Below are 144,179 nucleotides of genomic sequence, written 5' to 3'. Positions count from 1 at the left end.
TTTGCTTTGTTTTGCTTTTCAACCATTTTAACGTGTATGTAGTGGCATCTTATTGTGACTTTAATTTGTATTTTCCTAGTGGCCAGTAACATGGAGCATTTTTTCATATGCTCATTTATATCTCTATATGGTCTTTTGTGAAATGACTGCATATTTGATTACTTAAAAAACGAGTGTTTGGCATATTACTCTTCAGTTTTGAGTGATCTCTATATTTTCCAGACTTAAGTCTTTCATCGAATTTTTGATTTGCAAGTATATTCTCTCAGTTTGGAGCTTATCTTTCATTATGGCTTGAGTTTGAACAAGGATTTGAGTATCAGAATATGAATGCATTTGACCTGTCTTGCAAGATTCTCATTCTCTAAAATGATATAGGATTGTACACCTTCTCTGTAGTTCTACTGACAATATTTAATCCTGCAGTAGATTATATGTATATAATCATTAAATTATAGGAGCCCTTTATTCATTTGCCATTTTAAAAACCAATCCACAGAAAAAGCATTTTAAATTCATTTTAATTGAATTCTATTAATTACTTAATAGAACATAAATGTTTCAAACTGAGAAATATGTAAGAAAAGACATGGTACAGAAAACTGAAAATTGAGGGCTGTGAGGAGTGGGTGGACAGAGGTAAGGGAAACAATTTTATCATATTTCACACTGATGTATTTTGAAATAGTTCTAAAATTGATGAAAAAATATAGATTTAAGTATTTTAGTAAACAAAACAACTTAAAACAATAATATTGGTAGCAAAACTCAGGAGGTAATGAGAGATCAATGTTACTAGACATGAGTTAATTCTTCATCAAATGAAAATGCAAACAGAACGTGTAATCACAAGATAATAGTCTCAATTTTTAAAAATTAGGAGTTTCCGTTGTGGCTCAAAAGTAATGAACCTGACTGCTATCCATGAGGACACAGCTTTGATCTCTGGCCTCACTCAGTGGGTTAAGGATCCAGCATTGCCATAAGCTGCAGTGTAGGATGTAGGTGCAGCTCAGATCCCACGTTGCTGTGGCTGTGGTATAGGCCAGTAGCTGCAGCTCTGATTGGACCTCTAGCCTGGGAACTTCCATATGCCACGGGTGCAGTCCTAAAAAGACAAAAACTAAAATAAAATAAAAATTAGCAATAATTTTTTACTTGATATTTGGTGGTTTTTTGTTTTTTTTTTTGCTTTTTACGGCTGCAGCATATGGAAGTTCTTTCCCATGCTAGAGGTCCAATCAGAGATGTAGCTGCCAGCCTACACCACAGCCACAACAACACAGGATCTGAGCTGCATCTGCGACCTACATCACAGCTCCCGAATCCTTTACCCACTGAGAAAGACTAGGGATCCAACCGCATCCTCACGCATACTAGTCGGCTTTGTAACCCACTGAACCACAATGGGAACTCCTGGAGCTATTTTAAATTGTTTAAAATTCTATGTGCATGTATTAAATAAATATGTGTGCATAGTTCTATGTCATGGGCAGTTAATGGTTTGTGGGAAATTTAAAAATAAAAAATAAAAAATAAAGAAACAAGAGTTTTGTAGGGAGAAGCACAGAGAAAAAAAATTACAAAGAAAGAGAAGGAAAGATAGGCCCAGGCAGATAGAGGAAAAGAAGTAGAGAAAGTAATTTGAACTGACAGAAAAACAGTGAAAAAAAAGACATCATTGATGAAAACAGACCTCCAGGGAATAATACTGTCAACTTGTGGCCTTTTAAGACATTGCAACTAGAGAATTTTCCTAACATTTTAAAAAATTGCAAAAATCTCATAAAATGTTTTGTGTCTGAAGAAGAAAGGATCCAACTTTCTTGCAAAGTGAGATACCACTAATTGTGAGTAAATATTTTTAGGTAAACGAAACAAACAGGACTAAATCTAAAAATCCAACCTTAAGAATTAAGTACTGGCTAGTTTACTTATTCAACCAGAGCATTTAAGTTACTCCAAGGATAGCACAATTAAATATTAGAAAATTCCCCTGAATATTCAAGACATTTGAACAGACTTTTTCTGCATAATTGTTGAGATGGGAGCCTTTCTAAATATCTCCTTTGTATCTGCTAGCAATGAATTCCAAGGATACATCTCTAAGTTTATAAATATTTTCCAAATCTCTGACAAGCATCTGCCTCCCAAGGTTCAGTAGTCCTCATCAATGAGGTGTAGGGAAAAAGAGAGACAATGATAACTTAATTTTACCACTTGAGCTAAATACTTGAGCCTAGAGTTGGAAAGTGGCAGTTGTTGGGAGGAGTGGGGAAAGGGTAGGGGGTTGGTAGGGAAGGAAAGGAAAAGTACTATTCAAGAGCAAATGACACTAACTATAAATACTAACTAATCTGTGCCCCCAAAGAACTGCATCTTAGGACCACTGTGAAACTGCCACCATCTTTAGTAAAAAGATGCATCATCCTTAGTCATTGCATCATCTTTAGTAAAAACCTGGTATCAAATGAATAGTCTCACTAGAGAGCTCCTTTACTCATTTCTGTATCTAATACTGGAATTTCAGAAGTTGTAAAAGTGTAACTGGACAATCCTGGAAAGATCCAGAAGCTTCTTCGAAAGTCTACTAAGAGAGAAAGCTGCCTATTGGGGGTGTGAGAGGGGTGGCTTTTAACCCTATCACTTCTGATTATCTCATGACAAAACTGGACCACTGGCCTAAATATCAAGAGGTAAATTTCAAAAGATCTATGAAACAAAGAATAAATAAAATAACTAAATGCTGATAAGTAAACACCCCATATTTTTTGTTACTTTTTACTATCCTCGTGGAGGAAGTTAAGTTACTTATACTGGATCAATCTTTTTAATATCTAGCTATTTTCAAGCTTGCTTTCAATTGTTCATCAATGAGGAAATGTATTACACACATAATGTGGACACATAATTAAGTATTTCAAAAAAGTTTCAGAGTTCAAGGGTTATCTTTATATTTTTCCTAATATTATTTCAGCAGATCATTACTCCAAGCTTTGATCAACTATTTGTGATAATGAATTGCTGAAAATTCTGAAACTGGGAAACTTGTCATAGCACTTCAAAAATATAGATCATAGTAGATTTTCAGAATGTGTTTGTTTTTGTCCTTTAAAACTGCTCTGTGAATGATTAGGGTTACAGCCAATGCCTCCAGCTAGAGAAGAAGAGAGACCCATCTAAAGGAAAAGCTATATTATGGGCTAGAGATATGACTTAAATAATTTTAACTTGTTTAAATACATACAAATATATGACACTATGAATCTCTCATGTCTAATTCTCTCCCAACCATAAAACAAAACATTTAAATCAAATACTAAAAAAATTTAAGAAAGTAAAAATTCAGAGTGATAGCATTAATGTGATGAATGATCTGCTGAAACTAAGTTAAAATTCACAATTTAAACATGGTACTGGCTGTTGTAGTGTTAGGTGAGTTTCAGTAATCTAGTGGTAGTGAGATGGCACAATCTGCTGATCACTTTTGACTATTTAAACTGTCACACCACCTCTTTCCTTTGTATTTGCATTTTAAGTCAGCCTCTGTTTTCTACTCCCCAATCCACTACAAGTGGTACATTACCTCAGAGTTCATTCATGACATCAGATCCCAATCTTTTATGCAGCTTAGTAATTTAAAGTTTCAAAGTATGAGAATATTTTCAGCAGAAGTGCATAACTATAAATTTATCTGTAAATGTTAAAAAGTCAAACATGAAAATCGTGTCAGAAAACATACTTTTGACATAAGGATACAAAGGCAGATATATATCCTTATGGAAAAAATTTGAAGATGAATGTAGTAACAGACAGTAATCATTTTAACATTAAGAAATGCTAAGGTTATATAACTGCAGACACACTTAACACATTAAAAGCTAAATGCTATCAATTATGGTAACCACTCTGAATAGAATCACAAAAATAATATTAAATTTATAACAAAAATCATTTGGGAATACTCAGTTTTAGTTTGGTCACTGGGGTAATACAGAAAATTCTTAAACTGACAAACTCATACTGAAATAAAAAGACAAATTTTAATGTTTCCAATAGTTTAGAATACATGAATTATTTAACATTCCCTGGCAATGGATACATGGAATTTGATTTGAGAAACATCAGATTAAATAAAGAACATTTTTAGGAATCACCTAAAATGAGAAACAATCTTAAAATCTGAAGTCACTGTGTTACTTGAAAACACATGCCAACATTGAGGAAAATGACTCCATAGATCTCACTTTTTCTGACTTATTTTTTATCAGTTAATTTTTTTATTTCCAATTGTGCTGAAACAAAAAAAAATAGTATTTCATTGATATGTAAATTATGAAAAACTAATTAAAATCATGCTGCAATAGCAACTTTAAACATCCACATGGATATAATTCTTGGTATTTGTGACATCTTCTTTAGAAATAAGAAAAAGAGGAGTTCCCATTGTGGCGCAGTGGTTAACGAATCCGACTAGGAACCATTAGGTTGAGGGTTCAGTCCCTGGCCTTGCTCAGTGGGTTAAGGATCCGGTGTTGCCATGGTATAGGTTGTAGACACGGCTTGGATCCTGTGTAGATGTGGCTCTGGTGTAGGCCAGCGGCTACAGCTCTGATTACATCCCTAGCCTGAGAACCTCCATATGCTGCAGGAAGCGGCCCAAGAAAAGGCAAAAAGACAAAAAAAAAAAAAAAAAAAAAAAAAAAAAAAAAAGAAGAAAAAGACAAGAGTTTCTCTATTCATGATATAATCTCATGTAGTACAAAATGTAATTTTATTCTGTATTTAACACAGTATATATGCTCCAGTGGGGTTTTGAGTATAATTTAATACTCTAACTCTAGAACTCTATGCCTGAAAAGAACTTTCTCACAGATGCAGAGTGAGTGAGTGTGATGGAGTTTAGTACAGCTATATGTAAACACACTGGAAGTGGGCAGAACACTGCCTTTGACTTTCTATTAGGAGACAGTCTCGAGGAAATTTTAAGGCCAATAAAAGTATAATAAGGAATAAACGTGTTCACTGTGGATTTATACTATTTACATAATCCAGGAATCAGGCACCCTGACTTCAGTCATCAAAACAGTATGGTAGGGGCACAAAAACAGAAATATAAATCAATGGAACATGATAGAAAGCCCAGAAATAAAACCACATACCTATGGTCAATTTATCCATGACAAAAGAGGCAAGAATATACAGTGGAGAAAAGACAGCCTTTTCAATTAATGGTGCTGGGAAAACTGAACAGCTACATGTAAAAGAATGAAATTAGAATATTTTATCATACAACATACAAAAATGGATTTAAGACCTAAATGTAAGACAAAATACTATAAAATCTTTAGAGGAAAACATAGGAAGAACATTCTTTGACATAAACCCCACTATCTTTTTGAAATCACCTCCTAGAATAATGACAATAAAAACAAACATAAACAAGTAGGACCTAATCAAACTTAAAAGCTTTTACATAGTAATGGAAACTATAAACTAAACAGAAAGACAACACATAGAATGGGAAAAAAATTTCAAATGAAATGACCAATAAAGGATTAATCTCCAAAATATACAAATAACTCATGCAGCTTAATATCACAAACATACAAACAACCAAATTAAAAAATAGGTAGAAGATCTAAATAGACATTTCTCCAAAGAAGACATACAGATGGCCATAAGGCATGAAGAGAGGTTCATCTTTGATGAATATAGACACAAAAATCCTCAACAAAATTTTAGCCCACCGAATCCAACAACATATAAAAAATATCATACACCACGACCAAGTGGGATTCATCCAAGGTGCACAAGGATGATTCAACAGATGCAAATCAGTCAACATCATACACTACATTAACAAAAGTCAAAAACCACATGATCATCTCAATAGATGCAAAAAAAGCATTTGACAAAGTCCAACATCCACTCATGATAAAGACTCTTTCCAAAGTGGGTATACCTTAACATAATAAAAGCCATTTATGACTTTAGAATGCAAGACCTTCAAATACTTAATTTATCTAAAAAAGATAATAAAAATTATCATAAAATAATATTTAAAATGATAGAAATAAAAGATAGTTGAAAACATTAATTATAATAACATACTATAAAAAAGAACAGACATATCTAAAATAGGAACCAAAGAGTATTTCAGAAATGAAATATATTTTATTGCAATTAAAAACACAAAGTATAGGCTAAGGTGAAAACCAGAAAAAGGAAAAGAAACAATTAGTCAACCAAACAAAAGAATGATCTAATGTCATTTCTTAAAGTACAGTACAGAAAGACAAGGTTCTCAGACAGATTGAGGTCTCTGTGGCTTTGGTGACCCTGCTTAAGCATTCCCACCGTGTCCCAGCTCTGCTCTCAGCCTGCCTCCCGCTGCACCCCCTCACCTGACCTTAGGCCTAGGGAGGGGGGGCAGTGCCCCAAGGCCAGGGGCTTCTGCTCGGAGAGCTGTCAGGCTTCCTGAGGACATCAGGCTTTGAGGTCCAACCAACTTGGGGTCCAGCTGACCTGGGACCAGCAGTGTCAAAAGTGACCTGTGGCTCTGCCGTGGCTGTGAGATGAGTACATTCCAAAGGAGCAGCCACGGGAGGGGGTAGGCTCAGAGATGTGCCTCATCCTGTGCTTCAGGAAGGGCTAGGGAACAATTTTGTTATTGTATTAACTTTACTCAGTTAACTCACTTGAGAAATTAACCAATTTTTACTTTCTGTCTAGAATGATGTATGTGTAGGGAAGTAAGCCGTAATGCTCCCAAAGTGCCTTGTTTTCTCTGATATAAATATATTTATAAGGAAAAAAAAAAAAAAAGAAAGACAAGGTTATAGAAAATATTAAAGATAGTCTAAAAGCACTGAACAATCAAGTCTAAGAACACCAAATTACAGCACTAGAAGACATAGAAGAAGGAAGAGTACATTATGGAATAACAAGATTTAAAGCTAAGAGTTTTTCAGGATTAATTAGACACATAAGTAAAAGCCTAATTTATTCAAGCTGTGCTGAATGAAATCTGTTCACACCTCAGACGACCAAGTTGAAACTGCAGACTGTCAAGACTAAGAGATCTTAAAAGCATCTAAATACCAAAGGCAGAATTGTTCAAAAAACACCAATTAGTAAAACCACAAAATGTTCAATATCAATAATGGAAGGCAGAAGACAGTGGACTAGTATTTTAAAATATGGAGAAGTAACATATGAAAAAAGAAATCATTTTATTGTTATTTTTTGTATTCTTTACTATGTAAATATAATTAAGAAAAAGGGCAAAGTCAAGGCATCTCTAGACAAACAAGCTAGAATTTTTATCACCAACAAATAACATTAAGGAACTTTTTTTTTTTGTCTTTTTTTTTTCTTTAGGGCCACACTTTGGTCTATGGAGGTTCCCAGGCTAGGGGTCGAATTGGAGCTGTAGCTGCCCGTCACAGCCACAGCCACAGCAATGCAGGATCCGAGCCATGTTTGCAACCTATATTCCATAGCTCTCAGCAACACTGGATTCTTAACCCACTGAGCAAGGCCAGGGATCAAAGCTGCATCCTCATGGATGCTAGTCAGATTTATTTCCACTTAGCCATGATGAGATTCCTAAGGAACATTTTTAAATGTATCTTGTTAAAAGGAAAATAAAATCAGAGAGAAATAACAAAGATACAGCAGAAACATGAGTAAATATAAATATAAATTGACTAAAGAATACTAATTTAATTTTAGGATTAAAAAGATAAAAGAGAAATAAAATATTACTAAGTCAATTCATTACACACAGAGAAGCAGGATGTCTAAGATTAAAAGACATTAACTAATAAAATAAAAGATTAAAAAGGTATCAATAAATGCAGAAGATGACTGGTAAAAATCAGTCATCCATGATTAAAAATTCTAGAAAATCTATTTTTAAAATTGAATAAAATATTAATATCCTTACAGAGTAGAAAGCACCAGGCTCAGCATTCTACCAAACATTCAAGGAAATAAATACAATTCTCTACAATGTTTTTAAGAAACTGGAAGTAGAGAGAATATGTCCTAACTTATTTCCTGAGGCCAGCATTACCCAAATACCAAAGTCAAACAAAGACATTACAAGAAATCTACAAACCAATATCTTCCATGAATATAGATGTAAAAATCCCCAACAAAATATTAGCAAATCCAAAAAAATATAAAAAGAACTATGCACCACAACCTAGGGGGATTTATCTCAGATATGTAACCAGATATTCTGGTTCAACATAGAAAATCAATTAATGTAATCCATTCAGATAAACAGAAAAAGATATCACATGATCATATAAATAGATGCAGTTAAAGCATTTGACAAATTTCAATACCTGTTTATGACAAAAACTCTCAATAAACAAGGAATAGAGGAAAATTTTTTCAACGTGATAAAGAATATCTAACAAAAAAGCCTACTTTGTAAAGTTTAAAACATTTTTTAAGAGACACAAAGTGTCAAAAGAAATTCACAGAAAGAGTAGAAATATTTGTATAACATATGGCAAATTAAAAAACAAAGCCAAAACACAATACTACAGTGGTTGCATAAATACATTAGTCTTGTGCAACAAGATGTTTGAAGGCAAAAGGGTTTGCAATTGACTTAAAGATATCATCAGGGATCTGGGCACTTTCTACCTTTCTTCTCACTATAAATAGGCCATATACCTTCATGTTGTCATCTCATGGCTTCAAAACAGCTATAGTATCACAGGTCTCACATCCATTGGAAAGGAAAAGGCAAAAGGCAGAGTACATTGCTTTTAGTTTCAGAGGCTTTGCTTTTTTCTTCTGAACAGGATGCCCTTCTCTTGCATTTCCACTGATACCTCATTTATGAAAATTGCATCAAATGGCTACCTGTCACTGCAATGGTGATTGGGAAATGCAGTGTTTTCAGCTAGATTCATTGCTGCTACAGATAAAATCAGGATTTGTTAGTAGCAAAGAAGAGTGCATGGATATTGAATAAGCATGTAATAATACCTACCACTTTTATCTGCCAGAATATATGAAGGACTCATACAAATCAATAAAGAAAACAAGTATGAATCCAACGTAAAATGTCAAAAGATACAAACAGGCAGTTGACAGAAAAGAAAAATCAACTAGTAAATTTTAAATATGAATAAATGTTCAATCAAGGTAGGAAAGAAGAAAGGGAAAAGGAAACCAACTTAAGATACTACTTCACATCTCTAAAAGTACCATTATGGCAAGACTAATAAATGAGAATTTTTATATTCCACAAAGAAAGGCAACTACTTTTAGAACAGTAAGCAATATCAATTCCGAAGAGTTTATACCTACTAATTAGAAGGCCTACTTACAAATGAAATCAGTGAGATAAACATTAAAATTGGATTAATGGCTTCCTCTACCAGAAAGTAAAAGTGATTCAATTATTTTATTTCTTAAACAGATAAGAACACATAGTTTATAAAATTCTGCATGTCTGCAATACTTCATAAAAGCTTAAATAAATGATTACAAATTCTGCATAATTTTTACATGACATTTGGGGTAAAATGGAAAGTGAAAATGAAATCTGTGGAATTATGAAAAAAAGTAGATGACCTGGCCTCAAAACATTTCAATCTCACCTCTCCCTCTGCCTCTGAAATCCTGTTAACATTTTTACTACCTGCTTGTTCTGAAATCTTAGTAACATTTTTTCACCTTTTCAGGCCTGTTTAAGAAAACCTGTGAGGGAACAAGATCAAAGTATAGGCAAAAACTTTAACTTTTGATGTAAAAAGATATGCTTCTAAGAAAGATAAAAACCTGTTAGATACAAGTAGTTTTGAACTGCCCATTCTACTGTTTTAACTTTCTGACTAGAAAACAATGAGAAGATATCTTAAATGGCTTGCATTATTCACTTCAGTATTACTTTCATTTTGCTATGATGGACTTCATGTGTGAATATTATTTCTCACTCTCTAGGTCTGCAGTGGGTACTGCTAAGTCAATTTGTGGATTTAAGTAGCAGGTCAAATATATCAAATACTGCTGGGGCATTGACTAAATTAAGGAGAGGAAAATGTCCATTTGGTTTGGCAACACGAAAGCCACCTCTGACCTTAACAAAGCAGTTTTGATAGAGTGCTTGGGTGGGAAGCAAAACTGCAGGAGTGCTGAAAAGTAAAAACGAACTGAATGCAAGGAGAAATGTGGAATAAATTTATCTTAAAAAGCAGGAGAAAGTATGAGCTGGTAGCAAAAGGGCTATGAGGGATCCAGGGAGGATTTCTTGTATTTTTTTTTTTCTTTTTAGGGCCATGGCATATGGAAGTTCCCAGGCTAGGGGTCGAATTGGAGTTGCAGCTGCCAACCTATGACACAGCCATGGCAATGCTCGATCCTTAACCCACTGAGCAAGGCCAGGGATCAAACCCGCATCCTTCTGCATACCAGTCGGGTTCTTAACCCACTGAGCCACAATAGGAACTCCTCTTGTCTTATTTTTAGTGGAAGTATATTTTGTACTGATCTAGCAGAGAGAAAAAAGTTGATGATATAGATATTCCACAGCTATTTCAGATTCAACATTTCAAATACTGAATTCATCATCCCATCCTTCCTCATCCCTCCAGTCAGCCTGTACTGGTGTCATCCCTAATCACTTTAAGAGAAGCTCCACTTACTGTTGCCTAAACCAAAAGTCATCCTAGACTGCTTGGCCGCTGGTATTTTCCATATGCAAGCCATCACTATGTGCTACAAAAACTACCTCCTAAATTATAAAAATCTTTCTCTTCCCCATCCTACTACCAATGTCCTGATCAAGACAACCACTCCGTCTGGACAACAATCAGTTTCTAGTTGACCTCTCTCTCTGGCTTCAGTGTTGCACTGTAATATCATCTGTCTATATTGCTGCCAAGTCACCATCTAACACACACACCAATCACCTGCTCAAAATCCTATGATGGTTTCCCAACAACAAAACCTAATTCCTAAGCTTAGTTTCTTGGAACATCCAACCAGTGCTCTTATACAACAGTCCTACATTCCTACTTATATATTCTGGCACATGATATACTACTTCAAATCTTCAATTCCTGGTTAAAACTGTCCCAGTTGACCTTGCTGTTACTCTTCTTTAAAAATTCAGCTTACAAAAAAGAATGTATACATGTATGTGTAACTGAGTCACCATGCTGTACAGTAGAAAAAAAAATAATGTCTTGGGGAAATAAAAAAAACTAAAATTAAAAAAATCAAATAAATAAATAAAAATTCAGCTCAGCCATCATCTCGCCCTGGAAGTTTTTCCCTCCTTAACATCACCATCAAGAACCCTCCCCTGACTATTTAGAACCCTAAAATGGTCCTCCAAGATTTTCTGCCCTATTGCCAGGACTATGAATGTGATATGAATTCATTCAAGCTCTGACTATGTTAATTAATAAAAAGGATTTTACAGGTATAATTAAGGTTACTAATTTGTTGGCCATTAGTTAATCAATAGGGAGATTATCCAGCCCTTTAAAAGCAGAATATTCTCTGACTGGTAGCAGAAGAGGAAGTCAGAAAGATTCCAAGAAGAGAAGGATTGAACACATCATTGCTGACGTGAAAATGGAAGGGGCCACATGATGAGGAATGCAGGAAAGGCCCCTGCTTGGCAGTCAACAAAGAAACAGGAACTTCAGTACTACAACCATAAGGAAATAGATTCTGCCAGAAACTTGAATGAGCCTGAGAGTGGATTATTCCTTAGACCTTCCATGTGAGACCCAGACTGATTGATATCTTGATTTTTGGCCTTGTGAGACCCTAAGTAGAGAATCCAGTTGAGCCTGCCCAGACATCTAACTGGTAGAACTCTGAGGTAATAAATGGAGCTGTTTTAAGTTTGCTAAATTGGTGGAGATTTGTTACAAAGCAACTGAAAACTAACACAACTCTAGCTCCACAGTAATGGAGTCATGCTTGTGTGGTCTCCCTCGCATTTCTTATTTAGGGTGCTCTCTCCTCAGTTGTTTGTGAGCTGCTTAGCTGCTTACATTTAAATCATGTAAATGATGTTAGTATTCCCAGCATCTAGCATAGTACTTGACACATGGGATGAGGAAGTATTCAACAAGATTGTATTGACTGTCTTAGCAGGATAGCACTACATCAGTTGAGTCCTATGGAAAGCAAACACTGAGATGGAGGTAGGAGAAGGCAAGGAAGGATTCAGACCTGTGAAGATAAGACAGAAGCTGAATTGATCATGGAAAGATTTCAGACTTAAAGACATATCTGAAAAAGTCATGGCCATCCCAGTGTACTGAGTCTGGAACTCCAGATCAATAAGTACCCTTAGGAGGAGTCCCATCTTGGGCAGAAAAGATCAGGCCCAGTATGTCCAACATGCTCGGTCTTGGATAAGGGGCTACCTAAGAAAAGTATTACCTTGGCCTGAAAGCTGAGGTGGATCCTAAAGGTGACAAAACTAGAAGCTGTCAGTTAACTGTACCCCTTGCAGTTGGACAGTAAGTTCTTTCCAGAAGGAAGATCCAAACAACACACCTCCACACCTCCACCACACTGTATGAAAGATCATTCTCTCTTAAAAATAAGCTTTGTTTATCAAAGTGGAACTATAAGGTTTTCTTCCATAAATAATGCAATAAAGATTCAAAAAGGATAGTATCCCAAAATTTAGTTAAGAATCAATCCACTATTTTAAAACAAAAGTTGTAATGATTATACTTGATCCTAATACTGATTGTTGTGTTTTTCTCAAAGCAGAGAATTAGTAGTTAATTATAAGTTCCTCAAGGTTTTGGCAAAGAAAAATATTTTCACCTCAAGGGCACATCTTCAGTTGAAAGAAAATTTTGTTTTAATAAACACCAGTGATAACTTTTAAAGGAGTTTGATTTTCTTAGCATTACAATGAAATTTTAAAGAAAAAATGCTTTTTTTCCCTAGATTGTTCTGTCTGAATTCATATATCTTTCTTCTTGGGCTGTTTTTTATTTGCTTCAACAACTCTTATTTGGAATTGAATAGGTGTGAATTCTAAGAAAACCTATTCAAAGCTTCCATTATCGTATCACAAGTGTCAAAAAAAACTAGACATTGTTCTTTTTTTTTTTTTTAATTTAAAAGAGGACAATGTTTTAGAGGAGAGGAAGTCTGGCAATGTACTAAAGGAAGAAGCATCTTCAAAGGCGGCTGCCAAATCATATTCTTTGATGACTCTCAGGTTTGAGAGTATCGACAACACAACAGTGGAAATTAAGGTTACATTTTCATCCCAAATTTCTACATTCTTGTTTATACATATGAGTGTAAAAATTCCCAAGGCAAACTGTCCTCAGAAAAATAGTTTTAATTATATATACATATATACATCAATCAAACAGCACTTTCACAATCATAAGTGTGGACGAGACAATGTCTTCGGATATCCTTAGCAATATTGGTTTTCTCCTCACCCAGCTTCTGACTTGGAGACTGGAACATCCTAATTGCCATATTGAGGTTTAAGTGCATCATATTAGATTTAAATATATAAAGTTTTAGTGGCATCTTTTAAATTAACACAATTCTTAGAGTTATAGTAAGTCCAAAAAAAATCCACATTTAATCTCTTTTATCAGCATTCATTCTAATTCTGGCTTAAACTTGCTACTTTCTTACTAATGAGCAAAAAAGAACCCAAATAACAAACCCCAAAAATGTCAGTGTAAAGAAAAATCTAACTCTTTTCGACATTCATAATCAATGGAAAAGATGGAAGCCTATAGCTCTGTATATCCCTGGCAAGAACCCTCAACTTTCCTTCCATGTAGAACATTTTCTTAACCCTTTTCTTCTCCACTGCTGATGACCACATCAATCTTCTCAGCACTCAAATCTTAGCTTCTCCTGATGTGTGCTCATTCTCAGCCAATGGCCTTATTTCCTATTATTTAGAAGTGGTTTTTTTCACAAGCTGCCATTTCCACATCTATCAATATGCCTGCATTTGATCCCTGTACATACACTGTCTTCTCTCCCATTGCTGTAGATGAACGCCTTACTTAGCTCGTCTGTAAGGACAACCTCCATTGATGAACCAGCTCTTTTCCCCTCTCACTTTCTCAAGGACACAGCTCCACAACTATTTCCTTTTCCATGTCATCAATTTCTTCACTAAATCATTCACATGAGCCTAGAAGTTCAACATTTTATTTGCATATTTTAAGGCATCTTAACCTCACAATCCCTTCTGGAAAACTCTCTTTTTGATAGGAATACTACTAAAAGCATATAAGTATCTTCCCTGTTTACCTTCTCTCCAGTCAGATTTTTGTTTCCAAAGCAGTTCCTATGAAGGTTAGCATTGTTAAATCAAATAATCACTTTTCAGACTTTATTCTATGAACAGAATTTGTCAGGCTTGACACTTTCTCAGACATCTTCTTCACTTCTCCTATAAAGCACTCCTCTTTCTCGGTTTTCCTCCCATAACACTAGCTGCCTTGTCTCAGTCTCTTTGCCATTTCCTTTACATTACCCATAGTTCTAATGTTGGAACACCCAACACTCAAGGCTCTGAATATTACTCCTTTTCTATCTACACACATTTCTTAAAATATCTCATCTAGCCTTGAGGCTATACATTATACCTCCTGTCTGGATCTCTCTCACAAAACTCCAGGCTGTTGTGACCAACTGCTTAGCCCCCCAGCACCAATACTTGGATGTCTAATATGAATCTCAAATTTACCGTGTATAGACTAAATTCTTATCTTCATAAAAATTGATCCTCCATAAATCTTTCTCAGTTCAGTCCATGACAATCTCATTGCTTTACGTGTGGCTAAAAAACCTCAGAGCAATTTTGATTCTTCCTTCTTTCATATTCCCCATTAACCCATCAGCAAATCCTGTAGACTCTACCATCAAAATATATTCAGACTCTGCCTTTTTCTACCACTTCAATTACTACTCTCCTAGTGCACAGCTACCATCATCTCTTCCCTGAGTTGCTACAATAGATTTAACTAGATACTTTGCATCCACTCTTGAACCTCTGCAGTTTATTCTCAACTTAAGCAAGATCATATTTCTTCTCTGGTCAAAACCATAAAATAGCTTCCCATCTCACTTGTCTCAGTCAGAGTTCTCTAGAGAAACTGAACCAATAAAATAGAACCAACTATACAGAGAAATGGAACAAAATAAAGAGATTTCTCCTAAGGAATTGTCTCAGGGTGGGCTGGCAAGTCTGAAATCTAGAGGGCAGTCTAGCAGACTAGAAACTCAGGCAGAAATTGATGTTGAAGTCATGAGACTGAATTTCTTCTTCTCCAGGAAACCTTAAGTTTTGCTCTTACAACATTTCATTTGATTAGATGAAGTCTACCACACTACCAAGGGCAAAGTCGTTTAAAATCAATATTGTAGGTATTAATCACATCTACAAAATACTTCGACAACACAAAAATTAGTGTTTGATTAAATATCTGGGTACTATAGCCTAGTCAAGCTGACATATAAAAATGATAATGATAGCCCTCAAAGCCAAAAATTCTCCATTTGCCTCAAAAGCCCCATGTATTCTAGCCTGTGTTAGCTTTGACCTCATTTCTTTACACTCTGACTCTCTCTCTCTTATTCACTCTGCCCAGCCACTCTGGCCTCCTTGCAATTCTCAAATTCATCAAGGACATTCTTTCTTTAGAAACATTTGTTGTACCATCTGAAATGTTCTTCCCTGAAGGTTTAAATGGCGTCTCTTCACTTTGCTCAGATTTTGCTCAAATGTCACTTCCCTTCATCACTTTCCTGATTTATTATTCTCCACAGTACTCATCACAATCAATGAACTTCTGTGCTTATTTGTTCATCATCAATCTCTTCCCACTAGGATCTAAGCTCTTCCCACTAGGATCTAAGCTCCAAGAAGGCGGGGATCATAGTTATATTCACTGAGGACAGTGTCTTAAACACATTATTCAATAACCATCTTTTAAATTAATTTTTAAACATAATCATCGGGATTTCTACGATGATTACACTGAAATTTTCCCAATGAGTGCACTGAAAAACCACTGGATTAAGCCTGAGCTCTAATGTGGCTCTGCTACTCATCTTACTTCCTCTCTGATAAATCACTTCACTACTCCAGGACATAAGACTTCTCCAACTATAAAACATGGGTATTAATGAGGGTCCTTCCAATTGAGACAACTCACCATGTTTCTTTCCTCTGTATCTTATTTTATTTAAATAGGACCTCAAGAAATACTACAGGTCAACAAGTTGGAAAAGTATATATATTTCCTGTAACAAGGCATCAGGGATTTACCCCCTAATTGAAGAAGCATAGATTATACAAATTAAAAAACAAAAACAAAAAACATGGTTTTGGGACTTATGAATTCCAGCAAATTAAGAATACCTTCTAGATGTTAACCCACCCCCACTGCAATGTTATAAATAAGGTGTTTATATTTCCATTGTGTGCACACTTGCAGGAGCTACTTCATACTTCAGAAGCTGAAGACAGACACTGCAGGCTTTGGCAGGTCCATCTCTTCATAGACACCACCTGTTCTTCCTCCAGACTTGAGAACATTCTGCTCTCTTTGGCTTCTATGTAATCTGATTTCATATTTTATTTTCCCCTCCTCATGGTCCCTAAGCATTTACTGTCCTTCCAAATAAAGCAGCAGTTATATATAATAATCATTTTGTTTAGAGCTACCATAAAGCCCTGTGAATTCCATCATCAGGGCTCTGCAGGTCTTACCTACCTTTCTTTATAGGAAGTAACAACCAATGTCACTAACTGGCCGTTTCAGCAATCTTCAGTGACCCACTTTCAATTTCTCCCTCTCTCTCATTCACAGGGTTTTGGGTATTCACTGTCCATAAGATTTTAAATTGATATTGTCAATACTTTACAACTCTGAACAACAATCAATATGAGAGGCTTGTACCACCCTGCAGTGCATTTTTTCTTGCTCAGGAAAATTTCCTTTGTTAGGAGAGCGAAAGAAAATGAAGAATCTTATACAATCAATATCTCAGATGTTGAGTTTCTCTAATACTTCCAGTTCTAGAAAAGAAACTGTCAGTTATAATCATTGTGTGAATTTTTACGGTTTTACTTTCGCTATCTTAATAACAGATTAAAATTTTAAACTAGCCAGAAAAAGATTCATAGCTAAAATTCAAAAGTTCAGCTTAGTTCCAACTGCAGTCATAAGCATAAGTAAATTGGTGCTAATGCAAAAGAAATGCACAGAGAGCAATTAAAGGGGAAAAAAAAAATCTCAGAATGAACATAGCCACAAAAGGTTTTAATTGAAGTTAATCTCACACTAAAGAAAACCATTATGTGAACAAGGCAAATTGAGACAGTCATTAACAATGCAGGTGTGCTTGACAAGCCTGTCTTAGCCGTTCAGGCAATACAGACCAGTGCTACAAACTGTTGCCCCTCTCTAGCTCCATCAGACCAATAAAAAAAAAAAAAAAAAAAAAAGTAAAAGTTTATATTTTAAGATTGAAAGAATACATTGCTAACTCTAAGCTATTTTTCACTTTCACCCTTCAAACTTACATGGAATTAGTAAAATTGGGGCTCTAGAGAAATATTTATAAATGCTGAAAACTAATTCACCTGTCTCTAGTGCCTTAAATGCCCCCCAAGATTTCTGCAAATTATTGGTCATTTTTAGATGCCCACTAAAGTCAAGGCCCTGTCCTAGATCCAATATATACATTATCTCAATTCACTACTGTAGAGACACTGCAAGGTAGGCATTATTATTCACATGTTATGGATTAGATACTAAGGTTCAGACAGTTTACCCAAGGCTATACTGCTAATTAAGTTAGAAAGTTCAGATGCAAATGTTGGTCCAACAGACTCCACAGTTGATGTACTTTCTACTCCTCTGCATAAAAATGAGTTTCAGTTGAGATTCGGTGAGGATTAGCTTTTTATACCCACAGGGAATTGGGAATCCCATGGAAGGACTGAAACAGAAAAGAATTCAAAAATAGGCATCATATTTTCCACGCATGTGTGTTTCAACATCTTGCATCCTTATTGACGGTGTTAATCAAGAGACCAAGCCATGAAGAGCACATCAGAGTTCACATAGTGTTTAACATCAGTATTTGACATCAATGACTGCCTCCCCACATACTCACTACAGTCCTGGAGTCTAGGTGGAAACATGACATCTTTTCGGAATTACTATCAATTTTTGAAAGCCAACTATGTACCAACCACTGTCAATTGAAAAAGAAATGCACAACCCAAAATCTTCAATTAAGTTTTATTTGGGAAACTTACTGAGGACTATGGACAGGGAGACAGCCTCCTTGATAATTCTGAGGAACTACTCTGAAGAGGAAAGGGAGGAGCCAGGATATATACGGATTTTTTTTTTTTTTTTTGTCTTTTATCCTTTTAAGGGAACTTTTTTTTTTTAAACCAGAAAAAAAAAAATGTAGTCAAATGTCAAATAATTACTGCTCATCAAAAAGAACAGATATTTCAAATTAATGGTTTCAGCATTTATTTGTCTATGTGTGGAAAGATGCAAAAATTGAGAATCAATAAAGTTATTTATATCTAAATATACATCTAAACTATCAAGGGCCAGTATCTAAAGCACAGAATTCTTCCCATTTGTCTCCATCCAATTACTCTTAGTGTATAATGTTGGTAAACAATTTGCAATGACCAGGGGTTCGATCCTTGGAGAACTGGGATGGCAGGCAACATTCTTTTCTTTACACTGACAAACTGCATCTTCATAAGACCTTTTAGACAAGAGGAAACTCAAGTGTGATTTTACCTTTCTCCAAATCAGAAAGCTAGTAAAGTAAAATCAAAATAAATAAATGTATAAATAAATAAGAAAGAAGAAATAGTGGCTTTACTTTTTACAAAAGAAAAATGGTTTGCTATGTGAAGATAGTAATGATAAAAGTCTCCCAGCTTCCTGTTTCAGTCATATGGTTGGCCTTGAGCACCTTCTAGGTAGAATTTCTGGGCTCCCACTGAGGAGAAAATCTAGGTTTGACTTCACATCTAAAATTAAAGTGAAAGCAATAGCATCTGTGTTAGTTTCCTATGACTGCTATAACAAATTACTCAAAGCAACTAAAATTCGTTATCCTACAGTTCTGAAGGTCAGAAGTTCAAAATGGTCCTTACTGAGTTTAAAATCAAGGGGTCAGCAGGGGTGCATTTCTTTTCAAGGCTCTAAAGAAGAACCAATTCCCTTGCCTCTTCCAACTTCTAATGGCCACCTGCAGACCTTGACACAGGGCCCTTCTACCAACTTCAAAACCAATGGTAGAATATTATCATCCAATCTTTCTCTGACTCTGACCACCACTTCCACTTGCATTTTCTTCTTTTAAGGGTTTTTGTGGTTACATGGGGTCCACTCAGATAATCAATGAATAATCTCCCCATCTGAATGTCCTTAGTTTAATAACATCTACAAAGTCCCTTTTCCCATGTAACCTAACCTTCACAGGTACTTGGAATTAGCACATGGACATCTTGTAGGGTCATTATTATGTTTACCACAGCCTATTTGTCTGGCATTTATATTCACCGATCAGAAAACAAAGACTGAAGAGATTTTATATGAAAAGATGCAGCTGCCCCTTTTGCATGAAAGATGATGATGAAAGTACTTCCAAATATCAATTAAAGTTCTTAGTATGATTCTAAGGAGCAAACCTCAACTTGACATCTAAGAAATCGTTCTTATCGGTCTATATAATGCCATAAACCACATATATTTGATGGAAGGAGGAGAAATTCTACTATGGTAAAAATAAATATAAAATTTGAGGCCAAAAGATATGAGCAGTGCATTGAGGGGGCAGGATGTCTCTGTTACCACTGAATGACACACCAGCTTGAATTTAGACTCTTCTGCTTACTAGCTAGGTGACTATAGGTATATTCCTGAAGAAATCAATGCTTCAGATTCTCACATATAAAATGGAGATTGTCTTAATATTAAAGCTATGTTTTAAGGTGGTTGTGAGAATTAAAGACCATGCCCCTTAAGTACCTATCACATGGTTTAGAGTTGCTAAGTAAAAAGTAACTCCTCTGTCTCCATTTATTTGATCTCTGTTATTACACAAGAAACTCCCCATGCAAGGATGTTTTCTATTATTTGGTTAAATGTACAACACTTATATTTCTGAATGAATTCCAGGTTCAGGAAAGTTCCTGCAGAGCCATAACTCCTTTCATGGTAATACCTTATAAAACTGCCCAAGGAACTCCCCAATAACAAATTAAAGGAATGGTCAAGTTTTGACAATTAAATTACACAAAGCTCCAAGTGCCATACTCACAAACCTAAAAACAGACAATACTGGAATGTTAATTCAGCTAAAGGAAAACCAATAGGAAGACTTACTGTCTGAAGGCTATACAGAGTACTTAAATTTTTTCTGACTTGAGTTAGAGGTCAGTTTAATAAATAAAGAGTTATACAGATCTTACAATGGGAATATAATTGCTAACCTCTTTCTCTAGTTTCTTTAGGTTACTAAGTAGTTCCTGCCACCACCTCACCACGTCAGTTTGAAATAGAAAGGCTTCTGACCTAGCTGATGATGACAAGTTACTTCAAACCTCAATTAAGCTAGGATAAACAGAGCATATCTTTTTTAAAAATTCAAGGCTAAATACTGAGTAGATAATTACATTCCCTACACAAATCTAAATAAAAGCTAATTGCAAACAAATGTGGACTATTATTCCATAAATTAAAAGAAAAATATTTAAGGCTGTTTATTGGAAATGCTCTTATTTTTATTGTCAAAATGTCTAATGCTATACTTTTGGACTAACAATTCAACAAAACAAGCTTGTTTCTAGGAGGAAATCTATCAAACATCAAAGAAGGGGATGTCATCAATAAAACAAGAATATCTTCAAAATGTGCCCCAAAATCTATTAAAAATCCCACTTGTAAAGTTTGTGCTTTCATTAACCAGTTATGTAAACTGCAAACTCTATCTACAAGCTTTCACAATCATGAGCAAAACACAAGAATATCAAAGCAACAATAGCATGTCCTTTAATGATACTATTTCCTATTAGGTTATGGTTTTCTGTCCTATTCTTGTGAAATTTGAGTGAAAATCAAAAAACTTTTATTGCCTTTTAAATTTAAAATTACAGCTAGAGATTTGAGATACATATATACTGTTAGCTGAAGCAAAAGAATTTCACCTGTTTAAATACCAGAGGGTAATTATGTTGCCAAAGGCCTCCTCATCTCATCAGTTTGAATTCCTCAAAGTCTTGCAATGAAGAATCATAGAAAGTTTATATTCCTATGGCTGCTGAAACATTGGGGTTTTAACATCTTCATAGAACTGAATCTTCGAGGTATTTACAATGAGAGCCTTTAGCTATCTACAACTCTTAAGTTTTTGAAGTTAGGAAAACTATTAAAATAAGAAGAATGTAAAATGGCAAGTGCCTTGATGTGAGGCCTTTGCAGCAGGATATGGTGTTAAATGAAGCTAACCAATTTCCACTTTGTAGTTTTGATAGATGTCCAGAGGGCTTTTTGAAAGAAAAACAAAATGAAAGGAACAAAAGCTGAGTGATCATTTCATCAAGGGACACTTGGTTTATACTGCAGTTCAATTTAGGGAAGTCAATATCAGAAAACTCAAAAAATTCTAAAGAACTTCTCCTCCTCCTCCTCAAAACTCATTTCATCTCTCATCCAAAAGCACACTCTAATGTGCATTTCATCATTTTTCTGAAGTTGGACTTCTCTTGTTTTCCCATCCGAGGGAAAACATTACTGAGTTCAGTGGTCTATAGAAGCTTTAATACACTACTTTAATACAGACAAGTGTTTTGTATACACCAGATATACTTAAAAATGGAATTTATTAGTTTGTCAAAAAATATTTCTGGGTATCTGTAATGTATTATGACCTATGCTAAATTCAGAAAAATGAAAAAATGATCCAGATGGGTATAGTCCCAGTCCTCATGGAATTTACCTGTAGAAAAAAAATAAACAACTAATTATTCATTTCAGTGTGATAAGTGTTGTAAAGCAGAACAGGGTACTATGAGAACTTTTAATAGACTTGACTAAGTGAAGCCTCAGAGAATGACTCATTAGATATATAAGCTAATTTTGAAGGATGAAAAGATTTTATAGGGAAAGTCACTGGGAACTAGTTGGGGGACGAGGAAAACTATTGAGGCTAACAAGCCCCAGAATGAGTTGAAATGTTGAAAGTTTAAGAACTAAGAAAAAAACAGAATGGGGACAGCCAAGAGTGAGGAGGGAATAGCATGACATAAGGCAGAGGGAGAAGCAGGCAGAGGCTAGATCATGCCAGACTTGGAAATTATATCAAAGATTTTACTTTTCCCTAATAACAAGAAATCATTGAAAGGCACCGAACAAGATACCAACATTATCCAACTTATGTTTTAATAGGTCACTTTGGCTGCTATGTGGAGACTGGATTAATTACTATTAATGAAGCAGTTATTTATCAAAGATTCATGTATTCCCCACACTATATAGCAAGAGTGAATCAAAAGGGAAATGAGTCTCAGAAGATGATGAAAAACAAACATGCACCAATAAATGTGAATCCAGAAAATGTAGCTGCAATTTGCTAGAATATCACAAAAAGTGTCTGACTCGAATTACTTTCTCTGTCATTACCAATAGCGTACCAACTCTAAGACCACATTTAACACCTGCACCTTGCCCATTAACTTATTCTCAGCACCTAAAACTGTGGTTAGCAATGGCAGATCCTCAATAAATACCTACTAAATGCATGAAAAAACAAAGAAAAAAAGTGTCTCCAATCACTTTACACCAGTGGTAATCATATTTCCCATTATCCTGTTGATAATTTCCATAAATATCATAGATCTATAGATTCTTCCTTTTCTTCCACCATTCCTCCAAAATTAAGGCAAAAGAATGTAGTAGGGTTCGGTGACAAGATGAGCATAGTGCTAAACTGGTATCAAATAATAATGAAGTGGTTGTCCAAAGAAAAGACAAACTAGAAAATCATAAGATACAAAAAGAATGAGTTAGCTTAGGGCATTAAGTCATTCAGCAAAAGAGGTCCAAGACTCATTAAGGGCTGGTGAATTATAGCCACGGATGACACACTGCTGTGGTCTGGGTGTTTGCAATCCACCTCCCAAATTTGTACACTGAAATCCTAACCCCCAAGCTGATGGTATTAGGAGTTGGATATTTAGCGAGGTGATTAGGTCATGAAGGTGGAGCACTCATGAATGGAATTACTGCCTTTATAAAAGAGATCCCACAGAGATCACCTCTTAGGTATTGTGAGGTTAGAGTGAAAAGACAACTGTCTGGGAAGCAGATTCTCACCTGACACTGCCTCTGCCAGCACCATGATCTTACACATTCCAACTTCTCTAGAACTGTGAGAAAGAAGTGTTGTTTATAAGCCACACAGTATATGGCATTTTTGTTATAGAAGCCTGAAAGGGACTAAGATACATCCCTTTCTTAAAGAGATTTTTATTTTTTCCATCATATGTGGTTTACAGTGTCCTGTCAATATTCTACTGTATGGCAAGATGACCCAGTCTCACATACCTATATACATTCTTTTTCTTACATTATCTTCCATCATGCTCCATCATAAGTGACTAGATATAGTTCCCAGTGCTATACAACAGGACCTTTTTTTCAAGAGTTTGTATTGATCAAAAGAAAGAGGATGAATCAATTACATATCCACTATAGCAAAAGAACAAAGGCATCCATGGGTGGTGAGATAGCAATGTCATCCTCTAACAGAAACCATGTAGGGAAGTAAAGTGTGCAACAGCTTCAGGGTGATGCTTGAGCAACTCTGTGCCTTCCATTTTTCCCTGCAGCAACAATGAACACTTTGTGTTCAATGTTCAATCAGCCAGGAGAGATAGATCCTCAAGCATACACCATGCACACACCCTTACACACAGAAACAGGGAGAATGTCTGCCTTGGGTGGAAACAGTCTGCGTGAAAGCATATATTGAAGAGGTCTGGTGGTGCCCACAACAGCCAACTCATGTATGACAAAGGAGGCAAGAATATACAATGGAGAAAGGACAGCTTGTTCAATAAGTGGTGCTGGGAAAACTGGACAGCCACATGGAAAAGAATGAAATTACAACACTCCCTAACACCATACACAAAAATAAACTCCAAATGGATTCAAGACCTAGATATATAACCAGACACTATAAAACTGTTAGAGGAAAACGTAGGCCAAACACTCTCTGACATAAACGACATCAACATCTTCTCAGATCCACCTATCAGAGTATTGACAATAAAAAGAAAATAAACAAATGGGACCAATTCAAACTTAAAAGTTTCTGCACAGCAAAGGAAACCCTGAACAACACAAAAAGACAACCCACAGAATGGGAGAAAATCTTTGCAAGTGAATCGACTGACAAGGGATTCTTCTCCAAAATTTATAAATACCTTCTGCAGCTCAACACCAAAAACACAAACAAGGCTATCAAAAAATGGGCAGAAGATCTAAACAGACAGTTCTCCAAAGAAGACATACAGATGGCCAAGAAACACATGAAAAGATGTTCAACATCACTCATTATTAGAGAAATGCACATCAAAACTACTCTGAGGTACCACCTTACACCAGCCAGAATGGCCATCATCCAAAAGCCTACAAACAATAACTGCTGGAGAGGGTGTGGAGAAAAAAGGAACCCTAGTACACTGTTGGTGGGATTGTAAATTGGTGCAACTCCTGTGGAAAGCAGTATGGAGATGCCTCAGAAAACTAAAAATAGACCTCCCATTTGATCCAGCAATCCCACTCCTGGGCATCTATCCAGAGAAAACCACGACTCGCAAAGACGCATGTACTCTGATGTTCATTGCAGCACTCTTTGCAATAGCCAAGACATAGAAACAACCTAAATGTTCATCGGCAGAGGAGTGGATCAAGAAGAGGTGGTACATATACACAATGGAATATTACTCAGCCATTAAAAGGAACGAAATACCAGCATTTTTAGCAACGTGGATGGACCTAGAAACCATCATGCTAAGTGAAGCCAGTCAGACAATGAGGCACCAACATCCAGTGCTTTCATTGACATGTGGAATCTGAAGAAAGGACAGACTGAACTTCTTTGCAGAACAGATGCTGACTCACAGACATTGAAAAACTTTTGGTCTCGAGAGGAGACAGTTTGGGGGGTGAGGGGATGTGCTTGGGCTGTGGGATGGAAATCCTGTGAAATCAGATTGTTATGATCATTATGCAACTACAGATGTGATAAATTCATTTGAGTAATAAAAATAAATAAATAACCTATAAGGGAAAAGAATCTGAGAAAGAATGGATATATGTATGTGTATAATAGAATCACTTGGAATGGATAAGCAATGAGATCCTACTGTGTAGCACTGGGAACTAGGCTAGTCACTTATGATGGAGCATGATAATATGAGAAAAAAGAATGCATACATGTACGTGTAATTGGGTCACTATGCTGTACAGTAGAAAATTGACAAAACACTGTAAACCAGCTATAATGGAAAAAATAAAAATCATTATAAAAAAGTATAATTTCAAATATTTCTACTAAAGTAAAGGAAACATCAAAAGAATAGAAGTAGTATAATTTTCAAATTGGAAAACATGCAACAAAAGCAGAAAAAAAAAAAAAGATGCACCTAACAAAATACTGGAATGAAGACAAAAGAAACAAAAAGATACCACAGTGAACAGAAAACACAAAGCAAGATAGAAGGATTTCAGTGAGCACAGTAAATATAAATGTGTTTAAATTAGTTCATCTTTTGAAAGAAATTTTCAAATTTGTTAAAAGAAACCATATTCTATTTTAAAAAGATGTAAGTTTTATAAAAAAGAACACAAGAAAGTTGAAAATAAGGGTAAATGCTAATAAATCTGAATTGGCAATAGCACACAAAAGAGAATTCAAGGCATAAGCTTTAAAAGAGCTTTCAAGCAGCTGACATACTGATAAAACAACAATCCAATACAAAGATATATAAAAATCATAAATTTTAAACATCTAACAACATAAGTTCAAAACTTATAAAGGAAGAACTATTTCCAAGGAGAAATGGATAAATCCAGAGCTCACAGTAGGAGAATATAACACATATCAGAAATCAACAGATAAAACAGAAAACCTTATTAGTACGGAGGATTTTAATGCCACATTTTAAAAGTTTGATCTAACACAAACATACAAACACGCACACACACACACACACACACCATAAGAAGTTGCATGAAAGATAACACAGTCTTTTTAAAGCACATTTATACACACACACAAATTGATTTTATATCAGGCTATAAAGTATAAACAAGTTTCAAAAAATTGATATGTCTTACAAAGCTTATACACTGGCCACATTAGAAAAGTTTAGAAATCAACAACACAAAAAGAGCAAGAACATTCCAAACACTTTATTTTTGGCAGGTTATAATGCAATTCTTTTATTTTAACCTGAGCTATATGCTCAGAGATACAAATTTATTTTTTCATATATCTGAGGATAATGTGAGAAAGAGAATGTTTGTGTGTATATATGTATATATACATTATGTATAACTGGATCACTTTGCTGTACAGCAGAAACTGACAGAACAGTGTAAATCAACTATAATAAAAAAAATTTTTTCAATCCATGCACTTTATTTATTTATTTAGTCTTTTTAGGGTCACACCTGCAGCATACAGAGGTTCCCAAGCTAGGGGTCGAATCAGAGCTGTAGCTGCTGGCCTACACCACAGCCACAGCAACGTAGGATCCAAGCTGCATCTGTGACCTACAAAAAAGCTCATGGCAACACCAGATCATTAACCTACTGTGCAAGGCCAGGGATCAAACCTGCATCCTCATGGATGCTAGCTGGTCAGATTCATTTCTGCTGAGCCAAGAAGAGAACTCCAGAAAATCCATACACTTTAAAATTGAAATCCACATTACCAATCATTGTACGACACAGGAAATTAAATGCAAATCACAAACTAGTTATCACAAGTATGCCCAAGGAGACATGTACAAAGATGTTCAGTTAATCATTGTTTTAAAAAACTAATAAAATTTTAGGGAAAAGTCTGTATGATAGGATAGATAAAATTGCTAAATAAAACATGGAACACTTATACCAAGGAATACCAATTACATCTGTAGATACTTCTACAGATCCATTTCCAATGTGTCACTGAAAAAAAGCAGGTTGCAAAATAAGATGTAGTGTATATCAATAAAATACAGCATAAACTATATGAAGCTTGTGTGTGTGTTGTGTGTAAACACACATATATATGTTGGTCTATAGGAAAACATCTGACAATAAACACATCAAACAGAGTAGGGGAAAGACATGTATTTAGTTTCATGGTCAAAGAGGACCTCAGCATTTTCTACAATATTTTATTTCTATAAGCAAAACATATTCCTATAAATACTTGATTTGAAACAAAATATAAATTATTTTGTAACTTATTGAACTTTGAGCAAATTATAGACAGTACATAAAAAAAGAGAATGAGAGACAGAAAAAGAAAGAGACAGTGAGACAAAGACAGTGAGGATGGAGGGAAGCATTCTTCTTTAAATAAAGTGATAGATGAGGCATCTCTGTGGAACTGATATTTGGTCAGAGTTCTAAATTAAGTGAAGAATTTGGCTATTAGGAAAATAGGGAGAAATATGTGTTAGGCAGAAGGAACAACAAACACAATGACCCTGAGGACAGCTTAGTATGTGAGAGAAGGAGCAAGGAGAATGGAGAGGTAAGCAGGGAATATGTATTTGGGGACTTTGTAGCCATGGAGAGGTGTATAAAGTTTATTCTAAGAGCCACAGGAAACAACTGGAGGATGGACCTGAGCAAGGAAAGGACACCATTTCCACTCCGGCTTTCTTTAATTAAATAATTTTTAAAAATTGTGGAACTGCGAGCTGTTGTAGGAAATAATACAGAGAGATCCCATGTATCATTTATCTAAATTTACCTAGCAGTAACATCTTGCAAAACTACATTTTCAAGAAACCAGGATACAGACATTGATATAGTCAAGATATAAAACACTTCCATCACTACAAAGATCCCACAAAGATTGACTTTTTAGAGCCACATCTCCCCCCTCCCCTTTTAACCTGGCAACCATTAATCTGATCTCCATTTTAATAATTGTCATTTCAAGATGTTAAAGAAATGGAATCACACAGTATGTAAAATTTTCAGATCGCCTTTTTCACTCAGTATAATTCTCTGGAAATTCATACGGTTTGTTGAGTATATCAATAGTTTATTTCTTCTTATCGCTGAGTAATATTCTACAGTAGCAGAGTTTGTTTAACCATTTTCCCCTTAATGGATATTTAGGTTAGGCTATCAGGAATTAAATTCCTATATAATTCATGAACAGGTTTTTCTGTGAATAAAGTTTTCATTTCTAAGAGTACAACTGCTGGATTGTATGGTAATTGCATGTTTAGTTTTTTAAGAAATGCTGAACTGTTTTCTAGAATGGCTGTACAATTTTACATTCCCACAAGCAATGCATGAGTTACCTACTTCCTCCACATTCTTGTCAGTATCATGCAGTCACTGTTTATTTTAGCCATTTTTAGACATTCTGATAGCTGTGTAGTGATATCTCATGATGTTAATATCCATTTCCCTAAGAACTAATGATAATGAACATCTCAATGTGGTGATTTTCCATCTGTATATCCTCTTCAGAGAAATGTTTGCCTTTTGCCCATTATCTAATTAAGTGTTTTACTATTGAGTTTTGAGGGTGCTTTATATATTCTATATACTAATCCTATTTTGGATATATGGTTGGTAAACATTTAATCCTTGTCTATCATTCATCTTTTCAAACTATTAACAGGATTTTGTTGTTGTTGTTTTGGTTTTTTAGCAAAGGTTTTGATTTTGAAGAGGTATATGTTATCATTTTTTTCCTTTTATGGGTTGTGATTTTAATATCAATTTTGAGAACTCTTTTCCTAGCCCTAGAGCTCAGATTTTTCCTTCTATGTTTTTTCTAAGAGTGCTATAATTTTACATTTTCAGTTTAAGTCTGTGATCCATTTTGAGTTAATGTTTGTACATGAAGGTATGAGAAATAGATCAAAAGTTTGTTTGTGCTCTTGTGGTTTCAGAATGGATATATATAGTTGCATCACTTATTGAAAAGGCTCCCTTCCTCCACTGAATTTCTTATCCAAATTTGTCAAAAATTAGTGAGGTATATACATTTATGGGCATATTTCTGGGTTCTCTAATCTGCTCCATTGAGCTTTGTGTCTATATCTCCACCAATACCACACATAAGGACTCTTATAACCCAAATATTAGACTTCTGTTATAGTTCCTCAGGTCCCTAAGGCTCTGATAATTTTTTTTCAGTCATCTTTTTTCAGATTGGGCAGTTTCTATTGTTCTGTCTTCAAGTTCACTGATTCCTTTGTCTTTTCCCATTATTCTGCTGTTGAGTCAATTCACTAGTATTTTAAAAAATTGGTTACTGTATTTTTTAGTTCTAAAATTTCCACTTGATTCTTCTTTACATCTTCTATTTCTTTCTGAGGTTTTTTATTTCCTTACTGAGACTTTGAGTATATTAATGTTCATTGAAACATTTTCATGATGGTTGTTTAAAGTCTTTTAGATAATTACCATACTGCTTGGTGTTGGCATCTACTGATTATCTTCATTTCAGGTGGATATCTTCCTTGTTCTTCATACAAGGAGTCATTTTTTTTATTGAAACCTGGACATTGTGGCTATTATGTTATGACACACGTTATTTTATTTGTCTTCTGCTTTAGCTGGCTTTCTCTGAAATGACTCACCAGAGGAAGGAGAGGTGCTGACTTGCTATGGCCAGGTGGAGGCAGATGTCCAGGTTCCTCACTCAGCCTTCATATATGTCCAAGGTGGGGGTTACCTGGTACTATTGAACAGCGGTTGGAATTCTATTCCCCCAACAGAAACTCATGATAACTCTCTAGTTGAAGATACACTTTATTGTTACTGCTGCAACTCCCAACATGGCCTCTACTGACACTTGACACTAACTATCTTATTTTTCCTATTTCTCAGGGCATCCATGAGGGACATATTAGAAAATTCTGAGCCACCAGAAAGCCTCCAAAGTTCAAGGAAGAAACCTCTCCCTTCACCCATGGTCTTTGAACAGCTCCATACTTGACTCTGGCACAGCCCTAAAATTATCTGAAAACCAAACATTACAGTGCACTCAGCTCACTGTCAGGCAAGCACTTTCCTGAGACAGGTCTTAAAATATGCTAATAAGAATGTAAAAACACTAAATTTATTTTACATCCATAAGACTCATACTGGAATATTCATCTTCAGCTGTGGATTCCTATCTTAATGTTTAATTTAATGAAACCAGCGGCATCTGAATAAAAAGTTGCAAAATTTATAATAAACAACTGCTTGTCAAGACAATTTATTACTGGTACACTACATGCCTATGGATCTAATTTTATGCAGTTTAGATGCAAACATCTAGAAATATCTTTCATATCTGTATTATCTACTCTGTCTTTGCTCCTCTCCTGACATGATTTTCTAAGCCTTTTGTTCCCTGAGCAGCTATGAGAATTGGTGAGGAGCTGCTGCCCTCTTACTGCTAAGGCCTCAACCACAGATCTAACTTTCTGAGGATCCAGCAAGTCTGGTAGATAACTACTGAAGTCTCCACACCTCAAGAAGTCTCTGTACTTCTCCATGGGCATGGAGTCCTAGGAAAGGTAAGTGGACTATCAGGTTATCCTTAACTATCACTTACTCAGAAGTGATTGCTGGGAACATTTTCCCATCAACACTTCTTTCTCTGGTCACCCATTTGCCTCCCAGATTGATTTAAGGTGTTATTAGTTCAATGTTTCTCTTAGAAAAGCTCAGTCTCATCACCATCAGAATAGAACTCAGATGCGGCCTTTTAGGTATCGCCCTTATGGCAGGGAAGAGGACACTGCTCTTGCCCACCCCCACTCGCTCTTGATATAAAGGTGGGGAGTCTGTGGAGTTGTGGGAGTTGGCCCAATAAGACTCATGCCCCCATTTCTGGACTCCTCCCTTTGTACCGAGGACCCCACTATGTCCTCTCTTCTTGGCCCAATCTTCTTTCAAGGACGGCACAAGCACTTCCCAGGGTAACTACTTCTAGTCAGTCAAGGATGGCTTTCTGCAGAAGATGTGGATGGAAAGGTACAATAATTCAAATTTGAACTTAGCCTTCCAGATAATTATAAAAGTATAGTTGTCAAAGAAGGAAAGTAGAATATATTTTATTTTATTTAGCAGTCTATTGGTTTGATATATAACATCTAAATATTTAAATATATGGCAAACAGGCCTCCATCTGTAAATATCTTCCTGGGATCCTGTAACTATTAGAGTGAAACCCTAGGCTAAATCTGTGTGTAGTTAAGAGTAAATGTCTACAATTAATTGCTAATTATGAGTCAAAGGATCTGGTTCCAAAGAGAGTGCCAGGTTAAAAAAAAAAATTCAACTGGGTATTTTTAAGATCCTGGGAAACACAGGATAATTAAGAATGGAAGCAATGAAGGAATCTCTATAAAACCTAGGAATCTAAAAACACTTTAAGATTAGGGGAGTGACATCTTCTGGAGGATTCATTCACCCCTAAATGAACCAGATGCCAGCATCCATGAGATCACTGTATCCTGCCTACCATGGCACTATAATTCTTGCCTGCATCCCCCACTGTAATTCTTATCTAGAATAAAGAGACTATTTATCTGTTTTAACCACTTTATCCTGAGTAGTATAGCATAATGTACAATAGATGTTCAATTAACCTAATCTGAATGATCAGGTCGAAAAGTGAACAAATTGGTCTACCCTTGGATAAACAGAAAACAGAGAACTGACATTTCCAAATCTTCACATGCTGGGCAGTTTGAGGGAAAAAAAAAAAAAAACAGATAAATGTAGGTTCTGACTAGTAAGAAAATACAAATTTGATTGATCAAAGACATAAATTCTGGATCAAAAAATCACAGGATTCTGGTAACTAGAGAAAATTTTTCCAGTTGGATAAAGCTTTATGAGTTCCCTAAGGAGAAGAGTAGAGTCTAATTCATCTCTGTATCCCCAGAATTTAATGCAGTTTCTATAATATAGTAGGTGCTCAGAGTTTGGTGAATGACTAGATTAAGACAATTTCCACAAAAGATAGTTTATTGAACTCTTCTGACCATTGCTCAGAATACATGTTCTAATAATTATTGAAATTCAATTAAAAGATACAGATTGTGTAATTTTTATCTTTATTTATTTATTTGTGTCTTTTTTGCCTTTTCTAGGGCCGCTCCCATGGCATATGGAGGTTCCCAGGCTAGGGGTCTAATCGGAGCTATAGCTGCCAGCCTACACCAGAGCCACAGCAGCAGGATCCAAGTCACGTCTGCAACCTACACCACAGCTCACAGCAATGCCAGATCCTCAACCCACTGAGCAAAACAAGGGATCAAACCCATAACCTCATGGTTCCTAGTCGGATTCGTTAACCACTGAGCCACAATGGAAACTCCTAATTGTTATCTTTAAATGCATTGGATTGTAAATTCTGTGACCGTAGCTCATGTATGTAAAGGAGTATGAGTACAAAGATAGTATTTGTTTTCAATATTATTTATATAAATGATAGTGTTCCACTTACCTACAAATCCCCTAAAACTTTGTGGCTTAAAACCATAATAATCATTCAATTATAGCTTCTGGATTCTCTGGGTCATGTATTGACCAGGGCATGTGGCAATGACACATTGACAAGTGACAATGACTTGTGCCTTTTCTATGTTTGAGGTCTCAGCTGAGAAGACTTGAAACTGGAAGGAACCGGATAGCTGGAGGACAAAACCATCTAAAATCTCATTCATTCACATTTCTAAAAATTGTTGCTAACTACTGATTTGGACCTCAGCTGTTGGTTTATTAGGTTTATCTGCCAATACACTTAGCAGTAATTTCTCATGGATTCCCTGGGTTTTTTTTAAAGCATAATGAGAGGGTTCTAAGAATAAGTTTCCCAGAAAGATCAGGCAAAAGCTCTAGCACCATTCGCTATTTAGATTCAGCAGTCATAAAGCTTCACTTACATCTACCACAGTTAAAGGTCCACTCAGACTCTAAGAAAGGTAGTCAACATCACATTATAAGAAAAACCTAAAGGAGAAGTTCCCCAGTGGCCTAGCAGTTAAGGATCTGGCATTGTCACTGCTGTACCATGGGTTCAGTCCCTGGCCTAAGAATTTGTGTATGCTGTGGGAGATCGCAAATAAAAAGAGGAAAAACCTAAAAGATAGGTGATTTTATTTTTGCTGTCAACATGTGAAATACAGTCTGCTAAAGTCCGCCCTCTGGCCACTATAATTCACATCTCTTAAACATACAAACCACCTCCATCCCCACCATCAAGACTATCAAGTCTCACTCCATCATAGCAACAGCTCAAAGTCCATGGGAATCATCTAAATCAAGTGGATGGGGCTCCTTAACTGAGATGCTTCAACTAAAGTTCTTTAAGCACCCTTCCTTTCCAGCTGGAGACCTATGACATAAGAAGACATGTTCGGTATTAATAGATGACCAGAGCTGTGTCTTTTCTACAAATAACTCGAGCAGCAATAATGGAAACAGGCATGGGGCAAACACTTCTCTAGAAATTCCATTCAAAAAAAGGGAAAAACAGGAGGCACAAAGTAGTCACCAATTAAAAGCAATTCTAAAATCCACCCTGACATGTATTGCCAGTTGCTTAATTAAAATACAGTACAATTCCCTAGGAATAATTCTCCATGACTCTTGGTTCTCCCCTATGAATTGTTTTCCTTTTATGTGTAATTCAGCTGTTTGCAGCTGAATAGTTTTCTCAAGATGTGTCCTGTTGCAGAAATTGAGGGGAAAGGGACTGAAAGTCTCCTCTACTTGTACTCTCAGTCCCTTTCAGTCCAGGCTGATGATGCTTCCATGAAATTAAAATTTGTTGGGATTTTCTATGACACTTTTTGGTGTTCATTCACTTATTAGACATAAGTTATATCCACAAATACCTTCTAGAAAAGCTCCTCTATCTAGTATTCCTGAAACACTGTTGTAGTTCAACACATGTAAGAATCTTGAAGCCTTATTATCTCATATCTATCTATAAGGCACACCCATAAGGTCTTTAGAAGGGCTTTAGTTTGCCTAAAAGGGTCTGCCTATGAGGCACCACCTTTAGGTCTATCTAAGGTCTTTAAAAAAAAAGTTATACATCATATTCTCAGCTTTTTCTTTTTTCTTTTTTTCCTTTTTAGGGCTGCACCCACAGCATACGGAAGTGCCTAAGCTAGGGGTCAAATCAGAGCTACAGCAACAGGCCTACGCCACAGCCACAGCAATGCGGTATCCTAGTCGTGTCTGCAACCTATCACCACAGCTCACGGCAACGCTGGATCCTCAATCCACTGAGCAAGGCCAGGGATCAAACCCACAGACTCATGGATACTAGTCGGATTCATTTCCACTGCACCACAACAGGAACTCCTTGGCTTTTTCCTCAGACCATGTTTTCCTGACAAGGACATGATTTGACATGTATTAGGAAGCCTTTTCTTAATTTTAGAATCATGTTCCATTTGGAGAAGTAGGAATAAAGAAGTTTTGTTTTTACACATGATTCTTGACTCCTTTATTTTTAAGTTTCTTTTTTAGCTTATCTATCACGAGTGCCAAGAAGTTCAATGACACTTTCAGTATTACCCCTGGAAAAGTCTTTAAATAGATCAAGGAATTCATTAGATATATATACAATTTTCCATATACTCCCAAGTGACAGTATCACCAAACTTTTCACCACTATGTAACCATGATTCCTTTACCTCTAGTCTCCAAAAACATTTTTTTTTTTTTTAGTTTCCATATATAAGTGAAATCATGCAGGTTTTGTCTTTTGTCTTTTGACATAATTCACTTAACACAATATCCTCAAGGTCCATCTATGTTGTTGCAAATTGCAGGATTTCATTTTTTTTATTGCTGAGTCGTATTGTATTAGGTATGTATACCACATCTTTATCCATTCATCCATCAATAACTCTTCAATTGTTTTCTTATCTTGGCAATTTTAAGTAATGTTGTTGTAAATGTTGAGAGATATTTATCTTTTCAAATTTATTATCTTGATTATTTACATTTATTCAGATAAATACCCAGACATGGAATAGCTCCATGCTATTTCCATGTAAATGAAGCAATTTACATTTCTGCTAACAGTGTACAAGGGTTCCCTATTCTACACATCGTTGCCAGCAATGATTATTTCTTGTCTTTTTGACTATAGCCATTTGACAAGTGTGAGGTGATATCACATTGTGGTTTTGATTTGCATTTCATAAAAGTGATGTTGAACATCTTTTAGCGGCTGTTGGCCACATATACGTCTTCTTTGGAAAAGCGTCTATACAATTTCTCTGCTCATTTTTCTTTTGGCCACACCCACAGCATGTGGAAGTTCCCGGGGCCAGAGATTGAACCTGAGCCACAGCAGCAACCTGAGCTACTTCAGTGACAACTGCCAGATCCTTAACCCTCTGCACCACAAGAGAACTTCCCCTTTGCTCATTTTTTAATCAATTTTTTTTTTTAGTTTATGAGTTTTTTTATGAGTTCTTTATATATTTTGGATCTTAACCCTTTTTCAGATGTGTGATTTTCAAATATCTTCTCCCATTCAATAGGTTGCCCTTTCATTTTGATAATAGTTTATGCTTTGCTGTGGTTTTTAGTTCTATATAGTACCATTTGTTTATTTTTGCTCTTGTTTTCCTTATCTTTGAAGTCAGATTCACAAAAACATTGCTAAGACTGATGTCAGTGAGGTTACCTCCTATGTTTTCCTCTAGGAGTTTTATGGCTTCAGATCTTACATTCAGATCTTTAATCCATTTTGAGTTATTTTTGCTTATGGTGTCAGAGTGGTCTAATTTCACTCTTTTACATGTGGCTGTCTGGTTTTCCCAGCACCATTTATTTTCTTTTGAATTTTTATTTTTATTTTTTTTAGGGCCACAGGTGTAGCCTATGTAAGTTCCCAGGCTAGGAGTTGAACTGGAGCTATAGCTGCCAGCCCATGCCACAGCCACAGCAAGGCCTGATTCGAGCCGCATCTAGAATTGGATTAATCATTCTTGAAAATAATTTTAAAAAATGAAAACATTCATACTGTGGGGAAAAAAAGGAGAAATACAGTCTTCCTTCTTTTTTTTCTTTTTATGGCCTCACTTGCAGCACACGGAAGTTCCCGAGCCAGGGGTCAAATCGGAGCTGTAGGTAAGGCCTACACCAGAGCCACAGCAACACTGGATCTGAGCCACATCTGCAATCTATGCCACAACATGTGGTGATGCCGGATCCTTAACCCACTAAGCAAGGCCAGAGATCAAACCCGCATTCTCACAGAGACAATGCCTAGTCCTTAACCCAATGAGCCACAGCGGGAAGTCCAGGCGTCCTTATTTTTTAAAAGAAATTTCATGTAGCCCATGTGAAAGTTGAAGGAACCTTTATATATTACAATAAGCATTCAGCTCAAGCAAGACCCTCAGGTGTGTTAAGCTGACATCTCCACTTATAGTAACAGGGGCATGCAAGGCAAAAACATAATTACTCCAAATTTGTTTTAAGACATTTATTGACCTTAAGAGTTCAGAGTCTATCATGTTGCTCTCATCCAAAACTAATCACTGACACTTCATAAATTGAATGCTGACAAATTTCCACTTAGCTGCTGTCAAAGGTTGCATAATTATATTTAAAGCACTTTCTTCTGGAATGTTTCATATACTTTGGACAGCGGTATTGGAGTCTTAATTTTAAAGATGTTCATTTGTCAACAGAATATTTTTAAAATTCTAATTTCTGAAAATAGTGATATATTAATATCAAAAGCAGATAAAACCTATTAGCATGTAATACTACCTTAAGACTTTATAAAGCAATAAGCTACTTCTCACTCAGAAGAGTGCTTTTAACAGGCCTGAGGTCAGATTGTAAACTACCAAAAAAAAAAAAAAGCTTTCATTTAAAAATGGACAAAAAAAATAAAAATAAAATAGCTGACAGCAGTTATTGCATATGCATTGCTGCTTACCCATAAGCTTTGGACTACTAACCTATTTTTAGAAAACATTATCAAAAATGTTTTATTTATAATTTTAAATTTAAAAATAAAAGATTCCGGAGTTCCCGCCATGGCGCAGTGGTTAACGAATCCGACTAGGAACCATGAGGTTGCGGGTTCGGTCCCTGCCCTTGCTCAGTGGGTTAACGATCCGCGTTGCCGTGAGCTGTGGTGTAGGTTGCAGACGCGGCTCGGATCCCGCGTTGCTGTGACTCTGGCGTAGGCCGGTGGCTACAGCTCCGATTCAACCCCTAGCCTGGGAACCTCCATATGCCGCGGGAGCGGCCCAAGAAATAGCAACAACAACAAAAAGACAAAAGACAAAAAAAAAAAAAAAAAAGATTCCAAAAAATGCCAATCTATACCAGTACATAAAACAATTTTCAATGTAATTAAACATTAGTCATCCAATGTACTTAATAATCAGTACCCACATCAGACCATTTCTTGACCCTAAACTAAATTTTAAAAAATCATTTATTTACTTCATGAAAAAAAATCCATCTTGTTTTTAACCTATGAACTAGTCACAAAAATTGATATAAGCCATAAATAAAGGTTTAACATATTTAAAAATGAAGAAATTATATAGTGAGTTAATTACTCTGAAAAAAGTAAAGGTCAATTACAGAAATGTAAACAATACATATACAATAACATGGAGATTAAAATCAGAACATAAAATTTTATAATATGACAAATCATTATTATCTTTATATAAAGAACCAACACAAATTAATAAATAATAAAAATGAGGGAGTTCCTGTCATGCTCAGTGGTAACAAACCCAACTAGTATCCATGAGGACGTGGGTTTGATCCCTGACCTTGCTCAGTGGATTAAGGATCGGACGTTGCCGTGAGCTGTGGCATAGGTCACAGATACAGCTCAGATCTGGCTTTGCTGAGGCTGTGATATAGGCCAGCAGCCGTAGCTCCAATTCGACCAATCCCTGGCCTGGGAACTTCCACAAGACCAAGACGAAGACGAAGGCGACGACGACGACGACGACGACAACGAAGAAGAAAGAAGAGACCCTATCTGTTATAGAAAAATAACAGAGTTGAAGTAGTTGAAAAAATAGCAAAAAAATGTTTAATAAACTTATGAACAAATATTCAACATCACTCATAATCATTTACATGCAAACTAAATCAATTTTAATTCATTACAAAGCAATGATTAAAAAAATAAGACTATCCAGTTCTGGAAATGGTACATTAAAGGGAGGCACTCCAAACCATAAATGATAATAGTCTAAATCGATGCAATTTTTATGAAGAATAATCCAGTTATCAGTTGCTTGAAAAGAATCCAAAACCTATGATTCAGTAATCCTACTTTTGAAGGCCTTTTTTTTGTTTGTTTGTTTTTTCTAGGGCAGCTCCCACGGCATATGGAGGTTCCCAGGCTAGGGGTCCAATTGGAGCTGTGGCCGCCAGCCTACACCAGAGCCACAACAACGCAGGATCTGAGCCATGTCTGAAACCTACACCACAGCTCAGGCAACGCCAGATCCTCAACCCACTGAGCAAGGCCAGGGATAGAACCCGAAACCTCATGGTTCCTAGTCGGATTCGTTAACCACTAAGCCATGACAGGAACCCCTTGAAGGCCTTTTTAATGAAATGAAACTGAAAAGAAGATAAAATTTATGTCAACACCATTTATTACTGCATGTTAGTTCCCAATAAAGAAGTAGACACATAAATACTCAACTTTAGAAAATGATTAAATATAATGCTGATATAATTATATAAACAAAAAGATTTTACAAAGATTTTTAAATTTTATGAACTGTGTATGAAATTATATTAATGCAAAACAGTGCACAAACATTCATTATATCCCTAACTACATAAAATCTTCATCAAAGAAGCCTGAACACAATATTCCAAAAAGTTGAGAGTAACTCTGTTTATAGAAACACTAGGAGAGGTTTGATTTGTCTTTGCTTTTCATGTCTTCGAAACAAAATCTGTATCACTATTAGAAAAAAGAACCAAGAGAGAAAATGTTTAAAATATTTGAAGGGATAGAGTTCCCATCGTGGCACAATGGTTAACGAATCTGACTAGGAACCATGAGCTCGCAAGTTCGATCCCTGGCCTTGCTCAGTGGGTTATGGATCCGGCGTTGCCCTGAGCTGTGGTGTAGGTCACAGACCTGGCTCAGATCCTGCATTGCTGTGGCTGTGACCTAGGCCGTAGGCCGGCAGCTACAGCTCCAAATAGACCCCTAGCCTGGGAACCTCCATGTGCTGAGGGAGCGGCCCTAGAAAAGGCAAATAAAATAAAATATTTGAAGGGGAAATTTTTTTAAAAAAATTAGCCTCTGGCAAGCATTAGTATAACAGTAGTTAAAAATAATGCTTAAATCTTGGTTAAAAAATTCCATACATTTTCTTTCATGACCTTTACTTTTTTCAAAGTAATTAACTCACTATATAATTTCTTCATTTTTAAATATGTTAAGCCTTTCTTTATGGCTTATATCAATTTTTATGACTAGTTCATAGATACAGATAAGATAGTTTTTCTCCATGAAGTAAATGATTCTTCTCTAATGTAGGGTTCAGAAGTTATCTGATGTGGATACTATTAAGTACATTGCTGATATGAATAGATAATTCGGGACAAAAGTTTTCCAATTAATGAAAGTTTAAAAGTAAAACTACAAGTCTGTTCTCCAAGTCCATGATTTTCTTTTCTGTGGAAAGGTTCATTTGTGCCATATGTTAGTTTCCAGATATAAGTGATATCATATGGTTTTTGTCTTTCTCTTTCTGACTTACTTCACTTAGTATGAGAGTCTCTAGTTGAGCGGGATGGATTGGGAATTTGGGGTAAATAGATGCAGACCATTGTCTTTGGACTGGATAAGCAATAGATCCTACTGTGTAGCACTGGGAACTATACCTATTCACTTATGATGGAACATGATAATGTGAGAAAAAAAGAATCTATATATGTATGTGTAACTGGGTCACCATGCTGTACAGTAGAAAATTGACAGAACACTGTAAACCAGCTATAATGAAAGAAAATTAAAAACATTATATATATATAATAAAATAAATAAAAATAAAACCAGGAATTTCCATCATGGCTCAGTGGGGAAAGAAAAAAAAAAAAAGACAAAGAAAAAAATAAAAGTAAAATTGAATTTAAACACCTAAATTTTACCTTAAACTTTTGATTCTAGATAAATCCTGGGTTTTTAAGTATAAAAGTTATGAGGTTGACTAGAAAAGCAGGTCAGGAAAACCTTTTCTTTTCTTGGCAAGAAAATTTGAGCTAATTGCGTGTATGGAGGAGTGTCAATAGAATTAACAGTTGACAAAGTGCTTCTGATTATATTATTTGTCTATGCATACTACTACTCTGTGGCAGCTTTCTCTTATAAAAAATATTCTTCTACACTAATCCTTGAAAAAGTCTTCTCTCTCTAGTGTAAAAAGCTTTTTACCAAATAAATAAGTAAGCCACTGAAGTGTAGGACAAAGTGACTATACTTCATCATCTTTCTGTTTGTGCTGTGGGTCTGTTTTCTATATAAGGTGATGACAAGGATGTCAAGACTCCATCTCCATCAATTCTCTTTAAGAAACAAATCTTCAGGAAATCTTCAGACTGTGTTATCATCACTATTACCAAAACTTGGCCTTTTTCTAACATAATTTGATCATTTCTAAATAACAGCACATTTTGAATATTCTTGCATCTCTGTGCTACAAATATTCTATCATTCCCATGTCTTTTAGAGTAAGGCTATGAATTCAGTTTTCAAAAATGCTTTTAACAGTCTTTCCAAAGTAGAATTAAATATTTGTTTTTATTACTCTCAACAAATGATAATAATGTTTTAGGAAGTTATATCAACTTATTCCTATGAATATGCATACTTCGAAACACAAACTCTGGAAAATGTCACTGTGGCTTGGGAAGATTAGCATTAATTTACTAAAGAAATTCTGTAAGGGACAAAAAAAGGAGGGTTAGCTTGTGGATGAGACTTAGGTGTTATTGGACATTCACATAAAGCACAAGAACTTTGGTGCTTTACCAATGATAATTTAGTTAAATATTTTAATTGTTTTTTCCCAAACTGAACACTGGTTAGATTGCTTGGTTGTTATATGAACTGGCTTAGTTTCCTAGAGTGTGGGATTTAGTAAAAAATATTTATGTGAACTGTTCCTTTTACCTTTTTAATACCTTATATAAATTGATTAAAATAATTTCAAACACACGTAACACATATTCTTCCTGCTCAAAATTAAGAACATTGTGAGATTAAAGAAAATGTTGATGACCAACTTAAATTTCAGGTTCCTCCTCTGAGGTACCCAACATTATCAGGTGAGCCTGCATCTCTCCTTCTCCTTTTCATAGATTTATGTGTAAACATTACATATAATATATAATAGTATATGTGTTTATATAATACCATGTACTTTAATATGTAAAAATATATGGTATTTTACATATATTAAATATATATGTGTATATATATATATAAACACAAATCCATAGACACTCCAATAAGCAATGTATGAATATACTTACTACCACTGAGAATGGGATCTTTTTTCATCTTCCATGAATTACTTACACAAATGTTTCCCACATTTTTTTCCTGTAAGTTTATCTTCTCTTTATTAATTTATGAAGTTTTTTGGATATTACAAATATTAGTCTTTTCATATTCTCTACATTTCAAATATTCTTCATAGTGCAAAGTACCTCTTGCTATATTTAAATTTTAATTGTAATGTCAACATTTTCAATTTTTCCTTCATAAGTTTTGGCTACTTGACTTATTTTAGAAGGGTTTCTCCAGCTAAAAGATCAGATACATATTTTTCCATATGACCTAATGCTTTTATAGTTTACTTTCACATGAATGTATTTAATCTGTTCATTTATTTTGTGAGTTTGAATAAAACTTTTATAGAACACCCATGAACTTACTATTTTATTTACTGAATAACCCATTCCCCCTAGTGATTCTAAATGTCCCCTTTGTAATATGCTAAATTCAGAGAGAGCAAGAACACAGTTAACTTTCTTTACTCCATTTATCCATTTGCTCATATATTTTCAGTTAATAATTACTTAATTTCTATTTAATTACTATAGTTTTTTAATGCTTTTATACAGCAAGTGTCCACCATTGCTTTTCTCTCAATGTGGTCTTGGCTACTTTTTCTCATTTACTTTTACTTATAAAATTCCAAGTTAACTGGAACAAATCTATTGATTTTGAATGATTTGACTTTAAATTATAAACTATGATTTGCTTTATGAGAACTGAAATATTTAAAGTGACAAATTTCCTCACACATAAAATTTTCTCGTTCTACATGTGTGTAGTTTTTCTAATAACACTCCTTAAATAACATTTTAGATATTTTAAAATTTTAATCCTGAGTTCTTTGGACATATCTGTTGGCTTTTTTCTTAGGTGCTTTATGGTTTTGTTTTCTTATTGTGACTATTAGCTATTTTTATTTGGATAATTTATACTGTATCCCTTAGTTTGTAAGCTCATACTTAGGAAAGTAATTATTTTGTATGTTGATATTTTATCTAGCTACCTTGTCAAATAAGCTTGCCAGCTGATTCTCATGGATTGTCTATGTGACAATCATCTTCTACAGGTTATCCAGTTACATTTAATGGGGCCAACTGAGCTCTGTTAAATAGTTACATTAACAAGGGCCTTCTTTCTTGCCCCTCTTTTCAGCGGGATTCTGCTGGTATCATTTAATATATTTTTATAGATTTTTGTGAAAAAAAAAACCATCATCAAGATAATAACCTTTCTAGCCCTTGTTTGCTAAAAAATGCTTTTAAGTTTTATTTAAAAGGGTTTTTGCATCCTTTAATATGTCACTATTGTGTATTACATTAACAGGTTTTGTTGTTGAACCATTTGCTGTATTTCTGGGGTACACTGGATGTTCCTGATATATTTTAATTTCAATGCATTGCTTGGTATATTTCTAGATGTCTCATTTTAATATTTTATAATTATGTTTGTTTTTTCTGTGAACATACATATTGTCTTTTCTTTATCAAGTTTTTAAATATTTGCATTCCCCCTCTCTTGCCTTTTCTTATATCAATCAACCTTTTTTAATTTTTTTATTTTTACTCTGTTTCTTTGGGTTTAAGTTCTGCTTATCACCTTTGTTGGGTTTCATGGTGATGAATTTCCCTGAATACTTGGTGAATTTTTACTTTGTGTTCCTTTTTAAAAGGGAAATTATCTGTTAGGATGTCTGCTGTAGCACTTCATTATTTTTCTTTGCTATACTAAAATCCTGCTTCTGCTCTAGCAATGAATTTAATGCTAAGTGACCAAGCAGCTAATAGAAAGATAAGCTTTACTGTGTGAGTCATGTGTTGCTACCTTCAAATTTCTAAAGAGAATTTGGACATACTTTTGCCCTTTAAAAGAAATAATAAGATAGAAAAGAATATTTACTCTATTTGGAAGACAAAAATAATTTCTTAGAGAACTTTGGGCAGAATAATACCACCACCAGATTCTAGTATAAAAATGGCAGCTCCAAAAAAATCCTTCTATAAAAGAAAAAATCATGGTGAGAGTGTTTCACTTCAAATAGAAGGCTTTTATTTCAAGAGGTTGTTTTCTTTAAGACAACAGATAGCCAACAGGCATATAAAATATGCTCAACATCACTAATAATTAGAGAAATGCAAATCAAAACTACAATGAGGTGCCACTTTACATGGGTCAGAATGGCTATCATTAAAAATTTTTCTAATAAAAAATGCTTGAGAGGGTGTAGAAAAAAGAGAACCCTCCTATATTGGTGGGACTGTAAATTGGTGCAGCCACTAAGGAAAACAGTATGGAGGTTCCTCAAAAAACTAAAAATAGAGTGGCCATATGATCTAGTAATCCCACTCCTGAGCATGTATCTGGACAAAACTATAACTCAAAAAGAGACATGGCACCCTATGTTCATAGTAACATTATTTACAATAGCCAAGACATGCAAGCAAATTTAATGTCCACCAGCAGATGAATGGATACAAAGATGTGATATATATGTAATATGGCTCAGCCATAAAAAAGAATAAAATAGTGCCACTTGCAGCAACATGGATGGACCTAGAGATTATCATACTAAGTATGTTAGGCAAAGAAAGACAAATATCACATGATATCACTTATATGTGGAAACTAAAATATGACACAAATGGACTTATTTACAAAACAGAAACAGATTCACAGACATAGAGAACAGACTTGCAGTTGCCAAGGGGGAGGAAGTGTGAGAGAGGGATAGTTGAGGAGTTTAGGATTAGCAAATGCAAACTATTATATATAGAATGGATAAACAACAAGGTCCTACTCTTTAGCACAGATAACTATATTCAATATTTTATGATAAAGCAAAACGAAAAAAACTAAAGGAATGTATGCATACATATGTACAAGTGAATCACTTTGCCATATAAGAGAAATTAACACATCATCAAATAAACTATAATACAATAAAATAAATTTTAAATAAGTAAGAGGATTGTTTTTTTAGGCTACTTCATGAAAAGGAGTTTGATGGAAAAAATGTAACCCATGGCACTCAGAACCTTAACTCATTGCAGAATCATAAATAGAAAAGCAATTTCAATAGGAATTATTCTAAAATGAGGTGGAATTTAACTTTGCAAGAGGTATTACTTGATCGTTATTTAACCTTTGTGATCTTCCACTGACATTTAGCAGCTGAGATTGATCATAGTAACAACACATCACCTGGTTTTGTGAGGACTAAACAGATGAAAATACCCGATTTTTATTTTTTATAAACTGTAAAATCTTCTAAGTCATTTGTGGGAGTTCCCGTCGTGGCGCAGTGGTTAACGAATCCGACTAGGAACCATGAGGTTGCGGGTTCGGTCCCTGCCCTTGCTCAGTGGGTTAACGATCCGGCGTTGCCGTGAGCTGTGGTGTAGGTTGCAGACGCGGCTCGGATCCCGAGTTGCTGTGGCTCTGGCATAGGCCGGTGGCTACAGCTCCGATTCAACCCCTAGCCTGGGAACCTCCATATGCCGCGGGAGCGGCCCAAGAAATAGCAACAACAACAACAACAACAACAAAAGACAAAAGACAAAAAAAAAAAAAAAAAGTCATTTGTGACATAATGCAGGCCCTCGCTATAAGAGACCATATATGTTACCAATTGTCAACTTTTAAAAAAATAAAATTTTGAAATTTACTTTGGCTTTTGTGAACAATTGTCTCTTTCCATCCCATCTCTTTTTCATACAGAGATGAAGAGTTAATATTCCTTTGATATCTTTAATATCCCAATCTGAAAATTCAATTATCAATCATGTGTCTCCTTGTGTGCTTGAACATTCTCTTGAGTTGTTTGTTACATGAATAACAATTTCTAGGGCTTCCCCTGGAAATTCAGATTCAGAAGGGGCTCAGACAAATGTGGTTTGTTTTGTTTTTTTTTTCACAAGCATTTAAATTAAAATTTGCTATCAGGAATATTTGGAGATTACTGGCTTAAAATAATGAGCTGTAATGGTTTTCTATGAGTCACAAATTCATCTTCATCCAGTGTTTTAATGACAAAAGGTGAAACAAAATCCAGAAATAAACTGCCCTAAATTTGTCTAAAGTCCTCTGTCTGTTCTCATTCCAATGAAAGATAAGTTAAACTGCTTAGAAGAAGCCATTTTCAGGTCTAGTCTGTGTTCCATTTATAATACCCCAGGTAGATGAGACTAAATCCTATTTCCTAAAACTTCCCAAGTAAAAAAATTTCCCTCCTTTTTGATAAACCATTTCAATATTTTTTTAACTGTCCAAAAGCTCATTTTTATACCTGGATTAAATATTTAATGCATATAGGTACATTGTTAGATTATTATTACCACTGGAATGCAAAGAATTTTATCTCAAATCTTAATTAGGCTCATGTAATCTCTCCCAAATTACAAACTACTCTTCACCATCCAGAAGCTCATTTCTTGCTAACAGGGGCCAAAAAGATCAAAGAACAGAAAAGAAAAAAACCTGTAACCTGCATCCACCTAAACATCTGTGAATGTGCTGTCAGTAATACATGCCGCAGGGTGGGGGTGGGGGGGGCAGGAAGGGTATGTTTTCCAATTGACAAATGATTAGCACAAATGTCTCATGCTCAGACCGGTATAACCGAATAGCCAGAGTATAGAAAAATTGTGCAACTGCTTCCAGGATGCTTTTACTTATAGTTTCATGGACAGTGCTACAAAATGTCAGTGGGAAGTGTTCATTCATCCACTTGATTGTCTTAAAGTCTCGTCCCCTGTAATGATCAGTAATGAACATGCAGAACATTTTTATGGTTCAATGGTTTTCAGATAGACTAGTGACAAACAACCTTGACTAAATTTATTCTCAAGACCCTTTATAGAGAGCTAGAGCCACTGACATGGTGCCAGTCTTGCTGGCACAGGAGAAAAACTGCCTTGATTGTGCTCTTGTCTGCTAAAAAGCCTAGGCAGTTGTATTCAGCTCCTTTCTCAATAGCAGCCTCTTGAACCAGCCATTCTAAGGATGCCTGTTCAAATGTTAGACTGATGAAAAGAGAAAAGTAGACTGATTTGGCATTGAGACTTGTGGAACAGGAGGCAACATTAAAATTTAAAACATTCATGGGTATGCACACATAAAATTGCATTGTGTGATTTTGGTTACTCCACTTTTGCTCTGTATTTTAGTTGGAGATCTCTTATACAGTTAGGTATCTAAACTTACCACACACACAAGGAAAGATCCACGACTGTGGCCTGCTTGTTTTCACTTTTTAAAACTGTTTTGTATTATGATATATAATATATATAACAAAAAGTGCAAAAAATATAAATGTACACCTCAGTCAATTATCACAAAATTAATTCACTAGTCAACAAAGAACCCAGCAGAAGCCCCTTTCACAGCCACTCTCAACTACTGGGCCTTCCCATCTCCTCAAAAGAAACCACTTTCCTGCTTTCAAACACTATAGTTTGGTCTTGACTGTTTTATAAAATTCTTTATCAGTGAAATTACATATACATTTTTGTGTCTGACTCTCCCCCTACCAATATCATAATGGTGAAATTCATCCCTGTTGTTGGATATGATGTTAGTTCCCTTCATTCCCATTCCTATAGAGGATTTCATTGTATGACTACCACACACCTATTTATCTACACTACTGCTGGGTGGATATTTATGTTTTTCCAACTTAGGATTATAATGAATAATGATGCTATGACTATCCATTTATATGCCATTGGTGCACACACACACACATTTTTTTCTGCCTCACATATCTATCCAATTTCACTAAGGAGTGCAAAAGATCAACTTTGAGATACTATTTTTTCCAAAGTGGTCACAGCAATTTTTAGTACTAGCAGCAGTCTAGAAGGATTCCTACTTCTCCACATTCTCAGCAAATCCTAGTAATGCTGTCCTTTTTTCAAATATTTTTGTAGTTGATTTACAACGTATTAATTTCTTCTGTACCACAAAGTGATTTGGTCTTATTTACATATACATATATACATATATCTCAGGATACTGAATATAAATACAGTAACCCATGCTATACATTAAGACCTTGTTGTTTATCGGTCTTTTTTTCTTTCTTTCTTTCTTTCCTTCCTTCTTTCTTTAATTTTTTTTTAGGGCCCACCTGCGGCATGCAGAAGATTCCAGGTTAGGTCAAATCAGAGGGGCACCTGCAGGCCTAGGCCACAGCAAAGCCAGATCCCTAACCCACTGAGTGAGGCCAGGGATCAAACCTGCATCATCACAGACACTGTGTCAGGTTCTTAATCTGCTGAGTCACAACCAGAACTCCTAACCATCTTTTTTTAAATTTTAGTCATTCTGATGATTGTGTAGTAGTACATAACTGCTTTTCCCTCACCAATGAGGCTGAGTTCCTTTAATATGTTAATTTAGTCATTTGGATATTCTCTTTTGTGACCTTCCCTTTCAAATCACTGCCTATTTTTATACTGGGTTGCATTTTTCTTATTGATCTATAGTTGCTTTTTTTTTTTTTTTAATTCCTGGTATGCACTCTTTGTTAGATGTATTTAAAATGGCTTCTTTCACTCTGTGGTTTATCTTTTCACTTTCTTAATAGGGCCTTTTGATTAACATGTTTTTAATGATAAAGTAGTCCAATTTATTAATCTTTCCTTAATGGTTAGTATATGTCCAATATAAGATTTTGTTCCCTTCCATAGGGACATGAATTATTCTCCTAATTTCTAGAAACTTTATTGATTTGCTTCTCAATTTATACATGTGAGATTTATGTACCATGTGAAATGATTTCTTTTTTTTTTACAAATAGAATTTATTTGAACCAGGACCATCTATTGAAAAGATGGTTTTTCTCCATTGCATTGTGAAATGTCCCTTACTCTTTTTTTTATTTTTTTATTTTTTATTTTTATGAATTCAATCACAGCATATGTAAGTTCTCTGGGCCAGAGATTAAATTTGAGCCCAAACTGTGACCTACACTGCAGCTGCAGCAACACTAGATCCTTTAACCCACTGTGCCAGGCCAAGGATCAGACCCACACCTCCACAGCAACCTAAGCTGTTGCGGTCAGATTCTTAACCCCCTGTGCAATAGTAGGAACTCTATGTTCCCCTTACTCTTAAATCAAGTGTCCTTCCAAACATAATTCGGAGCTGTCAGTTTTCTTCTATATGTCCATTTGCCTATCCTTGTTCTAATTCCACACTTTCCTAATAGTATAGCTTTACCATATATATTAATATCTGGTAGAGCAAATCTTGACATTTGTTTTCATCAAGAGTAACTGGTTTATACTTGCATTTTGTATTTCTATGTAACTTGTATAATCAGTTTGTCATTTTCAAAGAAAATGTGTTGGAATTTTTTGGGATTGCACCATATCTATAAGCCATTGATACAGAATAGAAAACTTTAAAATACTGAGACTAAAGATATATAAACATCATTTATTCCTCTGCTTATTAGTTGTTTCTTTAATTTCTCCCAATATTTTTTATTGTAGAGCTCTGCAGATTTCTATGTAATGATCTTTCCCATTTTTAAAATTATTGGAGTTCCCGTTGTGGCGCAGTGGTTAACGAATCCGACTAGGAACCATGAGGTTGCGGGTTCGGTCCCTGCCCTTGCTCAGTGGGTTAACGATCCGGCGTTGCCGTGAGCTGTGGTGTAGGTTGCAGACGCGGCTCGGATCCCGAGTTGCTGTGGCTCTGGTGTAGGCCGGTGGCTACAGCTCCGATTCAACCCCTAGCCTGGGAACCTCCATATGCCGCGGGAGCGGCCCAAGAACCAAGAGATAGCAACAATAACAACAACAACAACAAAAAAAGACAAAATAAAATAAAATAAAATAAAATAAAATTATTGCTAAGTATTATATTTTTTAGGTGCTAATGCGGGGGTAAATATACTGTCTTGTTTTCTATATGTATGTTTTTTTAATATATTAATGCCCTGGAGTTTTCAATTAAACGTATGTCTAGCAAGTTTTCTATATGCATTTATGAATTCTAATAATTTTTCTCATGTATTTTCTATGCAAATAATAATACAATTTGTAAATAACAAAAGTTTTATTCTTTTTTTATGTATATATAATTGATTTTTATATGTTTGCCTTGTTCCACTAACAAGGAACTTCAGTATAATAACAGACATCTTTGTCCTGTTATCATTATGAAAGAACAAACTAAAAATTTTACTGCTAAGTTGATGACTGCTAACAGATTTTTTAAAACATGTTTCATAAGTAAATGTACTTTATGAAATGCTCTTTTAGAATCTACTGAGATGATTATTACTTAATATTTTGTTAGTATAGTAAATTATATCAGTTTCTTTTTCACTAGTGTATTTTTAACAGCTTTGTTGAGATATAATGTGCATACCGTAAAATTCATCCATTTAAAGTGCACAGTTCAATGGTCTTTAGTATAGTTACAGAATTGTGCAACTAATGCCATAATACATTTCTTAAATATTTTATCACCCCCAAAAGAAACATCATACTCATTAGCATTCACCCCCAACCTCACCTGCCCAGCCCTAAACAACTACTAATCTATTCTCTGTCTCTATAGAGTATCCTATTCTAGAAATTTCATGTAAATTGAAACATGCAATAGGTGGTCTTTTGTGATTGCCTTCTTTGACTTAGCCTAACATTTTTGATGTACACTCACATTGTAGCACATATTGGTACTTCTTTTTGTTACTGAATACTGCTTCATTTTTCAGATATACTACATTTTATTTATATATTAATCAGTTGATGGGCATTTCAGTTGTCTCTACTTTTTGGTTGTAGAAATCAGAAACTGATTCATGTTGGGAGGCTCTTCTGTACAAGAACACTATTCAAATTCCATATGGTAAAATCCAACAAACTAAATTTTTTTCTCATTTAATCTTTTAGTTTGAATAAAATTGATTTTATTTCTGCCATATTTTTTCTGAGTTTTCTGGACTTGATTTTGTCATTTTCCTGCCTCGTGTAGGACTGGAGTCTTCTTGGTCTTCCTTTCCTCTGATCTACTCTTTTCCTCTATTTCATCTGGAAGTTCTAAATTATATTCCTCTATGTGTGTAACATGTCATCCTTAAATTTGTAAGCAACACACTCAATTTTTTCCAATAAATTCCCATTTCTAACTTCCTCCAAACTCCAACAACATTATTAGCAGTTTATACTACCCAAAACCAGACACACTATTTAAATTTAATCACTCTCTTTTTAAATCATTAAAAAGTCATTGCTTTTTCTATTTCACTATCAGATTATGCCAACTTTTTTACAAGTCAATGATTTCATATATAATTTTTGTTATTTTTTATATAAGGACAACATTCTTAAATTCTAAAAAGAAAAAAATACATCTATCAGGGAACATCACCTTTGTAGGCCCCTTCAAGTAAATGTATATGTTTCAGTTATGAAACACAATGCAAAACAAATGTTTAAAGCTGAGCATAATTTCTACCATTATCAAAATCTGAGCACATGGAAATTCTGAGAGAAATGTTTCATTAGGTATCTGAAGGCATGCAACAATAATAATGGCTAATGCTCACCTATAGGACTTACTTTGCCAGACACTATTTTTCTGTTCTAAGAAATACACATATATCGTAATCTTCAAATTCTATGAAATAAGTATTTTTATTATATTGTTATTCCCATTTTACAGATGAGGAAACTAGCACAGGAAGTTAAGTAAATTGCTCAAGGTCACCTCGTTTGTAAATGTTATAGCTGGAACTTGAACTTTGGCAACATATCCCCAAAACCCTTAAACTGTTTTCTCGTACATTGACAAAGGAATAATTCACAAAAGTTCCACTGCCCCTGTAACTTACATCAACCATTAGCAACACATGTTTGAAACAGGAACATATGAATATTGGTATAAGTATTTTTCATAATGGCTTGTCATGGCTAACTGAAACAAGAAGCAGACATCACTGAGTTAAGGTCAGTCTTTAAGAAGCAGTTTAATTTGAAAACTCAGGTATGGAGTCTTTGCACTGCTTTTAGAAATCCGTTTGTTTAGACTTTCAAATGTTAAATTAAAATTTAATGCTAAATTTAACATTAAATGTAGAAATTCCTTCTTCAGGCTTTTAAATGTTAATTATCTAGAAACATAGCCTTTGTAATCAGGAAGACAAAAATAAATGCCTTCAATTAGGCAAGCTTAACTGTAACACATAGTAATAATGATAATAAAACTCTAGGTCTTTGTCTAGCTGGCGCTGCTCAGGGATCACGCACACAGCACTGCCACCTGACTACATGGATAGCCTCAGTCACAGGTAATGATCCCCTGCGAAGGGGCATAACCACTATTTCAAGCTCTCATACACACCATACTGATGAAATGGGCCTGTGTTATAAGTTAGCCAAGCAGTGCGTATATAGGAGACCTAAGTACTCAAAAAACCCTGGCTAAAGTTTGACAACCTTACTCTCACCATGCACTAACATGAAATTCATCACAAAGTCAGTGACCAACTTGGAGAGCTTCAACTCCACAATCTCCCCCAGTTCTCTTTGTTCCCCAGGGTACATTCAGCTCCCTGATGGTAATCAGACTTATAGTTTCAGGTCCATGGAGACCCAGAGAGAACAAATACTGTCAAAGAAGATGAGACTCTGTCACCACACTAAGTAAAATAACAGTAAATGAGCAAGGGGAGAAGTTTTCCTTACATGGAGCTATCTTCATCTGAAAGGTTGTGACTCCATCTGTGAATATACCTTTCTATTCCTCCCAATTTAAAACAGCACAAATTTCTAGCCAGTGTTCTTGAAGAAAAACAAATGCAATGACTGTAAAATAATTTGGAAAAATATATATTTCTCTAAAATACTTGATGAGATTTATTTCCTTTCTTGCAGAATAATAAGTCCCTATTGTACACACAACAGGATATTTCAGACACATTTTTTGTTGCACACTTGGCACAATTTTGAATATTCATATTGCCCAAAAAGCCATTTATTAGAGTTTTCATAAAAATACTTTTTAATCTTCCATACAACTGCATAAATCCCACTCCTTTTTCATGAATTCACTAAAGTTGTAGTCAAATAGAGTAATTAGCCTTAAGTGCATAAGCTTAAAATATGTATAGGATATTTATGTATTAAAGCTGGTAGATTCTGATTGCCTTTATTTTGATGTTGAGTTATGAATCCTCTACATTTAAAAGAAAATGTGTTTTCAAGCCCCAAAGCTAGAAATCTTTTTAAAACATATTGAAAATGAAGTCATATTTCCCTGGTCTATTTCAGTGTACAGTACTTTGTAAAATAAATACTCCAAAGTGGTTTGACTTCATAACAATAATTGCTTAAAAACTGCCCCAAGGTTAGGCCTGGTATTGCATATTTTGTCTGGTGGCCAATTATTATGGTTCTGTTAATGCTCTAAAACACTGTCTCTAATGGAAATGCCAACTTTTCTGTAGTCCATATGAATGAAATATTGCAAATTGAAGTATGAGGTTGATGTGAAACATCTCCTATGAAATACGATGATTGCTATTTGCCAATACATTTTCAAAAAATATATGAGCAAAAGGAACTCGTATGAATGCTTAGAGACTACAACCAAAAGTATTGTTGAATTCCTTCTAATCCAATCTTATATTGTTGTGTTTAGTGACTAGTTCATTGTAAGTTACATCAGAAAGACAGCCTTCCCTAAATCAGTGACATACCATACACTATATTTATTATGAGATTGTATATTCTTACTATATGATTCTTGGTAGACATTTTAAACTGTAACATATAAAGCAAGTAGAATTTTAAACATAGTTCATCCAATGAGGAAAAAAAGCAGGAATGCCAAGAGCACCATATCAGAAGCCTACTCACCTACTCAAATTCTGAATAGTAAGAAAAGCATGTGCTACCTCTTGCCCTGGCAATCCCTTCCACAGGATCGAGGGCAAAAGAAGTAGGGAGATTACTGGGCAAACAACATCCTAGACAATATTCACTTGCCTCTTCTCCTCCTCTCTTTTTTCTGCCTGTTCCCAAGGTAACAAGATTCAAACCATACACATGTTTAGAAAGCATCCAAGTAATACCAATAAGTCAGGGGAGTACTTTCATTTATACTGTGTTGTAATCAAAATGAAGAGAATCTTAATATTCTGGGGACTCATTTATAAAATGCAGTGTGCGTGTGCTACAACTATCACATAAAGAAACAGCATTAACCTGAATCTTTAACTCTCTTCTAGAAACATACTTTCCACAGAAGAAACACTTGAATTCAGGTCATTATTTCCTATTCTACAAAAAGGTGTCAATCAAGAAGGAGCTAGTCATCATCAAATATATTCTAGTCACTGTGGAGGTTTAAAAGAGTAAAAATACATGACTTCTACCATATCTGCTTGCTTTTTAAGAAACATACAAAAGTTACCAGAAAATAAAGTGTGGTGTGTATTAGGGCACACCAGAATGTTTTCAAACTGTACTTGCCTTGGGAATTTAAGAGGAATGGAAGAGCTTGGTCTCAGACTGTCACTGAAGGAAGTATAGTTTATGGATGATTAGTGGAGCGGCAAGAAGATATTTCATGTGGAAGAGAGAATGATACAAAGTGGGAATGAGTATGTAGAAGACAGGAGTTAACTAATGTGATTGTTTCAGCAATAAGATGTTCATCATCGTAACTGGTTAATGGAGAGTGTTAAACGGCACATGAGAATCCTAGGGACAACCACCAAAAGGAATGGAGTAGGAAAACCACAAGCCAGAGGTTTTGTCTTAGGAGATTAATCAGGAAGCAGAGGTCAAGTAGTGTATTAAGACTAATGACTGCACTGAGCTCTTCACATGTATACAACATGCTGGAAAGAGTGCAAACTCTAGAGTGAGTGTATCTGGACTGGACTCCCAGCAACTCCACCTGCTAGGGACCCAGCACAAATTTCTAAAATCCTGTACAGCAGTGTTCTCATCTTAAATTTTGGTATAATGAAGTACCTAGCTCACTGGGTTATAATGAAAATTAAAATAAGCAAGCTAGAAGCCTGGAGTATAGATGGCACATCATAAGTAGTCAATAAAAAATACTGCTGTTTTTATTATTGGGAATAACATGTACATGTTTCATATTCACACAATGTTTACATTAATTCTCTCATCTTATAAAAATTAACTTGATAAAAGATCGAGAACTTTTCAAAACTATATCCACAATAGTTTTCAAGGTGCCAGTCATAGAATAGGCATACAATAAACATTTTATAAAGAAAAAAAAACACATAGAAAGGAAGAGATAGGCTACTATTAGATGTTGATGATTAAGCTAATAGAAAAATTCATGAGCGTAACAAGATTGCATCAACTATTTAAACCCCTTTAGAACTTAGACAAATGCACTGAACCATTGCCTACAATGTGTTCCAAGGAAATGTATGAAAAATTTCTGAAATTATACACGAGAGCAAACAGACAGCTTCATCATGCTAGGTTTCCCCCCAAAGATGCAGAATCACATAGGCAACTTAAGAGGAGTCAGAAAAGCTGAAGAGATGAACTGGAAAGGAAACTCTCTAAAGAGAACAGTCCTGAGTCTTTTAAAACATATATAAAAGTAGAAACAGAGATTTTATGGAGGGAGAACAAAGGTTACTTAGAGAAAAGAGGTTTCACATTTTCCACAAAGGTTGGAGGTGTGTGTGTGTCCATGTGTGTATATTCCCTATATATTTCAGAGCAAAAGTGAGCAAACAGCATATAGCAGTGAATGCATTTACGTTAATAAGCCACTATGTACTACAAATATGGGAAGCAGACTTCTTGGGCCAAAACAAGAGACATAAGAATCTGAAAGAATAATGCAGATGAGATGGAGCCTCTGAAATCCTCCTTACATTTATGATCTTACAGTTCAAAGTTCCAGTTGCTAGAACAAAGTGAAAGCAATTCAAAACATAAGGAGCTTGGCAGCATGGCTGAGATGGCAGGTCACCCTGATGTGCTGCTGGCTTAAATTTATTAGACGTTTCTTTCTTTTGATTCGATGCCTTAGCATAACTTAATGCTCAGAGTTCTTACAAGAAGTGGTGCAGAGAAACAAAAGAATGGCAAATGATGCAGTATAATCTAATTTTGCAATAAAATCACAAACAAAAAGCAATTTCTTACAATTTTTAATAAAGGACTTCTGTGGCAGAGTTGATAAGCCAGTGATTACCTAAATATACAAAGAGACAAATATATAATGAATGTTGGAATCCTGTTAGAAAGTTATGTCTAAACTAGTAATCTAATCATTATATAGATGCTACAAACTAAGACTTCACATGCACTATACTTCGAGTTAGTTCCCTAGAGAGAAGAGAAAGGTTTTGGTGGTGATGGATTGAGAAGGAAGAAGCTGAACATACTCATTTAAATACTCCCAATGTCAATTCTTCCCAAACAATCCTATAGAGTGAGTGCTAGGCACCTATTTTCTATCACAGAACTTGTATATGAATTAAGTCTATTTTTCACTTGGTTATTTTCTTTTTAACCCAAGGCAATATAACGTCCATGCAACAAAGGATGGTAGCTATTTTGAGAGGAAATACAGCATAAAGATTAAAAGCACAGATTTAAGAGCTAAACACTAGAATTAGAGTTAGGGGTACATTGCTTAACCTCTGTTTCAGTTTCCTAGACTGTAAAATAGAGTTTACAATAGGATTAATGCACTTTAAAATACATAACAACATATATTTTATAGATATTAACCACTATATAAGTATTAGCTTTCATTATGTTCACCACTCTTTTCCATGCCTAGAAAAGCAAATAAATGAAGGTTCAAATACACAAGTATATGTATATATTCTACACATACTAACTTTCTAATGAGGAGTGAAATATTCATAATCAGTTGTTTCCTTTTAAATAAGTAAAACTGTTCAAAGTATGTATATGTCAAATATATACATGTAACATGAAGGGCCATTATGAAGCTCAGAACTGCATCTGAAACCATGGTTATCCATGCTTCAGTCAAATCCCATGTTTCCCAACCAATGGTTGTCAGAGTTACTACAAAGCATCTTCAAGTCCATAGTATAACAAATATAGCTAACTGGCTATATACATCTGCCTACCATGTGTCTGACTATTTTTCAAATACATGTAGTTGTAATTAAGAAAACATTATGGGAGTACCCGTTGTGGCGCAGTGGTTAACGAATCTGACTAGGAACCATGAGGTTGCAGGTTCGATCCCTGGCCTTACTCAGAGGGTTAAGGATCCCGTGTTGCTGCGAGCTGTAGCACAGGTTGCAGACACGGTTCGGATCCCACGTTGCTGTGGCTCTGACATAGGCCGGCAGCTGCAGCTCCAATTCGACCCCTGGCCTGGGAACCTCCATGTGCTGCAGGAGTGGCCCTAGAAAAGGCAAAAAGACCAAAAAAAAAAAAAAAAAAAAGAAAACATTATGCATTTAAAACTACTCATGAGTTCAATGGAACTAGCACTGCTTTTTAGTTCCTCAATGTTTTGTAGCTCCTTCATTATTTTGAAGTTCCACAGCAACTGATTCAAAAAATACAACTAGTACCTCTGGGCATCCTGAAAAGTTTGATATTTCAACAGGAATCTTAAACTTGGAAAGGTTGAGAATCACAGGTCTGGGTCATGCTACATCACTAAAATATCATTCTTGGCCTTCCCGAGCTCCCAGGCAAGTAGCAAGGGGCACCTGAGTCAAGGAGATACAAAGACTTCTGCTCCTGCTAAGCCTTCTCTTCTAAAAGGCTCTGGGCATCATTGCCTGAGTTTGTCTACGTTTGCAGATTCTGTTTCAACAGAAAGGTCAGGGCTTTGGTCAGAAATAGCTTAAGCCACTGGGGACCAAGTTTGCCTTCCTTTTTAATATAGGTAAATTGAGAGAGGGTAGTTGACCATAAAACTCACAGTTACAGTGTTTCAAAATTCCAGTGGTGTCTTTATAAATTTTTACCCTCATTAGGAGGCTCTTCTTAGTAGGTGATAAAATATTAGCATCTTCACCCATTGATCATCCACAATCACTACAGCCACATTTCAACATCCTTGCAACAAATACAGTTGCCTGGACTCTGCAAGAGACACTGGAGGGAAATGGTAAACATGCGACACCTGATAAAGCCATTGCAGAACTCCTACATCATGAGGAGGGCTCTGATGTCCTACTATGTTCCAGTTTTCTGGAAATTTCTAAATAAAGAACACTACTATCAGGAAGAGATAAGCTCCATGTTATCTTCTTTTTGTCTAGAAGCGTAATAATAAACAACAATGCAGCAGCCCTTCAGTCATCTACACCCACAGCAGGACCAATACTACAGGTTCATGAAATCTCATTTATCTCATTTCATTTTCCTCCTTCTGAAAATAAAAAACCACAATTCCAAACTGCCCTTGCTATTAGGCCAGGGCTGTGTGATTAGTCTGACTAGCAGGGTATGAATGGAATTGATAAGTAAAAACTAGTCAGAAGAAGTTAAGAGTGGGTATATATCCTACACCCACTCTCTTATGTTGAAATTTTTTAAGACCTGTTGCTAAATTCACATGAGTAAGAAATAAGCATTTCCGTATCATGTCACTGTTATTGCATGTCCTAAGGTGTTACATTGCATATCCCTGTCTAACCTAATACACAGCTTGTTCTAAACATATTACTTTTCCAATTAAACTAAAGATTCATTATTAACAAAAATGCATTGGCTTTGGAGTTTGATAAACCTGGTTTTACCCACCAGGTTCACCAAACTTTGGAAAGTTAAATGACTTCTAAGTCCTAGTATGTTTTCTCTAGAAAATGCACGGAATATCACATGCTATGCAGTATTATTAGGCAAACTCTCTTAGGTAGCTAAATAAATTTATAAATCTATGATTGTGTATGTCTATGTTTACACTCCTTCAAGTACATACAACTCAATGCATACTAATTTTGCCTATCTTGTATTATTTCTAATAAATGTAATTTGACTGGTCTACTGTGTAAGTGCCAGTGTCTTCTTCCTGGAGAGTCCAGTCCACAGACTCACAAACAGTGTAGCCATGGCTGGGCAAGGTGGTGGCTGTGCAAAAAGGTTCAACAACATTTTCATTCATCAAAGCTTATCTTCTGCTGTGTTGGTAAAAATTATTTTGCTAAAGGGTACACACAAATCTTATTAGATATATTATCAGATAGCCTCCATTATTTGTTTCTATAGATTAAAAGACTCAATTACATTCACTACTTGGTGGCTTCTAGTATATAGGAATGCTGTGGTATTTCGTACACAGAAATCTGTCAACTTTGTTGAACTATCTTCCTAGGTCTAGTGGGTTGTTTATAGATACTATTGGATGTTTTAAATTACATTTTAATTATTTCATTTTAAAGGGGAATTTTTATATTTTTTCATGGAATTTATATATATATATAGGTATGTATATATATGTGTGTGTGTGTATAAATTTTAAAGTTAATGCAGCGTCCAGAACCTCTTCTACAAACATCTTTCTATTGGTATTAGTAAGAAAACTTCTAATGTTTCTGCATTAAGCATGTTTGTTCTGTTTCTGATCAATACCTTTAACTTATTATAAGAGTCCTAACAATATTTTGCAAAGAATTGGCACTAAATTTTATCAAATACTTTTTTCTGTTTCTATTAAGGACTAACACTTTTTTTCTTTTGTTTACTAATGCGCAGTGTCCATTACATAATAGGCATGCAATAAATAATGTTGAATAAAAAATAAATTCATTGAAAATATATATAATTTGACTAGAAATGAATTTGATGCTTAGAATAAAAGTTTTAAGGAAAAAAAGGGGGACCTGAAAATACCTAATCCATGTCCTTACTTTGCAGATGGGACAAACAGAGGTTGAGATAAGTAAACAGTATTGCCTGCAGAAATATGTACTTCTTTTCATCCTACTACCTGCTGTTGAATTAGGTAAAATTAAAAAGTGTTAAGAAATTTCATAAATTACTTGCCTTTCTGTTATGTACCATGGCATCAAAATGTGAAATTTAAAGAGTATATATCTGCAAGTTTTACAAAATAAAAAATAACTCCTCAATCTTGCCCAACTATACAGAAATAAAAGGCACAGATGTTTCAAGCAGTGTCAAGTATGGTGACAATGAAGCAATGTTATTTCCTTTTTTCAAAGCCAACTGGCTTCTGTATAAATTGACAGCACTTCATTCATGAATACTCAAGTAAGTTAATTTGTGCAGCAATGTAACACAAAGTTTTAGAAAATCAATGCCCACCAGATAGACTGTGGACTGAATTCCAGTTTCACCACCTTCCAAGTCTAGGGCGCTAGGCAATTTAACCACTTGTTAGCTTTAGGAACCTAACTCAGTTTCCTTCTCCATAAAACCAGAATAAGAATATTTGCTACAAAGAAATTTTCTTAGTATTAAAAGATATAACGTTTGTAGTATCATTTAATACACTGACTAGTAAGCACACACTGATGATAATTATCATGATGTGCAAAAATCCATTCCTCTCAGTACACTGTAATTATACAATGGAAATATCTGTGTATAAATATTCATACCCCCATATATATTATGAATGAAAGCTTGTTACATTTGCTAAATCATTTATTTTTGTACCTCAATGGAAATGTTTTTGTAATTGAGTTACCACATGGAATCTCACAGTTGCAAAGCATGAATGAGATCTGATATTACATAATATAGACTTAAAGATTAAAATTTGGATGAGCTAAATTTCCCAAAATATTTACAATGTTAGTATAGCCTCTTAAAGCAACTCTTTAAATAGTAAATTTTTCTCTGCCTTTTTAATTACAATATGATCAAATGTCACATTTTGTCAATTACTTAAAATTATCTTTATATAAATTATACATGACATAGCTGTTCCTGAAAGGGAGTAAGGAGTATGGATTCAAAGACATTCTCAGATACTTACTTTCCATATAAAGTAGATGATTAGCTTGTTCTTTTCTCATTTGCATTTTTCTTATGGAACTGAAGTGAGTAATGTTGAGCTGTCTATGCTTCAGAGCAATAGAACACAGCTAACTTTTTGAAGAATAGATTAATAAATTAAAGACTGAAGTGATCATCTCTGAACTGTTTTACTTGCCCTCTAGAAAATTTCTTTGCTTGTGCTTCCAGTATCTTTTGAATTGTCAGCACCATTCAAAACATTTCATATGATTTTGGCATGGACATCATTCCAGACCATCCATGTTGCTTTTCACTCTGTCCTCCTCATGCCTGAACCACATGAACAAACCAACTATATATTTTGAATTAGGGTCTGCAATATTTCTCAGCCCTGAAACAGATATGAGTTCCAAGATGCTTTTGTGCCTATGTAGCTATTGCTTTCTCCACCTCAACCTCCTGAGTTCCTTCCATGGGAATGGAAAACTGTCTCAAGCCCTGATTTATATCCCAGTTTTCTAAATAGGATTTCCTGTTTTCCCTGAGAATTGGACCCTCCATGTCTCCTGCCAATAGCTGGCTGGACTCCTCCTTCAACCCAGATGGACTCCCACACTCCAGAAGCCACACAATCCCTGTCCACCTGTCTCCATAGCATTACTGTGGGAAAACTCAGGCTGAGGGGCCCCAACCACGATTTGACTCTCAGGATATCAATTCAAGCCCAGATGGAGAACAAATTTGCTACATCAACTTGGATCTAAACCAGATTCCTGCCACCATCCTCATAGGCAAATGCTCTGCTGAGCAGGATTCCCCAGTCCTAGCACCACCATCTCTAACTTATTTTTCTCATGTTTTCAGCATGCCAAAAAACTGAGGATTCATCATGTCACATAACTTGCCCTACAAGGTTTATTATAATAAATATCTTTGGGAGCCTGATGCTCTCTTCTTTTCTCTCTGGCATCTTTCATTAACACAATGTCAATGAAAAGTACCCAGAGATGTACCCAGTATGATTCTAGGATACCCTAAGCTCATTTCTAATGCCTCATCAGCAAAGTAAAATGGGATTCTCTACAGTTATAACACTGAGTTAAAACAATGAAATTTGTATAGTTTATGCTGTTTGTGTAAGCCTGCTTGTGACACACTGTATTACCATAACAAAATACCACAGATTAGGTGGGTGGTTTAAGCAACATAAATGTATTTTCTCATAGTTCCATAGGCTAGATATCCAAAATCAAGGTTTTGGTAGGTTTCAGTTTCTTCTGAGGCCTACATCCTGGCTTGTAGATGGCTGCCTTCTTGCTGTGTCCTAACATGTATTTTTCTTTGTGCAAGTACACACATGATATCTTTCTCATGTGTCAAAATTTTCTCTTATAAGGATACTAGTCAGTTTGTATTAGGACTCATCCTGTCTTATTTTAAATTAACTACCTCAACAATAAGGACCCACTGTATAGCACAGGAAACTGCATTCAGTATCTTGTAATATTTAATTGCCTCTTCTCCAGTTAGAGTGGCATTTTGAGGTACTGGTGGTTAGGGCTTCAACATACAAATTTTGGAGGGAATGAATGACAATTTAGACTATAACACACGTGAAATAATCTTCTTCACAAGGCCTTATTATATAGCTTAGAGGAATAAATCATCCATAATAGACCTATTTTAGAGGTTATTAAGTGGCTGAAAAAACTATTTCAAACTTTTAATCCTGACCTCACTGGGAACTTGTGAGATAATACTAATAGGTAAAGTGAGTAAAATTTTATATCACATCAAATCAGACTTCATGAAAAGGGGTGGACAATAGTGAAACTAGTTATTGTACCTTGATAAACCTCTAGTTTTTAAGTTGGTTTAACTGATGCTTCAGATAGAAATATCTGGATCTACCCATGTACGATGTTTTATTTATACTACAATCAATTATATCCCTTGAAATGTTTAATGAACATTTTTAATCACCAGATATTTTATGTTAGCCTGGAGTATGAACAAACAGAATATGAGTCGAAGAAGTAGTCTGTTCACTAACAACTATTACTGGTATAAAATTTTACAAGATCTGAGAAAAAGGACTCAATTTTTCTGGCTGATAAAATGATCAGAAAATGGTCAAGTATTCAAAAATAAATTCTATGCAAAGACCCATTTTCATGATGTGGTTTTTAAATATTGATTGTTCTCCCCACTGGCTAGGCCACTTGAAAAATGCCAAAGTTTCCTATCCCTCAAGTCAATCCTTCCAATTAGAGAAGGCACTGGCTAATTCTGGATGTGGGAGAATTTTAGAATCCACACAGTAGGAAGGCTCCTTTGCACCTGCTGGCACCACTCAGATGCATCTGTTGCCACTGCTGTGCAGGCTGCAAGGATACCTGCCTGGCACACAACACACTGAGGACCAAGAACAGGGAGCCTTCACTGCAGGCCCCTCTTTCCCACAGTGTTCCTGAAGCTTGCTCTATTAGCACTGTTCCCAGATCTTGGTCTCTCCTGTCCTCATGCTCCTTTTGTTTTGGCTCTCACCTGGGCTCAGCTTCTCTTTTTCCTTCCATCCTCAGACTGTAATGAAACTTTTTGTATAGAAATTTGCCCCTGGTAAGAGTATATCTGTAGAACAAATTCCTTGAATTGGACTTGTGGGGACTGTTCAGTATTTTTTTAATGTGTAAAGAAGAAGCAAAAGTGATGCACTAAGAAAACCTTTTGCTTTCCCCCTTCACTGTTGAAAGAGCACAGGTTTCTATATTACTCTAAGTTATATTAAGAACGTTTTTGGCCATGGGGAGGGTAAGAGGCAAAGGAGAGTCCAGAAGGGAAGAAAAAAAAGGAAAATAGAGAAAAGAAGTCAAGAGAAAACTGGAAGGTTTTCAGGCAAAAAAGAGGAACAGTTGGTAGGGAGGAAAAGATTTAAACTATGCCCAAGCACAGTGACATTCACGTCCAAAATTAAAATTATCTGCTGATTGTTGCTGAAAACCCACAACTCTTTTTTTAATCTTACTTTCACTATCATAGTCTTCTTAGACTGACATAATTACCTTTAGGGGTTTCATCAGCATTTGGCAAAATTACAGCATCTCAATTTCAAAAATGTTTTATTTCCAGAAAGGGACCTAAAGCCTCGTATTTTTTAACACATGGCAAGTGGTTAGCTGTTCACAACTTTTTACCTAAAGAGTGATATAATTAACCCGCATATGTTACATTCCCAGTACTGGATGTCCATTAATGATTTTTTTCTTAGAAATCAGACTTCATTTAATAATAAACTAGCATTTGAAATTACTATGTATTCATAATCCTAGCATCTTGGCAAATACAGCCAAGGTTCCCTTTCACAGACTAGCCTTCTGTTGTTCTCACTACATTTCACCCTGCAGCAGGTGACAGACAGTCCATGTGAGGATGAACGTGGAGAAAAGCAAAAGGAATGTACTGCGTCGTCTTTGAAAGTAATTTATCTTTTGATTTCATGCTCACATAAGGAGATAAAAATGTCTGGCTATCTTAGGTAAGTGAGGTAAAGTTGAGTGAAGTGGCAAGCTCCTTGATCTCAATGATGATGGTGGGTGGGGAATGAGTCATTGTGGCTGCAGAGGAACAGGTGGTCCTTAGATGGTAGATTCAGAAGTTTAATTGTATCAGCTCAGTTGGGGAGATCAGGCCTTGGCAAAAGGAGAAATGTAACCCAATTCTGAATAGGCTGCTTTATAAACCTGTTGCAAATTGGTTAATTTACAATGAGAAACATGCTTTTGAATAAAATAATAGTTTTCTCCAGGATGAAGATTTAAAAAAGTAATAATAATTGTTTATGAAAATGCAACTATATGAGTTTAAACTCAGAACAAGGGGGTTAACATGATAAAAACCATAGCACCTGCTCAGAAAACATAGTTTGTTACAGTTACTCATCTCCGCCTTTGCAGCATGAAACAGCCATGGAAAAGGCAAGCAAAGGAATGGGCAAGGCCATTTCCCACTAAACTTTATAAACCAAACAGGGAGCAGGCAGGCTCTGGCTTGAGTCTGCACTACAAGTCACAAGCACAATCATACATGAGATTCATCAAAACCCCTGAGGTTAGTGTTACCTATTTCACTGGGTGAAGAAACTGAGGCTCAGAGAAACTAATCGACTTACTAAAATAACACAAATAATAATGCTAATGAATTTTTCAAACCAGGACTTCCTACTTCAAATCAGATTCTACTACATCAAAGTTGGGTAGTCAAGAGGTAATTTTTTTGAGGTAATAGTAAAGTCTTCAAAAACTTTTCTTAATTCAGAATAAAGTGTTTTCTTCTAATCGCCAGGTTGTGTAAGGTGAAATTATCATTTTCTCCAAGAGAGAAATACCAACATATTAATCCTCGAACTCGAATATTTTTTAAAACTCTATCAAGATTTGAACACTTACAATATGATTCAGCTGCACAAAGAAAATACCCTCTTAAATTCTTTAAATCTGCATTTATCTTTTTCATAACCTCTAATTATGGGTAGGAAGATTTTTTTTTTCAACTCACCAGTTAAACTGCTTCTGCCTTTTTTCGTTTCAGCAATCCTTAATCAGTCTTTTCAAAGTTAAACTCCTATTAGGACTTCTGAAAATTTGCCTCTTTCACAGAATTTTGTCTTTTAAGGTAAATGTCCAGTCTTTCAGATTTAACGCCTTAATGCTCTTAAGTTTATATGGGTGTGTGAGGGGGGTTGACGTTGTCCTCATAGCAGTGAGTAAAGGACACATGAAAAGACTGTGGAGAGATTCATTCAAGTCCATGAGGTATCACCTGGATCTCTATGGTCTCTTACACAGAGTATATGGAGTAGCTTGCTTCCCAGATTGGTGACTGCTGATGGGCATCTGGCTGTAACAGGCTTTTAGGGCGTCATGCTGGCACCACTGCCAGAAGCCATAGTACCACCATTTCACCCAAAGTCCTCACCTTAGGTGGCCACTCTGTCTTGACCCCAAGGCTCCGCTACCCATTTCATCACTCTTCATCGCTTTATTGGAGTATGCAGGAAATTCAGGGATCCCAGAATTGCTCTATGGTCCATCTATCTAGCTACCTTACAGCAGGATACACACAACCACTCCATGCCCCTATGCAGTGTGGGAGGTATCTGAGGGCTAGAGGCTGGAAGGCTCTCATTCAGTCTTTCAGAGAAGCACGATGCAGGCCCCTCATGCTCAGGAATATATCAAGTCAACTCCTTTCTTTTTTTTTTTTTTTTTTTAATTAAGGCAGTTAATAAGAGCCCTTACTCCTGACCTACTCACCCTCCTCTCTGTCCTTTCCTCTACCTTCCTCTCCCCACCAACTACCATGCCTGAAGCAACAGTTTCTTTCTCCCCTCTCACTCTTGCTCTCTGTTCCCACTTGTTAAGAACCTCACTTAATAGGCCTCACTCGTGTTATGCTTCATGAAGAGATAAACGAACCTAGAAAATCCTCCATTTTGCCAAAGCCAGGCTTTCAAGTCTATTGTCTTCCTTAAACTTCTATCAGTGTCAGAGGTGAGTATTTATTCACTTTCTCTTTGATTTCCCCTTCTGCCATTCTTAATCCTTTCCTTAGGTAGATATATTCCTAAAATTGGCTAGGAAATTAAATGTGAATATTAATACATACACACATTTTAAAAATATAAATTCTATTACACATTCACCATTGCAGTATTTCCCACTATAATGACATATTTTCATAATTTTAAATTCCCATATTCCTAAAACATCTTCCATTGTTCATACTTTAAATTGTGTGCTTCCTGATGACCCAAAGAAATAAATCAGTATTTATTTCCAAACAGAGAGTTGGACTGCTGAGAGTATAAAATTTCAAAATGTATGGATTCTTTTAAGGTCAATAATAGAGAATGGCACATTTCCACTTCTTTAACAGATTGTATTTGATTCTCGTCCTCACTTTATAGACTCTTGGAAATAGGTGGGGGCGGGGGGGAGAGCTTATCTAGAAACTATCATGTAAGATAGCCCAGGCAGCATAACAGGTGTGTTTGGGATCCTCACATTCCCACACCCTAGATTAGAATTCAAGCCTCTGAACTAACACACTGCCCTTCTCTAAAACCTGAAAAAAATTAAATTTCAGGTCTCTGAGTGACAAGCAGTCTTAACTTTCTTGTGGCAAGGATCTTCTTAACTCTCTAGAGTCAAGACTGAAATAATTTCCTCCTCTTCATGGCATGATAAAAACTGCCTTCTCAGATCCATTCAATTATATGACTATTTTAGAGGTAGAAAGTTTACTTTGTAATTTAAAATTTTTTTACTCCTTTTTCTGAAAGCACGTTAATTTGTCCCACTAATGCCTTATTAAATGAATAAATCAAGTATGATCCCCATGTATAGATGAGAAATCACATACAAGTTTTATGAAATATCCAGTGTGTACAAAGAACTGCAATTAGAATCCAGTTTCCTAAATTTTAGAAGAGTTCATGGCCATTATTTCAAACCACTCTTCTTTTTACATTGTTTCCACAATTTTTTTGTTCACCACATAAGGAATTATTAGAAAGAGTTATTTAGTCTGTTCTTAACCTTCTATTTCTGAGCCCAACTTCAAATGCTTATGTAGGAGAGAAAACTGTTAGCTTATCAGGATAAGGATTTTATAATTTTACTATGAAGTTTTCTTTGGGGAATTGTATGACTATGTTATTTTCAAATCTGCATTATGAGTCATGTGATAATGAGGAGTTTGTCCTTGTCATGTTTCTAATTAAAGTTTTCTCTATAGCTCCTTTTTCTGACACTTGGATCATTTTTGTGATATTTGAGCCTTTCTAACATTTCTATTCATTAGATAAACTCAACAGTCTCATAAATTTTCAAATATTGCTTCATATTTTACCCAAGTATACTAATCCTTGATTTTACTGTTTTTCCTTTATTACTCTTTTCCTACTTGCTTTCTATGTGCTATAATTTTCATACCAAACTTTATTACAAACTCTCATCTCACAACATATGTTTACTTCTGAATTTACATCTTGCCCTGTATCTTGAAAATATAACCAAGTATTTTTAAATTCTAGAAACAAAAGATAAGACATCAACATTACATTCAAGCTATCAATGATTAAATTACCTCTGGCTTAATTCAAATTATGGTATGTGGCAAATTCATGCTGCAACACACAATTATTGAATCTTTGTATACACAGTGACATCCAATACACTATTTATAAGACAATTAAGTGTTTCCTAGTCATGAGATAAAAGAAATATATTGTTAGCAAGTGTTACTTATTGAGTAATTAGACTGCCTCATTACAGGTCCGAGAAGAAAAAAAAAAAAAAATGTCATGGGGGCAAATGCAGTTGTGTAGAAAGAAATTCCACTTTCTGAGGAATCTTAACACTTTCAGATCCCACTTTTCTTAGTGAGATACTGAAAAGCCCTGACCTATCTCTCACTCCACTCCACACTCCTTTTCAGGAACTAGAATTTATGAGGTAAGGTAGGCCCTGCATTTTGCCCACCTTCTTAGAGTTCCCTTGCACTTCTCACAGTAGTACATCCTTTCCACCTTGTTCATGACCTGACAACTCAAAGTTCTCATTTTCCTAGTGAATAATAGTTAGGTACTGACTTAAATTACATGAATATCTGTATGTATTTTTTCTATAAAAGCAGAAATGGAGGCTATATTTTCCACCACTAAACTGCTAATGCCTAGCACAGAGTCTGGCTGTGTGCTATCTACACGTTTGTTACATGCTTCACATAGTGATGCTATTCACAGGCAAAAGAGACTCCTAGAATTTTTTAAAAATTAATTCTTTTAATCATGGACTTGGAGAAGAGACTTGTGGTTGCCTGATGGGAGGGGGAGGGAGTGGGAGGGATCGGGAGCTTGGGCTTATCAGACACAACCTAGAATAGATTTACAAGGAGATCCCGCTGAATAGCATTGAGAACTATGTCTAGATACTCATGGTGCAACAGAAGAAATGGTGGGGGAAAAACTGTAATTGTAATGTATACATGTAAGGATAACCTGACCCCCTTGCTGTACAGTGGGAAAATAAAATAAAAAAAAAATTAATTCTTTTGATTCCTATATACATATAAATGTGCTATGTTTCTCTTTTAATAAAGCAAGATGTTTTTATTCATAATATTCTCAACATTCTCATTTATAAAATCTCTCCTACCTTTCTTTCCCTTGGCTATATGATTTTATGAACAGCAAGAAAGATCTTTCTGTTTTTTCACATCTGCTTGCTGATTCAAACTCCCTCCAGTTTTAGATCTCTCACTAAAAAAAAAAAAAAAAAAAATGGTGAGCAAGTAAGAAACAACCTCTTTCTCATAGTATGATTATGAGGATTAAATGCAGCAATGCATACAAAGCCTTGCTCCAGAGCAGATTTATTTTTAAAATGCCTACAGGGCATTCCCAATGCTCAATAAACATCAGTTGCCTTTTTTCTCCTTCTCTTTTTGTTCCAGCTACAAAAGGAAACACCATCTATTCTAAGAAGACCTCCTTAGGCTAAAATGAGATTCTCTGTTTAAACAAAGCCCTTCTCTAAATAAGAAAGTAACCAAAGTCACAGGGTTGTGCTAAGCACAAACAGCAGTTGTATAGGTGATGGAGAGCTGAAGTCAGCTCAATAAATCATGAAAGAATACAAAGTTTAACAAAGATGAGTTTAATTGGAAACTGTAGTATCTCCATCTGCTCCAACATCTTTTATTGAGTCTCAATTATTATTGCCTGAGGCAGATAAGCTTTAGACTAATCTGAATGAAGTGAGGTGTAACATTAATTGTTACATTTGAACTCTTACCAGATTAGAAACTGTGCAGCTACACATACGCCACATAATAGCTTTCAGATCCTCTTTTTTTCCCCTATTTTCAAGAGATTATTCTATCTAGGGTGTTTTGGCATGCTATTAAAAAAAAAATCTTGCACAGGATAAAATGTTTCCTAGAACTTGGTTTCATGTGAGAGAAAGGGATACAGATCTATCAGTCTAGTATATAGCCACATGCAACTCATTTTACCTTCCCAAGTGCAGATGAGAGACATAAAAATACTACCTTTTGCCATAAAAGGAAAAAAGAAAGAAAGAAAAAAAGCTGTCCTTGGAAGAACTGATCACCAGGGACAAAGGTAAATTCAGTGAAAGGAGAAAATGAACCAACATTTAGGAAGTAAGAGGTCAGCCACAAAACTCTATTCGTAGGAATTATTATTCATATTTAATAAATAGGCTCGTGGAGGTTAAGTGGAAGTCACCAGCTAGTAAACGGATGAGCAGAGATTTAAACTCAACTGGGTTGGATTTTTTTCCTTTCAAATATGGTTCATTCTACTGCTCCTCCCTGTTTTATGAGCAACAAACTTAGAGGACTGTTGTTAGAATCAAACTGATAATGTAGATGAAATGTGCTTTAAGGGTTGAAGGGTGGAGGTGTCTAGTCGACATACGGACATACCTCGATCCAGTTTCTCCATCAGTAAAATGGAATGTTACAAAAATAAAACTGGAGAAAGTTTTAAGGACACTTTGGAAAGTTAAAAACTATGATGTTTCTCAATTTTATATGCTTATTTATAGTAAAGAAGCAGAAAGCCTCTTACATGAAGACCCTTCTTCCTTTCCTCCTATCTTTCCTCCTCACTGCTCTTCCCCTTCTCCTATCACAAAGTCTCGTGTACATATAGTTGAAGAGAGTGAAGCTTAAAACAAATATCCAAGAAAATAAAAAGAGAAGGTAAAGAGGAGAGCACTTAAAATCTTCAGGGAGAAATGAACCTGTGTTTCATATCTTGGGGCAATGTTCTCAGAATTCTCCCAGAACTACAATAATATCATTGCTTATTTGATTTATAAGCTTCCTTAAGAACAGAGGTGGTATCATAAAGTTTTTTGTATTCCCAGCATCTAGCACAGTGAAGAACACTTAAATATTTATTCTTGGTAGGCAATACATGTGTCCGAGCACGTGCACACACACACACACACACACAAACTGATAGTGAAGTCCTTGTGTTTAAGAATTTTGTTGTACCTATCTTGAGATAACTGAGGCAACTATGATAAGCTATAAAAAGCATATTAGGAGTCCTAGATTTTGAAAGAGGAAACCAGAATTACAAATTCGAATTCATAGTCCAATAGGGGAGTTCCCACCATAGCACAGGAGGGTAACGATCCTGCATTGCCAAAGCTGTGGCATGAGTTGCAGCTGCTGCTGCTGGGATTCGGCCCCTGGCCTGGGAACCTCCATACACCACAGGTTCAACTGAAAAAAAAAAAAGGCCAATAGGTAGGGGAAACCATAAAATTATGGTGTCAACAAAGTCAGGAAATATTTTTATTTCAATGAGAGAATAGATAGTGTAAAACTGACCCTACAGTGAGGTCAAAAAATATATATAAGAAAATGTGTCCACAGTGTTTTAAACAACAAGGAGAAAATCAGCAGCCTTCTCAAAAGCAATAAATTGATTCAGTCTTATAATATGATTATAGTTTCACTTACTAAAAACGTCTAAAATGTCTAAATCATCTCACATTTTATTTACATGGAAAACCAAGTTGCCATAATCAATACATTCATTCATTCAACCAACAAACTGAGCATACACTAGCTTTGTGTGTGTGGGTACCAGGGATAAAATGTAGATAAGTATAACGGACTTTCAGGGCACTATTCAACTAATTTACCTTTTTTTCTTTTCAGACTTTTATTTGTATCAAAATAATTTTGAGGAAACTTTGGAAAACATTCCTTTGAGTTTTCCTTATGTGTGAGTGAAATTGAATCATATACTATTTTAGACAAAGGTATCTACATTTTTATAGGCTTCAAAGAACTCTAATGCACGTCAGTGTTTTAAACTACTAATACATCAGCCCTCTAATAGTAATAATATAAAGGTAAACCTATGGTTTCTATTCCTATTTCAGCAAGATGGAGAAATAAAATGACCTGAATAGTCTCAAAGTCAAACATCACATAGAATATAATATACAGCTGACTTTTCAAGAAAGAGAAAAATACTTTTACATCTGGATGTATAGGATGAAAAATACCTCGGTTGTAGTGATAATTACCAAAAAACCAAAGTGAAGTAATAGTCATATTTTCAATGTGACAAAGAAGTCTAGAAAACTGAGATCCTCCATGCCTGAAGGCAGGTATCTGGTCTAGGTACAGCTGACTAAGGAGAAAGATGATAAAGATGAAATGATTACATGGGAATGAGAGAGGTCAGACAAGCCTTGAATGAAAGTGTAAACTGAACTGGAGTACAGAAAAGTCCCAAGTACAAGAACAAATTGTTGAGCCTGAAAATCCTCTTCACCAAGTCTACTCTCAAAATTCTGCAAAGAGAGTTTCAGTGGAGGAACAACTAGAAATACAATCCATGCATTCCCATGATGACTGAATGGCTGAGTCCTATAGGTATAGAATCCAAAGATTAACCAATGTATTTGAAGCTGTAGTCAACTCAGTCCCAGCTCAAATGCTTATGAGATTTAAAGAGAATGAACACAATCTAATAAAACTGTAACCAGATTCAGCTCAACACAGGAAAAGGACTCAACTCTATGGACTACAAAACAGACAATATGGTACCTCAATCTCTACTTTTTATGCACCATATCTGGAATAAAATTTTTAAAAAATAAAAGGAAGGAAATTCAAGTCTAAGTAACAAAGAACTGATGGTACAAATAGAAAAGAAACAGTAAGATGATACTTATACCAAAATCACACTGATATCTATGTTAAATGTAAATAGACAAAATATTCCCAACACATCATCACACTGGACTAAAAAGTCAAGAACCAACTGAATGTTGTTTGCAAGAGACATGCTTTAAATTTAAAGATACAAATAGATTAAAAGGAAGAGAAAATCATAATCATAAGAAAACTGAAGTAGCCATATGAAAATACAAAATAAACTTTAAGCAAGAGGTCTTACCAGAGAAAAATAGGTAATTTTATAGGGATAAAGATCCATCTATCAATGAAAAAAATAATAATCCTAAAGGTATGTGTGTGTATATACAACTTTAAAATACAGGAAGCACAAGGATATAATCTCACCAGTGGACAGAGCAAGGTGAACAGACCAATGAACTACAAGTTAGATCTGCTGCTAGGCACTTTGAAATTGTGTCCAGGGACCAGAGACTTTACTGGGGTATCCTTGGGAAAGGTAAGACGGGATAAGAAATAGTTTAGGATTGGCAAGTTTGAATAATTTTGGTCAGCTTTGGGCTAGAGGGGTGTTGTCTTGTTTCATGTTACCCAACCCTGAGCTGATAAAGGCAAAGGGATATTGTCTCCTGGGGTGCATGGGTCAGACAGAGTCCATAAGGCTCTGGACTGGTTAATTCACATATCAAAAGCATGCTCCCTGACGAGTCCTTTGCTATTTCTAAGGACTGGCTAGCCAGGGGAGGGGGAGACTCTCCCTAGCCAGAAAAGTTTTTTCACAATATCAAAACATCATAATATACTTTGAAAAAATAAAATATATGTACGTACGTGTAAATTATAATACTTCAAAATATAGACTCTGAATTCAGACTTACAAGCTGACACCACTTAGACTACTTTTAGTCAGTGACAGTTGACTGAGTCAGGGTCTCAAGAACTTTTCTAGTCAAGAGGCAGACTACTGATCCACTATCCAATGAACAAGAATTAATTCTATAGAAATAAATTGAAGAGGGAAATTTCACTGTGATTATTTGGAGTATTTTGGTATAATTTTTAATACTAAATTTTTATAAATACATGAGAAAAGTTTTCTCTAAGATATAGCCAACCATCAATTTAATAATTGTTTTTGTAAACGGAAATGAAACACATTCAAATAACCTTTGATTTTCCACTGACCTGCCAAGAATGCAAACACTTTGACTGCCTCTTCTTACATTCAATGTAAATATCATTTGCATAAGTTCTATAAGAATAAGTCCTTTCTACAAGGAAATAATTAGACAAATCAACTATGAACCAAAGTCATTTAACATTATTCTCTTTTAGTTAAAGGAATGACAGACCCAATATTACAGTAGAAGGATTGACTTTACACATGGAGTCAGCATGGACAAAGCCCTCGCAAGAAAATATGCCTAGTATCTGAATCACAAAAGGGAAAAGGTCACTTCCTAGCAAACTAGGAACCATAGCAAAATCTGAGAATTTCTAACAGAAGTAATTCATCCAAAAGAAATATTTCAGGTGACATCTGATGAAGGGAGTTTCTTAGGCTTGTCTTTATAGCCTCAAGATAGAAGAGCAAATCAAAAAGGATTTAAAATTTTCAATCCAAAAATCCTTATAAATATTTCAGGCTGCAGTAAATTCTTTAGACTCAGTAGTTGTGGTCTATACTATATGGCTCAAGATTTGCAGGGAATCCTTTAAAAAAAAAAAAAAAAAGAGTTCCCGTAGTGGCATAGTAGAAACAAATCCGATTAGCAGCCACGAGGTTGTGGGTCCAATCCCTGGACTCACTCAGTGGGTTAAAGATCTGGTGTTGCCGTGAGCTGTGGTGCAGGCCAGCAACTGCAGCTCCGATTGGAACCCTAACCTGGGAACCTCCATGTGCCGCAGGTACAGCCCTAAAAAAAAGAAAAAAGAAAAAAGATTTGCAGAGAAAATGTGGAGACATATATAATTAGTACTATTGATGCATCTTAGTTAAGGAACCAAACTAGATCTAGTAAGACTAGATATTTTTATGATCAGAAATAAATTTTAGAGGAGTTCCCATCATAGCTTAGCGGACACAAATCTGACTAGTATCCAGAGGATGTGGGTTCGATCCCAGGCCTCGCTCAGTGGGTTAAGGATCCACTATTGCTATGAGCTGTGGTGTAGGTTGCAGACATGGCTTGGATCACACGTTGCTGTGGCTGTGGCGTAGGCTGGCTGCTGTAGCTCCAATTCAACCCCTAGCCTGGGAACCTCCATATGCTGTGGGTGCAGCCCTAAAAAGACAAAAAAAAAAAAAAAGAGAGAGAGAAAGAGAGAACAAACTTCAGAAATTATTTATAGTAACAGGGGATTAGAGAGAGGAATATTGCTGGGGAAAAAAAATCCAAGACATGGAAATAGATAAAAGAGTACATTAGGTATCCTTTCAGTGGAGTACCAGGCATTGCCTAGTGAACCCTCTAATTATCTGGTTCTATAGGAGCATACATGTTTCATTAACTTTCTATTGACTGAGCAATTTTATAATTCTATAGTTGTAGTGATTAAGCTGTAGAAAACTGATAGCCCTGAAAAGGATTCCGAGCAATAAAATAATCCCTATTTATAACAATGTAAAGCAATTTCTTTTAATAGAGAATATAAATCTTTATAACTCAAATTCTCATATGAAACAGTTAAAAATTCTTCATTACTTCATTAATATGTTAAATAATAATCCTTGACATATGTTTATTTTAAAATGTTTTAGAATATATAGGCAATACAAAGATTGGAAGAAATATTCATAACATAGCTAACAAAGGAATATATAAAGCACTACTAAAAATCAATAAGAAAAACACCAACCAAATGAAAAATAAAAAGGAAATTCACTTGAAAATATTTCTCACATACATGTATATGTCGGCAATTTCCAGGCCAAAAAAGCACATTAAAAAGATACTAATCATTTTCAGTCATCAGATGAGGAATTATATACTCAGAAAAATTTTTTAAAAGACTGACAAAACGAAATGTTGGCAATGATGTGGAATAAATAAAACTCAAACTCTGTGGATAGGAAAGCAAAATGGTATAACCATCTTGGAAAAGAATTTGGCAGTTTCTTATAAACTTAAACACACACTTTATCCACACCCTAGCAATTCCTAGGCATTTGTCCAAGGAAAATAAAAACATATGTCCATGAAATAAGTTGTACATAAATTTACATCGTGGCTTTACTCACAGTGGCCAAAATTGGAAAGAGCCCAAATACCCATCAAAAGGATAAAGCAAATTTAAATTATGCTATATTCATAGTTTTCAACAATTAAAAAAAAAGTATAAATATTATTATTTTGAGTTAATGAAGTCATACACAAAAGAATACTCACTGTTTCATTCCATTTTTATAATGTTCAAGGACAGAAAAAATAATCTGTGGTCACAGAAATCATAACAGTGATTTTCTCTTTAGAAAGAGTGAGGATTGACTGGGAAGCAACAAGGCAAAAGTTTCTGATAAGATAAAAATATTTTATATTTTGATCAGGAGATGGAAGTCTAAATTACATGAATGCATAAATTTATCAAAACTCTTCAAATTTATTTTCTGTCCTTACACCAATACCTCATTTTGTGTTAAACATTGCTGCCTGGCAATATGTTTTTCAATTACTTTATTATTTTTTAAGATCATGTTAACTCTTGCCTATTTTATATTCTTTGTATCAGAATGCAAACTTCAGGAGTTCCCGTCGTGGCACAGTGGTTAACGAATCCGACTAGGAACCATGAGGTTGCGGGTTCGGTCCCTGCCCTTGCTCAGTGGGTTAACGATCCGGCGTTGCTGTGAGCTGTGGTATAGGTTGCAGACGCGGCTCGGATCCCGAGTTGCTGTGGCTCTGGCGTAGGCCGGTGGCTACAGCTCCGATTCAACCCCTAGCCTGGGAACCTCCATATGCCGCGGGAGCGGCCCAAGAAATAGCAACAACATCAACAAAAAGACAAAAAAAAAAAGAATGCAAACTTCACAAAAAACTGTTAGGATTTTGAACAATATTGTTTTGAATTTATAGCTTAGATTAGAGAAAACTGAAATCTTAACAATGTTGAGTTTTCTGATCCATAAACACTGTATGTTGTTCCATTTATTATGGTCTTTAAAATTGTTTTTTAATCTGTTGTATGTTCAGGGGAAAGATCTTTCATTGTATTTATTTTTAGATATTTAATATTTCATACTATTTTAAATATTGTTACTAGTATATAAAATGTAAAATAAATTTATATTTACATTTTTAGGAAAAATGCCAAATTCACTTATTAATTCTAGTGTTCTCAGTGAATTCTTTTGGAATTTTCTCTGTACAAAAACCATGTCATTTGAAGAAAATAACTGTTTTAATCCATACTTTCAATATTCATGAATAATAAATTTCATGAATAATAAACTTCATCTGCCCCACTGTACTGATTAGAACCACAAGTATAAAATATATTCTTGTCTCACTTCAGACTGAACCTGCATCCTCATAGATATTAGCTGGGTTTGTTAACCACTGAGCCACTACAGGAACTCCTCATTTCAGACTTTAATAAGCAAAGCATTCAATATTTTACAATTAAGCATTCAATTAAATATATTAAATATTATATCTATTTAAATGTTCATAGATATTATTTTCATATTGAAAAAGTTCTCTTCTATTCTAGCTTACTGAAATTTTCTTGCATGAATATGTGATTAATTTTATCAAGACTTCCTGGTTTTCTAATGAGATAATTAGGACTTTTTGATTTGGTTAATTTGGTCAATGTAATGGTTGAGGTTATCAAAAGTTAAATAAACATTGCTAAAAAAAGGAGACAAGATGGTGGAAGAGTAGGGGGACACGTTCGCCCTCTCCCACAAACACAACAAAAAAAGCACATCTACAGAATAAATGGTTCATACAAAATAGCAACCAATCGCTGGCAGAAGAACCTAAACTCCAATAACGGCAAGAAGTTCGTGACATTACTAGGCAAAACAAGAGAAAAGAGGAGAGTGAGAGGTGAATCCGAGCTGGACGGGCGCTCCCGAAAGGGAACTGAGGAGGAGAAAGGGATCCCGCACCCTGGAAAGTCACCTACACAGGGGAAAGATCAAACGAACCGGAGGAATCTCCAGATGCAGAGAAGAGTGTAGCAGTAAGTTGGAGTACGGAAAAGCTGATCAAGAACCAAACGGACCAACTGAACTACGGGCACAATCACCAAAAATTGAGATGCCTGGGTGGGGGCTGGGCACCGAGCCCTCGGCTCCAAAGGTTAGTTCCCGGGAAAGAGCTGGGGGGCGCGGGGCGGAGCGCAGACTGCTTGGGAGGTCTAGAAACTGGTCTGTCAAGTTTGACAAGGCAGAGACTGCCTGGGAGACTAGAAAACAAAGCTGTCACAGAGGAAGGGAGCAATACTCTAGGGGCAGGGAAGTGGAAAGCCACATCAGAGGGAACCTGGGAGAAGAGCCTGGTCTGCCCCCTTGCTGGGGAGGGGAGAGAAGAAGGGGTGGGTCCCCATAGAATACTCCCAAAGCCACAGCAAGCTTACAGGCCCACTAGATAGCAGAAAGCTGTGCTTCCCAGTGCATCCCCTCCCCCCACCCCCACCACCCCTATGCTCTCACCAGAACTGGGGCTGCCTGCCATCTGGGAGGGTTGGCCTCAACAATTGCCTGAAACTTACCACCGCAAGGGCTCTCCCTGCACAGGCCTGCTTACCCTTTGGAGAGGCTGTACCTCCCCAGAGCAGCACCAAACACCACCAGCACCCGAGAAAAGGCCTGCAGCCCAGAAAATCTAGAACAAGACTAGCTAGGCTGTGAAAATATCTGCCTAATTCTCGGACGGATTTTCTGAGTTGGGGTGCCCCAGGGAGGAGCCTCTTGGGTTTTCAGCGGCCCTGCTACCCGCCCAAGCCCCCAGGGGGTGCCGGGATCTAGCGGATCAGCTGCATAGGACGGCCAGCTCCAGGCAGGAACCCCTGCAGCCCAGAAAAGCTGCAACAAGCTTGGCCGAGCCGGGAAAAGATCTCAGACGGTCTTTCTGAGTCAGGCTGCCCCGGGGAGGAGCCTCTTGGGTTTTCAGGGCCATGCTACCTGCCCAAGCCCCCAGGGGGTGCCCCACTCCTGCGAAATAGCTGCTCAGCACCACCAGCCCCCTGGAAGAGCCCCTGCAGCCCAGAAAAGCTGCAACAAGCTCGGCCAGACTGTGAAAAGATCCGCCTACATTCTCAGGCCCTCCTTCTGAGTTGGGCTGCCCTAGGGAAGAGCCTATTAGGTTCTCAGTCACCCAGATTTCTGCCCCAGCCCCCAGGGGGCGCTGCACTCCTGAGGAACAGCTGCCCAACACCACCAACCCCCTGCAAGAACCCCACAGCCTAAAACACCAGAGCAAGCTCTGCATGACCAAGTGAAATTTGCTACCATCGTTGTGTGGACCTCCCAGTCCTGTCCGCCCACAGGAAGTCCTCCTTTGCTTCAAAGAAACACTGTTAGCCCCATCAACACTCCAGAAAAGCCACACTGCCTCAAAAAAGATTGACCAACAACGCCAGCCCTCAGGAAATGTTCCACGGCAGTGACAAGGCAAACACTGCCCGATCACGGAGAGTACAACTCCCTCAGGAGAAAGAAAACAACAAGCAAGAGGAAGAAGCTGAGAAACCACCCCCAGTCAAACCAACAGGAGAACTCACCTCAAACAGTCAACAATGAAACAGATCTCGGCAGTCTGACAAACCTAGAGTTCAAAAGATAAATAGTGAAAACACTGAAGGAATTAAGAGAAGATATGAACAGTAATGCAGATACCCTCAGAAAGGAACTAGAACATATAAGGAGGAGCCAAGAAAAACTAGAACATTCATTTGCAGAGATGCAAACTGAACTAAGGGCAGTAAAAACCAGAATGAATAATGCAGAAGAACGAATCAGTGATATGGAAGATAGAATAATGGAAATCACCCAATCAGGTCAACAGACAGAAAACCAAATCAAAAAACTGGAAAGCAATATAAGAGACCTATGGGATAATATAAAGCGGGCCAATCTACGCATAATAGGGATTCCAGAAGGAGTAGAAAAAGATAAGGGGATGGAAAATATATTTGAAGAAATTATCACTGGAAACTTCCGAAATCTAAAGGATACTTGGTTCAAGATACAAGAAGCACAGAGGGCCCCAAACAAACTGAAGCCAAACAGACCCACACCAAGACACATCATAATAAAAATGGCAAAAGTTAGTGATAAAGAGAGGATCCTAAAGGCAGCAAGAGAAAAGCAGAATGTTACCTACAAGGGAACCCCCATAAGATTATCAGCTGATTTCTCTACAGAAACACTACAGGCCAGGAGGGAATGGCAAGAGATATTTAAAGTGCTAAAAGGAAAAAATATGCAACCAAGAATACTCTATCCAGCAAGAATATCATTTAAAATAGAAGGGGAAATAAAAATTTTTCCCAACAAACAAAACCTTAAAGAATACAGCAACACAAAACCCAGGCAAAAGGAAATACTGAAAGGGCTTCTCTAAACCAAAAAGAAAGGAAGGAAGGGGAAGAAAAAAGAAAAGAAAAGGAAAGGAAAAAAAAAAAAGAAGAAGAGGAAGAACTAGGACTGAGGAAACCACAATCAGAGAGTAGTCACTCAAATAAGCCAGCATACACATTTAATCATGAACATGCTTCAAACAAAATAAAATTAAAAAGAAAAAAATAAAAAAGAGTCATCAAAACCATAAAATGTGGGCAAGGGATGATAGGAAATAAAAAAACCTTTCTGTTTGTTAGTTTGTATGTTTCTCTTCTTAATTTTAATATAGTCATGAAGTGTTTGAACTTACAGGACCATCAGGCTAAAACACACAGTTATGGGAAGGGGTTAGCATACTTAAAAAACAGGGCAACCACAAGCCAAAACCAAATATTGCATTTGCAAAAAATGAAAACAAAACAAAAAAATACGCTCAAGAAAATAATAACAGGAGACCATCCAACCTAAAAAAAAAGAAAGTAAGAAAGGAAGAATGGAGAACCATAGAATCAATTGGAACACGAGGTTCAAAATTGCAGTAAATAATCATCTATCAATTATCACCTTAAATGTCAATGGAATGAATGCCCCAATCAAAAGACACAGAGTGGCTGAGTGGATAAAAAGGCAAAAACCTTCAATATGCTGCCTACAAGAAACTCACCTCAGGACAAAAGATACATATAGATTGAAAGTGAAAGGGTGGGGAAAAATATTTCACGCCAATAGACATGACAGAAAAGCGGGAGTCGCAATGCTCATATCAGACAAAATAGACTTTAAAACAAAAGACATAAAGAAAGACAAAGAAGGACACTACTTAATGATTAAGGGATCTATCCAAGGAGAGGATCTTACTCTCGTCAACATATATGCCCCAAATATAGGAGCACCCAGATACATACAACAAATATTAACAGACATAAAGGGAGATATTGATGAGAATACAATCATAGTAGGAGACCTTAATACCCCCCTCACATCAATGGACAGATCCTCTAGACAGAAAACCAATAAAGCAACAGAGATCCTAAAGGAAACAATAGAAAAGTTAGACTTAATTGATATCTTCAGGACACTACATCCAAAAAAAGCAGGATACACATTCTTCTCAAATGCTCATGGAACATTCTCAAGAATCGACCACATATTGGGACACAAAGCGAACCTCAATAAATTTAGGAGCATAGAAATTATCTCAAGTATCTTCTCTGACCACAATGCCATGAAATTAGAAATCAACCATGGGGAAAGGAAAGAGAAAAAACCTACTCCATGGAGACTCAACAACATGTTACTAAAAAACCAATGGGTCAATGAGGAAATCAAGAAGGAAATTAAAAACTACCTTGAAACAAATGATAATGAAGACACAACCTCTCAAAATCTATGGGATGCTGCGAAAGCAGTGCTCAGAGGGAAATTTATAGCAATACAGGCCTTTCTCCAAAAAGAAGAAAGATCCCAAATCGACAACTTAACCCTCCACCTAAACGAACCAGAAAAAGAAGAACAAAAAAGTCCTAAAGTCAGCAGAAGGAAGGAAATTATAAAGATCAAAGAAGAAATCCATAAAATACAGACTCAAAAAACAATAGAGAAAATTAACAAAACCAAGAGCTGGTTCTTTGAAAAGGTGAACAAAATTGACAAACCCCTGGCCAGACTCACTAAAAAGAGGAGAGAAAGAACCCAAATAACCAAAATTATAAATGAAAAAGAAGAAATCACAACGGATACTGCAGAAATACAAAAAACCATAAGAGAATACAATGAACAACTATACGGCAACAAGTTTGACAATCTGGAAGAAATGGACAATTTTCTAGAATCTTATAGCCTGCCAAAACTGAATCAAGTAGAAACAGACCAACTGAACAGACCGATCACTAGAAATGAAATTGAAGAGGTCATAAAATCACTCCCTACAAATAAAAGTCCAGGACCAGATGGCTTCACAGGTGAATTCTATCAAACATATAAAGAGGAATTGGTGCCCATCCTCCTTAAACTCTTTAAAAAGGTTGAAGAAGAAGGAATACTCCCAAAGACATTCTATGAGGCCACCATCACCCTCATTCCAAAACCAGACAGAGATACCACCAAAAAAGAAAACTATCGGCCAATATCATTGATGAATATAGATGCAAAAATTCTCAACAAAATCTTAGCCAACCGAATCCAACAACATACCAACAAAATTATACACCATGACCAGGTTGGGTTCATCCCAGGTTCACAAGGATGGTTCAACATACGCAAATCAATCAGCGTCATACACCACATTAACAAAAAAAAAGTCAAAAATCATATGATCATCTCAATAGACGCAGAAAAAGCATTTGACAAAGTCCAACATCCATTCATGATCAAGACCCTCGCCAAAGTGGGTATAGAGGGAACATTCCTGAATATAATCAAAGCCATTTATGATAAACCCACAGCAAATATAATCCTCAATGGGGAAAAACTGAAAGCCTTCTCACTCAAATCTGGAACAAGACGGGGATGCCCATTCTCACCACTGCTCTTCAACATCGTTTTGGAAGTCCTAGCCACAGCAATTAGACAAACAAAAGAAATAAAAGGCATCCATATAGGAAGAGAAGAGATCAAACTGTCACTGTATGCAGACGACATGATACTATACATAGAAAACCCGAAGGACTCAACCCCAAAACTACTCGAACTGATTCATAAAGTCAGCAAAGTAGCAGGATATAAGATTAACATTCAGAAGTCAGCTGCATTTCTGTATACCAGCAATGAAATATTAGAAAAGAAATACAAAAATACAATACCTTTTAAAATTGTACCTCACAAAATCAAATACCTCGGAATACACCTGACCAAGGAGGTAAAGGACCTATATGCCGAGAACTATAAAACTGTAATCAAAGAAATCAAAGAAGATGTAAAGAAATGGAAAGATATTCCATGTTCCTGGATTGGAAAAAATCAATATTGTAAAAATGGCCATACTACCCAAAGCAATCTACAGATTCAATGCAATCCCTATCAAATTACCCAGGACATTTTTCACAGAACTAGAACAAACAATCCAAACATTTATATGGAACCACAAAAGACCCAGAATCGCCAAAGCAATCCTGAGAAACAAAAACCAAGCAGGAGGCATCACTCTCCCAGACTTCAAGAAATACTACAAAGCCACAGTCATCAAAACAGTGTGGTACTGGTACCAAAACAGACAGACAGACCAATGGAACAGATTAGAAAATCCGGAAATAAACCCTGACACCTATGGTCAATTAATCTTTGACAAGGGAGGCAGGAACATAAAATGGGAAAAGGAAAGTCTCTTCAGCAAGCATTGCTGGGAAACCTGGACAGCTGCATGCAAAGCAATGAAACTAGAACACACCCTCACACCATGCACAAAAATAAACTCCAAAAGGCTGAAACACTTAAATACACGACAGGACACTATCAACTCCTAGAAGAAAACATAGGCAAAACACTCTCGGACATCAACATCATGAATATGTTCTCAGGTCAGTCTCCCAAAGCAATAGAAATTAGAGCAAAAATAAACCCATGGGACCTCATCAAACTGAAAAGCTTTTGCACAGCAAAGGAAACCCAAAAGAAAACAAAAAGACAACTTTCAGAATGGGAGAAAATAGTTTCAAATGATGCAACCGACAAGGGCTTAATCTCTAGAATATATAAACAACTTATACAACCCAACAGCAAAAAAACCAATCAATCAATGGAAAAATGGGCAAAAGACCTGAATAGACTGTTCTCCAAAGAAGATATACTGATGGCCAACAAACACAGGAAAAAGTGCTCAACATCGCTGATTATAAGAGAAATGCAAATCAAAACTATCATGAGATACCACCTCACACCAGTCAGAATGGCCATCATTAAGAAGTCCACAAATAACAAGTGCTAGAGGGGCTGTGGAGAAAAGGAAACCCTCCTGCACTGCTGGTGGGAATGGAAACTGGTACAGCCACTATGGAGAACAGTCTGGAGATACCTTAGAAATCTATACATAGAACTTCCATATGACCCCGCAATCCCACTCTTGGGCATCTATCCGGACAAAACTCTACTTAAAAGAGACACGTGCACCCGCATGTTCATTGCAGCACTATTCACAATAGCCAGGACATGGAAACAACCCAAATGTCCATCGACAGATGACTGGATTCAGAAGAGGTGGTATATATACACAATAGAATACTACTCAGCCATAAAAAAGAATGACATAATGCCATTTGCAGCAACATGGATGGAACTAGAGAATCTCATCCTGAGTGAAATGAGCCAGAAAGACAAAGACAAATACCATATGATATCACTCATAACTGGAATCTAATATCCAGCACACATGAACATCTCCTCAGAAAAGAAAATCATGGACTTGGAGAAGAGACTTGTGGCTGCCTGATGGGAGGGGGAGGAAGTGGGAGGGATCGGGAGCTTGAGCTTATCAGACACAACTTAGAATAGATTTACAAGGAGATCCTGCTGAATAGCATTGAGAACTTTGTCTAGAAACTCATGTTGCAACAGAACAAAGGGTGGGGAAAAAAATGTAATTGTAATGTATACATGTAAGGATAACTTGATCCCCTTCCTGTACAGTGGGAAAATAAAAAAAGAAAGAAAGAAAGAAAGAATAATATTCAAAAAAAAACCATTGCTTCCTCAGAATAAAACACACTTGTCATATATGTTAAAATATTTTATGTATTACTGAATTCATTTTTTTTTAATTGTGGCCAAAATAGTCACACATGACATCCACCCTCCTCTCAAACTTTAAATTGTATAGTGCAGTAACTACAAGCACAATGTCATACACCAAGTATCTAGAACTTTCATATCTTGCATAACTGGAACTCAATACCCATTGAACAGCAACTCTCCATTTCCTTCTCCCCCACATTCCTGGCAACTACACTACTACTATCTGCTCTATGCTTTCAATAGCATCAAGTAAGTGGAAGCATGCAGTGTCTGCCCTTGTGTTACAGACTTATTTCACTTGGCAGAATGTCTTCAATGTTCATCAATAATGTTGATAACAATTTTCTTTTTTATATCTAAAAAGTTTTCCATTAATACATACATACAAAATTTTCTTTATTCAGGCATCAGTGAACATTTAGGTCATTTCCACCTCTTAGCTACTGAGAGTAATGAGGCAATGAACATGGAAGTGCAAATATCTCTTCAAAATCCTGATTTCAATTATTTTGGATAAATACCCAAAAGTGGGACAGCTAAATCATAAGATAGTTCTATTTTTAGAACTTTGTGTTTTTTTACAGCTTTGTTTTAAAGCCTATTTTGACGAATATAAAAATAACTATCCCAGATTTCTTTCGGTTTCCATTGATAATGGAATATATTTTTCCATCTTCACTTTCGGTCTTTGTGTGTTCTTACATCTGAAGTGAGTTTCTTGTAGGTGGCGTATAGATGGGTCTTGTTTTTTCATCCATTTAGCCACTCTGTCTTTTAACTGGACAATTTTGCTCATTTACATTTAAAGTAATCATTGATAGGTACATACTTATTGCCATTTTGTTAATTTCTTTTTTTTTTTTTTGGCTGTTTTGTAGTTCTCTTTTCCTTTCTTTTTCTCTTGCTCTCTTCCATTGTGGTTTGATTACTTTTTTTAGTTACGCTTAGATTGCTTTCTCATTATCTTTTGTGTATCTACTATAGGCTTTTGCTTTGTGGTTACCACAAGATTTACATATAACAAGCCTATGTATAAGTCTATTTTAAGCAGATGACAAGTTTGAACATGCCTAAAATTGTTTTTAATCCCACCACCCCTAAAGTTTTATGTTCTAATGTCACATTTTACATCTTTATCTTTTGTGCCCTTTAATTAATTTTTATAGTTTTTACTACTTTCGCCTTTTAACTTTCATACCAGCTTTATATGTGATTAATCTACTACTTTTACTATATATTTACTTTTATCAGTGAGATTTACACTCTCAAATGTTTTCTTTTAACTAATTAGTACCCTTTATTTTTAACTTAGTTTCTTTATTCCTCAGCTCTGTGGCTACTGTTTAGTATCTTATATTCTCCATCTCTTTTCTGATGTTCTCACTGTATTTTCCATTCTTCTCCCAAGTTTGGCAAGCATCTCTACAAACATTACTTTGAACTCTTTATTATATAAGCAATGCTTATCTCCATTTCATTATTTTTTCCTAAGCCTTTATCTTTTTCTTTCATTTGAAACATATTCCTCTGTTTCCTCATTTTGCCTGACTCTCACTGAAATGTTTATTTCAGTGTATTGGGTGAAAGAAACAACTACCTCTCCTAGACTTGACAAGTGGCCTCATGTAGAAGATAAACTGTATTATTGAACCTTATCCTAGCTCTTTGTTGTCTCTCAAAACTTTGTGATTGTCCAAGTAGCCTATTTTATCTTTGATAGCTCCTGGTTGTTGAGGGAGTGTGCAAAGACCTGTCACTGTTCCAAAGAAAGGGATCTAGGTCAGCACTTAGTTGCAGGTCGACTGGAAACCAGACCCTCTGTCAGTGGCTTGTAAAGTATGCAAATATATACTGTTTTGTGGGACCACAACTGTAAGCCATTCTGGCCTCCAGACCAGAAAGTCTGGAGGTGCCCCATGGGCAACAGTGGCAAAACTCAGGGCTCCAGAAAGGTGGATACCTCCTTTCTAGGAGGTATTGGCCAGCTTCCACAAGGCAGAGACAGATCACATAGATAAGTCTCCAGCCTACACTTTCTGATAGCAATTCCCTGATCCTTTACATGCCTGGGAAACCTGAAAAGTTGGAGTGCCTGATATGGGGTGTGAACCCTTCACTCTTTAGGGAGGTGTTCTAATTTTGTGAGCTCCCTCCCAATTATGGGTCGTCAAACCAGGGGTGGAGTTTGAGGTGAGACTGTGTATTAGCTTCTCCTACATGCCTCAATATGACACTTTTCTTTGACATGAAGGAGCTGTTGAGCTAGTTTTTAGATCTTTATTTTCCCAGGAATTTGTTCCCTATGTAGCCTGTAGATTCAATGCATTTGTGGGAGGAGGGGAGTTCATGATGTTCCTATATCACCATCTTGTACTGCCTCCCTTAGCTGTGTTTCTATCTCCTATCTCATTTATTTTTGCTTAATGTTAATATTTTCTTTCTTTTCATAATTTTAGTATTTGTTTATTCTTCTTTTTCTAGTTCCTTAAGGTGTAAACTCATCTTATCTTTTACCTTTCTTCTTTTTCATGTAGGCATTTATTTCACTATAAACTTCTCTCAGTTCTCCTTTTGCTGTATCCCCTAAGTTTTCATATTTTATGTTTTTTTATTTTCATTTGCCTCAAGATGGTTTTTGATTTCTTCGATTCATTGGCTGTTCAAGATCGTGTTGTTTAATTTCACATTTTTTTAATTTTCTAAATTTTCCTTCTGCTATTCTAATTTCATTCCATTGTGGTCATAAATTATGTTTTGTATGATTTCAATCTTAAAATTCATTAAGTCTTCTTTTATGACTCAACATGTAATCAATCCTGGAGAATCTCTATGTGCCCTTGAAAATAATGTGTATTCTGATGCTGTTGGAGTGAAAGTTTTATATATGTCTCTTAGGTCTATTTGGTCTAGAATGTTGTTCAAGTCCTCTCTAGTTTTATTGATCATCTGTCTGTCACACCTATTTTTAAAATGAGACATTGAAATCTCAACTATCATTGTGTTGCTATTTTTCCCTTCAGTTTAGCCAATGTTTACTTCATAAATATTACAATTATTTGGGTTCTCTGATATTGAGTACTTATACTTTTATAATTGCTATATCTTCCTGATGAATTGATTTTCTATCATTACGTAGAATACTTCTCTCTTTTGACAGTTTTTTTTTAATATTAGGTCCATTTTGTCTGACACAAATATATCTATTTCTGCTGTCTTTTATTTGCATGGAAAATCACTTTTCATCCTTTCACTTGCAGTCTATGTGTGTTAATAAATCTAAAGTGAGTCTCTTGTAGACACTTTATAGCTGAATCTTGTTTGGTTTTGTTTTAATCCATTCAGCCACTCATTTCTTTTGATTGGGGAGTTTAATATATTTGTGTTTAAAGTAATTATTTGTAAGTAAGGACTCATTGCCATTTTGTAAATTCTTCTTCTATCTTGTAGCATTCTGGGTCCCTCTTTCTCTTGCTCCCTTCCTCTGTGTTTCACTGATTTTTTTTATAGTGACATGCTTTGATTCCTTTTTCAATTTCTTTCACATATATTCTATAAAGTTTACATAAAACAGCTTATAGTTATAAAAATCTACTTTAAGCTAATAACGATGTAACTTCAAATTCATACAAAAACTCTACGCTTTCACTTCTCTCTCCCACACTTCATTATGCATTCATAAATTACTTATTTTATATTTAATATACACAACATTTTATAAATAAAGTGATTTTTTTTTTGGCTGCATCCATGGCATGTGAAAGTTCCTGGGCCTGGGATTGAACCCACACCACAGCAGCAACCAGAGCCAAAGCAGTGATAATGGCAGATCCTTAACCCACTGACCCACCAAGGAACTCTGTCCTTTAGCATTTTTTAAAATCAGGTTTACTGCTGATAAAATCTCAGATTTTGTTTATCTAGGGAGCTCTTTATTTCTCCTTCAATTTTGAAAGATACTTTTGCTGGATATAGTATTCTTGATTGGCAGGTTTTTTTAATTACTTTGAATATGTCATCCCACTGCCTTACGACTTGTAAGATTTCTCCTGAAAAATCCATTTATTGGCTATATCATCCCACTCCCTTTTGCCTTGTAAGGTTTCTACTGGAAAATTTTCTTCTCAGAGTTACCTTGTGTATGATGCATAGCTTTTCTCCTGCTGCTTTCAAAATTCTCTTTTTTTCTTTACAATTGATTTACAATGTTCTGTCAATCTCTGCGGGGAGCTGAGGAGATGCAGGAGGCCAAGGAAGGGAACTAGTCTGTTGGCACAATTTCAAAGGCAGGGTTCCTAACCGAGGAAAAAAAGCCTACCTGAGGGCAGGTTTAGAAACAGGGAGAAGGGCTTACATGGCCACACAGTTCTGAGGGCAAGTTCTAAAAACAATGAGGCTCACCTGCTAACCCAACAACAATGGCAACAAAAACAAAATGAATGCTTTGTACAACAGTGCAAGAATAAAAATCGCTTCTTGGAAAAATCAGTCTTTCCTGTTATTTACTTATTATTCAGTCTTTCCTGTTTTTTGTTATTCTTTGTTATTTTCCTATATTGTTTTGTGACTCAATAAAATTGGAACAACAAAAATTTGGAACAGTACTAAAATAATAAGAGCTTCACCTTGGTGGAATTCCCCCATTCAGATCCAACGTAAGTAAAAACAAAGTATTCATTAGTTTGTTACAAGTAAGAATAGGTTTTAGAGTTAGGTAATTGTGTAATGTACAATAGTTTAGAATAGGTTAGACATACATTATTCTTGATGGAAAAATATAATAATAATCTTACTTTTAATGAATTTTGTAGAAAGCTTTTAAGTTTTAGGAAATTAAGTTGCTTTGATATAAAAAATATTTTCTCATACTGTCCCGACCATAACACTTTGAAGTTAGTACCCCAAGCTTTAATCTAAAAGATGAATTTTTGTAAATGTCAAATTCTTGTGCTTGTGACCTTTCTAGTTGTTAAAGATTAGCTTAAAACAATAACAGGTGGTGCTTGCTAAAAGTAACCACAAAACATTTTATACTGAATCGTCTTATTTTCATATAATGTTTTTTCCACATGATGTTTTGTACTCACTATAGTTTTACATGATGTATTGCATCCATTAGTCTTAATTAAAATCCTTAGAACACAATGTATATCTACTGTACGATGTAACCTAAAAGTTTAACCTTTAAAAATATGATCTAAGCACTGTAATGTAAGTTACAATTAAGCTGTCTATATAAACTGCTGCCTATGCTAATAAAATTTGAGCAGTCCAGCGCCCTGAAAGAAGGGACAAAGAGGCTGTCTACATGTGCATTCACTGACACTGTCCATCCCCGCAGGAACACCCTGGCTGATGGAGTTGGACTCTGGCAAATCTTTGCTGTACAACAAAGTGATCCAAACATACAAAGATATATATACATTCTTTTTCTCACATTATCCTCTGTTACATTCCATCACAAATGGCTAGGTATATTTCCCTGTGCTATACATCAAAATTCTCTTTAATTTTTGATATGCTGATTATAAAGGTGAGTCACTGTGAATTTCTTTGAGCTCATCCTAGTTGGGTTCTGGTGGGCTTGTTGAACCTGCATATCCACTCTCTTCTTCAGATTTGACAAGTCTGGAGCCATTAATTTCTTAAATAAGCTTTCTGTCTCTTTTGTCTCTCCTCTTTCTGAATCTCCATTAAGACATATATTGGTCCATTTGATGGCATCTTACATGTCCCTTGGGATTTCCAAACTAATTTTCACTTTTTTCCTTTTGTTCCTGATTGGGTAATTTCAAATTTCTATTTTCACATTCACTGATGCTTTTTCTTCTTGGTAAGTCTCCTGTCGAACTCCTCTAGTAAATCTGTCAGTGTAGTTACTGTATTCTTCAGCTCCAAAATTTGTTTTTTTCTCTTTTAAAATTCCCTTCTCTTTGCTGATATTCTCATTTTGTCCATGTACTATTTCCCTGAGCTCATAGAGCATCTTTATGAAGATTATTTTGAATCCTTTGCCAGATAATTCATTTACCTCCATTTCATTAGTGTTGGTTTCTGGAGATATACTGGGTTCCTTTGATTGGGCCATGCTCCCCTTTTTCTTCATGTGGCTTGTAGATTTATGTAAATACCCACACATTTTAAAAAGTGTTCTCTTCCTGAATTTATAAACTGGCTTTATACAGGGAAAGACCCTCACCTGTGTCCAGCTGTAGATTCTGGGGGCCTCTGAAACCATTTTGAGACACAATTTCTCTGGACCTGTACATAAAATTTCTCAAATAGAGAGGCTTGCCAGTTTCTTTTTCAGGAGCTTATACCCTCTTGCTCCCTCTGCTGTCTGTCTCTGGCACTGCAAACTCTCTGTCTCTTCAGCAGCAAGCTGAAGCTAGCAGGTATCCAAAGTATGCCAACTCTTTAGCATTGCATATACCAGTCCCCTGAAGTATCTCTGAAAAGCTGGGCTGCAAGAAACACACTGTACTCCTCCCCTTCCCTCTGAGAGAGAAGCCTCAAGCTGCATGCTCTGTCCCAACTGAGCCAACCCATCAGTCAACAACTTTCAAATTATGCTGGTTCTTTCAGCTAAGTGAGGTTAGACAAAAACCAGTCCTCTGTGCAGCCCTCTGAAATGCTGGGACATTAGAACACATGTTCTACTCTCCTCTTTCCTCCAAGGTGTAAGTAGTAAGGCAGAGCATTCCCTCCTGGCATTGAGCTCTGCTGGCTTGGGGGAGAAGCATATATGTAAAGTGAAATTGCTCTTACTATTTCAATGCAACAGTTCTCAGCTTTGTGCTCATGTGGGGTTCTACAATTTCTTGACTGGGTTCTGGAAATCTCATAAAGGCATATAATTGTTAAATCAGTATGTTTATGGGGGAATGAAAACAGAGACTTGTTCTTCCATTTTGCTGATATTTGCTCACATTTTGTTTTATATATTCAAGTGTGAGGGTAAAATTCAGATATCTTAAAACACTCAAAGTTTGAGAAAACTGAGAACCCCATTCATGTTCTCACAGTGAGTCACTAAATTTTCATAATAAGAAATTTGAATGAAGAAGGAAAAAATGGTTTTAAAGAAACCATGAGGAGCAAATAAACTGCCAAATTTTAGGATCAATTTGAACAAATACTGACTCTAAAAACCAACAAAAAATGATGTGATATAAAAACTAGATAAAAATAAAATAGCCAAAATAGTATTATGTAAAATAGAAGACAGCAATACGAATTTCCTGAGTTATGTGCAGTACACTGCCAAAGGATAGAACTGATTAAATCAGACTGCCAATTTAGGTATGCATATGCTTATAATGATTCAACTATCTTTCTCAAGTCATAACTTCAACTAAAAAAACAAAAAAACAAAACCAAAAAAACCCTATCTATTCATTCCTCTTCTGCCTGCCTACCCTCAATTCTTGAGTTTAAGAAAGTAGTTAAGGGAGTTCCACTGTGGCACAGCGGAAACAAATCCAACTGGGAACCATGAGGTTGCAAGTTTGATCCCTGGCCTCACTCAGTGGGTTAAGGTTCCGGCGTTGCTGTGAGCTGTGGTGTAAGTCGCAGACGCGATTCAGATCTGGCATTGCTGTGGCTCTGGTACAGGCCGGCAGGCAGCAACAGCTCTGATTAGACCCCTAGCCTGGGAACATGCATATGTCGCTGGTGTGGCCCTAAAAGGACAAAAAGACCAAAAAAAAAAAAAAAAAAAAGAGAAGTTAGTTAAGTCACCAACTATTATTCTATATATTGTAACAGGCAGGTTTTTAAAGATGTTTCAGAGAACTTTGAATGCCTCACTTATCCTTTCCACCAGAAGCCAAATGTTTCCTACTTGTCCATCCTCCTCTCTTCTTTTTATGCTTGATTTAAGACCCAGTCTCTTTATAACCAAAGTAGCAAAACATAATTAGTGATGTGTATCTGCATTACCTGGAGAAAGCTTTACAAAATATATTTATACTGGATTCTACATCTACATTCCCAGATATGCTTGTGCAATAGGACTGAGGGGAGTCCCAGGTGAGAATGTTTTTCAAAAGCTTCCCTCTACCAGAGTTACTCTAATGCACAACCCATGATCATCAAATAAAATCCATTTGCATTTTCCCAGGACACTATGCAGCAAGATATCATTTATAAGTCTATCACACACTAAATCAACCCTGAAAAGTAACTTTCTACTGTAAATATCAATGGAACTTTATTAACCTTAACATTTCTTTTTGGAAAAAAAATTTGCAGCAATATATCCTCATTATAGAATGCTGAAAAAAATGAAAATAATAAAGGTGTTCTTAACTCATATTTTTTGACTTTTTATTCTAATATGTATGTGTGTACATTTTTGTTTAAAAACTTAAATCATGCTTTATATATCAGTTTGTTCTTGTCTTTTTTCGTGTATTATTATACTGTGGCCATTCTCCATGCCTTTAGAAAAGTCTACCAACACTTGAATTTTTGCTTTATATTTCATCATAAACATAAACTATGATTTTTCTACCCAGTCTGCATTGTTGAGCATTTAATAGGTTCAATTTTTTTACTAAAATAAATACTAACGTGAATTCCTTCAGCATAAATCTCTGTACTTATTTTAATTATTATTTCTTTAAGAGAACTTCTCAGGAATGGAAGCTCTTTATTCCATTTATGTTGTATTAGGGTTCTATTATTTATATAGATCTTTATTTCTTTATGGAGAGTCACATTATCTTAGAAACTCTATACTTTTTTATAGACCATTATGAAATACGTGGTCTAAGGATAGAACATTTTAATCTTCATAGAGTAGGATGGGAATCAAGGGAAGTAAGAGGCCTGAACTTGCATCCCTTCATTACAATTTACTTGCTCTGTGGCCTACAGCAATTCACTGAACTATTTTGTTGAAAAACTGCCTCAAGGTTCTACAGAGTAAGGATGAATGAAAAAGTTACACCCACATTCTCTTAAAGATTAGACTGTGTGCCATAAAACTCAAGCAGACAAAATGAGACAAAAAATGAAGAGCTGAATTTAATACACAAGAGCAAAAAAGTGACCATATTGTGTTAGCAATGAAACTGCAAAGAATTACATTGAAACTATCTATAGAAATTTCCAAAAATTGAACCTCCTCATTGCCTTTCATAAGCAGGTATTTTCCTTTCTATATAAACACCCACAATCTTTCATTCAACAAAGCAAATTCACCTTAGAAAGTTAATTCCATAATTATTTTTTATCTAATTTTCATTTAAGACTACAGGGTTATTTCCCTTTCCCGAGTCCTTTCTCCAATGCTTATTTAAAGTTAATAAAGGAAATGGTTTAATTGTTTTTAAAGCACCAACAACAGAAAGTTTCCTAAAGTGATGATAATTTGGTGTGAAGAGAGGTGTCTATGTGAAATGGCACATCTGTTGTAGTTTTAAATTTCATAAAATCTTATGGTAATTTACAGAAATCCTTCATTCTAAAAACATTTCTGAACACTTTATATGTGTCCAGCAAGCACTATGTTAGACAGAAAACATTTAGAAAACAATAAGGTGATCTCTTTTCAAAGCATTCATAGGACACTGTGAGAGATAAACATGCATACAAATAATTACAGTGCCATGGATAAGGGCTACAAGATTTGAGGAATCATTTAGGCTGGAATAAATATGACAAATTGAATCTATGGTCAAGTATGGAAAAGCTTCTCAGAAGAAGTAACTTTTGAACAGACAAAAAAAGAATAAGCCTTCACAGCAGTGAAAAGAAACACATTAACAGCATGGAGGATAGCATGTTTCACTTAAAAAAAACAAAGGGAATTTTAGAACATGGACTATATATACTATGAATGATCAGAAAAGTCTCAGATTATGTAAGAATTTTCTATTAAAATACATTCTCTCACTGTTTACCTTCAGGTATTGGTTCTTCTACTGTCCTAAGAGGTTACTAGAAATTGTTTAACTTCGCACTTTTAAACAGATATTTTGCATCTCGCTCTCTAAACTAAAACTGATTTTTAAATGAAACTGTACCAAAAACATGAAAAAAAAAAAAAACAATCATTCAATAAGTGTGCTAGAACTAGACGGGCAGTGAAGCTTCAGGTTTGAGATGTTTGCCACAAGGGATAAGCAACTGAGCAGAACTTCAAGAAGCTGATGCTACATAAAAGAGACAGTTTCCCCATAGGTCAGAGCTGCTGCTAGGAGCAGCATTTGCAGGAAAGCTGAGCAGAGTACAGAAGAGCCAGGAATCCTTCCCAGGTCTCAGTGAGTTTCTGATCAGGACTTTGATCTCTTTGGAGTAAGGCATGATGCAAATACAAACTATTTATTACTAAGTTTTCACAGAAACATTATCTCAGAAAAATTTAAGAGCTGAACATTAAAATCTCAACCTAGCCAAATAGCATTCTTTATTTCATGACTAACAGCCTGCTGAATTAAAAAAAAAATGATTAAAATGTTATGAGCAATTAACATCTCTAATACTTATGTGGTATTTCAATACAAATGCCTATTAAATATTAAGGTGGAGAATGGCTGGCCATGCTCCAGGGCTCTGTAAAACACAGCACACTGGCAGCCACCATTTGTCTGGGTCAGCAAAGGCTGTAATTCAGAGACTGAGTTCTTCTGCCCCCTCTGTGTGCATCTATTTCTTTTCTTCTTTTTCTCCTCCTCATTGAAAACCAAATTCAATGATTTAATATTTACACATTTTAAAAACTACATATAAAATGAGATAAGTTAAACAGCTTTGGGAATGCTGTAGCTGCACACTCTCATCCCTAATATTTTCTCTTATTTATTTTTATTATAGTTGATTTACAGTGTTGTGCCAATGTCCGCTGTACAGTGAAGTGACCCAGTCATACATACATATACATTCTTTTTCTCATATTGTCTTCTATCATGTCCTATCACAAGTGATTAGATGTAGTTCCCCGTACTATACAGTAGGACCTCACTGATTATCCATTCTAAGTGTGATAGTTTGCATCTAATAACCCCAAACTCCCAGTCCATCCCACCCACTCTCTCCCAACTCCTCCTTGGCAACCACAAGTCTATTTTGTATGTCTGTGAGTCTGTCCCTAATATTTTCTTGATTGAAGCCTTAGCAAGAAAAGGATAACTTTTGAGAGAAAAGAAGCCTACCCACCAGATACAGGATTACAGAAAGCATGGTGGAAGGTTAGAAGGAAGGAGCACCTTCCAGTAGTAATCCATCCCTACTTTCCGAGAGCAGCTTTCCTCCCAAATGGCGAGAGCAAGTTATTTGGAATTCCCAGATTAAGGAAGAGATACTTAACAGGAATTAATCATGTCCTATATGCATGCTTTGGTATATTTATTCCTCATAACAACCCTGGAAGTAGGAAATGTTGCACGCATTTCACATATGAGGAAACTGAGTATCAGGGAAATTAGGAAAAATATGTCAGATTCAATCTCTCTAAAATACTAAAGTACATAATATTTCCCTTGAACTGGACTATCTCACATGAGTTTGTCCAACCTTTACCATCAACACCTACCCTCTTTTTCTTTTTTCCTCACAGACTTATATCCAGATGAAATTCACTACATGTAGATTACTGATATCTGCCTCCCTTCACCCAGGTAATAAATCTATCCCTTCTTGTCACCGACAGCCCACTTAAAATTTTCAGGAAATAAAAATAAAATCCGGCTAATAAAATAAAGTCTAACCTTTTTTTTTTTCCTTTGCGCTCAGTCTAGTTTCACTTGTTCATAGGGTACCACATGCAGCGAGGCCTCGAACCCCCGACACTTCTGACCAGAGTACCTTATAAGAAACGGGGACCTCAGCTCAGCCAACCGCCCGCGGAAGCTCTGCACAGCACAACCGCTTGATTCAAGATGGCGGGCGCAGGCCTCGTGCTGAGATGCCCCGCCCCAGCGCAGCAGTCCACCTGTGAGCACTCCGCCCCTCCCCCTCTGCAGACTAGATCCCAATAAAGCCGCCAAGCCCACGGCCTGGGGGAGGGGGGACCGAGGGCTCTAGGGCAGGATCTCACACCTCTCCATTCTCTGACCAAAAAATAAAGCTTTCCTTTGCTTCTGAATTAAACTCAGTCCCTTCTGTTGGCCTAAATGACGCCAGACAGACAGACCTTTGTAGGAGACTGACTTAGGAGGAGCGGTACCAATATGAGTTGGACTTTTTTTATTAAAATCCTAATTCAAATTCTCTTTAAAGGAGTAGACAGGCCCTCTCACAGTTCACTCCAACCCAGAGAGAGAGTCATCGGAAATGTGTCCAGTTACCTGTGTCTTTAAGCACAACTCCTGCCTGCTATTTCTGGTATCTATCTATTGTTTATTGTCATGAAGAATGTATTGTAACACCGCAACCCAATCTTCTCCTACAATACAGCATTTCAATGAGCCCCACCCCTTCAGGTGACCAACTCCAATTCTAATCAGACCTTCACAAGTGTTTTTCATGGTGAAGACATGTAGGCAGGTAACAGCGTTCAGTTGTTTTGTTGTCTTTAAATATAAAAATGTCATGAAGAATGTTGTGTTAAAAACCTTAATACTGGAGTTCCCGTTGTGGCGCAGTGGTTAACGAATCCGACTAGGAACCATGAGGTTGTGGGTTTTATCTCTGGCCTTGCTCAGTGGGTTAAGGATCCGGCATTGCCGTGAGCTGTGGTGTGGGTCGCAGACACGGCTTGGATCCCGCTGTTGCTGTGGCCCTGGTGTAGGCCAGTGGCTACAGTTCCAATTTGACCCCTAGCCTGGGAAACTCCACATGCCACGGGAGCGGCCCAAGAAATGGCAAAAAAGACCAAGAAAAAAAACGTTAATACTTATTTTTGTTACCATGTAGTAACACTTACTGAGCCCTTATGTGTTGGAAACTGCTCTAATTTATAAGAATAAACCCATTTAATATTTCATCAAAACTCTATAAAGGTAGATGCTATTTTCATCCACATTTGTTCAAATAATAAAAGGAAGTAAGATTTATGGATTAACTTGTCTAAGGGCACAAAATAAGTAACTATCAGAGCTGACCTTTGGCCTCGGGAAGACTGGCTTCAAATGCCTTGCCTTTCATCCTGATCTTGCTAAGTGCACTCCAGGTGAGCAACCACTGATCACACCTGAGGCCTTTCCAAACTCAATCTCACTCTTCTAAAGTCACTTTCTGAGTATTTTTTTTTTATTGGACAATAACATAGTGTTGTATTAGTTTCAGGTGTACAGGAAAATGAATCAGCCATGCATATACATGTATATCCATTCTTTTTCAGATTCTTTCCCCATATAGACTATCACAGAGTATTAAATAGATTTCCCCATGCTATACAGTAGATCTTTGTTACCCATCAATTTTGTATATAGTAGTGTATATGGAAGCTTTCTGAGTATGTTTATTTTTTATTTTATTTTTATTAGAGTATAGTGGATTTATAGTGGTGTGTCAATTTCTGCTGAACAGCATAGTGACCCAGTCATCTTATATGTATAAGATGTATACATATATATGTATATGTGTGTGTGTGTATATATATATATATTATTTTTTTTATATTATCTTCTCTCATTGTCTATCCCAAGAGACTGGGTATAGCTCCCTGTGCTTCTAGCTGTTAGGACTTCATTACTTATTTTCTGAGCCCTTTCTTTTTTCTTCTTTTCTTCTTTTTTCATTCTGAGTACTTTTAAAGGATGCTATTAGATCTGCCCCAAGCAGCTACCCAAATCATTTGAATGCAAGTATTTAAAGGTACAGTATAAGCTTCAAAGTACTTAAGATAATCACTCCAGAAGAAAATATAGTATATCCAACCTCAGCAGACATTCTACACAGAGCTGTAGCCCATGCTCTGTGGTCCAAGAAACATTTCCTCTTTGGAATCTTTATGACTCCACAGTTCCTTGTACTCAGCTCCACTAAGGACAGAGGGCAGACTTTGAAATTTACCTCTTTTCTATCTCCATACACTAACCTGGCAATGTCAGATACAAAGTGTTGGTTCAGTGAACATACAATGCCATTACTTTCAGGGGTTTACATTAAAGTATTAAACATAATAACAGGCATTCTATTTCAAAATTTAATCCTAAAATATAATTTAATACACTAATGCTTCAAGGATTACAAGCAAGAGATTTCTGAAATCTTGCTAAAATTTCCAGTCTTTAATAGTGAAAACAACTCACATTCCAGATTTTCAATTCAAATGTTTTACTGTGAATTTTAAAAGAGAAAGGCAAAGTATTTCTATTATAGCTTGAATTCTATGAATTTGGAAAATATGTGAGGGTTTTTTTTTTTAACCTGTATTTTTAATTAGGTTAAATTCCTAAAATTTATTTGAATTTACAAAATATATATATTTTTAACCAATGAATATTTGATTATAAGTTAAGCCTAGTAAATTTTTCTAATGATATTTTAATTTTTTTTCTCCTTAAAAGTCAGGTCAATTTTCAATGACATCTTTCTGGGAAAATCCTGCTGAAGGATCCAGGCAATGAGTGCTATAAACAAAATGAACTCCCTCTGTACTTTGGCCAACCTTTCCCATGATTTCTTACAACCTTTCAAAGATCTCAGACATCAAGATTAGATCAGAAAGAATTAACACACATACATAGAGCTACCGTATCAGAAACTATCACTGTTGTTTAAGTGGATACCTTATTCAAAAAAGCTGAATAATTTCTTGCTTCTAGTTTCTGGCATCCAATGTAAAATTAGACTTCTCACAATACTGTGTCTCAAGGCTGTCTTTTGATTCCTCAGCTCCATTAGCTTTGCAGGTAGAGGGTTGATTTTTTTCCCTTTACTCTTGAGAAGAGTTGTAGTTTTAAGCAATACCAAAGCAATTCAAGAAGAAGTGGGAACAATTTTAAAATTAATGGACTGAGATTCACCAAAACAGGTGGCTTCTTATCTTGGCCTGTTGTTACCAAGCTGTGTGACTTTCAACTGTGTTGCAGGACTCGCTTCCCCATAAACAGAGAGGGCTCTAGTATTTATTTATTCCTCATAGATCTTTATTGTGCACTGGCCATTTGCCAGACATTATGCTAAACTCTCAAGATGATGCCAAAAGCCTTTTTTTGTTTGGTTTGTTTGTTTGTTTGTTTGTTTGTTTTGCTTTTTAGGGCTGCACCCACAGCATGTGGAGGTTCCCAGGCTAGGGGTCCAATCAGAGCTGTAGCTGCCGGCCTACACCACAGCCACAGCAACGCAGGATCTGAGATATGTCTATGACCTACCCCACAGCTCAGGGCAGTGACAGATCCTTAACCCACTGAGCAAGGCCAGAGATCAAACCTGCATCCTCATGGATGCTAGTCAGATTCATTAACCTCTGAGCCACAACGGGAACTCTGATGCCAAAAGCCTTTAGTTTGCTAACCAATAAAAATAACTTATTCTTTTGGGAACTGAATTAGAAGTTATTCAATTGGGATAGATGTTATATTCAAAGGCCCAGAAACTCCTATCAATCACCCATTCTTTCCAATACATTCCCAAAGGAATAACACATACAGGAGTAACAAATAAGAATTGGAGTTCCCATCGTGGCTCAGTGGTTAGCGAATCCGACTAGGAACCATGAGGTTGCAGGTTCCATCCCTGGCCTTGGTCAATGGGTTAAGGATCTGGTGTTGCTGTGAGCTGTGGTGTAGGTTGCAGACGCAGCTCAGATCTCGCGTTGCTGTGAGCTGTGGTGTAGGTTGCAGACACAGCTCAGATCCCACGTTGCTGTGGCTCTGGCATAGGCCAGTGGCTACAGCTCCGATTCAACCCCTAGCCTGGGAACCTCCATATGCCACAGGAGCGGCCCAAGAAATGGCAAAAAGACAAAAAAAAAAGAAAAAAAAAAAAAAGAATCAATGTATAGGGTTTTTTTTAAATAAATCAGAAATGCTAAGAACTAAATTTTTTAATAATTTACTATATGCCAGGACTCATTCTAAGTATTTTGTATGCAATAACTTACATGATCCTCAAAGCAAACCTCTAAAAAAGATTCTATTCTTATCTCCATCTTTCATGAGAGAAAACTAAGTCTAAGAGAGTCAAAGAGAAACTGACTCAAACAGCTAATAGGTGTCAAACCTCAGATTTGAACCCAGGATTTGAATCCAGAACCTTTGTTCTAAGCATTCCCCTATACCTCCTCCTGTAACAAGATAAGAGCCCAATAATTCAAACCAGAATTTCCTTGTAAGAGCATAACTACACAGCTTGCGTTTGATGTACACCCTATGAAACTAAATTTGTGTCTAAGTAGGAGATAACACTTTTGCAATTGACCCTCCTACCCCCAAGCAAATACCACTGTCTTCAGGGTTGCCTAAAGTAATAGGATAGTCTGCTGTACCTGTTACAACCACTAACAACAGTGCTGTCAGCCTCCTCCAGGTCTCTTGGGAAGGAACTCTCAGGCCATTGAAGCAGCAAGGTCCCTATTCTCTACTATCAGCCTGAAAAACACACTGCCTAGAAAGATGACAAACAGAATCCTCTGCTCTGATCCTAGGTTAGGAAATCCTTTCCTTTCTTTCACATTATGTATAGAGAGGACTAAAAGCATGCCTGTATTTTGTGTATGTTTGTCAGTGTGTTCTTTGTGTAAAGCCATATTCAGATGAGAAAAAATAAACTTCTCTGAATACCCCTCCAACAACTACACAGTTTTAATTCAACTAATTGGAATCTATATGGATCTACATGCCTGTGGAGAAATGGAATCAAGAGTCAGCTGGGTTTACACCATAAGCCCTGGCTCAGTTAACTTTTCCTGTACATTCACAGAAGTGGTGAAAATAAAAGAGAGTAAAAGATGAGAAATGGCAAGAATTACTGAGTCCACCATCTGCCCAGCTATATACAACAGAATAGACCATAACTACCTGATTTTTAACACAGTAATCTGCCCGCTTGTAAAATACGATTTATTGAATAGTTTTTTCTCATGGTGGTGGATACAGGAAGAAATATTCAGAAATGGAAGCTTCCTGGTATATAGAAAAGAAGCGATCACGTCCCCACATACTATGGAAAGGATACTCTTTCTTCAAAGAGATTCCTTTCTTCATTTTCTTTTCTCTTCATAACAGAGGTTTTTGAAGATGGTTATCCCCATTTCCACATAACACAACTGTGGAAAGTACCTCCAAATACCTTATTTAAAATCATATATACCTAGTCACAGAAATTAGCACATACTCCACCCATAATTTCTAAGACTGGTCTGATATTAATTCATGTGTGCTGTGCATTTAAATTAATAGAGCTTTATAAGAACCTGTTTCAATTAAAATTCTTCTCTCATTGACACATTCAAGATAGCTAATGACAAGTGAAAGGAGTAAATCTGAATAAGTTTGTCCCTTATTTCATATTTTGGGATGTTCTTCTAGAAATTTCACTGTGGATTTGCAGTTTTTAATTGATTCAGTTAAAGGCAGATTCTTACAACAAACCAATTTGCCATGGAGGAGAATGTCCACTCATTTAGTTTTATCTTACTCTGAACTGGACCCTTGATGTCCAGATTAGCATTCACCAAATTGAACTGACCTCTGGATTTCCTCCAGATAAATTATTCTCAGTCAGCATCTTTAGTACCCTGTGTGACTCATTCAGATATATGCTAGCACCCAAGCTATCCCATCGCTGCTTTATAATTCTCTCATAGAAAAGCTTACCAGGAGTTCCCATCGTGGCGCAGTGGTTAACGAATCCGACTAGGAACCATAAGGTTGCGGATTGGTTCCCTGCCCTTGCTCAGTGGATTAAAGATCCAGTGTTGCCGTGAGCTGTGGTGTAGGTTGCAGACAAGGCTCGGATCCCGCGTTGCTGTGGCTCTGGTGTAGGCCGGTGGCTACAGTTCCAATTTGACCCCTAGCCTGGGAACCTCCATATGCCGCCGGGAATAGCCCAAGAAATAGCAAAAAAGAAAAAAAAAAAAAAAAAAAAAGACGAAAAGCTTACCGATATTTTAACCAGGTGATTTTTTTTTTTAAAGATATTCTCGATTACAAATGTGGCTACACTGACAATGGATATACAATACTGTGCTGGAAAAAGCACTTTTTTTCAACATTTAGTTGAATTAGATTTTGACTTATGTTCCAAGTCTCTGTAAAAGCATCATATTTTTCTTTATAATTTAGAAAGCATGTAACACATTTCAGAGATATTTTCTGAATGTCTCCAAAAGAAGAATACAGACAGTATTTTTTTTTTTTTTTGTCTACCACAGCACTTAGTGTTCCTGGTGAATCAAATATTTATTCAAAGGACAGGGCTAAAATCTAACATCCTTGGGAGTTCCTGTTGTGGCACAGTGGAAACAAATCCAACTAGTATCCATGAGCATGAAGGTTCCATCCCTGGTCTCGCTCGATGGGTTAAGGATCCAGGGTTGCCCTGAGCTGTGGTGTAGGTCGCATACAAGGCTCAGATCCCGTATTGCTGTGGCTGTGGCTGTGGCTGTGGCAGCTACAGCTCCAATTCAGCCCCTAGCCTGGGAACTTGTATATGCCTTGGGTAAGGCCCTAAAAAAGCAAAAAGTAAAAAAAAAAAAAATGACATCCTTGATTTCTCTATTTCCTTGATGACTCACATCCAGCTGATAAACTCTTTCTAGACAGAGAAAGACAAATATCACATGATATCCCTTCTATGTGGAATTTATCAAATGACACAAAAGAACTTACAAAACAGAAGCAAACTCACAGATTTCAAAAGCAAACTTAAGGTTACCATAGGGGAAACTGTTCATGGGAGGGTGAATCAGGAAGATGGTAATAACATACACAAAAAAAAAAAAAAAAAGGGGGGGGGGGAGTTCCCGTCATGGCGCAGTGGTTAACAAATCCGACTAGGAACCATGAGGTTGAGGGTTCAATCCCTGCCCTTGCTCAGTGGGTTAACGATCCGGTATTGCCATGAGCTGTGTTGTAGGTCACAGAGGAGGCTCGGATCCCGCGTTGCTGTGGCTCCGGCGTAGGCCGGAGGCTACAGCTCCGATTCGACCCCTAGCCTGGGAACCTCCACATGCCGCAGGAGTGGCCCAAGAAATGGCAAAAAAAAAAAAAAAACAAAAACATACACACACTTCGGTATAAAATAAATAATTAACAAGAATCTACTGTATCACACAGGGAAATCTACTCAATAGTTTGTAATAATCTAGGTGGGAAAAAAGAATGCATATATGTATAAGTGATTCACTTCGCTGTACACCTGAAACTAAAACAAAATTGTAAGTCAACTATACTCCAATAAAAATTAAAAAAAAAAACTCTGCTATATACACATGCTCACAGACATACAGACTCCCTCCCTCCCTCCCTCTGTCTCTCCTCCCCTCCTTCCTTCCCTCCCCTCTGTCTCTTTTCTCTTCTCTCTCTCTTTCTTCTCGGTCCCCATCGCAATGGTACTCACTTTCTCATCATCTTGTTCAATCATCCCCAAATCATTTATTGGCCAATTGAATACACCGTACCAATACCAAGCTTGTTATTCGGCTCACATTACTTTTTAAAAAGCAGATATCAAAGTATAGTTGTGAAAACAGATGCATAATCAAACAATTGGAAACAGCATGTTAAATACTCTAGAAATCTGGAGAAGAAAAAACTGATTTTCCTTGAGAGATTCAGATACAGATGTATGGTTTTGAAGAGTATATCAAGAAGAAGAAATAGCATGTGCAAGGCACTGAGATGCAAGGCAGACTAAGAGATACCCAAGTAGTTCAATGTCCCTGGAACAGAGATACACAAGAGTCTCTCTTGAGTGATTTTTCTGTTAGCAATATTTTCTCATCCAAACCCTTCTTCACATGACCACCATTCATTTTTCTAAAACATGTCATCTCGCATGGTACAACTGATAAAAAAAAAGCATGCATTTTATTACCTATAGCATAAGACACAAACTCTGATGCCAAGTATCCACAGCCCCTGCTTAAAACAGGACAACAGACATAGCCTTTTAGTGATGGTGGCAGTAAGCGGATTTTGAGTCAGCTCTTTTGATGATTCTAATATTCCTGTAACAAAATGTTCACATCAAACACAACACTGTAAATCAACTCTATTTCAATAAAAAAATAAAATAAAGGTCAAATATTCACATCAAAATATAAAACATTTTTATTTATTTAGTTCAACCAATCATACTTAAGTGCATGTTATGAACCAAGTACTCTTATAGATGCTTAGAATATATCAATAAGCAAAATGATCCCTGTATTGTGGAGTTTAAATCCTAGTGAAGTGAGAGAGCAATGACAAAAATAAACTAATAAGAAAGGAAATTAATATGTTATAAAATGATAAGCTTAATAAAGAAGAAGTTGAAGAGGTTAGAGAATCAAGTATGCTGGGTTTGGGAAGTGGGGTGTTTGAAATTTTTAACGTAGTTATTAGGATGGATATTGGTATGAAAGTAAGATATGAGCAAAGATTTAAAGGAGCTGAGGGATATATCAGAAGAAGGGTGTTCAGGAAAAGAACTGCCAGTTCAAAGGCTCTAAGAAAAAAAGGGCACAGCATGTTCAAGGAATAACAAGGAGAGTAGTATAGCTGAAATAGAGGAAGTTGGGAAAAAAATTAATAAAAGATGAGGATAGAGAGTATGAGGGGACAGATTATTTGGGATCCTGGTTGATATTAGAAGGATATTAGCCTTTATTCTGAGTGAAATAGGAAATGACTATAGGGTTTTGAGAAGAATGCCATGATCTGATTTACACTTTCAAGGCAACACTCTAGGTGCTGTCTTGAGAAGAAAAAAAGGGAAGAAGCAGAGAAAAAAGTTAAGTAACTTTTGACTTAATGCAAATGCAAGGTGATAGCACAAGGTGGCACAAGGTAGCATAGTGAATATTATGAGAATTGGTCCAATTCTGAATATAGATTTAAAGTAGAACTAACAGATTGTCCTAACAGATTGGATGGGGATTGCAAGAGAGAAAGAAGAATCAAGTATAACTAATTCTAAGGGGGTTTTTTTTGTTTTCATTTTCTGTTGTTGTTGTTGTTTTTGGCCTGGAAAAAGAAAATGGGAGTTGTTCATTAAATATAAGAGAAGACTGAAGGTACAGCAAATGTGGGTGTGGCTTTTTCATTAACTATAAACCATATAAACACCCTAATAAAAAAGCAAATATTTGCAGATTAGAAAAGAAAAAAGAAGAGTTCCCATTGTGGCACAGTGGTTAACGAATCCGACTAGGAACCATGAGGTTGCGGGTTCGGTCCCTGGCTTGCTCAGTGGGTTGGCGATCCGGCGTTGCCTTGAGCTGTGGTGTAGGTTGCAGACGCGGCTCCGATCCCGCGTTGCTGTGGCTCTGGCATAGGACGGTGGCTAGAGCTCCAACTCGACCCCTAGCCTGGGAACCTCCATATGCCACGGGAACGGCCCAAGAAATAGCAACAACAACAACAATAACAACAAAAAAATGACCAAAAAAAAAAAGAAAAGAAAAGAAAAAAGACCAAATGGTACCTATAAGAAGCCTACCTTAAAGAGAAAGAAAGAAAAGTAAAAGGATAGAAAAAGATTTTATACAAATACCAAATCAAAAGAAAGCAGTATTAGCTAAATTGTTATCAAACTAGATTTCAAAGCACAGGGGAATATTACCTTAGTTAAAGAAGGTCATTCTATAATGATAAATGAATTCATTCATCAATGGAACCTAAAAATCCCAAGTTTTTGTGCCATAATTATAAAACTTTAAAATGCTAAAGCAAATACTGACAGAACTATGAGAAAAAGAGACAAATCCGCAATTACAATTGGAGAATCTAATGCCCCTCTAATGATTCATAGAATAAAGAGGCTCAAAATCAATAAAGATATAGTAAACTTGAATAACGCTACCCATCAATTTGACCTAATTTACATTTACAGAACATTCCACCATTTTTCCCATAGCAGAATACACATTCTTCTCAAGTGTGTATAGTATTTTTATCAGAGTAGGCCATATTCTGGGCCATAAATTAAATCTCAATAAACTTATGAAAATTTGACTTTAAATAAGGAATGTTCTCTGATTACAATGGAATTAAATTAGAGATTAATAGCACAAAGATATCTGGAAATTTCCTAAAAACTTGGAAATTGAGTAACAGTTCTAAATGATCCATCCAAAGGTCAAAGAAGTCAAAATGAAATTAGAAGTTATTCTAGAATTCAGGAAAGCACAATCATATAAAAATTTCTAGGATGCCACTAAAGTAATATTGAGAAGGAAATTGATAGCCCTAAATGCCCAAATTAGAAAAGATCTCAAATCACTGACCTCAGCTTCCATCTAGGAATCTAGACTATATGGAGCAAATTAAATCAAAACAACAACAAAGAAAGGAAATAATAAACATCAGAGCATAAACCAATAAAATAGAAAACAGAAAAACAAAAGAGAGTGCAAATGAAATAACTGATTCTTTAAGATCAATAAAATTAACAGACCTCTACTTATACTGATCAAGGAAAAGAGAAAAAATACAAATTATCAATATCAGGAATGACTGAAGTAACAAAATACAAATTTTACCCTTATAAACATAATATAGGAATATTATTAAAAATTTTATGCTAATGCAATCATCAACTTGGATTGAATGAAAGTTCATCTAAAGACTAAGTGTCACTTAAGAAGAAATATTCTGAATAGTCCTATATCTATTAAAGAAATTGAATTTGTTGTTGAAAAACCTTCCTTCAAAGAATATTACAGGACCAGATGGCCTCTTTAATGAATTCTACCAAATATTTAAGAAAGAAACAATACCACTTTATATGGATATTCCAGAAAATTGAAGGACAGGCAACACTTCCAAACTCATTCTATGGGGCCAGCCTTATATTGATACTAAAACAAAGACATTATCAGAGAAGAAAATGACAAACAAACACTTCTCATAAAAACAGTCATGATGATTCTTAAAATAATTTTGGTTATTTAAATTCAAATATGTATATATTTGGTATATACATATATGGTATTCAAATATATATATATTTTGGTAAGTTAGTCATATATATATATATAGTAATATCATAACCAAAAGAGATTTATCACAAGATTTCAAGGTTGAAAGTTCCCAATGTGGCACAACAAGATCACCAGCACCTCTGGAATGCTAGAATTCATGTTCGATCCCAGACCCAGCATAGCAGGTTAAGGATCCAATGTTGCTGCAGCTGTGGAATAGGTTGCAACTGTGGCTCTGATCTAGTCTCTGGCCCAGGAAATCCATACGATGTAGGGATGCAAAAAAAAAAAAAAAAAATGCAAGAATGATTTAATTATTCTAAAGTCAATGTAGGGAGTTCCCTTCAGGGCTCAGCAGTTAAGAAACCCAACTAGGATCCATGAGTATATGCATTCAATCCTTGGCCTCACTCAGTGGGTTAATGATCAAGTGTTGCAGTGGCTGTGGTGTAGGCCAGCAGCTATAGCTCCAATTCAACCCCTAGCCTGGGAACTTCCATATACTGTGGGTATGGCCCTAAAAAAAAATAAAAAATAAAGTCAATGTAATTCACCACAGAAACAAACTAAAATGGAAAAAAAAAGACATGATCTCAATAGATAATAAAGAAACCATGTGACAAAATATAACAAGAGAATTTTCTTGACTTCATAAAAGAGCATTTACAAAATATCTATAACTAACAACATATTAAATAGCGAAAGGCAGCTTGCTTTACTCCTAAGATCAGGAGTAAGATGAGGATATCTGCACCCATCTCTTTTGCTCAACATTACACTAGAGGTTCTATCCAGAACAATACTTCAAGAAAATTAAATAAAATGCATCTGCATTTCATTTAAAAAAGAAGTAACTATGATTATTCACAGATGACATGATGTTCTTGAAAATTCAGATGGAATCTTTTTTTTTTTTTTTTTTTGCTTTTTTTTATAGCCGCTCCTGCGGCATACAGGGGTTTCCAGGCTAAGGGTTGAATCAGAGCTGCAACTGCTGGCCTACACCACAGCCACAGCAACAAGGGATCCAAGCCACATGTGTGACCTACACCACAGCTCAAGGCAATGCTGGACCTTAATCCAGTGAGCAAGGCCAGAGATAGAACCCACATCCTCATGGATATTAGTCTGGTTTGTCACCCACTAAGCCACAATAAGAACTCCCTCAAATGGAATCTTAGGAAAAATAAATAAATAAAAACACTAAAACTAATAAGTAAGTTTAGCAAGGTGACAGGGTTCAAGAACAATATGCAAAAAAAAAAAAAAATCCTTAGGAGATGGGATTAAGATGGCAGAATACAAGGACTGGAGCTCAACTTCTCTCCTAAAAACAACAAAATTTACAACTAAATGCTGAGCAATCTTCAACCAAATGGACTGGAAACATTCAAAAAGATATCCTATTCCAGAAGACAAAGAGGAAGCCACATCAAGAGGTAGGAGGGGCAACTACACAATATAAGCAATCCCATACCACCTGAGTGGAAAGCCCCACAGTCTGGAAAGTAACTGCTTCAGAGACTCACCTACAGGAGTGAGAGTTCTGAGCCCCACATCAAACTCCCACATGTGGGAATCTGGCACTGGGATAAAGAGCCCCTGGAGCGTCTGGCATTGAAGGCCAGTGGGGCTTGTGCACAGGAGATCCACAGGACTGGGGGAAATAGAGACCGACCCCATTCTTAAAAGGTACACACAGTCATTGACATGAACTGGGTCCCAGGACAAAGCAAGGTCTCCACAGGAATCTGGGTCAGTCTTGGAGGACCTGCTGGGAAAAGACGGGTGAATGTGGCTTGTTTTGGGGGAAGGACATTGGCAGCAAAACTCTCTGGAATATTCAGCAGCATGCCCTTCTCTGGAGGTAGCCATTTTGGGAAAATCTGGTCCCACCCATCAGTGCTGAAAAGCGCCAAGGCAAACAACAATCTGGGTGGGATCACAGCCGGCCCCTCAGTAAACAGGCTACCTAAAGACCCCCCTCCCCCAGGCACTCACCCGCCTCTAATCCCATCCAGAGGGATAGGAATCAGCTCCACCTACCAGGGGGCAGGCATCAGCCCCTCCCATCAGGAAGCCTACAGCAAGCCTCTGTACCAATTTCAGCCATAAGGGGACAGGCACCACAAGTAAGAGAGGCTACAACTCTACCATCTATAAAAATGTCACGACACCAAAAACCTATACAAATGAAAAGACAGAGAACTAGAACTCAGAGGAGGGAGAAAGAAAAAAAGCCCAGAAAAACAGCTAAGTGATCAGGAGATTGTCAGCCTCCAGGAAAAAGACTTTAGATTGCTAATGCTAAAGATGATGCAGGACATTGGAAATAAACTGGAGGCAAAGATGGATAACTTAGAGGAAACACTGAGCAAAGAGATACAAGATAAAAAACTTAAACAAGAAGAGATGCAAAATACAATAACTGAAATAAAAAATTCACCAGAAGTGGCTAACAGCAGAGTATGGGAAGCAGAAGAACGAATAAGCAGGGTGGAAGAGAGACTAGTGGAAATTACGGATGTGGAACAGAAAAGAGAAAAAAGATTGAAAACAAATGAGAGTTTCAGAGAACTCTGGGACAACGTTAAATGCACCAACATCCATATTATAGGGGTGCCAGAAGGAGAAGAGAGAGAGAAGGAGACGGAGAAAATATTCCAAAAGATAATAGCCAAAAACTTCCCTAGCACAGGAAAGGAAGCCCTCACTCAAATCCAGGAAGTGCATTGAGTACCATATAAAATAAACCCAAGGAGGAATACCCTGAGACACATATTAATTCAACTGACCAAAATTAAAGGCAAAGAGAAAATCTTGAAAGCAGCTAGGGAAAAGAAACAAATAACATACAAGGGAACCCCAATAAGGTTTTTGGCAGATTTTTCAGCAGAAACTCTGCAGGCCAGAAGGGAGTGGCATGGTATACTTAACATGATGAAAGGAAAAGACCTCCAACCAAGATTACTTTACCCAGCCAGGCTCTCATTCAGATTTGAAGGAGAAAGCAAAAGTTTCACAGAGAAGCAGAAGCTAAGAGAATTCAGCAACACTAGACCAGCTTTACAACAAATACTAAAGGCACTTCTCTAGGCAGAAAAGAAAAGGTCGCAACAGGAAACAAAAATACCACAACTGACAAGGCTCACCAGTAAAGGTATATATACAGTAAAGATATGAAATCATCCACACACAATTATGCCACCAAACTCAGAAATCATGAGAAGAGGTGGGTACAAATGCAGGACACTGGAGATGCACTTGCAATTAACAGACCAACAACTGAAAACAATCCCATATATATATACATATATATGTATATGTATATATACATATATATCTCAAAACTTCAGAATAACTGCAAACCAGAAATCCACAATTGACACACAAACAAATAAGAAAAGTCAACTCAAATACAACACTAAAGATAGTTATCAAACCCAAAGAGGGAGAATAAAGAAGAAGGGAAGAAAAAACAGCAAGAAAAACAAATCCAAAGCAATTAATAACATGGCAACAAGAACATACATATCAGTAATTACCTTAAATGTTAATGGACTAAACGCCCCAACCAAAAGACATAGACTGGCTGAATGGATACACAAACAAGATCCATATATATGCTGTCTTCATGAGACCCACTTCACTTCTAGGGACACATACAAATGGAAAGTGAGAGGATGGAAGAAATATTCCATGCTAATGGCAATCAAAAGAAAGCTGGAGTAGCAATACTCATAAAACAGACTTTAAAATGAAGACTATTTTAACGGACAAGGAAGGTCACTGCCTAATGATCAAAGGATCAATCCAAGAAGAAGATATAACAATTTGAAATATCTATGCAGCCAACATAGGTTCACCACAATATATGAGGCAACTGCTAACAACCTTAAAAGGACAAATTGACAGTAACACAGTCATAGTGTGGGACTTTAACACCCCACTTACAGCAATGGACAGATCATCCAGACAGAAAATCCATAGGGAAACACAGGCCCTGAATGAAGCATTAGACCAGATGGACTTAATAGATATTTACAGGACATTCCATCCAAAAGCAACAGAATACACATTCTTCTCAAGTGCACAGGGAACATTCTCTAAGATTTGTAGCACACCTTGGGCTACAAATCCAACCTCAGTAACTTTAAGAAAATTGAAATCATATCAAGCATCTTTTCCAACAACAACACTACCTGACTGGAAATCAACAACAAGAAAAAAAATCTGCAAAAAACACAAATACGTGGAGACTCAACAATATGCTACTAAACAACCAATGGATCACTGAAGAAATCAAAGAGGAAATTAAAAAATACCTAGAAGCAAATAACAACAAAGATGCAACACTCCAAAACCTATGGGATGCAGCAAAAGCTGTTCAAAGAGGAAAGTTTATAGCAATACAAGCCCACCTCAGGAAACAGGAAAAAGCTCAAATAACAAGCTAACATTACATCAAAAGCAGCTTGAGTGAGAACAGACAAGACCTAAAGTTAGTAGAAGAAATGAAATCATAAAGATCAGAGCAGAAATCAGTGAAATAGAAACGAAGAAAACCATAGAAAAAAATCAATGAAACAAAAAGCTGGTTCTTTGAGAAGATCAACAAAATTGATCAACTCTTAGCCAGACTTATCAAGAAAAAAAGAGAGAAGACTCAAATCAATAAAATTAGAAATGAAAAAGGAGAAGTAACAACGGACATCACAGAAATACAGAGGATCATAAGAGACTACTATATGCAACTATATGCCAATAAAATGGAAAACCTAGAAGAAATGGACAAATTCTTAGAAAAGTACAGTCTTCCAAGACCAAACCAAGGTGAAATAGAAAAGATGAACAGATCTATCACAGGAACAGAAATTGAAACTGTGATTAAAAAACTTCCAACAAACAAAAGTCCAGGACCAGATGGCTTCATAGGTGAATTCTATCAAACATTTAGAGAAGAGCTAACACCTATCCTTCTGAAACTATTCCAAAAAATTGGAGAGGAAGGGATACTCCCAGGCTTATTCTATGTGGCCACCATCACCCCTGACACCAAGACCAGACAAAGATACCACACAAAAAGAAAACTACAGGCTAATTTCACTGATGAACATGGACGCAAAAATCCTCAACAAAATACTAGCACACCACATCCAACAATACATTAAAAGGGTTGTCCATCATGATCAAGTGGGATTTATCCCAAGGATGCAAGGGTTCTTCAATATCCACAAATCAATCAGTGTGATACACCACATTAACAAACTGAAGAATAAAAACCATACGATCCTCTCAACAGATGCAGAAAAAGCCTCTGACAAAATCCTACACCCATTTCTGATAAAAACCCTTCAGAAAGTGGGCATAGAGGGACCCTACCTCAACATCATAAAGGCCGTATATGACAAGCCCACAGCTCACATCATTCTCAATGGTGAAAAGCTGAAAGAATTTCCTCTGAGATCAGGAACAAGATAAGGCTGCCTGCTCCTGCCACTACTCTTCAACATCGTTTTGGAAGTCCTAGCCATGGCAATCAGAGAAGTAAAAGAGATAAAAGGAATCCAAATTGGAAAGGAAGAAGTAAAACTATCACTCTTTGCAGATGACATGATACTATACCTAGAGAATCCTAAAGACTCTACCACAAAATTGTTAGAGCTCATCCATGAATTTGGCAAAGTCACAGGATACAAAATTAATACACAGCAACTGACAGTATAAATAGTACATATTTCTATATACTAACAATGAAAGATCAGAAAGAGAAATCAGGGGAGCAATCCCGTTTACCACCACATCCAAAAGAATAAAATACCTAGGAGTAAACCTACCTAAAGAGACGAAAGACCTGTACTCTGAAAACTGTAAGACAGTGATGAAAGAAATGAAAGATGACACAAACAGATGGAAAGACATACCATGCTCGTGGACTGGAAAAATCAATATTGTCAATATGATTATACTACCCAGGGCAATCTACAGATTCAATGCAATCCCTATCAAATTATCAAGGACAGTTTTCCCAGAACTCGAACAAAATATTTTAAAGTTTGTTTGGAAGCAGAAAAGACCCAGAATAGCCAAAGACATCCTGACAAAGAAAAATGGAGCTGGAGGCATCAGGCTCCCTGACTTCAGACTATACTACAAAGCAACTATAAAGTCATCAAAACTGTATTGTACTGGCACAAAGACAAACATATCGATCAGTGGAACAGGATAGAAAGCCCAGAATTAAACCCACACACCTACAGCCAACTAATCTATGACAAAGGAGGCAAGAATATACACTGGAGAAAGAACAGCTTGTTCAATAAGTGGTGCTGGGAAAACTGGACAGCCACATGGGAAAGAATGACATTAGAACACTCCCTAACACCATACACAAAAATAAACTCCAAATGGATTCAAGACCTAGATATATAACCAGACACTATAAAACTCTTAGAGGAAAACAGATCCCAATCACTCTCTGACATAAATGACAGCAACGTCTTCTCAGATCCACCTCTTAGAGTAATGACAGTAAAAACAAAAATAAACAAATGAGTCCTAATTAAACTTCAAAGTTTCTGCACAGCAAAGGAAACCTTAAACAAAATGAAAAGACAACCCACAGAATGGGGGAAAATCTTTGCAAGTGAATCGGCTGACAAGGGATTCTTCTCCAAAATTTATAAACACCTTCTCTGCAGCTCAACACCAAAAACACAAACAAGCCTATCAAAAAATGGGCAGATCTAAACAGACAGTTCTCCAAAGAAGACATATGGATGGCCAAGAAACACATGAAAAGATGTTCAACATCACTCATTATTAGAGAAATGCACATCAAAACCATGATGAGGTACCACCTTACACCAGCCAGAATGGCCATCATCCAAAAGCCTACAAACAATAACTTCTGGAGAGGGTGTGGAGAAAAAGGAACCCTAGTACACTGTTGGTGGGATTGTAAATTGGTGAAACCCCTGTGGAAAACAGTGTGGAGATGCCTCAGAAAACTAAGCATAGAACTCCCATTTGATCCAGCAATCCCACTCCTGGGCATCTATCCAGAGAAAACCATGACTCGCAAAGACACATGTACTCTGATGTTCATTGCAGCACTCTTTGCAATAGCCAAGACATGGAAACAACCTAAATGTCCATCAGCAGAGAAATGGATCAAGAAGAGGTGGTACATATACACAATGGAATATTACTCAGCCATTAAAAGGAACGAAATACCAGCATTTTTAGCAACATGGATGGACCTAGAAACTATCATGCTAAGTGAAGCCAGTCAGACAATGAGACACCAACATAAATGCTTTCACTGACATGTGGAATATGAAAAAAGGACAGACTGAACTTCTTTGCAGAACAAATACTGACTCACAGACTTTGAATAACGTATGGTTTCCAAAGGAGACAGTTGGGAGGGTGGGGGGATGCACTGGGGTTGTGGGATGGAAATCCTATAAAACTGAATTGTGATGATCATTGTACAACTATAAATGTAATAAATTCATTGAATAATAAAAAAATTAGCAAAAAAGAATATGCAAAAATAGATTTTATCTCTGTACACTAGCAATAAATACTTAGTCACTGAAAAAATTGCCATTTATAACACAAAATACATGAAAAAATATTTAGGAATAAATGATCAAAAAATACCCAGTACCTATACACTTAAAACTACAAAACACTACTGAGAGAAATTAAAGAAAAAACAAATAAATGGAGAGATAAACCATATTCTTGGCTCAGAAATGTCAATATCTTTATGAGGTCAACTTACTTGGAACTGATTCACAGATTCAATGCAATCATATTTACAATACTACCATGGTTTTTTTGTTTTTTGGTAGAGATTTACAAAGGAGAATGGATGAACACATTTTGATATAGTCACACAATATAATACTATTTAGCAATACAAAGGAATGAATTATTGATATATGTAACATACATGAATCTCAAACTAATTATGCTGAGTTTAAAAAGCTAGACAAACTAGAGAATATATCATGTCATGTAAAATTCTAGAAAGTGAAATATACCAAAAAAAAAAAAAGAAAGAAAGAGAGAGAGTTCCCATTGGCTTAGCAATAATGAACCCGACTAATATCCATGAATCCAGGGCTGGGTTCAATCCCTAGCCCTGCTCAGTGGGTTAAGGATTCAGCATTGTCATCAGCTGTGGTGTAGGTCACAGATACAGCTGGGATCCTGCGTGGCTGTGGCTGTGGCATTGGCTGGCAGCTATAGTTCTGATTCAACCCCTAGTCTGGGAAGTTCCATATGCCACAGGTACAGCCCTTAAAAAAAAAAAAAAGGAAGAAAAGAAAAGATAAGGTACCCTTTAGTAATAGAAAGCACAAACAATGGTTGTCTGGAGAAAGGTGAGGGAAGGATTTCAGTAGGACATAGGAAATTTTTAAGGGTAAGGAATATGTTCATTTTCTTAAATATGGTAATGATTTCATGGGCCAGATATTTATGCCAGAATTTATAATTTTATATGGTGTAAGCAACCACAATTAACAATTTCTTGAATATCAAGAACACCTCAACACACTTGTTTTTTAAAAAAGAGCATAGATAACTGGTGAAGAGCCATGTTTGAGAAGCTGAGGGGAAAGATAATCAATCACATAGAGGAGCAAGAATGCAGTCTGGAATGACATATATGAGCACAAAGACATAAGAACATGAATGCAAAAGCTGACATGTGAGTAAATACAGCTTACGGGTGTCCTTACAAGTTCTCTTGTAGGTGTTTCAATTTTCGCAGTGAAATAGGAAGCAATGTCGTTACCTGAGATAGCAGATGGAGGACAAGGTTTGGGAGGTTTGAGGAAAGAGGGGAGAATATGAAATAGTAGTTTAGGAACGTCTGTTGTAACCTTTAAAAATTTAGTATGATTGCTAGGTAGCCTTAAAAACCCACTCAATGCTCATGGCCATGAATTTAAAGTAGGGCCATTCAGCATATTTAGGTATTTTTCTCTAGTCAGTGTTCGGGTACAAGCACAGAATAGGTAAAGAGCTCTTTTAACTAGGATTGTTGGTTTTTTAAGTTAATTTAATGAAGCGAGAAAGGAAGAAAAGAATTGAGCATGTGTGCAAGAGGCATCTATATGATTATTCATAGAATTCAATTCTGGTAAGCAAGTGGAACACATGAACTTAACATATGTTAACAATATTGGAGGGGCTGGAGTTCCCATCATGGTGCAGTGGTTAACAAATTCGACTAGGAACCATGAGGTTGCGGGTTGGATTCCTGGCTTTGCTCAGTGGGTTAAGGATCCGGCATTGCTGTGAGCTGTGGTGTAGGTCACAGACGCGGCTTGGATCCCACGTTGCTGTGGCTCTGGTGTAGGCCGGTGGCTACAGCTCCGATTGGACCCCTAGCCTGGGAACCTCCATATGCCGCAGGAGTGGCTCAAGAAAAGGCAAAAAGACCAAAAAAAAAGAAAAAAAAATTGGAGGGGCTGTAGCAATTGATAATGAGATGGTCTAGAGACATACCGTATGAGTGAGAGCTGAACATGAGTAAAGAACAAGATCACTAGAGGACAGAATGTTGAAGGGTCATCAAACTGAAGCTGAACTCGAGTAGAATTAAGGTAGTAATGGTGTTGGCAAAAGCATCAAGTAACCAGATGCTGAGATCTTTGAAAAAGGAAGGAGAACAACTCAGAGATTGAGATGACAGCAAATAATAGAAAGCAAGTGATGCAATCAGATAACATAAAATTCCTCAGGATCAAGAGTATAATATCTGTGGGAGAAAAACTAGCTCAAAGAGCTAAAGGAGAAATAGTGTCTTAAGGGCCAGGGGGGTAAGCATGTGAAAGAACAGGGTTCCATTAGGTTAAAAAAATAAGATGATTTAAATGTTTCAATTAAGAGAGTAGGCACATATAGAATATTTGCCAATGCTGGACAATGATTTTTAGAAAGCACAACAAAACTATTTTAGGAGTTTGACCTAGGTGGGGAAACGGAGCATAGCATTCTGCAAAGCCTCAGGAGAATACTGGAACTAAAGGATGACTGGTAGTCTAGAGATCCTCTTTTTGTCAGACAAACAAGGAAGAGAAGGCATAAGATTTGTCCTGATGGGTTCAAGTTCAGTTGCGTAGGTGATGACCTGAGTTTAGAGTTAGGGAAGAATGGATGTCTGGAAACTTCTCTTAAGCCCTCATCATGGAGTCAAGGAAGTCTCTAGATGTGAGACCTTAGTCCTGAGGCTGAATTAGGGAAAAGTCTTTGGTGAGGCATGGTCTTAGTTACAGTGCATGGGTTCACATTTGAGCCCTATTTGTAAATTTACAGAAACTGTGCCGATTCATCTTCGACTATTTTTGTAGTCCAAGAGGCCTAAAGAAGCCAGCTAATATGAAAAACAGTCTCTCCTAAACTGTACCTAATCTGAATTTCCATGCCATCTCTCATAGCCCCTTAAAACCTGGCCTTCCTCCCAGCTCTAGGTAGTGAAGAGAATAGCTGACAGCACAAGTGTCAGAGGTGGAGAAAGAGTACCTTTGTGCACATTATTTGACAGTTCTAGAAATAATTTAAGGTAAAACATTTTAGTCTGCATCAAAATACCCTGTGGCTATCTAACCCTTTATATCCTAATTTCCTACCCCTCCTATTTCCACTTTTCTATTTCATCTCCCCATCCCCATACACACTTACCATGAACCATTCACTTTCCACAACTCAAACTTTCCAAATCCATGATACACTTTCATTGATTGGGTGCTTCGCTTATGCCACACTTTAGTCTGGATACTGCATCTCTTTCCTTTCATCTGTCTGATGTACTCTTACCTAGACCTTGTTCAAATGCCCCACCTCTCTGGGGAAGCCTTTCCCTGTGGCCCCATGTCAGGTGCTCCATTCTCAGTACCCGCTACTTCATACACACCACTCCATCAGAGCATACAGTACAACATTCTAACTATTCATGTGCTTATCCCTGCTGCTAGTTACTGAGGTCTTTAAAGTCAGGAGATGCTATCCAACTTTATACTACAAAGGCTCAAGTGCCTTGTGGAATTAAATTGATTATAAGCTACCATTAGATATTTCAGAACAGGTGGTGTTGATCAAAGCTGGAGTCATATGATGCTCACCCAAGTTTATAAAAGTATTATATATTCACTTTTATCAAAAATACTTTATTAATATTTCTAAAAATACTATAAGGAAATAAGCTTGTAAAATTTTGTTTTATAATGATTACTTTAGTCATCCCAGCACTAGAGCTGGAGTTAGGAGATTCAAACTAGCTTAATAAATAATTGGGTTTCAATGAAAAATTAAAGGATAAAATTGCACTCTATTATCAAAGTGCAATAATATTATGTACCTAAATAGCACAGAGGAAGCAAAAGGTTAACTGGAATTTAAAACAAACCCCCTTTTAGTAGTCTTTAATAAAAAGGTGGAATTCAGCATTGAACACTATAATAAGTAAGTGTTACTATTGGAGATCCTGGATTGTAAAAGTATGATAAATCAGGGTAACTTTGTTAGAATATAAACACTTTTGTGGCATATCAGAATACCACCAGCTAAAGCATAGAAACAACTTGATAAGGCACAGTTTACAAATATAGTTCAAAATATAATGGCCACAAAGTAAAAGCGTAAGTCAGATGCAACTTTTCCAGAGGGATTAATTAATAACACAGTGTTAACCCAGTCCAGTTCAAGTACATGAACATCCCAAAAAGTCACTTCAAATTTTAAAACTTTGAAACTGAATTCAAGTACAACATCCTGAAACAATCAAACGGCCATTAAATGACAATAAATATGGATCTTCAGAGGCTTAATTTTTAAGTATGATCTTTTATTTGAAATTTTTATTTGATCATGTATTTTATTGTTACATTAACAAGAAAGTTAGTGCATAAGACTGTCAAAATTTTCTTTGAAAGCCAGTAAAAAGAACTGTATGCTGTCAACAGTTTTAAGAGCTTATGTCAGTCATAATGACAGAAGCAATTTACAGCCTTCTTTGCTGGACACTCACAGAATGTCCAAAATTGACATGCTAGGAAATTCTATTTTCTCTGAACTTATAGTTTATCCCAGAAAAATGGGGTTTCGTATCACTGGGATAACAAAAAGCAGCAACTCTTCTACACTGCTTTCTTACCCTGGGGCATGTGACACGGATGGCATCTCTATCTTGAAAAAGGCTTGAGGAAGAAATGAGGGGATGTTAACATAATTCTTAAGCAGACAGAAACAAAAAGTTAACATTTTTTTCTGTCTCGGAAAAGATTAGCCTCCCAATTAGGTGCTTCACTGACACTGTATTTCCCACAAATATAAAATTCTGTATATTCTTTTACTCCATCTTAAAAGTTAAACTTCTCCCTCAACTGCAAATCACTAGCATTAAGTGACATTTATGAAGTCCTAGATTTGCATAACTGTGTGTAGAAAATTGATACTAAAATCTAAAGACAGTTCTCTCTAGAATTATATTCATATATTAATTTTTTTAATCATAGGAGAATCATATAGAGATGATAACTGCAATTACCCAGTTGTTGCCATCACTAGCAAAAGCAGTAGCCATGGATACAGACAGTGTGACCAAAATACCCACAACTCAGAACCAGTAGTTACATGCGAAAGAGTAAGAAGACACTGCCTGCCGTGCACTGCCTGTACTTTATAAAGAAATGTTTTAACAAGAGAAGACTGAATTGAAGAAGCTCAGAACATACTAGATTAAAACTTAGAAAAACCTGACTTCTTCTAGCCTCAAGCCTGCTCTACACATGCTACAGCCTTCTTCTCTTTCCTCTGGCTTCAACATACTAACTAGCATTGCTTCCTACTGATGATTTATACCCCAAGTCATTGTGACCACTGTATTATCAGTGCATGTTGTATAATTTGATGCTATCACCTTAGCAATTTCAAAAAAAAATGGTTACTGATTCCAGAATTCTGCCTTAGGAAGCTAAAAAATGCACACACAAAATAGATAATTTCTCTTCTCCCTACACTGTAAAGAGATAAGCTAGAGCCTAGGTGTCTTGTCAAGGAATATATTACTGTCATAAAATGCAAGAGTTCCAATCAATAATATCTTTGACTTTTCAAGAGTATCTCAGTAGCATTCCCACCCAGGATGGTCAGTTTCACAATGCCAGCAGAAAAACTGATGGAGGCAAAAATTCATAGGCTACTGCACTCAGCTGATGCTAGACTTGCCACCTAAAGTGACAGGGGAATGATGTTCTCCACAGCTGCTCAGAGTCAGTAAGTGAAGCGCATGAAAAAAATGGAAGAGACGCCTCTCACCCTATTAGAGCTTATTAATCCTTGGAAGATACTTGACTTCCAACTTCTATGTCTATATAGAAATTCCTAAACTTTGAAGAATATTATTATTCCTTGACTATGATCTTCACTTGGACAGCAAAGAATCTTACAGAGTAGAGTTGAGCCTCCCTAAATGAAGGTGATTTAAGTTGCTCTTAAATACATTATTGTAGAAAGATACAAGCACATACCTAAATACACCTCCAATTGTTTCATTTTTGCCACAAAGAGATCCTGAAAATTATAATTATCCATATAAAAACTTCAAAGCAATGGAAAGTTTTCAGGAAAAAAGCAAGTATCTACCTGATAATGTTACACAAATTACCCCAAACTATGCTTTTTTGCCAAATTGAATAATAAAAGATTTGAATCAGTTATCCTAACAGTAAACATGTGTCTTTAATTATCTTCTTAAAAGTCTTATTAACATTTTATTGTAACACAGGTTGAACCTCATTTCCATGAATATTTCATAACGGAAAGTATGACTCCAGTAATTTCTTTTTTCTACTCTGCAGCAATTGTCAAATTAAGTTCAAGATCTTCAGCTATTTAGCAATTCTGCTGCCACTATACTTCATGTAGACAACATCAGAATAAGGTGGAAAGGGGCATTAGGAAGCACAGATAACAAATAGATCTACTTTTGGAAGTGTTTAGATAATTATTAACCTCCCAACTCATCATTTTTTAAAAACTTTCCTTCCAAAGTATAATGGTAGAAATGAAGCTCAGGAACAACTGTTCACCTAATAACCCAAACTGAAGGAGTAATCTAGTTTAAATCAAAATTCAAACCAAAACACTGCTATGGAAGTCCTAAGAGCAAAGAATTCTGGGGACACAAAGAAGGATGTGTGCCTTAATAAGCTATTGCAAACAACTAAAATACCCAGTTCTGAGTGCTGTTCTTAGAGTGCAAAGGAAGGATTAAAAAAAGTGAGAGATAATATTTTTTGGAACAACAAGAAAAGTGTTATGGAGCATTTGACAATGGGAATAAAATTTGGCACAAAGGGTTTTTCTAGAGATTTATTTCGCCAATAATTTAGGTTCTCAAAATAAGTATGAAGAGAAGGTAATTCACATGACTAAACTTTCTGTAGTCCATGTAATCTTTTCAGGAAAGAACAGGAAGAACCACTCAATTCTTGTATTTATCTTCCTTTTCCTATATCTTCTTCTAATACAGTGTTTTTGTTTTGGCCAGGCCTGAGGCATGTGGAAGTTCCCCAGCCAGGGATCAAACCCAAGCCACAGCAGTGAAAACAATGAATCCTTAATTTCTAGGCCACTAGGGAACTCCAAAACCAATCTTTTTTTTTTTTTAATCTAGCTGAATATAGTTGAATAATTAAATATATGTTGATATATTCTACTATAAAATATTATATAGTAGTTTAAAAGCAGATATATTTACATGTAGTTAGATGAATAAATTCCCAAAATATATGCTGAATGAAAAAGCCAGTTGTGGAACATTACATAAAATATCATATTACATATGCCAAAAACACCAAGGAGGACTCATTTTAATTTACACAATTTCTCTTTATCTAAGTACTACAACCCTAACGCTCAACTGACTTGGGCCTCTAGGCAATAATTTTGAAAACTTGGCACAGGCCAACCCCAGGAAACATATCCTAAGTTTATAAGATAGGAGTCAAACCCCGAGAGAGAGTTGGGAAGCCAAGGACCTCTGGAAAGGGATGTCACTCATCATTCTACCTGAATACAGTAACAAGGAGTGACCTGAAGGCAAAGATGCCTCCCCTTCTGCACATGCGGCATTCAGCTCAGCTCCCGCTAGGCACTAAAAGACACTGGCAATGCTCATCGAGGAACTGTGAGAGACTCTGAATTTCCTGTCTTGATCCGCCTCCACCTCACTCTCACAACCTACACTGACCATCATGTTTATGAAAATGTTTGTTTATGAAAACAAAAGTTACTAATATCAAGTAGCAGGGAAGAAAGATGATTAAGAAGATGCTGATAGGCCAGCAATTACCAAATATACTACAAAATATGAGTCCTGTGACTTTCTCCATTCAGAAAAGAGGACCACATTTGGAAAAGTGCAAGAAACCATCACCCTGTCTTGGACAGTCACAATTCACATACACACATATTTAAATATATACTAAAAGTTCTGAGAAGTCACGCAGTAACAGAATCCATTGAGCATTATTTAATTTCTCTCTAGGCTCCATTCTCATCTGCCTCTTGGACATATTCAAAGGCACCTAAGCCTTCATGTGTCAAAAACTAAACATACGAGTTACCTCCCCAAACCTGATCTTCCTGATCTCAAGGGTGCAAGTCATTAATCTAGCAGTGCAAGTCAGCAAGACCAATCTCACTCCCTCTCTCATCCTATATATACAATCCAACATCAAACCCTATCACTTCTACTTACAAAAAGCCTCTCACTTCCATATACTTTTCTCAATTTCTCCCGTTCCCACTGTAGTGCATACATTATCTCTTAGCTGTACTGCTCTGGTGCCCTACCTAGTAATCTCATATCCACTCATGCCACTTGTAAATTTTAGTCTGATTGGGCTGCTATAACAAAAATGCCAAAGACTGGGTGGCTTAAAAAACAGAAATGTATTTTCTCACAGTCACGGAGGATGGAAGACCACGATCAAGGTGCCTCTCTTCCTGGCCTGCAAGTAGCAACCTTCTCATTGTGTCCTCACATGGTCTCTTCACTGCCACATGGGCTGAAAGACCTCTGGTGTCTCTTCCTCATCTTATAAAAATCTCAGTCATATCATATTAAGGCTCCACACTTATGACTTCAGTTAACCCTTATACCTCCTTATAGGCCCTATCTCCATGTACCATCACATAAGATGTTAGTGCTTCAACATATAGCTTGGGAGGGTAACAAGGGTAACAAATCGGTCCATACCATCCCTTTACTCTAATGTCCAACTGTAACTCGTGTTAATTTAAAAATGAAAATTTGATCATGCCCTCTCCCTCAAAAATGATCATTAAAAAAATAATTGATACTTTTCTCATTCTGGCCTCTGCCTACCTTGTTACCTTCCTGTGGGTACTTCTGCTATGATAACCTTCTTTAAATTTCTCAAACATCATTTTTCTGCTTATCTCCAGTCCTTTGTACATGTTGCTCCATTTCTGCATTGCTGAGTTCCCTCTTCTCTTGGGAAGCCTTCTCTGGCTCCAAATACTCAAAAACTAAACACAACCTCCTAAAATGTCTACCATGATGTCCTATACCTTTTTTTTCACTTTAAAAGTTTTATTGGGGAGTTCCCGTCTTGGCGCAGTGGTTAACGAATCCGACTAGGAACCATGAGGTTGCGGGTTCAGTCCCTGCCCTTGCTCAGCGGGTTAACGATCCGGCGTTGCCGTGAGCTGTGGTGTAGGTTGCAGACGCGGCTCGGATCCCGTGTTGCTGTGGCTCTGGCGTAGGCCGGAGACTACAGCTCCGATTGGACCCCTAGCCTGGGAACCTCCATATGCCGCGGGAGCGGCCCAAGAAATAGCAAAAAGACAAAAAAAAAAAAAAAGTTTTATTGAAGTATAGTTGGCTTCTAATGTTGTGATAATTTCTGCTGTACAATACTTTTTATTAATTACAATTATCTCAGATGTTATATATTTGTGTGATTAGTTAATTAACGTCTTAGTCTGTTTGGGCTGCTTTAACAATAAGACTGGGTAGCTTATAAACAATAGAATTTTATTTCCCACAGCTCTAGAGGCTAAAAGTCCAAGATCAAGGTGCCAGCATGGTCAGGAGAGGACCCCTTCCTGGTTCAGAGCCAGCACCTTCTGCTATGTCCTCATAGGGTGGAAAGGGCTAAGGAGATTTAAGAGGTCTCTTTGATAAGAACACTAGCCTCATTCATAAGGGCTCTATTCTCACAACATAATAACCTCCTAAGCCACCACCTTCTGATACTATGACACTGGACATCGGGATTTCCACTTAAGAATTTGGGAGGATTTAAATATTCAGATCATACCAATTAACGTCTGTTTTCCTGCTAGATCATGAGCAGTATGAGGCAGCAATCATGTCCATTTTGCCTAACAGTATACTGCATTGTGTTTACTATGTAATAAGTAATAAAGTCATTTAATGAATTAATAAATGTACCCAGAATTCCTTTAATTTACTTGAAAAAATATTACAAGACCTACTTGTAAGTATTTTACATGATCAGTATTATGCAGCACATACTTTAGGAAACATGCGAATTATCTAAACTTCCCTGGGCTAAAGATACATCCTGGTAAATAAACCTATAGGATATTTTTCTCAAATCTAGAATTCAGAAGGTCGCATATCTTCAGATATGACAGACAGAAAGCAGAATCTGATTGAGAGAATTTTATACAGATTCTTGAACATTTTTAAATGGATTCTAAAAGGATCTTTTTCCCTCTTTCTCTTGCATCAACTAGTGATCCCGTGATCAGATGTAAAGTCCTTTTCTCAGGTATAGGCTCCCATATGTGTGTTGTTCAAGTTAATTACGGTGTGTTCACTTGGTTCTTATCATCTGGCTGCTGAGTGTATATGTGTGTGATTATGATGGAGCAACTAAAAAAAGAACTACCATTTGATCCAGCAATCCCACTCCTGGGCATCTATCCAGAGAAAACCATGACTCACAAAGACACATGTACTCTGATGTTCATTGCAGCACTATTTACAATAGCCAAGACATGGAAACAACCTAAATGTCCATCAGCAGAGGAACGGATCAAGAAGAGGTGGTACACATACACAATGGAATATTACTCAGCCATTAAAAGGAATGAAATACCAGCATTTTTAGCAACATGGATGGACCTAGAAACCATCATGCTAAGTCAGTCTGACAATGAGACACCAACATCAAATGCTTTCACTGACATGTGGAATATGAAAAAAGGACAGACTGAACTTCTTTGCAGAACAGATCCTGACTCACAGACTTTGAAAAACGTATGGTTTCCAAAGGAGACAGTTGGGAGGGGGGATGTGCTGGGGTTGTGGGATGGAAATCCTATAAAATTGGATTGTGATGATCATTGTACAACTACAAATGTAATAAATTCATTGAGTAATTTTAAAAAATGATGGAGGAAGGTGTTTGTGACTATTCTATAGCTACATATAGAAAATTCCTTTCATTGTATTAGGAGAACTTTATAAATAAAAGATTTTCTGGAAATTATGATTTGTACATAAAATAGTAGTTTCTAGAAGCTAATCTTAAAGGTCCTGCCAACTCTGGGATACTATGATTCTACTTTTTGTACTAAGGACTAACCTTTCAAATAGATGGGTGATGTTTTGAAACCCTACAGAAGCATCATCAAGGATGTCTTTGGACCACAAAGGTACTAGAAGATCTGTTCATGTCAATGTCAAGAGAATGACGGTGCTGCCATTCACATACGTAAACTGAGCTGCCTGAGGTCTACTTCACAAATACAAATGCAAATTCCATCTTTCAAAATTACCTAGGGTTCATTTTAAAGTTAGTAGAGAAAAATAAAGACTGAAAATCATTATAAAACCATAAGTCATTCATACCACTATATGACGGGTGATAGGTCTGGAATTTAAGATCATAAAAACCTCACTAATTTGCTTTTCCAGATTCAGGATAATTTATATTCAGTTGACTATAAAGTTTGCTTTTATTAAATCCATCAGAAAAGGGCTTGCTAAGCAGATGAACATCACACACAAGATTACAGAGATAATGTTTATCCTTCTTAAGTTAAACAATTCAAGTACTTAAAATCATTTGCATATAAGCAATTAACATGCACAATACAAGAGATGTTCATGTATTCATTAGAGGAATTCCTCTGGGACTGCTACTTGGCAAGTTTGTGGTGTGACTAAACATAAATTATAACATATATAAATGGTCAAATACAAACACTTAAAAAAGTTCTGTTCATTAACCAGTTAATAGACGATTGTTTCATTTCATTATTTCTAACTTGTGCATGTGGAGATGCACATTTACTAGTCAGGTCAGATATAATATGTCCCATACACTTCTAAAAATTTAAAGTTAAGTTTTCTCTAAATACCTCTTAGCTTAGAACTTTCAGAAATTCTGAAATACTGGCTTTTCTCTACTCATTCTAAACTAGTCTTCCAATGACTGCAACCCTTCCAGGGTTCTGAGCCAAAGCAGCCCACAAGGAAAGGAAGCCCACAAGGAAAGGAGCCTCATGCATGCACCGCCTATTCAACAACAGGCTGTGTGGTGAGATGCTGGGTCCGTTTTTCCCAGAGGAGACCTCCTTAACAATGGAAAGACCCTCTAAATAAGATGTTCATGGGAACTGACATCTACCTTATTCAAAACAAAATCTTAGGGAAAAAAAAGACCTTGAATGCTAAGTAAAATTTAAACTTTAAGGACAAATCCTCAGAGCATTCTAATTATAGAAGAGAATGACAGGAATGAAATGATATGGCTAAGGGTAAAAAAAAAAAAAAAAGAAAAGGAAAAGAAAGCAGAGAGAGCCTAGAAAGAAATGCAGAAAGTGAGACACTAAATCACACTAAATGCAAACAAAAGCCAGCTATTGAAAACTTTTTAGTTCCTCCAAAGATGTATATTTTGACAAACTGAGATATCAACTCCGAAAAGCCTGACACAATATCTCACATATTTAGTTGTTCAAAACTATCTACTCTCTTCTTTGGCATTAACTCAGAGCAAGTTTTCTGGAAAATCAAAACAAAACAAAACAATAGCACTTGTGTATTTACCATTCCCCTTCTTCCCTCTCTCCCCCTCCCTTCCTCTCCTCCCTCACTCCTCCCTCCCTCCCCCTCATCCCTTCTTCCTCCCTCCCTCCTCCCTTCTTTTCTCCCTCCCCTGCTCCCCCTGTTCTTTCCTCCCTCCTTCTTGACTTTCTCCCTCAAAAAATATATTGTCTCCCTGAAATGGAAATTGTGCTGTGCCTATCACATAATGATGAATGAAAGCCCCACAAAGTTGGTTTTTATATCAGAAAAGGGAATAAACTCAATGAAAAGTGTGTGTCATAAATAAAATTTGTGACAATGACTTGCAAGTTATAAATGCAAGCATTATTATTCTCATCCGGGGGGTGTTCAATACATGCCTGCTGATAAAGAATTCTTTAGTGTTCACTAAACTTTTAATGTCTTTTCTGTCACTTATCATTGACAGATGCCATAGGGTATTTTGTCTAAAATGTAATAAAGGCGATGCTCATCAAGAAATCAATTAAAATGCAAGTTGCCTCGGGCTGACTTCTTCCCTAAGTAATGGCAACGGCATGTTGCCCTCGGATCAAGTGTACCTCTGTGGTGATTAAGCAATTCTCAGAAGTCGTGGGTAACTCCTGCCAGGATACCACCCATGCCTGCCACAGAACACTAACTAGCTCTTTCAGCAGAGTTCCGCACCAAATCTCATACATGCTACCCACTACTTCCTCTTCCCCAAAACATATTGGGTTGCTAAATGATAATACTGGCATTTTAAGGGAAAAATAAAGGAATTTTTTTAACTACAGAATTATAACCAATGACTGCATACAAATGACAGCCAGAGGAAACACTGAAATATTTGTGTTCTTGGTCAGAATGTTCGCTGTTAATAAACAAACAACAATAGGATCTTAGACAACACAAGTGTTCTGATGTGAGTGTAAATCAACATTGCTAGGTTATAAGCTCTTCAACCAATATTCTCATAACACTTGACATTTAGAAAACACTTTTACATACATATTTTCAGTTTGATATCAAAGCAAACCTATAAAGCTGTACTTTGCTACCATCCATTTATACACAAGGAAATGGACATTGAAAGAGGATATATGACTTGCTCAAGCTCATGGAACCAAGCAGAGGCAAAGCTGGGTTCGAACTCAGAATTTCTGACTTCAGATAAACTTTTTTTTTGTTAGAGGAGCTTTCTTTTTTTTTTTTAATTTTTTATTACTCAAATGAATTTATCACATCTGTAGTTGTATAATGATCATAAAAATCTGATTTCACAGGATTTCCATCCCACAGCCCAAGCACATCCCCCCACCCCCCAAACTGTCTCCTCTCGAGACCATAAGCTTTTCAATGTCTGTGAGTCAGCATCTGTTCTGCAAAGAAGTTCAGTCTGTCCTTTCTTCAGATTCCATGTGTCAGTGAAAGTACTGGATGTTGGTGCCTCATTGTCTGACTGGCTTCACTTAGCATGATAGTTTCTAGGTCCATCCATGTTGCTAAAAATGCTGGTATTTCGTTCCTTTTAATGGCTGAATAATATTCCATTGTGTATATGTACCACCTCTTCTTGATGCACTCCTCTGCTGATGGACATTTAGGTTGTTTCTATGTCTTGGCTATTGCAAAGAGTGCTGCAATGAACATCAGAGTACATGTGTCTTTGCGAGTCGTGGTTTTCTCTGGATAGATGCCCAGGAGTGGGATTGCTGGATCAAATGGGAGTTCTATGCTTAGTTTTCTGAGGCATCTCCACACTGTTTTCCACAGGGGTTTCACCAATTTACAATCCCACCAACAGTGTACTAGGGTTCCTTTTTCTCCACACCCTCTCCAGAAGTTATTGTTTGTAGGCTTTTGGATGATGGCCATTCTGGCTGGTGTAAGGTGGTACCTCAGAGTGGTTTTGATTTGCATCTCTCTAATAATGAGTGATGCTGAACATCTTTTCATGTGTTTCTTGGCCATCCATATGTCTTCTTTGGAGAACTGTCTTTTTAGATCTTCTGCCCATTTTTCGATGGGGTTGTTTGTGTTTTTGGTGTTGAGCTGCAGAGAAGGTGTTTATAAATTTTGGAGAAGAATCCCTTGTCAGCCGATTCACTTGCAAAGATTTTCCCCCATTCTGTGGGTTGTCTTTTCATTTTGTTTAAGGTTTCCTTTGCTGTGCAGAAACTTTGAAGTTTAATTAGGACTCATTTGTTTATTTTTGTTTTTACTGTCATTACTCTAAGAGGTGGATCTGAGAAGACGTTGCTGTCATTTATGTCAGAGAGTGATTGGGATCTGTTTTCCTCTAAGAGTTTTATAGTGTCTGGTTATATATCTAGGTCTTGAATCCATTTGGAGTTTATTTTTGTGTATGGTGTTAGGGAGTGTTCTAATGTCATTCTTTCCCATGTGGCTGTCCAGTTTTCCCAGCACCACTTATTGAACAAGCTGTTCTTTCTCCAGTGTATATTCTTGCCTCCTTTGTCATAGATTAGTTGGCTGTAGGTGTGTGGGTTTAATTCTGGGCTTTCTATCCTGTTCCACTGATCTATATTTCTGTCTTTGTGCTCGTACCATGTGGTTTTGATGACTGTTGCTTTGTAGTATAGTCTGAAGTCAGGGAGCCTGATGCCTCCAGCTCCATTTTTCTTTTTCAGGAGGTCTTTGGCTATTCTTGACTCCAGATAATCTACTTGTCCCTTTCACACAACCTGTCTCTGTACAACAACTTCATAGTACATTAGAAATTGTAAAATAATTTCAGGATGCAAGGTCAGTACATTTAGAATGAAGAGTTCAGTAGTCCTAGAATTCTGGGTTGAGAATTTTGAGTGGGTCTATTCAGCGTAAGAATTTCAGTGATAAGGCTTTCTCTTTGGGTTCAAATTCTCTGCATGGAAATCTAAGAATATCAATTTTATCTAGCCCATAACATTTAGGGTTCTGCTCTTCTAGGCCTAGTCTGAGGGATGAATTTTTTTTTTAGGTCTGCACCCACAGCTTATGGAAGTTCTCAGGCTAGGGGTCGAATCAGAGCTGTAGCCGCTGGCTTACTCCACAGCCACAGCAACACAGGATCTGAGCCGTATCTGTGATCTACACCACAGCTCACAGCAATGCTGGATCCTTAACCCACTGAGCACAGCCAAGGGATCAAACCTGCATTCTCATGGATACTAGTCAGGTTCTTAACCCACTGAGCACAATGGGAACTCCCTGAGCACTAAATTTGAAACAAAGCAGAATCCTGGGCCTCATTCCAAGCCTATTAAATAAAGATCCACATTTTCAAAAGGTCCCAGGTGATCCATATGCACATTAAAGCTTGAGAAGCAAAACTCTGGTCTAAATCTCACTGGAATTTATATTCTAGTAGATTCAGGGTCCTGCCATTGTCAGAAGCATGGGACTGTGGACCAAACATCTCCTAACACTATGGAGATTAGATGTACCTCTAGACTCAGCTTCTCGCTTTATACTCACATGTGTGTCAGCATGTTTCCCTCTCAAAGGAATAAGGAGAAGACAGAAGTTAGCCAGAGCAAAAAAAGACAAGCAGGGCTGAAGCTAGACGACATGACATTTTCTGCAGTAGCATACTGAAGAGAGAACATTAGGGGACTGGCCGCGTGTTTCAATGTGTTAGAAGTATCTTTGTTCAGAAATAATGTTTTGTTTGTTTGGTGTGTGGAAGTTCCCAGGCCAGGGATCGAACCTGCACCACAGAAGTGACCCAAGCCACAAAATGACAATGCTAGTTTCTTAACTCACTGAGAAACCTGGGAACTCCAAAATGTTTTCATTTTTCTTTCTTTCTTTTTTTTTTTTTTCTTTTTTAGGGCCACACCCAGGGCACATGGAAGTTCCCAGGCTAGGAGTCTAATCAGAGCTACAGCTGCCCACCTATGCCACAGCCACAGCCACATGGGATCCGAACTGCAACTGCAGCCTATACCACAGCTCACAGCAACTCAGGATCCTTAACCCACTGAGCAAGACCAAGGATCGAACCCATGTCCTCATGGATACTAGTCAGATTTGTTTCTGCCATGCCACAATGGGAACTCTGAGAAAATGTTTTCTTGATCAGTGAATTCCTTTATTACCAAAGGAATGAACTACTAAATGTTGGTCCCAGTCTTATATTGTCCTGAAGAATAGCATGGGCTAATCTGTAAACATCAACAAAACATAGATAGGAAGTTCCCTTCGTGGCTCAGTGGTTAACAAACCCAACTATCCATGAGGACACGGGTTCGATCCCTGACCTCGCTCAGTGGGTTAATGATCTGGCGTTGCCATGAGCTGTGGTGTAGGTTACAGATGCAGCTCGGATCCTACATTGCTGTGGCTGTGGTGGAGGCCAGTAGCTACAGCTCCGATTCAACCCCTAGGCCTAAGCACTTCCATGTGCCGCAGGTATGGCTCTAAAAAGACAAAAACACAAACAAAAAACAAAACATACAGGAGTCATCTAGAAGCTTCAATATACACTGATAACTCTGCTACTGAAACTGACTTTACAGATATTTTGCATCTAATTACGAATGCTTCCTAGATATGCATATTATTCTGAAATGGTAATTTACCTAAGGAAAACCTGTGTCAGGTTTCAAAAGTTTCTATCATATATAACTAGAAGTTGTCAGTAATTTTGGAGTTTTGTTCTGAGATTCATAAGATTGTGGAGATAGGAGTAAAGCAGGCATCTCAGGTTGCGATGAGGCTGTGAATAGCCAGGTGGAACATCAAGCCCAGGTGTAGCACACCTCTAGGAACTGAGCAAATCTGGTGTCACGTGAACACCAACCAACTGGAAAATACAAAAGGAAGGGTGTTGCAGTTACCTTCCCATATCTTAACCCATTTTCTTGGCAACTTCTGAAATACCTTCTAACTGTAACTGCTCATCATGTAAACAACATGGGGAAAATCAAATAAAACCCTGCTTAAACTGTAAAATAAAAGTTCTACAGAGTTTCCTGGTGGCTCAGTGGGTTAAGGTTTTGGCTGTCACTGCTGTGGCAAGGGTTTGATCTCTGGCCCGGGAATTTCTGCATACTGCTGACGTGGCCCCAAAATAAAGTTCTTCAAAGAAAAAGCAGATATGAAAGGAAAACAAAGTCCCAAGAAGAAGCCCTGACGTAATAGGCAGTTAATAAATGCTTGCTTGTTTAAAGATTATGAATGAGGGAATCAGTGAAACAACAAGGGAAGCAGTGATCATTGCTCCTCTCATACCAGGTTTCTACCTAGAGTCCTCTTTTTACTCAAATGTGGAGGGTGTTTTGCTTTCGCAGAAGCAATGAGGTTCACCAAAGTCAGTAACATGGAAAAAGTGTATCCCCCAAGCAGTCACGCTGGAATGGGTCACATAGACAGAAAGTATGATACACATTTTTTTAAAATTGCAGCCAATTTTAGTCTACTGAAGTGGACTCTTTAATGCAGAAAATTAAGGAGTAAATTTCTCATTGTCATAAAACATCCTAAAGCAATGCACGTGCCTTGAAAGAAAGAAGCAAAGGAGGAAGGATTGTAAGCCAGGGCACAGAAAGGTATCCTTATGCTGTAGGCAAAGGAGTGTGGATGGCCCTACAGTCTACTGGAGCCATATCAACAAGCAATTGTCCAGGTCATGAGCTATGACACCACCTAGAAAATACAAAATCCATAGATATGGATCATATTTTTTAAACTCTATGTAAAGCTTTCAAGAGCTATCACAAAAGTCGGGATTGGAAAACTGTCAATATCAAGAAACATTTACTGAGAACCTGCTAAGTATAAGGCACTCAGGAATATCAGCGATAGAAGTTAAGATATCTGCCTTAGCTGTAAAAGCAACCATTTCACGAGGACTTCTTTATGTTCCATTTAAATCACTTTTGAAATTACATTTTGTGGGAGAAAATGGTATCTTCACTATCACTTAAATGAATTTTTACATGAATCTAACTCTATCCAGTCACAGGATATTCCTTGTTAAATAAAGAATGATTAGTTCCTTTTCTAAAATGGACGCAATAATTCAAAAGAATAGTAGCCATCATCTCTTGGGGGAAAAAATTAATTTGCAAAAGTAAAGTCAGAACTTTCAACATGTGATATTAGGAATGCAGTAAGAGGTAATTCTTTGGGAAGTCAGAGTAGCAATAGGAGATGAAGCTGACCTGAATTTACCAGGCAGAAGGACTCAGAGCACTGGGTGTTTCTACATTCCAAAATGAAATAATTAGGATGGTAATGTATGATGATAAAATACCTGTAGCTCTGGTGCAAGCACATAATTACCAAATCAGGGCAAATTTAGGATTCATCCACGAGCGTATTCAGTCTCTAAAAGTGATAGCTAGTGAATGCTTACTTGTGGAGCTGAAAATGAAAACAAATGCCTGTCCCTAAGCCTGTGTGTTGCTTATTTATAGCAAAGTTATTCCCTGGTGCAGGGTCTTGTCACAGCAAACATTTTTTTAAAGAAACCTGTTTGAGAATCTCTTAATAGCATATTCAAGGTATAGAAAATATACAAACCAATAGCCAAAAAATGTTTAAATGTTACTCATGTTATAGGTGTATTGTAAAGGCATGGAAAGGAAAGGAGAGATGGGGAAAGAGAGGCAGAAAGGAGGGAGGAAAAGGAGTCATTCATGTGCACTCTAATGCCCCTTGAATTCTAAATTCAATTCAAAATAAAAGTTTCCAAAAATAAAGAAATGCCAGCCAAAATGATTGCTCACAAAAGCAAAACTGTCCCTATTTTACAGTCAGCTTATTATTTTTTGCAAGTTTAACTCTACAGCCTAGAAGTGTGACCGACCACAGAGGACATAAACCTGAAATAAAAATAATGCTTTTATTAAATGTATAAAGGTGAAGCACATTAAAGCCAAAGAAGATGACATTGCTTAGAAGAGTAAGTGTTGAAGTGATAAGGAAAAATGAACAGAGGAGGAGAAGAAAAGAATTGGGAGAAATGGAGCAGGAAGAACATTATTTCATGTAAATTAAAATTAAATGTAAAAGGATGACAGTAGTTCTGATCTTGTCAGGCTGAGATATTTTGGTGGCAGACAGTAATAGGAGAATTATAAGCAATTTGCAAACCACAGGTCTGTAAGCATACACATTTCTCCTCTCATGATAGTTAATCAAGTTTGTTTTTTGTTTTGTTTTGTTTTTAATGGAGAAAAATTAACTCCAAGATATCAGTTTAATGAATCCCTGCCAAAATCAGGAGCAATTTGGTCCCTGCCAGTGACAGATAGCCCCTGCAAGCCACAGGGAAAATTTGGCAATGGCTGCATTGCCTTTTGGGGCACCTTCATTTGATAATGCCATTCCTGGGGTTGTCTTTCAGACAGAATGCAGATTGCCTCCTTCTCCAGGCTTTCTCTCTGATTGAGCAAGTGTTCCCTGTCCCCTCCCCCACGCTGGGTGCAGCCCTCTGGCCTGGGATTGTCCATTTCACAGACAGGATCCCTCCCCCACCCAACTCTCTTTTTGCAGGTCCACAGAACAACGGTCAGCTTCTACCTCCTTTGCTCTAATAGCAGCTAACACATAGTCCTTGCTCTGTGCCAGGAATGTTAACATATGTTAATACATTAAAAATACTTCATCTTCAAAACCACCGTATGTGGTTGGTACTATCATGACCCTTACTTTATATATGAAGAACCTGAACATGGAAACATTTGAAAATCTGGGAGACATATTATTTTCCTACGTGAGGGCTCTGAAGAGGGAGTTCTCAGAATTACACAGCGCCCCCTGGTGTAGCAGCAATAGAACAAACCTTGTTTCTGAGGCAGAGAGAGAGCCTGAGGGTAGCCAAGCCTTAACACACCATTTGCCCAGCCAGTAACGGCTTGAAAGAGAAGCCCAAAGTCGCTGGCCCCTGGAATCATGCAGAACAGCTGAAATGGGAGCCCTGAAATCATATGGTGCTGATAGAGGACCCTCCTGCAGCAGAGAGCTTTGCATTCTCCCCACCGGATGGTAACACTGACACCTCCAATGACAGCAGCAGGGAGCAAAGACCAAAGACCAGACAGGATGAGCGACATCCCAGTTCGTGGATGGTTGTATGGGAAAAAGGACAGCTTGGATCAGAGGCCTCCCTCTGATGCCAGAACACCGATGAGGAGAAGGCAAGGGAAGGAGGAAAATTCTGATCTCAAGTTACATCTACAGTGATAGAGAAAATATGAAGTGATAAGAGTTTATTTTGAAATTCACCAATATTCTTTGACAGAATGTGAACTGATGAGTTTTGAAAAGTAGTTCTACTTCTTCAAATACCTAAATAAACTTATTTGGAAAAATTTCACCAGCTACACAACAGGAATGGTTCCCTGGCCTTTATCCCTCAGTTCTCTTCACAATCTTCTGAGAGATTCTGCAAGGTGTTTCACATAGGGGCACAAAATTCAGCCCATAATATCCTCTTTTTTCTCCTCTGTTTTTTTTTCCCTCTAACTCTTCAAGGGAGAATTTAGGTGGTAGGTTAAAGATTAGTTCCTCATTCATTCATTCATTCATTCAAAAAATTTATTTATGAAGGCCCTATTATATACTAAGTCCTGGATCAAGGTTGCTGGTAAAATATCAGAAAAATAAAAGGAGTAAGGTCACTGAGTTGATACTAAAGACAGCGAACAGGGGTTAGAAGGTTGGCCAGTGTGTGTGCCACAGAAATCAATAATCTATGCTTAAAATAATCCAGGGTTATCTGATAGAGAACAAATGGATAAGTACCATAGTTCTTTCTGTCATCTTAGCAGAAACCAACTTCAAAATTGGAATTGTCAAATCAAAACTACCACAGGCTACCACCTCACACCAGTCAGAACAGCCATCATTAATAAGTTCACAAATAACAAATGCTGGAGGGGGTGTGGAGAAAAGGGAACCCTCTTGCACTGTTGGTGGGAATGTAAGCTGGTACAACCACTGTGGAGAATAGTAAGGAGGTACCATAGAACTACCATATGACCCACCCAATCCCACTCTTGGGCATATATCCAGACAATACTTTCCTTGAAAAAGACACACACACCCGTATGTTCATTGCAGCACTATTCACAATAGCCAAGACAAGGAAACAACCCAAATGTCCATCAGTGGATGATTACATTAGGAAGATGTGGTATATATACACAATGGAATACTACTCAGCCATAAAAAAGAATGAAATAATGCCATTTGCAGCAACATGGATGGAACTAGAGATTCTCATACTGAGTGAAGTAAGTCAGAAAGAGAAGGACAAATACCATATGATATCACTTATATCTGGAATCTAATATATAGCACAAATGAACCTTTCCACAGAAAAGAAAATCATGGACTTGGAGAATAGACTTGTGGTTGCCAAAGGGAGGGGGGGGGAGGGAGTGGGGTGGTTGGGGAGCTTGGGGTTAATAGATGCAGACTATTTCCATTGGAATGGATAGGCAATGAGATCCTGCTGTATAGCGCTGGGAGCTATGTCTGCTCACTTGTGACGGAGCATGATAATGTGAGAAAAAAGAATCTTTACATATATGTATAACTGGTTCACCACGCTATATAGTAGAAAGTTAACAGAACACTGTAAACCATCTATAGCGAAAAAATAAAAATAAAATAAAACAAAACACAATTGGAATTGTCATTATACTAGAGTCAATTATTTGCATCATTCTACCCTTTGTAAGCTTCAGTAGTTCGATCCTTATAATATTATAACTAACAGTTATTTAGTGATTTAAACTTGCCACTGCCATGACACCAATTAACAGTGTGGTGTACGGAGCAGCACAGTGGACTAGAAAGGGCACGGGCTGCAAAGCTGGGAGATGAGAGCTCCAATCCCTGATTTGAATTTTGCTAGCTATACTCCCTTGGGGAAGTCACTTGACCTCATGACACCTCATCTTACCCACCTGCAGTGTGGGAATAGTAACATTTGACTCAAAATTTTGTTATGCATATCAAAATAGAAATAATATTTAATAATATTATGTTTCTTTGATTTGATTAAGGAGTCTCAACTCATTGAACTACAAATCTGGAATCATTTTACTGTTTTCCCAAATAAAACCTGTCAAGTGTCCCTTTTCAACCCGCATTCACTCAGGTACAAGCTCCTTAAAGATCTCTCAGCCCTGCTTTTAACATTTCTTCAGTATGGTTAAGGTTATCTCATACTAAGTTCCCCAGTGGTGTAGCAGTTTAAGGATCTGGTGTTGTCACCACAGTGGCTTGGTTGCTGCCATGGCACAGGTTCGAACCCTGGCCTAGGAACTTCCAATGCTGCAGGTGAGACCAAAAAAAAAAAAAAAAAGGAAGATTATATTATATCCTACTCACATTTCTCCCTCTTCCACAAAATCAGGATACACTACTAACTGGAAGTGACTGGCAGTAGGGAGGAAGGGATGTGGTCTGCAAGGACATCCAAGCTTCAGTGGCAGGAAGAGGCGGCAGGAGACATCTGATTGCTTAAATGACCTCAATGTCTGGTGTCAAATCCACCTTTCTCTTTCTTTTAGTTGTTGCTATTTCTCTTTTGAACAATGGCTGCTTGTTAATTTCACCTTTCAAAGGGAGATCCAAGTGCTGCCTCTTTGTAGGTTCTTAAGGGTTACTTTGGACCTCCTCCTTCATGGTCCCTTGGCTGGGAGACCAGGCTGAACCTAAGTCTATTCCTTCCTCCTTCAGCACCAGCCATATCTGGTTCTTCCACACCCGGAAGGGTAGTTGCAACATAGCCACCATAAGTGGTGTTTTTCTTTCACAAAGGAAACTCACATATCTTACAAACATAGGGAATAGGACTGAGCCTCTGCTACTCCACTTGCAGCTCTGTCATCTCTCTCCTGCCCTTCAGCCAGGCCCAGAACCAGCAGATGGTATGTTGGATCAATAGTTCAGCAGCTTTCAGGAAAAAGATAATCAGCTGCAGCTCTCACAAAGAGGGGGGACTCAGGCATTCACTACCAACAGCCCCCAATACCCAATATCAAAGCCCTCCAAGGCATTCCCTCACTTAATATTTATGTCAAAATCTTTACCACAAAGGTCTTCCAATTACTATAAATTCCCACCCACCACACAAGTCTTGTCCCTGCCACTCCCACCCGTTGTGATCTGTATCCCTGCCTCACTACCTTCTTCTTGATCATCAAACATGCCACATGACTCCTCCCCTCAGTGTAAAGAAAAAGAGCCCTTGAGACAGAGTTCTGAGGAACACCCGTATTTTGTGGTGGGTTAAAGCAGGAGAAGATGGCAAAGGAAAGAGAGGAGATGTATCCAGTGAGGAAGGAAGAAAACTAGAAAATGTGATATTGGAGAAGCCAAGTAAGGAGAGTGTTTCTAAGTAAAGTGACTGATCGACCATATGCAATGCTGGATCCTAAACCCACTGTGATGGGTAGGGAACCTGCTTCCCAGTGCTCCAGAGACACTGAAGATCCCATTGTGCCACAGCAGGAATTCCAACCATATTAAATGCTGCTAAAATGAATGCTAGAACTGGTCTTTGATTTTGGCCAGCTGGAGAAGGTGGGTGACCTTGAAGTAAATGTTTTAGTAGAGTAGTGAGAGCAGAAGGTGGATCAAAGTATAAAATTGAAGAAGAGATACAGAATTAGGTAATCTCTAAGATAATTACACTTGACATTAGAAGCAGTAATTATTAGCACTTAAATTATTTTAATTGAAAGTGGACTTACTCTTTGCCAGATACCATGCTAAGCACTTTACAAGCATTTTCCCAATAAGTCCTCAGAGTAAAACTATTAGGCAAGGAAACCAAAATCTAGAGGGACTAAATAAATTGTCCAAAGACACAGCTAAGAAGCTGTGGTTGACTGAATAATGGCCTTCAAAGATATCAGGTCCTAATTCCTGAATGTTACTTCACATGGCAAAAGGAACTTTGCAAACATAAGGAGTTGAGGTGTGGATACTAATCTGGGTTATCCGGATGGACCCTGAATGTGATCAGGGTTTTTCGGAGAGAAGCAGAGGAAGATTTGACATGGAAGAGAGACGACATTGCCATAACCTCAGCAAAGAGAAACATGAAAATGTTACACTACCGACTTTGAAGTGGGAGATGGGGGTTGGAGAATGCCTCAGACCACAGACGGCAAGGGATGAAACCCTAAAACCAGAAAAAGGCAAAGAACAGATTCTCCGAGGGACTCCAGAGGAAGCACAGCCCTGAAATTAAGAACCTTAATTTCAGCCCAGGAAAGTGGTTTCAGACTTCTGACCTTATAACAGGTGGTGTTTTAAGCCACCGAGTTTGTGGTAATTTGTTATGTAAGACATATGAAACTATCATATGGTCATGATCCTTCCTCTAATACAATTTCACAATAAATCTAAGTAGCACACCTATGGAAAACAAAGAGAAGGCAGGAGTAGAAAGAAAGGAATAGGAAAGAGAAGTGGAGTTCCGATTGTGGCTCAATGGTAACGAACCTGACTAGTATCCATGAGGACATGGGTTTGATCCCTGGCCTCACTCAGTGGATTAAGGAGTCGGCATTGCTGTGGCTGTGGTGTAGGCCAGCAGCTGTACTTTCGATTTGACCCCTAGCTTGGGAAATTCCACATGCTGAGGGTCTGGTTGGAAAGAAGGAAGGAAGGAAAAAAAGAAAGAAAGGAAGGAAGGAAGAAAGAGGGAGGAAGGAAGGTGAAAGAAAGAAAAGAAAAGGAAAGAGAGGTGATGGAAGAGGAGGGAGGGAAGGAAACAACGGGGAGAGTCAAGGAGAGAAGAGCAGAGGACAGGAGAAAATAAGACCCCAAATATTCCTGAAGTGACTTCATAATGGTACATGGCACCTTCACCTCAGGGACTATTACCCCAGCTCAGAGTGATCTGGCTTTTGGCCCACAGCTCAGAGTTAGCTCTAGGGGATTAAATTACAACAAAGAATAATCTATAAATTCTGTGGCATCTAAAAGAAAACTGATGGGCATTGTCTTACTTTGGAGGTCGACTGGTTTAGTAAATGTTGGTAGCAGCCATTAGTTAAAGACGCAATATTAAATGGAAAGAGGTGAAGTTCAAAGAAAAGCAACTTGATTCATTTCTGCATCAGCAACACAAGCATGGTCTTTAATTTATTTTTTACCATAAATTTTGGGAGTTCCTGTTGCAGCACAACAGGATCAGCAGCATCTCTGGAGCACTGGCACAATGGGTTAAGGACAGAGCTATGCTGTGGCTGGGATTTGATTCCTGGCCCAGGAACTCCATATGCCATGGGGAGGCAGAAAAAAAAAAAAAAAAAGAAAAGATACATTTTGCCAGGTTTTTTTTCTTTTAATGTTATCTTGTTATTAGTTATCACTGGATATTATTTGGTATAATTAAATGTTGTTGAGACATTTTCACCTAATAATCTATAATATTAAATGTTGAGACATTTTCACTTAATAATCTATAATAATCTATTTTCAAAAAGCGATTTGATAAATGTATTTGGATATCTTATTTAATTTCATGTTAAAATAATGCTCTGGTATATATGAACCAGAAACCACATCTCCAAAATACACCTGTCCAATATTTAATACAAAGAAGATCAGAAGGAAAACAAATGATGCTGTGTTCAATACTACCTCTCAAACAACTTGAAACTAATGGCAACTTCTGTATGTTGGGTTCAATGGTGTATCCAAGAGTAGTCAGGGCTGAATCGCTGTGCTCTCAGAAGATTCTTTGCCTAGTTGAGGTTAGTGTTACATCATTTTTTCCTCTAAGGAAATTAGATAATCATTTTGAAGTTCTCTCAGATTTGGAAGAGATTGGAACAGAAACATTTGGCGTCCATATATAGATTCTGAAACCCATAGAACAGTAATTTTCTAAATTTGCAAACCGATAGTTCTCATATTACAGAGCTAAAAGCTACATTTTAAGGGACAATTAAGAGTTAGTAAGGATGTAAGGGAAAAATGCATTGATAGGAAGAAATGCATTTAATTCAGTTTCTCCTCTTCAAAACCAGAAAGGGAAATAGCAACCAAATAACACAACATAACAGCATGTCTGCTTTTCAATGAAAATGCCAAGTGAAGAGGTGTTTGAATTGAAATCCACATAGACACATTAGCCTTCCCTTATGAAGATTTTTCCCCCCTGCAAAAAAAGACAGGCAGACTGTTCTCAGGTCCTGTCACCCAAAGGAACGAGTAACAGTGACATCTAGTGGCATACGGTGATATAGGAAGGTGAAACATGTTCAGTGAGAGTGGACAGCAAAACCTGAGAACCATGGAGCTATGCTTAAAGTTTCCTGACTTATGTGGCAACAAATACGTATTCCAATGGAATCATTGAGTCCTACTCCCCCAAAATGATATTTTTTTGATTCAATGTTCAGAAAAGTCATTTAGTATTCACTGCTGGGGAATGGTAGTCAAATCACATTGCCTCCATCTGGGAATTAGAAAGGTGACAACAGTATACCTGGGATTTAAAAAAAAAAAAAAAAAAAGCATTTCCAAAATGATCATAAGAGGTTATGGTTTTCAGATATGAGAAAGGGTAGCTGAATACTTTTCTGAATGACAACCCTAAATATCTATCCAAAGATGTTAAATTCCACTTTTTTTCCTTTTATTTCTCTGCAGACTATTTTCTGCAGAAGAAGCCACCTCAGGCTACCCTCCAGCAGCTGAATCTCTGGCATCGGTCTTATGGGTTAGATCTATAAGCTATACCACTTTGCCCCTCTCTGTCTTGTGTGCCAGCCACTGTAGACTTTTGTCTGGTTGCCAGGTCAATAATCTCTCTTGGCATCTGCCTTTTTCACCCCTTTCCTCCTCCTCCCCCTCCATCAAGAAACCTAATTCCAAGTTGGCAGGCAGAAGGTCAGAAATCTTTGAAAGCTGCAATTTCCACTGCCCACACTCGGATCTCGCCTCTGTACATGCTGCCAAATGCCAACTTACTTTCTTCGTCCTCCATAAGATCCTGCATCTTGCAGTGCTTGGGCTGTCACCTGAATCTTGCCCTCACATCTGCTTTCCTCCCCTTCCTCAGCATCAGGGCTATCTTTTAATAGTAACATCCTGCCATGTCTGTCCCAAGGCTCAGCACATCTTGTCATCTGTCCTGGGATCAGCAGCCTCTTCAAAGTTATCGACTCAGGGACTTGCCTCTGTCAGAGGTGTCTGGAGGCCCAGAGCTGGCCCAGAGCATCTGGAGAAAGGAGAGCTGACAGCCCCCTGAAGCCCACACAATCACATCTTTGAAGAAATGGGTCAAGTTAAAGCAAATGACTGCAGGGTAGTATGACAGAAAAGACAAAGAACAAAGTCACACCCAACCTGAATAGGTGACAGTTTTATTTTTTATACATTTTGAAATGACATAATCAGGGCTACTTTAGAACAGTCTTTTAACAGTAAATAAATAAATAAATAAATAAATAAAAACTTTTAAATATCATGTATGCTTTTCACCCATCATGAATTTTTTAAAACATATACGCTGGGAACTTTATACTTTTTTTGTTTTAAAAAAAGTCAGTGTTTAATTTTGAAACTATAAATTGTACAGAAATTATATTCTGGAAAAATAGGATTTCCATCTCACTTGCTTCTAACTTCTTATAACCACTGTGCTATCACTATCATTTCTCCCCGAAAAGAGCAAAGTAAGAGCTACCTAAAAAGGGAGCAGTAAGAAAATGAGAGCACTAAAAAGAAATTAAAAAAGAGATCAAATGGCAATTATCATCTACAATGGAAATATCCATTGAGCATAAGTTAAAAAATATTATTCCAAAACCTGTGAAACCAGGGAAATGTTTACTTCTGGCAACTCAGAAAAGATGGATAAATCACTAAATAATACGAAAAAGTGAAGTTACAAAAAAGTCTTTAGCGATAGTACACTTGAGATATTATTACTTCTGTGTTGCTCTGTTATACGTGTAACATAGTGTTAAGACTCTTGACAAAATTATTTAAACTGGGGTTTATGGGGAGATCATTTAGCTCCTAATTAAATTTATCATCATGGGACCTAATTAAACTTAAAAGTTTCTGCACAGCAAAGGAAACCCTAAACAAAATGAAAAGACAATCTACAGAATGGGAGAAGATCTTTGAAAATGAATCGATGGACAAGGGATTCATCTCCAA

The 144,179-nt window shown here is 36.7% G+C and overlaps 1 long non-coding RNA gene across 1 annotated transcript; it reads right to left on the bottom strand.

Moving 5' to 3' along the window:
- On the bottom strand, positions 33,439–97,516 carry LOC102158095. Its single transcript, XR_307184.2, has 3 exons — positions 96,600–97,516; positions 69,059–69,162; positions 33,439–33,693 (listed from the first exon to the last, which is right to left on the bottom strand). It is a non-coding gene; the product is annotated as an uncharacterized LOC102158095 (long non-coding RNA).

This window comes from Sus scrofa, chromosome 13 (assembly GCF_000003025.6).
Source record: "Sus scrofa isolate TJ Tabasco breed Duroc chromosome 13, Sscrofa11.1, whole genome shotgun sequence".
Taxonomy (NCBI): Eukaryota; Metazoa; Chordata; class Mammalia; order Artiodactyla; family Suidae; genus Sus; species Sus scrofa.
Note: the sequence above shows the minus strand (reverse complement) of the source record. Positions and strands in the feature narration are given on the sequence as shown.